Source organism: Oncorhynchus mykiss, chromosome 13 (assembly GCF_013265735.2).
Source record: "Oncorhynchus mykiss isolate Arlee chromosome 13, USDA_OmykA_1.1, whole genome shotgun sequence".
Classification (NCBI taxonomy): Eukaryota; Metazoa; Chordata; class Actinopteri; order Salmoniformes; family Salmonidae; genus Oncorhynchus; species Oncorhynchus mykiss.
In genome coordinates, this window is record NC_048577.1 from 48,486,928 (window position 1) to 48,598,016 (window position 111,089).

General features: G+C 44.2%; 7 protein-coding genes across 11 annotated transcripts; 4 read left to right on the forward strand and 3 right to left on the reverse strand.

The window, feature by feature from the left end:
• The first annotated feature begins 1,517 nt into the window (after positions 1-1,517).
• Positions 1,518-6,592, forward strand: LOC110486639 (RUN domain-containing protein 1-like). Of its 2 annotated transcripts, XM_021558393.2 has the most exons (6): positions 1,518-2,041; positions 2,870-2,878; positions 3,051-3,209; positions 3,327-3,525; positions 3,660-3,755; positions 3,844-6,592. In XM_021558393.2, the coding sequence occupies exons 1-6, from the start codon at positions 1,649-1,651 to the stop codon at positions 4,704-4,706; spliced, it is 1,719 nt and encodes a 572-aa protein (XP_021414068.2). In that variant the 5' UTR covers positions 1,518-1,648; the 3' UTR covers positions 4,707-6,592. The 2 variants fall into 2 exon arrangements, with proteins under 2 accessions (XP_021414068.2, XP_021414069.2); XM_021558394.2 differs by lacking the exon at positions 2,870-2,878.
• A 3,093-nt stretch (positions 6,593-9,685) lies between these two features.
• LOC110486640 (60S ribosomal protein L27) lies at positions 9,686-11,748 on the forward strand. The gene is made up of 5 exons (XM_021558395.2): positions 9,686-9,797; positions 10,530-10,612; positions 10,759-10,928; positions 11,373-11,483; positions 11,658-11,748. Exons 2-5 carry the CDS (start codon positions 10,532-10,534, stop codon positions 11,704-11,706), a joined length of 411 nt encoding a protein of 136 aa, XP_021414070.1. The 5' UTR covers positions 9,686-9,797; positions 10,530-10,531; the 3' UTR covers positions 11,707-11,748.
• A 1,835-nt stretch (positions 11,749-13,583) lies between these two features.
• On the forward strand, positions 13,584-19,281 carry ifi35 (interferon-induced protein 35). 2 transcript variants are annotated; one of them, XM_021558398.2, is made up of 10 exons: positions 13,598-13,718; positions 14,108-14,144; positions 14,231-14,308; positions 16,580-16,738; positions 16,919-17,035; positions 17,152-17,299; positions 17,371-17,480; positions 17,706-17,892; positions 18,063-18,172; positions 18,541-19,281. In XM_021558398.2, exons 2-10 carry the CDS (start codon positions 14,133-14,135, stop codon positions 18,748-18,750), a joined length of 1,131 nt encoding a protein of 376 aa, XP_021414073.2. In that variant the 5' UTR covers positions 13,598-13,718; positions 14,108-14,132; the 3' UTR covers positions 18,751-19,281. The 2 variants fall into 2 exon arrangements, with proteins under 2 accessions (XP_021414075.2, XP_021414073.2); XM_021558400.2 differs by lacking the exon at positions 14,108-14,144 and having other exon boundaries at positions 13,584-13,718.
• A 54-nt stretch (positions 19,282-19,335) lies between these two features.
• On the reverse strand, positions 19,336-27,983 carry LOC110486641 (branched-chain-amino-acid aminotransferase, cytosolic). Of its 2 annotated transcripts, XM_021558396.2 has the most exons (12): positions 27,864-27,975; positions 27,614-27,708; positions 25,759-25,830; positions 25,088-25,288; positions 24,727-24,837; positions 24,495-24,614; positions 23,958-24,121; positions 23,310-23,452; positions 21,779-21,864; positions 21,458-21,598; positions 21,285-21,359; positions 19,336-21,123 (listed from the first exon to the last, which is right to left on the reverse strand). In XM_021558396.2, exons 1-12 carry the CDS (start codon positions 27,898-27,900, stop codon positions 21,082-21,084), a joined length of 1,287 nt encoding a protein of 428 aa, XP_021414071.1. In that variant the 5' UTR covers positions 27,901-27,975; the 3' UTR covers positions 19,336-21,081. The 2 variants fall into 2 exon arrangements, with proteins under 2 accessions (XP_021414071.1, XP_021414072.1); XM_021558397.2 differs by lacking the exon at positions 27,614-27,708 and having other exon boundaries at positions 27,864-27,983.
• A 7,158-nt stretch (positions 27,984-35,141) lies between these two features.
• LOC110486643 (17-beta-hydroxysteroid dehydrogenase 14) lies at positions 35,142-43,068 on the reverse strand. The gene is made up of 9 exons (XM_021558401.2): positions 42,702-43,068; positions 42,565-42,603; positions 41,838-41,935; positions 39,411-39,477; positions 36,362-36,453; positions 36,109-36,213; positions 35,936-36,003; positions 35,670-35,766; positions 35,142-35,487 (listed from the first exon to the last, which is right to left on the reverse strand). The coding sequence occupies exons 1-9, from the start codon at positions 42,964-42,966 to the stop codon at positions 35,344-35,346; spliced, it is 975 nt and encodes a 324-aa protein (XP_021414076.2). The 5' UTR covers positions 42,967-43,068; the 3' UTR covers positions 35,142-35,343.
• Positions 43,069-45,582: 2,514 nt separating this feature from the next.
• Positions 45,583-53,560, forward strand: LOC110486644 (potassium voltage-gated channel subfamily A member 1). 2 transcript variants are annotated; one of them, XM_036941349.1, is made up of 3 exons: positions 45,583-45,860; positions 47,774-48,551; positions 51,843-53,560. In XM_036941349.1, exons 2-3 carry the CDS (start codon positions 47,817-47,819, stop codon positions 52,749-52,751), a joined length of 1,644 nt encoding a protein of 547 aa, XP_036797244.1. In that variant the 5' UTR covers positions 45,583-45,860; positions 47,774-47,816; the 3' UTR covers positions 52,752-53,560. The 2 variants fall into 2 exon arrangements, with proteins under 2 accessions (XP_036797244.1, XP_021414078.2); XM_021558403.2 differs by having other exon boundaries at positions 45,611-45,860; positions 47,721-48,551.
• Positions 53,561-57,251: 3,691 nt separating this feature from the next.
• Positions 57,252-85,138, reverse strand: LOC110486646 (excitatory amino acid transporter 2-like). Its single transcript, XM_036941348.1, has 11 exons — positions 84,967-85,138; positions 83,167-83,346; positions 81,049-81,201; positions 80,187-80,443; positions 74,596-74,701; positions 74,250-74,376; positions 69,080-69,313; positions 60,217-60,411; positions 59,707-59,841; positions 58,956-59,394; positions 57,252-58,801 (listed from the first exon to the last, which is right to left on the reverse strand). Exons 1-11 carry the CDS (start codon positions 84,983-84,985, stop codon positions 58,493-58,495), a joined length of 2,154 nt encoding a protein of 717 aa, XP_036797243.1. The 5' UTR covers positions 84,986-85,138; the 3' UTR covers positions 57,252-58,492.
• Between the last annotated feature and the right edge of the window lie 25,951 nt (positions 85,139-111,089).

Consider the following 111,089-nt stretch of genomic DNA (forward strand, 5'->3'; position numbering starts at 1 on the left):
CTTTAGCCACTAAGCTACCTGCCACCCCACATACCCTCCAACGCTCTAGCCACTAAGCTACCTGCCACCCCACATACCCTCCAACGCTTTAGCCACTAAGCTACCTGCCACCCCACATACCTTCCAACGCTTTAGCCACTAAGCTACCTGCCACCCCACATACCCTCCAATGCTCTAACCACTAGGCTACCTGCCGCCCCATATGCCCTCCGTCTTGTTGCTACCACATTTTAAGTAAGAGATGGATTATCCCACTTCCTTGTGTTTGAGAAATTATGCCATTTTAAATAGTCCGTAATGATTCTGGCTGTTGCTCCCAAAGGGAATTCATTTGCTGTAAAATGTGATTAAAAAAATTAAAGTAATTACCAAACCACTATGCATGTGTTGGGTTGTGATCAGTGTTCACTCAAATCTGTGCCCAGGATGTAACTATAGTAGGCCCTGCAAGTAAAAAGGTAAAAACTCAAGAGGTGATAAAGGTGAGTATTGAGTGGACTACAGTTTGAGAAAAACCACATTTAACGTCTGATACGTTTTCTGTGGGTTTTATGGCGGACTACACCCCGAAAGGTGTATTGGCGCCACCAATTTGACGGTTGGAAACCAATAAAATATGAATAAATCCATACGTAATAATGATACTAACTTAATCCACCCTAATAAAAAATAGTATATAGACAAAACAAACTCCAACTTCGTATTTTAGATCCCCATATTTCGTTTAGGTTCTAGGACCTGAGACGGTGGTACGGCTTAGGGCAAAATTCCTTAACTCCCCCTTGAGGAGTGCCCTGTTCCGAAGAGACACACAAGACACTTTAAACTTAATTTTATTTCACCTTTATTTAACCAGGTAGGCTAGCTGAGAACAAGTTCTCATTTACAACTGCGACCTGGTCAAGAATAAAGCAAAGCAGTTCGGCACATACAACAACAGAGTTACACACGGAATAAACAAACACAGTCAATAATACAGTAGAACAAGTCTATATACAGTGTGTGCAATTGATGTGAGATAAGGGAGGTAAAGGCAATAAATATGCCATGGTGGCGAAGTAATTACAATATACAACTTAAACACGGGAGTGATTTATGTGCAGAAGTTAAATGTGCAAGTAGAGATACCCGGGTGCAAAGGAGCAAGATAAATAAATAAATGCAGTATGGGCTAGCAATTTAGAAAATCGATTAAGGCACGTTCCTTCTGATGAGCCCGCCTCTCGTGATCCTCACAACCTTCACTTTACCCAGTACTTTCTCCACCAGTTTGGATAACTCAAATGGTTTATTCAAGATTGGTACTCTGCTCAACCACCGGATTAAACACCAACAAACCGTACTCCTACTATTCTCGTCAGTGTGCCCCACTGGGAAGTTATGCTACGGATAGGTTAAAATGGCATATTGCTGTTTCTTGCAGGCAGTTCATATGCACACCAGATCAGTGCTTTTACGATGACGTGGCACTGTTTATGACGTTTGGAAGCCCGCCTCTCCCTTTGACGTATGAATCTTTCAAGATGGCGATGCACCTGCTTCATCGGTGGTAAAAAACGGTGTACATAAACGATAAAACAAAGCGTCGTTTCCAGTTGACAATAACTTTAATATCGGAGGACAACGTTGTCTTTATTACCTTTCAAACATGTCGACAGAGGAACTGTCAACCTCGGACAGCGAAGCTGCCTTTGCTGGGGCTGGCGAGCGATGGGCGCCCGTCGGCGCTGTAGCCAGTCCGGAGGATGAGAGCGGGAAGGGAAACGCGGTCGAGCCGAGGAGGAAAGGCTCAGCTGCGTCTGGTGAGACGGAGATGGCCGCAAGATTGAGGAAATTGGAGGACGAACAGGGCCTGCTGAATTCCTCGCTCCTCGCTTTGACATCTCATTTTGCACAAGTGCAGTTCCGCTTGAAGCAGATAGTTCACGCTCCGACTGATGAGAAGGAGAGGATGCTGGTAGAACTCGAGGAGTTTGCCTTCAAAGGCTGTCCTCACGTTGTGGGATGCAGGCCACAGGATACTCAACAGCTCGAAAACGCGGTAAGTAGTCCATCTAGCCCACGGCTGGTCAGACTTGGTAGATCTAAGAATGTAAACAATGGTTCCTCTTCAGTAAGTGGAAAAAGGATGTCAAAACAAACATTCAATTGCTTGAGGTTGTGTGATTATGCAAGCTATAAGCTATCCATTATGTGTAGAAAAATAGGTTATGTTAGTCCCCCACAAAACAGACCACAAACCGACGTCAGTACACAGTGTTCCACCAGTAATACCTGGTGAAGGGATGTGAGTGTGGTGGTCACATTAGTTGCTGCCCGTAGGCTGGTCATCATTCCGTGTCAGTAGGATAGCTGTGAGGATGACCACTGGACACATATAGACTCAGACACACCCTGGGATGCAACACTCTGAAACATGCGCATGTGTACACACACACACACACACACACAGGCAGTAGCAGCCACCGTCTTGTCAAACATCTCACAGGAAATGAAATTATCCTGCGGCTACCTGGCTTTTGATTAAGGCTTTGGTTTGCATCAAAACATCAAGGCTGTGCTCTCTGTTCTGTTCCCTGAGATCTGTTATCTCCAGAGGAAGATAGAAAATGGTGGTATCTCATCAACACAATAAGGGACTCACAGGCTCAGTTAACATGCTTCCAGAAGATCATTATCACTATTATTACAGAGATCAGACCTGACCTCTGTAATAATAGCTTCTGTATGCACAACTAAACCAAACCCCATTGTTTACTCCATGCAACTCTCCATTTACCTTCCTCATAAGGCCTGCTTATGTAATACTGTCTTTGATTAAAGGTTTTCTTTTTCTGATTTCCTCTGTGTCTACATGCTTTACTTGTAGGAGGACCTGGTGAGTATGGCTACAGCTCTCTGTTCCTCTCCAGCATCTGTTTAGTCTGTCTTTAGTAAACATGCATGATGAATAAGGGCTGTGTATAGACCCTCCCCATCACTCCCTGTCCCCTTTGTACACCCCAGTCCTCCACTGACAGTGTATTCTGTGTTCTCTCTTCTCCACACAGAGTGAGAGGGAGAAGAGGGAGCGTCTGGAGGTCCAGAGGGAGAAGCAGAAGGAGCTCATCGTCCAGCTGAAGACCCAGTTGGATGACCTGGAGCGCTATGCCTACCAGGAGGGCAGCTATGACTCCCTGCCCCAGTCTGTGGTCATGGAGAGACAGAAGGTAGGGCTCCGTTCATGTACCAGAAGTCTCCTAAAAGTATATTCGATACAATGTTGTTTCCTCCCAATGTGTAATGTCCTGATAATACTCATGACGGTTCCACTCTTCCACTGCCAGGTAATCATTGACGAGTTGATCAAGAAGCTGGATGTGAACTTCAATGAGGACATAGGGAACCTGACGCCTGAGGAGCTAAGACAGAGAGTGGACGCTGCCATCGCTCAAATAGTCAACCCAGCCAGGGTTAAGGAGCAGCTGGTGGACCAGCTCAAGACCCAGATCAGGGACCTAGAGATGTTCATCAACTTCATCCAGGGTAGGTGGCAGTGGGCCTGGGATGCCATGTTGGCTGTGGTTAGGTGTCTTGGAAGCTCAGTAATACACACTTTGTTACTGAAAATATTCCACCAATATTCTGACTTACTACTGTATTTTCCCTTTACCCAACAGATGAGGTAGGGAACCCTCTTCTGTCTGATGGTGAACCCAGCCAGCAGCCGAGGACAGCAGGGCCCAACACCAGAGCCCCTGGAGGGAGGAAGAAAAGTCAGTTATCACCCAGCATTATTATCATAGGCTCTACAACATCACTCACAATACATCTGTTCTAATGATTCTCTTCTCCTGCCCATAGTGGACCCAGAGCAGGCCCAGAAGATGAGGCAGACAGGCTTGGAGCTGATCCAGCGGGCCCTGGCTGTGCTGCAGATCTTTGCAGTGAGCCAGTTTGGCTGTGCGGCTGGCCACGTTCCCCAGAGCATGTGGTCGCAGGGGGAAGTGGGCCAGGACTACGGCCCTCTGCTGCAGCGTCTGGAGGGGGCTGTAGACCGGGTTCGAGTGCAGGCCTCGTGCAGACAGCCCTCAGTAGATCACGTGGTCAGCTACAACAGCAGCTTGGCCCTGGGGTCCCGTGATGAGCTCACTGCCTCAGTGAGGAAGGAGCTGGCCATGGCTCTGAGAGACCTGCTAGCCCATGGTCTCTACTCCCCCTCCCAGGGCATGAGCCTGGTGCTGGCCCCCATCTCCTGCCTGCTGCCCTACAGACCTGGCCCATCGACCATCCACCCCTGGGAGCTCTTTGTCAAGTACTACCACTCCAAAAATGGCAAGGCCTTCGTGGAGTCGCCTGCCCGCCAACTCTCGCAGTCCTTCAGCCTACCTGTTGCGGGCAATCCGGTCACTGTCACACCCAAGCAGTCTCTGCTCTGGGCCATTCACTCAGTGTTGCTGGAGCACGATCGCTACAAGCGAGGAGCAGACTCAGAGTTCAAGGCTCTGGTATGCATGGCTCTGAATGAGCAGAGGCTAGTGTCATGGCTTAACCTGCTTTGCAAGTCAGGGGCCTTGGTGCACCCGCACTACCAGCACTGGAGCTACATGGCCCAGACAGGCTTCGAGGGAGCCCTGCGCATCCTGGGACGTATCAGCCACCTCAAGTTTAACCTGCCGGTGGACCTGGCTGTGAGGCAGCTCAAGAACATCAAGGATGCCTTCTGAGAAGGGACTGTCGAGAGTCACCCAAAACCATGCTTTCAGCTCACATGGTTACCAGGCCTGATTTAAGAGTAAAAAATAATACAATCAACTGGCCTTTGAGGACCGGGAGGCATGGCTTGGGTCTTCCTCAAGTGCTGAAATTATAATTGGCATAAAAGATTTGTGCTAATGTTGCTTTATCCGTTTAACTTTAAATTTATCTTGGGTCATTGGGTCAAAACATTTTTGTTAGCATCCTGTCTAAACATGGCATGAATTCCGTGCGAAGCTGTTCAACAAAAATCAAGTGTGCAATGTTGAGATGCATTATATAGCAAATCTGATTTTTATATGGCAAATCTGTAACTAACATTTAAATTATCAATGCCCCCCCCCCCCATAACCACACAAAGGGAGCAGCATATCAAGATCTTAATGACTTGTTACATTGCATTATATGGAGCTTGTTGCCTCCCCTTAGGAAACACTTCCTTTATGTGATGTTGTTTGACTTGTCCCTATGGAGATGAGATACAGTAGCTCAGACCTATGCAGATAATATCATGAGGTTGGCCTTTTACAGTAATTCACTACTGTATAATGATTACCTATAGAATGGGTGATCATCAATGTGACCAAATGTATAGTCATTCCCTCCCCATACTCTGTAGTATGGGCAAAAACAGACCAGTATCCTGCACTGTCACTAAACTGTACAATTTGTGTTCTCTACGGAAGAGAATAATATGGGTTACTACAGTTCACATTCACAGAGCATTGCTCCCTGTCTGTGGTTACTCAAAGCTCCACTGTTGTGTTCACAGAAGACGCACACTATTCAATGCACTCAGGTCAAATGAACGTGGCAACAGTGTATGCTCTCACCAATGAATGTACAAGAGAGGTCAAAATTCTAAAGATGTCACAAGTGTTCTGAAAATCAAAATGATAACTCATGCAGCATGTAGTGTCTCTCCGTTGAGAAATAAGCAGAACCTGCCTAACGTGTCTTAAAGGTGGATAACGTAGAGACCCTGTATTAACTGCTGCTTTACTGGTCCAAATGGAAGTGATTCAAAAAATTACAAAAATATATATGATTTCACTATTTAGCTTATGTAATTACATATTTAATCATCTAATATTTAAGATGATTGTGGGATGTGATCGTTTTCTCTGTTTCTATTCGTTTTTTGAATGGTGAATGAAAACCACTTGAAGTGAAATCTTCCTATTACATGTGAATCACATGGGGTGTATCCTGAAAAGCTGAATGTACAAACCATAGATACTGTTCATTTCCACATGAGTGAAAACTGTTATCATCCCTGGTATGGTTTTTCCAACCCTCATATTAAGGTGTTACCTACTTTGTTACTGGTTAAGTGCTGCTCCCAGACTTTCTGTTCTATTCTTTTATGGTCTATGGTATTGTATTGAGATCTATTTCTATTTTGTTGTATAGTAAATTGCAAATGCCTCAGCCGGACCACTACCAGACTATGCTTGGATCTGGTCTGTGCTTTACTGGTGTGCATCTCCATGTAGTGAATGGGAGGACAGGTTGTCCTACATCGAAAGGGATACTTTGGTTTGCATACTTCTGATGTGTTAGTGTGAATATCAATACCCCCTTCATTTAGCCTGCATTGTTACTTTTTCTTCTTTTTTTTGCACTGTGCTCATGTCAAAACTACTGTTAACGCAAACATAGATGCACACATCACAATACTACTACTAAGCAATGTACATTTCTGTATGAAAAATGAGACTTAGTTACTGTCTCTAATTTGTTTTTGCTTTTCTGTGTATACCTTACTGGTCATATTGAGAAAAAGTTATACAGCTGTTTATTGTTTTTGTTCAATAACTATGAATGTGAGCAAATAAACTATTTCAAAAACCTATTTCAGCCCATTCATTGCTTTCAACACACTTGTTGTCAATGCACATTAATAAGTCATATAAAATACAGGGGTTATAATGATGCCTGACACTTTTGTCTTTAGTCAGGTTGCAGGCCTTCACTTTGCATAGGAGAATCAGAGAACACTGGCAACTGTGCCATCAACTGAATAGGACACCTTGATTGCCACATCACAGAGAAACTCAATATAGGGCTGATGCTAGGATGCCTTTTATAAGCTTGACATAAATGGCTCCTGAGTGGCGCAGCGGTCTAAGGCACTGCATCTCTGTGCTAGAGGCATCACTGCAGACCCTGGTTCAATCCTGGGCTATATCACAATTGGCTGTGATTGGGAGTCCCACAATTGGCCCAGGGTTGTCCGGGTCGTCATTGTAAATAAGAATTTGTCCTTAACTGACTTTTAAAAAATATACATGATGTTCCAAAATAAAGGAACTGTTCCAGGACCAGTTCTGAGCATTTTTTATTATTATTTTTATTAAACATAATACAAAAATCAGCTTACATTGCTACATCAAACATGTCAAACAAAACAAAACACAGGTATTAACAAGAAAATACTCAAACATACAAAAAATATCAATACAATAATACAAAAAATAAACAATTTTAGTGCAATTGTATTCACTCTGAAAAAATCTTATAATGATTCAGGAAGATGTTATTCACTAGGGTTAATGTTTTAATAAGATAATTAAATTCAATCAGAAAAATGTGTAATTTTGGTATAGAATTTTTGAATTTTAGAATTTTTGTTTGTGTATGAAGAATTTGGCAACAAGAATTTAAAAAATGAACAATCATTTCAGTGGTCTTGTTATCATTGCAATAGTAACATATTATATCTTTCATGTCAAAAACATGGGTAGTGTTCATAATGGTAAATAAGTATTTTGCAAGGTTTTCCCAAGATTCTGACACAAATTTACATTCAAAGAACAAGTGAGAGATTCTCACCTTCTTTTTCACAAAAAATGCAGATATCATCAATAGGAACAAATTTGGATATCATAGAATTACATGGATATATCTTATGTAAAATTTTGAAGTGCACTTCCTTAACTTTGTTTGGTATACAGTATTTGTAAGGCCTTAACCATGCATTTTTCCAGACAGTGTCAGAAACATGTTCCTCTCGGTGTAAGTTGGTTTTGTGAATGAAGAATTTGTCTTATATATTTATTACAACAAGATCTCTCAAGTAAGCCCACACCTTCCAATCTGAGTTCTGGATAAACTTTGTGATCATTACCAAAGCTAAGATGAGTTTTCATTAGTGTAGTTAGACCACTGGGAACGGCTTTGATCACAGAAATAAACTCTCTGAAAGGTATTGGAAACTCTTTCAATGTTATAAATTGTTCATATGTGAGAATATTACACTTCTTGTCGAAAACATGAAGAACAAAGTCAATATTCCTCTCATGCCAGCTGGGGTAGAATAATGAATTATTCCACAAAAGAGCTTTATGTGGGGAAAAATTGTGCAGGAAACATATTTTCCAGGTCATTAAAGCTTGTTGGTGAAACCTAGCCAATTTAGCAGGTAATCTTTCAGGAATATAATTACATTTCAGTGAAAATTGAAGACCTCCCAATTTATTAAACACATTATTTGTTATGAAATACCATATTGAATCAGTATTGATCAAACATTTTTTCAACCAGTTTATTTTGAAAGTGTTATTTATGTCAACAAAATCCAACACTTCTAGACCGCCTTCAGCTCTTTTGTTAGAAAGGACAGATCTTTTTCCGTTTGTGAGACTTATTCTTTCAGATGAAGTCAAGAAAGGTCTTATTGATCTCTTTACAAGTAGCTGAATTTACAAATAACAATAATGAGGGGTACACAAAACGAGACAGTCCCTCTGCCTTGGACAGAAGTACACTCCCAAGTATAGAAAGATCTCTTTGTAACCAATTATTAAATATATTTTTAGTTCTCTTAATTTTAGTGGAGAAATTCAAATGTTGTCTGACTAAGTGGTTTTTTGACAGATGTATTCCTAAATATTTAACACAGTCCTTTACAGGAATATTTTCTATTTCTTTATCATCAGAGTCAAATAAACATAAGATTTCACATTTAGAAACATTCAGGATTAATCCTGATGCAATAGAAAATGCAGTTATAGCATTAAGGGCATGGGTGACCTGGTCTTTGTCTCTTAAGAAAAGAGTAGTATTATCAGCCATTTGGGAAATTTTGATTTCTTTGTTAAAAATGGTTAAACCATACAAATTGGCATTATTCAGAATATCTAGAGATAGAAGTTCCACAACCAAAATGAATAAAAATTGCGAAATTGGGCATCGCTGTCGTACACTTCTGTTGATACTAAATATTTTGGAAGTATTAAGGTTTAGTAGCACAGAACTACTTATATCTTTGTAAAACATGCAAATTACTTTAATGAAATGTTCACCAAATCCAAAAAGTTTAAGAGACCTAAAGAGAAATTCATGTTCAATTGTGTCAAAGGCTTTACAGAAGTCCAAAGATAGGACAACCGCATCTGAGTCAATTGCATCTGAATAATCTATAAGGTCCAAGACTAAACTAATATTAGAGCTTCTGTGACGGCCCTTCATAAACCCTGTTTGAGTCTCATTTTTAATGGTATCTATTCCTTTCTTTAATCTTTTGGCATAAACCAGAGCAATCAATTTATAATCAACATTTAATAAAGTAATTGGTCTCCAATTGTCAATGAGACATGGGTCTTTATCGGGCTTCGGAATCAATTAAATAAGGCCCTGTTTCATAGTGGAGACCATTTCCCCATTTTAATGTAATCTTGAAACATATTGAAAATCGTGTTGTGTAGTAAGTCCCAAAACTGTCTATAGAATTCAACTGACAGGCCATCAGGGCCAGGTGATGTGCCTTTTTTCATTGAATTCAGAGCCTCTCTAATTTCTTCAGTTGACACAGGTGAATCGCAAACTGAGTGGAAATCATCCTCAATTACAGGGACATAATTCTGAATGTGGCAAATGTAGCTTTCACAACCATCTTCCGAAAATTGAGACCTGTAAAGGTTTTCATGCCACCTTTACCAGTTCTGAGCAAAGAGGTGTTCCGCTCGGCGGAAATGACGCATCATTGATTTGATGTGAAAGGTCACGAAAATCTTCTCAACTTCCTTTCCTGCTAGCGGGTCCACAGAATAGCACCAGTGAGTGAATTTCTCAACGCAATAATCTTCAACCATCTTGATAAATCCTGACGTTTACATACTTTTTAATAGTTGTTTTACCCTAAAGTATACGTTTAAGATCCGGGTTTGGGGATAATTTCCCTAAATTTGACATTTATATTGGAAATAGGTGTACTTTTATATAGTGTCCGCTATCCATATAGCTAGCGTTTCAACATGGCAGCTTGCTTGTTGAGGGTTCATGTCGATTCAAAACCAACCACTTCGGTTATGTAATTTATATAATCGGATAACCACAATGTGCTCGGTTAATGGCGTTCGGTTGCCTATTTAAATGTATGAATGTATACAACATCTCACCTGAATGGTAACATTAATAAGCTAGCTAGGTAAATAAACAGCGATGGCTGTCTAGCTGGGCTGGGCAATAGAACGAGTCAAAATTTACTCAAGGCTGAAAAACCGCAAAATAACGTTGGTTAAGACATGTAATTTAACTTTTCATAAAATACTGTTTTTCATTACATTACTTTGCTAATGTACGTCGTTGCTCTTGCAATCGCGTTCAGTCATTGGTCATCTGACGTCCAAGCTGACGTAGCTAGTTTAGGTAATAGCATACCGGTATTCCGTAGATAACAAAGATACTACTGATATCTAGAAGCAGTAAATATTGTCCCACATTGATCATTCCATGGCGTCTTGTGTTAGTAATAGTGCTTTTCTTTTATAACTCCTCTTGTCACCCAGAGATGGGCAAGTTCATGAAACCTGGGAAGGTGGTGATGGTCCTTGCTGGGCGCTACGCTGGTCGTAAAGCTGTTATAGTCAAGGTAAGTTTGCTCCTGAGCTATTGCTAAATGTGCATATTTCACTCCCAGTTTGATTAGTTACTGTTTGCTTGGATAATCCTCTTGAAATGTGGTCCATAAACACTGGTAACTGAACAGCTAACTAGATATGGATTCTCTTCCTACAGAACATTGATGATGGCACCTCAGACCGCCCTTATAGCCACGCACTGGTCTCGGGCATTGACCGCTACCCCCGCAAAGTGACCACAACCATGGGCAAGAAGAAGGTTGCCAAGAGGTCCAAGATCAAGGCCTTCGTAAAGGTGTACAACTACAATCACCTCATGCCAACCAGGTCAGTGCCAGGTGGACATGGGAGTAATGGTTTGTTTAGGTGGCTACCTGCTGACTAAACTGTAGGTGACTAGCAGTATTGCATCCATGTCTACATTTTTATGGAATTCTAGAAGTGGCCAAACTGACAGGGATCTATTAAGTAGGATGCAATGTCAATGTGTACAGACTGGACCCTTTTCTGTTTGATGTGGTGAACTACCCTTTCACACTCCTAAGCCATGTTCTGAGCTGACCAGCACGCTAGTGAAGTCTGGCTTCTCAACACATTTCTTCTCTGCATGCATTAGTAAACTTGATAGATGGTTTGATTTTCATTCTTGATTCTTGGAATGTTCAGAGTAGTTGATGGAAAAGTGTTATCCACTCGTGTTTGTCCTTTTTTTATAGGAATTTGATGTAGGTGTCTTACTAAGTCTCTTGCTGTGTTTTTCCTTGTGCTCAGATACTCTGTGGACATTCCTCTGGACAAAACTGTCGTCAACAAGGATGTCTTCAGAGACCCTGCCCTGAAACGCAAAGCCAGACGGGAGGCCAAGATTAAGTTTGAGGAGAGGTGAGTCTTTTCCCACACCAGGAACCAGGACTTGTGAGAAATGCACAGGTTCTTTGTCCTGATAATATCTGACACATGATACAAGTAGCTTAACTACTATAGGATAATAAAATAGCAGGCTTTTTCGTCTCCATTGTAAACCTTTTCTAAAATGTTTTTTTTTTCTATCCACAGATACAAGACAGGGAAGAACAAATGGTTCTTCCAGAAGCTTAGATTCTAGGCGTTCATTGGTTTCACTAATAAATGTATAAAAAAATCTTGACTGGTGTTTTAATTTGTGGTTTTATTGACAAGTGTTGGAGATTAAGCAATACAGCTGCTTATTGCCTCATAAAAAGCAGTAGAAAGGTGTTTACAAAAACTGCTTGTTAATGATAATGTCATGAATTAACTTATTGGCCCAACCAGACTTGTGTGAACATGGCATTGACAAGTGGAAACACTGGAAAGTACAAGCTTGTCCTTTTACATTTTGCTCATATCCATTTCCACACTATCATATTGGTCTAATGGTATCAGTATGGCACAGTGGTCAACAAGCTACTGGATGCATGTTTTCCAGCCACTAGCACACCTGGGGCGGCAGGGTAGCCTAGTGGTTAGAGTGTTGGACTAGTAACCGGAAGGTTGCGAGTTCAAACCCCCGAGCTGACAAGGTACAAATCTGTCGTTCTGCCCCTGAACAGGCAGTTAACCCACCGTTCCCAGGCCGTCATTGAAAATAAGAATTTGTTCTTAACTGACTTGCCTGGTTAAATAAAGGTAAAATAAAAAAAATAAGTCAGACAAAAAATGTCCCTTTTTTCAGGACCCTGTCTTTCAAGGGATAATTTGTAAAAATCCAAATAACTTCACAGATCATTGTGAAGGGTTTAAACACTTTCCCATGCTTGTTCAATGAACCATAAACAATGAACCTGTGGAATGGTCGTTAGGACACTAAGGTCACAGTTATGAAAACTTAGGACACTAAAGAGGCCTTTCTACTGACTGAAACAAAGAAAGATGCCTGTGGTCCCTGCTCATCTGCAAAAAAAAATTCCGGCATGCTGCAAGGAGGCATGAGGACTGCGGATGTGGCCAGGGCAATAAATTGCAATGTCCGTATTGTATTGCCTAAGACAGCGCTACAGGGAGACAGGACGGCGAGCTGATCGTCCTCACAGTGACAGAATGCTCAACAACACCAGGAACGCACAATCTCTCCATCAGTGCTCAGACTGTCCGCAATAGGCTGAGAGAGGTTGGACTGAGGGCTTGTAGGCCTGTTGTAAGGCAGGTCATCACCGGCAACAACGTGGACCGGAGAGGACTGGTAAAAAGTGCTCTACACTGACGAGTCACAGTTTTGTGTGATGGTCGGATTCGCGTTTATCTTCGAAGGAATGAGTGTTACACTGAGGCCTGTACTCTGGCATTGGATCAATTTGGAGGTGGAGGGTCCGTCATGGACTGAGCTTGTCGTCATTGCAGGCAATCTCAACGCTGTGCGTAACAGGGACGACATCCTCCTCCCTCATGTGGTACCCTTCCTGCAGGCTCATCCTGACATGACCCTCCAGCATGACAATCTCACCAGCCATACTGCTCATTCTGTGTGTGATTTCCTACAAGACAGGAATGTCAATGTTCTGCCATGGCCAGCGAAGAGCCCGGATCTCAATCCCATTGAGCACGTCTGGGACCTGTTGGATGTGAGGGTGAGGGCCAGGGCCATTCCACCCAGAAATGTCCTGGAACTTGCAGGTGCCTTGGTGGAAGAGTGGGGTAACATCTCACAGCAAGAACTGGCAAATCTGGTGCAGTCCATGAGGAGGAGATGCACTGCAGTACTTAATGCAGCTGGTGGCCACACCAGACTGTTACTTTTGATTTGCCAGTTCAGGGACACATTATTCAATTTCTGCTAGTCACATGTGTGGAACTTGTTCAGTTTATGTCTCCGTTGTTGAATCTTGTTATATTCATACACATACTTACACATGTTAGGTTTGCTGAAAATAAACGCAGTTGACAGTGAGAGGACGTTTCTTTTTTTGCTGCATTTATATATATATATATTCAGTAAAAGCTGATGTATTGAGTGCTGTGCTGGAGCATAAGCAAGGATTTAATGAGTGCGCGTAAGGGCTACCCAAGTGCCTACCTCTTGTCGAAATCTGCCGTGTCGGATTGAAGAAACTGAAACTGAAAGAAAAAGACGTACCATTACACAACAGCTAACTAACTACGGTAAGTGGTTTACTCAGCTTTGTCTTCTATAAAATCGTAACTAAATGACTTTAAACTAATTTTAATTTAAAATGGATTGGATATGTGTTAAGAGTCATACTTTTTTAAATTAAAGATTTAAAATGAACGGTCAATGGTACTTGGACGCGTTGATAGTTGGGCCGAATTAAAAAGGAATGTGTAACATTAGCCTATATGAATACCGAAAGCTTTAAACTAGATCGTTTCAAACTACTTATCATTTTATGAAGTGTAGCCTACACTCGTCAGTGGAGACGTTGGCTACGTTTAGACAGCCAGCCCAATTCTGATATTCTTCCACTAATTGATCTAGCACAGCTCTTTTTCATTATAAACACATTTTCCACGACATTTTATACTCTTTACAGATTAGCGTCAATTTCTCCGACAGTCATGTGTGATGAGGTAAGGGGGACCCCATCTTCAGTGAGTCCTATCATTTTTATTAACAGGCGGCTGACCTAATGGAATTGAATGGAATTGTTTTTCAGGATTTTCCCTTAATGACAGACACCCAGGGATCACAAAACACCTTGGATGGAATCCTACATGCTATCAGCAAATGCAAGGTATATTTGACCAAAGAAAGGATATTGATTGGGAAAGCCCCAAAACTTGTCTGACTCCAGTCACACAAGTCATAGACTGTTCTTTCTGCTACCACATGGCAAGCGGTACCCGAGTGCCAAGTCTAGGACCAAAAGGCTCCTTAACTGCTTCTACCCCCAAGCCAGAAGACAATGAAATGGCCACCAGGACTATTTACATTTGTTTTTAACACTGCTGCTACTCGCTGTTTATCTATTCATAGTCACTTTACCCCTACCTACATGTACACATTTCCTTGACTATTTGACCCGGTACCCACTGTATAATGCCTCCTTATTGTTATTTTATTGTTACTTTTTATAATTGGTAAATATTTTCTTAACTCTTTCTCATTGTTGGTTAAGTAAGCATGTCACGGTAAGGTCTACCTACATCTGTTGTATTCGGTGCATGTGACAAAGTTTGAATTGCAAAATAAATGTAATATATATATATATATATATATATATATATATACACACAGTGCCTTGCAAAAGTATTCATCCCCCTTAGCATTTTTCCTATTTTGTTGCAATACAACCTGTACATTTTTATTTATTTATTTGGATTTCATGTAATGGACATACACAAAATAGTCCAAATTGGTGAAGTGAAATGGAAAAAATAACCATACAAATGGAAAGGTGGATCGTGTATATGTATTCACCCCCTTTGCTAAGAAGCCCCTAAATAAGATCTGGTGTAACCAATTACCTTCAGAAGCCACATAATTAATTAAATAAAGTCCACCTGTGTGCGATCTAAGTGTATGTATGTATGTATGTATGTATGTATGTATGTGTATATATATATATATATATATATATATATATATATATATATATATATATATATAACTGTTCTGAAAGGCTGCAACACTGCCAAGAAAGTGGCACCACCAAGCAAGTGGCACCATGGAGACCAAGGTGCTCTCCAAACAGTTCAGGGACAAAGTTGTGGAGAAGCACAGATCAGGGTTGGGTTATAAAAAAATATCAGACATTTTGAACATCCCACGGAGCACCATTAAATCCATTATTTAAAAATGTGAAGAATATGGCACCACAACAAACCTGCCAAGAGAGGGCCGCCCACCAAAACTCACAGGCATTAAGCAGAGAGGCAACAAAGAGACCAAAGATAACCTTGAAGGAGCTGCAAAGCTCCACAGTGGAAATTGGAGTATCTGTCCATAGGACCACTTTAAGCCGTACACTCAACAGAGCTGGGCTTTATGGAAGAGTGGCAAGAAAAAATCCATTGCTTAAAGAAAAAAATAAGCAAACATGTTTGGTGTTCGCCGAACGGCATGTGGGAGACTCCCCAAGCATATGGAAGAAGGTACTCTGGTCAGATGAGACTAAAATGTCGTTTTTTGGCCATCAAGGAAAACTATATCTGGCGCAAACCCAACACCTCTCATCACCCCGAGTACACCACAACCACAGTGAAGCATGGTGGTGGCAGCATCATGCTGTGGGGATGTTTTTCATCGGTAGGGATTGGGAAGCTGGTCAGAATTGAAGGAATGATGGATGGCGCTAAATACAGGGAAATTATTGAGGGAAACCTGTTTCAGTCTTCCAGAGATTTGAAACCGAGATGGAGGTTCACCTTCCAGCAGGACAATGACCCTAAGCATACTGCTAAAGCAACACTTGAGCGGTTTAAGGGGAAACATTTAAATGTCTTGGAATGGCCTAGTCAAAGCCCCGACCTCAATCCAGTTGAGAATCTGTGATATGACTTAAAGATTGCTGTACACCAGCGGAACCCATCCAACTTGAAGGAGCTGGAGCAGTTTTACCTTGAAGAATGGGCAAAAATCCCAGTGGCTAGATGTGCCAAGCTTATAGAGACATACCCCAAGAGACTTGCAGCTGTAATTGCTGCAAAAGGTGGCTCTACAAAGTATTGACTTTGGGGGGGTGAATAGTTATGCACGCTCAAGTTTTCTATTTTTTTTGTCTTGTTTCTTGTTTGTTTTCAAAGTGGTAGGCATGTTGTGTAAATCAAATGATACAAACCCCCCAAAAAATCTATTTTAATTCCAGGTTGTAAGGCAACAAAATAGAAAAAATGCCAAGGGGGTGAATACTTTCGCAAGCCACTGTGTGTGTATATATAGATATATAGAGAGCGTTAGAGAAAGAGAGGCTTTGTCTACTGTATAATAATTAATGCATATTTAATCTCCTTGGTTTGTGAGTGTAGCCTATGGCTCAAGGGCCTCATAGAATCTGTGTTCTCAGGTTCAACACAATCAGTTGCTGAAGGAGCAGCAGGACCTGTCCAGAGCCAGGGATGACCAGGAGGACCTTGCTAATCAGTTCAGACAACGCGTAGTCAAACTGAGGATATCTCTGGAAGAGGATGACAACAACCAAGCCAGGGATGTAGACTCTGAAAGGGTATGACAACCTCTCGCAAACCACTAAACCGAAGATCAACACTAGAATTAACATTTGTCTTGGGATATCACTATATTTCGCTTTTCCTATACTTAGTGGCTTTTTGCGGGGTTGAGAGAGGTCTTGATAGAGGTTTTGGATTCTGCCTGAATGACTGATAGGAGTAATGTTTCTCTGCAGAAGAAGATAGCTGCCCTGCATGATGAGGAGAGTAGACTGAAGAGGGAGATCCAGAGAGCAGAGGAAGAACTGCAGCTTGAGGAGGAGAGCACCCACCACCTCAAGCAGCAGACTGATGTAGGGCCACACCCCAAAACTCAGGAGCTGTATTATTAGTCTTAGTGTGGCTGTGTACTGTAGTATGTGTGTTGAGATTTGGTTGACTATTGAAGATGGTCTCTCTTGGTTTTTAGGTGTCTACTGCTGCAGTGCCTGAAAAGAAGGTTGTGTTCACTGGAGAAACGGGTGATGGCGCAAACACACTCAATTTTAATGTGAAACCACATATAGTGTATCCAATGGAGGAGGGCACTGCACTGATCACTTTTGAGGATGAGGAAGGTAAGACTGAAACCTTCACTCTGTAGCACCTATTTTATTTAGGTGGTTATTATACCGCCTTTCCTCCACAGTGGCCCAGAAGATCCTGAGCCTGAGGGAGCATAAGGTGGATCTGTGCAGGGATTGTGCCATCACTCTGGAGGCCAAGCCCGTACAGCTGCTGGTGCCCTGTCAAGTAGAGGTACAACCACAGAGACCCATCTCCATTCACTAGTGTTTAGGTGTCAGGAAGATGATGTAATGAGTGCAATACAAGGGCCTGAACAACACTGTGGCTCTGTTATGAACAGTGCCATGTGCAGAATAACTTGGATTACATCCAGTTAGTTTATTTCATTTGTATGTATGTCATTGCATTCCTTTGTGTGAACCAGTGTCTGTGTGTGCACCTGTCTCTCTACCTCAGATGGACACCGAGGTATGTTCCCGCCGTATCCTGGTTTCCAACCTGCCCAAGAAGGCCGGGGAGGACCGCTTACTTGACAAACTGGAGATCCACTTTGCCAAGAGCAAGAATGGAGGGGGGGAGGTGGAAGAGTCTGACATGCTGCATGATTCTGGCAACGTGGTCATCACTTTTACAGAAAACAATAGTACGCAAGTCAAGTTCCTGTTGGAAAATGTAGTTTTCTTCATAAAGGGAAAAAGCTCAGACTAATGAATTTTCATCATAATGTTATTTCTGTCCATTCCTTCTGACTTTATATAATGAGAAATGTACAACTTTTGATTATCTGAGCGTACTGTGCATTGTTTACCACAGTTGCCAAAGGCCTGACTGGCAAGCTGTACCACGATGTGGAGTTTGAAAAAGGGAGGAAGCACAGTGTGAATGTGACTCCATTTCTGAACGGAGAGATCACAAGTTTCCAGGTAAGCAGATTTCATGTTCATGGCCATGAGTTTATCCCTTTAACTCCATGACAACCAGACTATAAAATAAGCAATTTATCATAGGCCAACTACACTATCAGCAGAAATACCTTTATGCCTAGTGAAATCAATTCTGAGAGTAATGTTATAAACCATACACAGTATCAGCCTGTGGTTGTGCCCCCATTCAAATTTGGTTACAAGTTACAACTACAATGGGATTGTTATTCAATTAGGAAACTCAAGGCCCTATACACAAGATAATAGGTGCTTAACTCATTGTTTGGGACTTACAAGCTAGTCTAACCATTAGTGTCTAGAAGCTGTCTGCAGTAAAGCAATATCCTCCAATCTGACCCCTCTACCAGACACGGCTGTCAGCATGTGGGCGTACTGTGCTGCTGACTGGCATCCCTGCCGTTATGGAGCAGGAGAACCTGCAGGACCTGCTGGAGATCCACTTCCAGAAGACCAGTAACGGTGGGGGAGAGGTGGACGCCTTCCTCTACAACCCCCTGGGGCAGCACACCCTGGCCCTGTTCGAGGAGGACTGTCCCACTGAAGACCAGAGCCAGTGAGAGGGCCAGGCACTGATAGCCCTCCCCCTAGTGAGCTCAACAGACACATTTCTATTGCTGCTCATCTTTCCCATCTCAGTACAGGATCAGTTAAATCCAGCCAGGGGATCTAATCCTGGCCTGCTATCAGCATGTTCTGATAGAGGTATGATCTCATCTTTCAATCCAATGCTAATCTTAGGGGTTGGCACTGTGCCAAAGCTTTTGTCTGAGGTTGTCTTTTCCTGTTTTAAAACATCATTTGGTAGAACCATCTATTTATACAGCATTTCTGATTATGTATGCAGATCATTTTGGGTGAAACGTTTTTAGTGAAGAAAAAATACTCAGAACAAAAGTTGCCAAAGAAATGTAAATTATGCTTGACAACACTAATTTAGATATCTTCAAGTTAACATTTAGAAGGAATGTGTATTCTACAGCTCTCTAAAGGGGTCAATATTTAGTGTTCTATAATCGTGGTATTTTATTGTTTTCTGTCAGAATCAGTGATTGTAATAAAGTCTGTCCAATGAACCAAGTCAGACATTACGATGGTGTGTGTGGTTCGTTCATTATTACTGAGAAGGGACTACACTGACAATGTGAGATTTAAGTTTTAATCGAGTAAAGTACATGAGCATCAAAGCAGTACAAATAGTTTAGCAAAACCACATCCAGTCAGACAATGGAACACAGATGGAGTTTATTGTAAAAATCTAGTAACAATGTCCCACAACAAAAACACAAAGATCCAGCAGGATAGCCTAGTGCAACCACTAAAAACAAGTTAGATCCACAGGACAACGACAGTCCACACACCCGGTCAGGCACTTAGGGAGGAATGGAGAAAACCAAGCGATATGAAAGAGGCAAATACATTAATAGAAAGGAAAGCAGCAGGGTGAGGACATAAACCTGGATATACAGTTAATAATTGGGAAGACGGTTGTTCCAATTGACAAGATAAACCCACAGACAAAAATAACTACTCATTGTTACCTTAAGTTTACATAATGATTACACACAACCTAGTGCAGAAGTCAGACAGTCTATAGCATCTATTGAACGTGGTCTCTCTCGTACTCCGAAGTCTACAACATTATAAACTGGTTGGCTGACAGCCGTGGTTTATCAGACCGTATACCACGGATATGACAGCCCTTAGCTGGGGTATATTGGCCATATACCACACTTCCTCGTGCCTTGATGCTTAATAAGACATCAAAGGGGTTTGTGGTATATGGCCAATATATCACGACTACAGGCTGAATCCAGGCACTCCGCGTTGCGTATATGAACAGCCCTTAGCCATGGTATATTGGCCATATACCTCGGGCCTTATTGCTTAAGTATATCATGTAGCTATAGCTAACCTCTTTGTGTATGCTTGAGTTCACTTGGACCTCTTCATTTCAATCTCAATCTTTTCAACATCACTTTCTTAGTGGCATCTTTCCAATCCAGAAAGACACGCGATCACTTGACTGACTTTCTTCTGCTCAGTCACACACATGCACACTTGACTTAAATCAAACTAAGGTCAGTGTAAACTCATTTCTAGGAGATTGTTGAAAAGCACCTCTGGTGTCAATATGGTATGTATAACCATTTGTATTCCTGGCCTGATATGCATAGGTTCTACAACAACAAAAATATTTTAAATCATATTCTACTTCCTCAGGTTATAGTGATATTTAGAAAGTAACAAATCCTGTGACGTGGTTTTGATCTGATCCGTTCCTACAGTCAACACGTTCCTTATGATGTCAGCCAGTGAAAATGTCTAACAGACTCAATTGTTCCTATTAAGTACCTGTAAAAAGTTATTCCCATATTGCAAATGACCAATAACTTACCAGTAATCCCCTACAATAGTTGTGCGTATTGCATATTTAAACTATTACAACAATACATCAGTTTGTGTCTAATAGCATGGACAACCCTATAGACCATCTCAGGTAGTGTTTATTAAAAAGCTTGGAGGACGATTTCTTCTGTAACCTGTGCTACAGTATGATAAAGGACTGAATAGGAAGAAGACTGACTTTGTTCCTAATACAGACTAGACTAGGTAGGTTGAACCGAGGCTGCGGCCGTTTCACAGCATTACTTATACAGTATTGTGTAACTGTCGGTATTCCATGCAAGTTGCAACATTTGAATGACAGACTAACCCTATCCCTTTACAAGTCCCCGCAGAAACACCAGGAGTAACAGACGTGACCTGTTCATCTCTGCCGGTCTGCCAGCCTATCAGAAGGAGTGCATTATGGGTTGTGCTGAAGCTGCTGGTCTTGAAGATGGAGCAGGGGACTGGTCGCGATATGATTGGCATGTGCAAACTGCCAATTAAACGACCAGTGGTGCCCATTCACTCTGTTTCCGGCCATACTGAGGAATGGATGGCGCCAGAAGAAGTGAAGAGTGGAAACAAAAAAAGAGCATCATCTTTATTTTGTTGCTTAGAGCAAAATGTATTTAGTTCTAATTAATATCGGAGGGAAGTACTCTGTTTAAAGGGTCAAAGCAAGCATTAGGGCAGACCTGCTTACCTGCATGTCTGTCAGCTCTTTGTGGAATCGCTTGGCCAGGTCTGGACCATTCTGCATTGTAGGAATTTGGTAGGTCTGAGGGAGGGGAGAGAGAATATAATCTGGAGCATTTTGTTTGAGGGCAAAACAAAAGGGTTTCAGAAAAATGTAAATACACCAAGGCTTGTGGCTACCTTCCCTTTGTAGAGCAGGCTGCCGACGGGACAGACCACACAGGCCGTCCCGGCACCAAACACCTCCGTAATCCTGCCTGAGTCCAGAGCACCGAGCAGCTCCTTCATGCCCATGGTGCGCTCTGTCACTTTGAACTCTCCCTGAAGGAAACAAAACAAGTCCGTATGACTGTCAATCACTAGAATTCCAATAAAATAATTCTGCTAACCATCTTTTGTCTTCTATGTCAATGGATTACACTGGTCTTAAATCCTCTCTATTGGTTCTCAAATAACTTTGATCTTTTCTCATTATAACCTCCCTCTTCCTCCCCTACTTACCCATTCTCTGGCCAGGTCTAGCAGAGACTGTCTGGTGACTCCTGGGAGAATGATGCCATCTAGAGGAGGAGTCAGCAACTCTCTCTCTGCATACAAACAGGTACTCTTACTCACATACATAAGCTGTACACCGTTGTTTGGAGTTGAACAGAATTCACCATTTCAAGTTGAACAGAAACATTAACATCCAACAGGGGGAAGCACTGACACAGCCTATTTTGACAGTCTAGACAGACACTAAGCGAACAAACAGACATACAGACTAGAGACAGTCAAACAGACATACGGTACCTTCAGAAAGTATTCATACCCCTTCACCTAGTCTGCATTTGTGTGTGTTACAGCCTGAATTCAAAATTGATTAAATATTTTTCTAAAATCTCTCAATCTACACACAATACCCCACAATGACAAAGTGAAAAGCACATTTTTGCACATTTATTGAAAATGAAATACAGAAATCTCATTTACGTGTACATACCCGAGTCAACACTTTGTCGAAGCACCTTCGGCAGTTATTACAGCTGTGAGTCTGTAAATCTCTAAGAGCTTTACCCACCTGGATTGTGCAACATTTGCCCATTATTCTTTCCAAAATTCTTCAAGCTCTGTCAAATTGGTTATTGATCATTGCTAGACAACCACTTTCAGGTCCTGACATAGATTTTCAAGTAGATGTAAGTCAAAACTGTAACTCGGCTACTCAGAAACATTGAGTCTTATTTTGAGGTAGAGTTGGCCTTGTGTTGTAGGTTATTGTCCCGCTGTAAGGTGAATTAATCTCCCAGTGTCTGGTGGAAAGCAGACAACCAGGTTTTCCTCTAGGATTTTACCTGTGCTTAGCTCCATTTATTTTTTATCCTGAAAACCTCCCCAGTCCTTAACAATTACAAGCATACCCATAACATGATACAGCCATCACTATGCTTGAAAATATGGAGTGGTACTCAGTAATGTGTTGTATTGGATTTGCCCTAAACACAACACTTTGTATTCAGGACAAAAAGTGAATTGCTTTGCCACATATTTTGCTGTATTACTTAAGTGCCTTGTTGCAAACAGGATGAATGTTTTAGAATATTTTTATTCGTACAGGCTTCTTTTTTTCCCCACTCTGTCATTTAGGTTAGTATTGTGGAGTAGCTACATAGTTGCATTGGAAAACCTCCCTGGTCTTTGTGGTTGATTCTGTGTTTGAAATTCACTGCTCAACTGAAGGACCTTACAGATAATTGTATGTGTGGTGTATGAGGTAATCATTAATAAATCATGTTGATTACTATTATTGCACACAAAGTGAGTCCATGCAACGTATGTGACTTGAACTTATTTAGGCTTGCCAGGGATTGAATACTTATTGACTCAAGACGTTTCGGATTTTAATTTTACATTATCTCTGGCCTATTGTAGGCCAGTGATAAAATCTAAATTTAATCCATTTTAAATTCAGGTTGTAACAACATTTGGAAAAAGTCAAGGGTTGTGAATACATTCTGAAGGCGCCGTACAGACGATAGACAGTGAAACAGACCTCCTCCCTCATTCGTCCAGTAGATGAAGAGGTTCATGGTGCCGACCTCTGTGATCTCCTCCTGCTCTCCATACAGCCACAGGACCTGCTGACAGCCCTGCTTTATAGCCTCATTCTGCACTGCTATAGTAGGCCCATAGTTACTGACAGAGAGGGGAGAGAGACAGAAAGTATGAGAGTGAAAGGGAGGAACAGACATGGGAGAGAGGAGGGGTGATGGAATATTTCATTTCAGAAGGCAGCTCCCTTGGAAACACACAACCCTCATAAACAGCTCCTCCTGCTGGGGGGGCTGACCTTGTGAGAGGTCAAACAACATGGCTACCAGAGGACAGACAGGACATTAAGTTCATGTTCAGCTAACATGCAGCCAACATGTTGTCTAGAGGAATGTGCATGGTTAAAATAGCTAAACAATTACATTATAAGCCTCAAACTGTCTCTATTCAGAAGTAAACTTGGGGCCCCAGAGTCAGACCATATCTTGATAATTCCATGACGTTATACAAGAGTTGTTATATAGCTAATAAGCTATTAAGAAACCACTCCTTTTTCAGAAATTCCAACGCAACAAAGCAACCCATTGTTGCTGTCGCAAATTATTGAGTCACTTCTACTTGGAAGTGTGTGTGTTAGTGTGATACTCACCCCCCCATCTTGTAGGCTCCGACCCCCCCTCTCCAGGCCCTGACATAGCTTGGGTCTGCCAGCAGAGAGACTGGGCTGAAGGCCCCTGTGGTAAAGTAGGGCCCTACAGGACCCACGATGCAAAATAGTAGGGCTTGGCTGGCCCTCGACACACCCAGGGAAGGCTAAGGCCAGGAGGGGGAGAGGGGAGGAAGGAGAGGGGTGTTACTGGAGGAAACAGTGACAGCGCTATGTCACTACCTAGGGCTAAGTGTAGATGGTTAAAAAATAGATATGATCATTATTTTTCTTTAACTAGGCAAGTCAGTTAAGAACCAGTTCTTATTTACAATGAAGGCCAAGGAACAGTGGGTTAACTGCCTTGCTCAGGGGCAGAACGATAGATTTTTACCTTGTCAGCTCAGGGTTTCGATCTAGCAACCTTTCAGTTACTGGCCCAATGCTCTAACCACTAGGCTACCTGCCCCCACCCCCAATGTGAAATATGAAACCATGGAGACGGTCTCCTGTGTCTGTGAGAGGGGGAGCAGTGCTCACCTCAATCCCAATGTAGGTGGGTCTGATGTAGAGGCTGGCGTCTAGGGAGTAGGGGACCCAGTCCTGGTCCACCTCCACCAGCTTCCTGATGCACTCCAACAGCTCCACCTTATCAAACAACTACACAGAGATGGGAGGGACAGAGGACCTGTAACTACTTGGTTCAGTTCAATTGAGTGGAAAACCAGCACTTACATGGGGTTCTTCAGGACCAGGTCTGAGAGAGACTCACAGGGAGACAGCTGCGTTCAGCAGTGCGGTGCATCCTCTCCATGTTCAGGTTGGGTCTGAACAGACGGATGTGGTTGTCCACCCCTCTGAATGCCTTCATGCCCTCAAACAGCTGAGAGACAGACACAGACATACTGTTCATACATCTGGCAGAATGAACCATCTCTGAAAGAATAAGCTAGGTGACTGGTATCAAGGACCGAGGTCTCAGTAAGACAGTGCTAGCCTCGTCAGGCAAATTGACCACTGCGCTCACATTTCCTTTATGAAACAGAATGTGAACTATTGCGACGTCTGTCTGGTTTTACGAGGCTAACATAGCCAAATGTCTCCTATGTCTGCACTATGGCTCCTTCTCTCACCTCTATGGAGTAGTGCAGGGCAGAGGTGGCGGGGTGCAGCGACAGGTTCTGAAAGGGCTTGATCTGGGGAACCTTCCAGCCCTCTTTCTCTGACCAATAGACGGTCAGCATGTGGTCTGAAAACTGCTTGCCAAACACCAGGGAGGCGGGGTCTGGCTTGGGCTTCCCCGCAGTGTTGCGCTCGATAGTGAGGTCTGCGGCCTGAGACAGGAAGCGGGGCGGAGCAGAAGAGACAGACGGACAGACGAGGAGGGGAAAGGAACAGAGCGAGGGCCGAACACAATGATTTTCTTTATTGTAATGAAAGGGCTTGGAGTGGAAATGAATGGTGGCTTGGGAGCCAATTAAGCACTTCAATTAAACTGAATTAAATAACCAAAGCACAAGGAAGTGAGAGAAAAGAAGAAAGGGTACAGAGTCACGTGGCGGACTAAGAAAAAGTTTGATCAATAGACCCCCGGGCTGACTGGTAGGCTACTGAACACGTGCCAAATGACACTTCTGCCTGTAAACAAGCTTCAGCCGGCCTCTGTTAATAAACAGCTGTGCCTTAGAGTCATACCAAGCTCCTAAAAACCTCCTGTGTTGGGGGTTGTGATGACTCAGACAATAGAGTAATACAATAACTCAGGAAACTGTCTCAGGGTCATTACTTCTCCTTTATATATTACCTTGAATGAGCTGGCAAACCGCAACGACCCCATAGAGTAGGGGATGGCTTGAATGAACCGTCCATGAAGTGCCTAATAAACAAGAGAAAACATTACAGTTAATAATCTCTGTAAAGTTAAAAGAATATAGGCTATCAGAATTCACATTATGACAAATAACCTAAGAACCTTGTAATACAATCTACTCCCACTTTGGAAACTTGCCTTCTCAACCAAGGTGACAATGTTGTCCCTCTTGTAGATAGATGTAAAACAGTAAAGCACCACGTGTCTGGCGTGACATTTTATATATATATATATATATATATATATATATAGTGTTCAGTACCTGCACTGTGTAAGGGACAGCTGGAGCAAAGCAGTAGGCTGTAAATACACTACTAATAATAATAATAATAATAAATTATATATATATATATATATATATACATATACACATATACACATACAAAAAGGTATGTGGACACCCCTTCAAAACTAGTGGATTTGGCCATTTCAGCCACACCCATTGCTGACACATGTATAAAATCAAGCACACAGCCATGCAACCTCCATAGACAAACATTGGTAGTAGAATGGCCTTACGGAAGGACTGTGACTTTCAACGTGGCTCCGTCATAGCATGCACCCTTCCCAACAAGTCAGTTTGTCAAATTCCTGCCCTGCTAGAGCTGCAACGGTCAACTGTAAGTGCTCTTATTGTGAAGTAGAAACATCTAAGAGCAACAACGTCTCAGCCGTGAAGTGGTAGACCACACAAGCTCACAGAACGGGACCGCCGAGTGCTGAAGCGCGTAAAAATAGTCTGTCCTCGAATTGCAAAACTCACAACCGAGTTCCAACCTGCCACTGGAAGCAACGACAGTACAAGAACTGTTCGTCGGGAGCTTCATGAAATGGGTTTCCACGGCCGAGCAGCCGCACACAAGCCTAAAATCACCATGCGCAATGCCAAGCGTCGGCTGGAGTGGTGTAAAGCTTGCCGCCATTGGACTCTGGAGCAGTGGAAACGCGTTCTCTGGTGTGATGAATCACATTTCACCATCTGGCAGTCCGATATTTTGATCTGTTTAACACTTTTTAGGTTACGACATGATTCCATAACGTGTGTTATGTCATAGTTGACGTCTTCACTAGTAACCTACAATGTAGACAATCTACAATAGTAAAAATAAATTAAAACCTTTGAATGAGTAGGTGTCCAAACTTTTGACTGGTACTGTATGTTTTGGCCTGTCTTGTGAAGGTATGCGGAGAGAGAGAGAGCGTGTCTGTGTGTTGGAGACATAGCCAACACCTCATAGCAGGCATGCCATTTCTAGGGAAAACCACCTCTTTTACAATGAAACGTAAATTGACACTGTATTTCCATGCATTGAGATTTCGCTTTTATCGTAAAAAAAACACTGTTCACATTTTAAAGCTTACATCTGTAGATTGACTGGCTAAAGATTCGGAATAATGTAATCCACCCTAAATATTCATTACTGCATTGTTATTTTGCATAACAATGAAAATCTGTTTAAAGATGCTATTTTTTACGCCACACATTTATTTATCACCCCCGCTCCGAATACTGGCGCAAAGACACCCATAAGCCTATTCATATGTGACTGCACGCTTTATGTCCACACTGCCAACATGAATAACGTCACCAAAAGCAGTAGCTGCGCCTGTGTAGATAGACTGAAGGTAAAGCAGCGCGGGACGAGTAGCACATCAGTTAAACAAGTAAATAGTGGAGGTCCATTAACTCTTACTTGTTCAACACATTAGCCCCGCATTGTTAACTATTTACAGAGACGATCGAGATAAACAGACAATACCGATATAAGAGAGTGATCTTTGGACTCACCGTCCTCAGAGCTGCCATCGCCGCTACGTAGCTAATGAATGGTAAATGTGTCCGTGTGGGAGCAAATTCTATAAGCAGTGCGTTCCGTATTGGACCTTGGCATAATGACAACAATGTTCTTGAGATTAAAATAATAAAACACCAACCATGTCCAAATTCGTATCTGATATATATTTCTTATATATTTCATTTGTAAATTGTGCAAGAATAGGTTTGCAAATTCCATTGAATTTCAAGTAGGCTATTTTACCTTTACACGAAATAATAAAGACGTCATCTGAAGACATGCTGGTATGAATACTGAATTCATTGTTAATAAAATATACAGCAAATTATAATGGAAGATGATAATAGTCAGCACAGCAGTGTGTTGTTGAAGATGACATAGGCGTGACGAATCTCTGCCATCTGGTTGGACAAAACAGACACGGTTAGATGGGTTCGAATAAACGAGGTTAATCAAGTTCAAACGACCAAGAGTGGAGATGGCCACGATTGGTCTACGAACGGGGAGTTGTAGCAATCTTGTTATTTGATTGGACGTCGTGCTTTCGGTGGCATGGGCATTTAAATACTACAACGTAACCATCGTTTGGATGTGTATTTGTTATATAATGCATAATTTCTCCTGTAATATTGTATAAATCTTTGTAATAATAATATGTTGAACCCTTTCGTTTTCTTTACATGCCAATGTTGTCCATCAGCATTCAGCACACTTGCATTGTCCAATACCGTGTCCACAAAGATTGTCTATTGTATTAACAAGATAGTCAAGTGGCAGCTCTAAAAATAGAAATGCATGTCCTCAAAGATGGAAGATAGACGGGAGGAGGCGAGATCAGGTGGGACCATTCTAGCCAATGAGGAAAAGGAAGGCCGAACAGGCCCCCATTAATATCGACAGGACTGAAGTGAAGCGGGTCAAGAGTTTCAAGTTCCATGGTGTCCACATCACTAACAAACTATCATAGTTCAAACACACCAAAACAGTTGTCATGAGGGCACGACAACACCTTTTCTCCCTCAGGAGAATGAAAAGATTTGGCATGGGTCCCCAGATCCTCAAAAAGTTTACAGCTGAGTAAAACATATTGCTTCACATTTTCCTCTCTGGTGTGCATATGGAAAGCTGATGCAACTGCACACATTTTATGATCTTTGGGTTTCACAACTTCTTCTAGTGCACCACTGAAATATACAGTATATTAAATACTAGGCACTCTGGCTATCACACTCACATAACCTAGCTAAGCCTACTGACTGAAAATAATGAATTTACCTTACATGCAAGTGGATGCTATCCTATGGGAGGGTTGCAAAATATTTTGTCTAATATATGTCTAATTGTTACTAATCAAATGTATTTTACTGTATTCAAAATGTGTGTATTGTAAATAAAAAATATTGGCATAAGTGAAGTTGCATAATCTATTCCAAGTAACCTAAGTTTAATCAATGTGGGCATCTGTGTTTTGTGGAGCCTGAATCACCTGTTGGTCTAGTTTCATTTAATGTTGAATTAGGCCTACTCTGGGGATTTCTCCTGGGGATTTCTCCTGGGGATTTGTTCTACCCTGTAGCAAAACAAATGACAAATCCATGTCACTGAGATTTGTGCTCTGGAGTTTGGAGCATTGTGAAGAACATTAAAATCATTCAAAATACTTCACCAGAAAGCATGACTTAGCCACAGAGGATCGTTAGCTTATTTTTAAAAAATAGCAGTGGATTGTTTAAAATCACAAGCAGGTAGGCCTATATGCCTAGTTGGGAAGCATTTCAACTTGGGCAGCGCATGTAGCAATAGGCCTAGCTAATTATTGAGATGCGGCTGTCAGTGAAAAGCAATGCATCTATAATATGTGTGAAGATATTTTAGATTTGAAATGTTGAGACAAGAAGAAGGGGAGGGGGGGGGGGGGGGGGGGGGGTGATTATTGGTGCATCTCTCTCCAGAATGCGCTCAGCTCTCCAGAATGTGATTAGCTGTCTCCCGCCAGTTCTTGCGCATTCCTTGCTTGTATTAATTGTTTGACTGTTGAGTGTTCTTTTTTATAAACTCACCTTTACGTATGTCACCAGTAGTACATTTACCGTTAATCTGCATCATTTGGTTACATTCAATTCGGTTAATGCATGGAGGACAATTTTCACCCCAAAACAATATTTTGGTATTTGTTTAATTAGTCCATTGATTACATAATCCCAAAATGTTTTGCTTGTCAGCACTCAAGTTTTCAAGACATGTAATTTTACAGCAAAATGCATCATGTGGGGATGATTTCTGTATTTGGAAAGTAACATATCTTGAAAACTTGATTGCTGACATGCAAAACATTTTTTACATTTATTTTTTATTTCACCTTTATTTAACCAGGTAGGCCAGTTGAGAACAAGTTCTCATTTATAACTGCGACCTGGCCAAGATAAATCTAATCAGTGCGATACCAACAACACTGAGTTACACATGGGATAAACAAACATACAGTCAATAACACAATAGAAAAATCTATATACAGTGTGTGTAAATGTAGTAAGATTAGGAAAGTAAGGCAATAAATAAGCCATAGTGGCAAAATAATTACAATTTAGCAATTAACACTGGAATGGTAGATGTGCAGAAGATGAATGTGCAAATAGAGATACTGGGGTGCAAAAGAGCAAAAAATAAAAAATAACTATATGAGCTAGTTGGGTGGGCTGTTTGCCAGAGGTGGGACCAAGTCATTGTTTTACAAGTCACAAGTAAGTCTCAAGTCTTAGCACTCAAGTCCCAAGTCAAGTCCCAAGTCAAGACAGGCAAGTCTGAGTCAAGTATCAAGTCCTAAACTTTGAGTTTCGAGTCCTAAACAAGTCATAATGTGCTCTTCACCAAATGTAATACCATTTCATATTTTTAACAAGAGTAATAGTATATGATATTTACGCAAATCATGAATGCTTTCAAAAATATCTATATATTTATTACTTTCCAAATAAACGTTATATTTCCATAGAAATACACACCCACCCAATAGTGATCGACTATCGAGGATCGCTATGGGGCGAAATCGGGCTATGTAGGCTTGTACACAATCGCCCAAACTTAACACAAACACACACTCTCTCTGTGTGGTTACAGTATGTCAATGGTTTTAGGAACAGCAGTAACATCAGGCAGGATTTAGGCAATCTTGGGTGCGATGATCACGTTCCTGCACTGACTGACTGTGTGGAGGCTCATTGATTTAACGTTACGTTAGCCTACATGATGCACCAGTAAAGTAATAAAATATATAGCTGTCGGCTATATTAGCCATGACTTCGCATTCTATGTGCAGCTTCAAATGTCGAACAAAGTTGGACATTTTTGCGCCTCCGTTTGTAATTTTCTTCCCGCATGTTTTGCAAGTTGCAATCCGTTTTTTTGTTGACACAGCGTCTTTATATCTGAAAATAATAATTTGGGGTATCATCTTTCCAAGGGCTCCATCTGAATTCACCCGCCGACCTTCCTCTGCACTGCCACGCACAACTTTTTCTCAGCTGGCACAATTTGATTGTCTGCTGTCCGATTCAAACTGTAATCAGTTAAATGAAGAGTTGATGCGCTGCACACGTTTTTTAATAGCATCATTTTTTATATTTGGGCTTGGGGAGGGTATCAAGTCGAGTCATAAGGCTCAAGTCCAAGTCAAGTCACGAGTCATTGGTGTTAAAGTCAAAGTCATATTTGTGACTTGAGTCTAACTCGAGTCCAAGTCATGTGACTCGAGTCCACACCTCTGCTATTTACAGATGGGCTGTGTACAGGTGCAATGATTGGTAAGCTGCTCTGACAGCTGATGCTTAAAGTTAGTGAGGGAGATTTAAGACTCCAGCTTCAGTGATTTTTGCAATTAGTTCGATGGCAGTTATGTCATTTAGGACCTTGAGCGTGGCTGAGGTGCAACCATGACCAGCTCGGAAACCAGATTGCATAGCGGAGAAGGTACGGTGGGATTCGAAATGGTCAGTGATCTGTTTGTTAACTTGGCTTTCAAAGACTAGAAAGGCAGGGTAGGATAGATATGTCTAACATTTTGGGTCTAGAGTTTCTCCCCCTTTGAAGAGGGGGATGACAGAAGCTGCTTTCCAATCTTAAGGGATCTCAGACAATACGAAAGAGAGGTTGAAGAGGCTAGTAATAAGGGTTGCTATAATTGCGGCGGATAATTTTAGAAAGAGAGGGTCCAGATTGTCTAGCCCAGCTGATTTGTAGAAGTCCAGATTTTGCAGCTCTTTCATAACATCAGCTATCTGGATTTGGGTGAAGGAGAAATGGGGAGGCTTGGGAAAGTTGCTGTGGGGGGTGCAGAGCTGTTGACCGGGGTAGGGGTAGCCAGGTGGAAAGCATGGCCAGCCGTAGAAAAATGCTTATTGAAATTTGATTATCGTAGATTTATCGGTGGTGACAGTGCCTCAATACAGTGGGCAGCTGGGAGGAGGTGGTCTTATTCTCCATGGACTACAGTGTCCCAGAACTTTTTGGAGTTTGTGCTACAGGGCGCAAATTTCTGTTTGAATAAGCTAGCCTTTGCATTCCTAACTGCCTGTGCTTGTTGGTTCCTAACTTCCCTGAATCGTTGAATATTGCGGGGGCTATTCGATGCTAACGCAGTAGGCCACGGGATGTTTTTGTGCTGGTCAAGGGCAGTCAAGTCTGGAGTGAACCAAGGGCTAGATCTGTTCTTAGTTCTACATTTTTTGAACGGAGCATGCTTATTTAAGATGGTGAGGAAAGCACTTTTAAAGAATTACCAGGCATCCTCTGATTGAATGAGGTCAATATCCTTCCAGGATACCCGGGCCAGGTCGATTACAAAGGCCAGCTTGCTGAAGTGTTTTAGGGAGTGTTTAACACTGATGAGGGGTAGGTAGTCTTTTGACCACGGACCCAGGAAATTAGGCAGTGATCACTGAGATCCTGGTTGAAGACAGCAGAGGTGTATTTAGAGGGCAGGCTGATATCTATGAGGGTGCCCGTGTTTACGGATTTAGGGTTGTACCTGGTAGGTTCCTTGATCATTTGTGTGAGATTGAGGGACGGCCGGGATATTAAGCATATCCCATTTTAGATCACCTAACAGTACACACGCTGAAGATAAATGGGGGGCAACTAATTCACATAGTGTCCAGCGCACAGCTGGGGGCTGAGGGGGGGTCTATAACAAGCGGCAACAGAGAGACTTATTTCTGGAAAGGTTGGTTTTTAAAGTAGAAACTCAAACTGTTTGGGCACAGAACTGGATAGCATGACAGAATGCCGCAGACTCTCTGCAGTAGATTAACCCCATCCCCTTTGGCAGTTCTAGCTAGGGCAAAAATACTGTAGTTGGGGATGGAAATTTCAGAATTTTGTGGCCTTCCTATGCCAGGATTCAAACACGGCTAGGACATCAGGGTTGGCGAAGTGGGCTAAAGCAGTGAATAAAACAAACGTAGGGAGGATGCTTCTGATTTAACATGCATGAAACCAAAGCTTTTACGGTTACAGAAGTCAACAAATAGCAGCTGGGGAATAGGAGACGAACTGGGGGCTACAGGCCCCCCAGTTAACTTCTACATCACCAGAGGAGGAGTAGGATAAATCAAATCAAATCAAATTTATTTATATAGCCCTTCGTACATCAGCTGATATCTCAAAGTGCTGTACAGAAACCCAGCCTAAAACCCCAAACAGCAAGCAATGCAGGTGTAGAAGCACGGTGGCTAGGAAAAACTCCCTAGAAAGGCCAAAACCTAGGAAGAAACCTAGAGAGGAACCAGGTTATGTGACGTGGCCAGTCCTCTTCTGGCTGTGCCGGGTGGAGATTATAACAGAACATGGCCAAGATGTTCAAATGTTCATAAATGACCAGCATGGTCGAATAATAATAAGGCAGAACAGTTTAAACTGGAGCAGCAGCACGGTCAGGTGGACTGGGGACAGCAAGGAGTCATCATGTCAGGTATTCCTGGGGCATGGTCCTAGGGCTCAGGTCCTCCGAGAGAGAGAAAGAAAGAGAGAATTAGAGAGAGCATATGTGGGATGGCCAGTCCTCTTCTGGCTGTGCCGGGTGGAGATTATAACAGAACATGGCCAAGATGTTCAAATGTTCATAAATGACCAGCATGGTCGAATAATAATAAGGCAGAACAGTTGAAACTGGAGCAGCAGCACGGCCAGGTGGACTGGGGACAGCAAGGAGTCATCATGTCAGGTAGTCCTGGGGCATGGTCCTAGGGCTCAGGTCCTCCGAGAGAGAGAAAGAAAGAGAGAAGGAGAGAATTAGAGAACGCACACTTAGATTCACACAGGACACCGAATAGGACAGGAGAAGTACTCCAGATATAACAAACTGACCCTAGCCCCCCGACACAAACTACTGCAGCATAAATACTGGAGGCTGAGACAGGAGGGGTCAGGAGACACTGTGGCCCCATCCGAGGACACCCCCGGACAGGGTCAAACAGGAAGGATATAACCCCACCCACTTTGTCAAAGCACAGCCCCCACACCACTAGCCAGTGGCAGCATTGGGCCAGACCTAGTTTATTGATTTGATGCAATGTTTGCTTCACTAGTGGTAGCTCAAATCAAGACAGATAGAAAGGGAGGCAGACAGGCGGTGGGAAGATAGATGAAATTGAAAGAATCTTGCATTTTAAATCAGGACATGTTCAGTTTTTATTTGTCAGCTTTATGTAATTGACTTAGTTGACAGTGTAAAATATAGTCCTACTGCTACATCTCATAGTTCCATGTGCTCATTTATTTAGCCGCCAGTGTGAATCAGTGTGTTCATATGACAGAGGCTGGTGCTCTCCCATTAGTGGAATTTGAACTTTTTGGGTTTTAATCATTTTAATCCCGATTTGTATTATTAGCCACGTGTCAATGATTTTGAGAAACGAAAACGTTACTCTTGAAATGAAACTGTTCCACGAAAATGTGCATATCATAACTGGTATGAAGATCGGTAGAAATGGTAGGATAAATTGTAAGCTTCTCCAAACTCACATTTCACAAACTTGAAGGTGTACAAAGGTTAAATAAAACACCCAGCACTGTGTTGCTTGCTAGACTAGTTAACTAGTACCGCTACGTGTTTGACATGGGCAGCAGCAGGCCTGCGAGACAAGTGCGAGAGAACGCAATTTGATTTTATTCCCATTCCCTTTACGCCAAGTTTAAAATTGTAAACTAATAGAAAATGTAAGTGGAAAACTTTGGCGAAAACTGCTCCAGATCACTTGATATCCACCACAAAGGGGAAAGAATAGAATATGGAGGGTGGAGAGGGTCAGACCCGATTTAACTTAAACGGTCTATCGTACAGCAGAGCGTGTCCAACTCCAAACCAACCACACTGAATAGATAGGAGCATATCATGAGTGCACAGTTTACAAAACAAAGCTGAGTGCTCTCCATGCAAAATAGGTCCCATATATACATATCCCATGTTTTCCTCTCTCCCCTACCCCAATCCCATGATCATTTATATCAACAATGCAACGGAAAAAATAGTTTCATCGTTTTTATTGCAACACAAATTAGTGCAGCTTAAAACCACCAGGGGGTGCTGTACCATCTCCAGCACCTCTACATCCCGTGGCTATGGATAAGACAGGGTGATTGGTTCAATAATCACAAGCAGGATGGCAATAGAACATAACAGGTTCTGTTATTGGTCAGGTAGGCACAAGGCCCGGAGTGACAGGCCTGCTCATGGGACCTGGCTCTTGTAGCCGTAGTTGAGTTCTGCCCCTCCACTAAGCAGCAGGTCTATCCCAGTGCAGAACGTAGCATCAGCAGCCAGGTACAGAGCAGCCAACCCACTCTCAGCTTCTGTCCCCATTCGACCAAGCAGCTGTTGGAGATGAGGAAGAATGTTAAAGATGAGGCATCAGGTTCATCAAGACGAGAGATGCAAGTGAAATTAGGAAGTCTCTACCAACCCTCCCTTTTCAATGCATTCTGAAATATGTCATTGTAACAGATCTTATATTTCATCGTATATCTTGTATTGGCTCCTGTCCAGTGAGCACTTGCCTGAGCGTTCTCTCCTTCTTTAATGGTAGCTAAGGTATCTGCAGTCTGTCCAGCCAGCTCCTCCCACAGAGGTGTCATCACATTACCAGGGGAGATGCTACAAGATAATACACATTTAGACTGCAGCAAACAGAGCTAGAGATAAGAGGAAAAAGTGGAAAAATACAAAAGTATTTTTAAATCAGGACAGACAAAAGGGCAAGAGAAAAAAATAAGTAGAAAATCCTAAAAGTTTGTAAATGGAGACAGATGCCAGTTCTACTCACCAGTTGACTCTCACTTGGTACCGACTCTCATCCACAGCCATGGCTTTTGTCATGGCAATGATCGCCCCCTTGTGGAGGAAAAGAGACATCACCCCTGTTAGGCCTACTTCTCCAAGCATCAAACACTGGGATAAAGTACTGATGCATAACTGTTATCTAGATTTGTAGTTCACCTTAGTGGCTACATATGGTGCTGCATTTTTCTGACCAATGGAGCCCACCAGACTGGACAAGTTAATGATGTTCCCCTGGCGCTGTCGCAGGTGGGGCAGGGCATACTGAGGAGGGGAGATCCCGTGATGACGTAAAACATATTGTAAGGTATATAATAACCCATTATTAAGGCTCATACATGCTTATAACAAGTAATAAAGCATTATACCTGAAGGCTTTCAGTAAAGGAAATATAATGAGTGAAATATTTACTTTGGAGGCCAGGAAGTAACTGATGAGGTTAAGATTCAAAAGATCTCTGAACTCATCTGCAGTAGTGTCATCTGTGGGTTTATGAGGTGGGTCTGAAAGGGGATGAAAGTGAGGGAACTCAATGAATACAGCATAAACACTAACCAAATGTCTATGGAGTATGTGAATTGTAGAAGAGGGGGAAGAAACATGCCTTTCATATCCACAAAAAAAGTGTGAAGTGGTACAAAAACGTGTGCAGTTCTTGAAAAAACGATGAAAACCAGTATAGCATGAAAAATACATCCGCGTTACGACTTGCACCTTTGTCAGGGTGTGACGATCAGGAGGTGATCGGTTTGATGGTGCAAGCTGCAAAGCGTATACACGAAGTACAAAACATTAGGAACACCTGCTCTTTCCACATCACACAGACTGGGTGAATACAGGTGAAAGCTATGATCCCTTATTGATGTCACTTCAATCAGTGTAGATGAAGGGGAGGAGACAGGTTAAATATGTATTTTTAAGCCTTGAGACAATTGAGACATGGATTGTGTGTGTGCCATGCAGAGGGTGAATGGGCAAGACAACATATTTAACTTCCTTTAAACAGAGTATGGTAGTAGGTGCCAGGCGCACCGGTTTGTCAAGAACTGTAACACTGCTGTGTTTTTCACCATAAATTGTTTCCTGTTTGTATCAAGTATGGTCCACCACCCAAATGACATCCAGCCAACTCTGGGAAGCATTAGAGTCAACATGGGCCAGCATCCCTGTGGAACGCTTTCGACACCTTGTAGAGTCCAGGCTGTTCTGGGGGCAAAAGGATGTGTGCAACTCAATATTAGGAAGGTGTTCTTAATGTTTTGTACACTCAGTGTATGTGTTTTTAATGCTTGAATATGCCTGTTTAAATAATGGCTTGCCAGGACCTCCCAAGTAGCACAGCGGTCTAAGGCACTGCATCGCAGTGTTAGCTGTGTTACTACAGATCCTGGTTATACAGTGCCTTGCGAAAGTATTCGGCCCCCTTGAACTTTGCGACATTTCAGGCTTCAAACATAAAGATATAAAACTGTATTTTTTTTGTAAAGAATCAACAACAAGTGGAACACAATCATGAAGTGGAACGACATTTATTGGATATTTCAAACTTTTTTAACAAATCAAAAACTGAAAAATTGGGCGTGCAAAATTATTCAGCCCCCTTAAGTTAATACTTTGTAGCGCCACCCTTTGCTGCGATTACAGCTGTAAGTCGCTTGGGGTATGTCTCTATCAGTTTTGCACATCGAGAGACTGACATTTTTTCCCATTCCTCCTTGCAAAACAGCTCGAGCTCAGTGAGGTTGGATGGAGAGCATTTGTGAACAGCAGTTTTCAGTTCTTTCCACAGATTCTCGATTGGATTCAGGTCTGAACTTTGACTTGGCCATTCTAACACCTGGATATGTTTATTTTTGAACCATTCCATTGTAGATTTTGCTTTATGTTTTGGATCATTGTCTTGTTGGAAGACAAATCTCCGTCCCAGTCTCAGGTCTTTTGCAGACTCCATCAGGTTTTCTTCCAGAATGGTCCTGTATTTGGCTCCATCCATCTTCCCATCAATTTTAACCATCTTCCCTGTCCCTGCTGAAGAAAAGCAGGCCCAAACCATGATGCTGCCACCACCATGTTTGACAGTGGGGATGGTGTGTTCAGGGTGATGAGCTGTGTTGCTTTTACGCCAAACATAACGTTTTGCATTGTTGCCAAAAAGTTCCATTTTGGTTTCATCTGACCAGAGCACCTTCTTCCACCTGTTTGGTGTGTCTCCCAGGTGGCTTGTGGCAAACTTTAAACGACACTTTTTATGGATATCTTTAAGAAATGGCTTTCTTCTTGCCACTCTTCCATAAAGACTAGATTTGTGCAATATACGACTGATTGTTGTCCTATGGACAGAGTCTCCCACCTCAGCTGTAGATCTCTGCAGTTCATCCAGTGATCATGGGCCTCTTGGCTGCATCACTGATCAGTCTTCTCCTTGTATGAGCTGAAAGTTTAGAGGGACGGCCAGGTCTTGGTAGATTTGCAGTGGTCTGATACTCCTTCCATTTCAATATTAATCGCTTGCACAGTGCTCCTTGGGATGTTTAAAGCTTGGGAAATCTTTTTGTATCCAAATCCGGCTTTAAACTTCTTCACAACAGTATCTCGGACCTGCCTGGTGTGTTCCTTGTTCTTCATGATGCTCTCTGCGCTTTTAACGGACCTCTGAGACTATCACAGTGCAGGTGCATTTATACGGAGACTTGATTACACACAGGTGGATTGTATTTATCATCATTAGTCATTTAGGTCAACATTGGATCATTCAGAGATCCTCACTCAACTTCTGGAGAGTTTGCTGCACTGAAAGTAAAGGGGCTGAATAATTTTGCACACCCAATTTTTCAGTTTTTGATTTGTTAAAAAAGTTTGAAATATCCAATAAATGTCGTTCCACTTCATGATTGTGTCCCACTTGTTGTTGATTCTTCACAAAAAAATACAGTTTTATATCTTTATGTTTGAAGCCTGAAATGTGGCAAAAGGTCGCAAAGTTCAAGGGGGCCGAATACTTTCGCAAGGCACTGTATAACGGGCTGTGTTGCAGCCGGTCGTGCCTGGGAGATCCATGAGGCGACGCACAATTGGCCCAGCGTCGTCCGGGTTAGGGGAGGGTTTGGCCGGCCCGGGATGTCCTTGTCAGTGCATGCACACTGACAGTTGTTCGGTGCTTCCTCCGACACATTGGTGCAGCTGGCTTCCGGGTTAAGCGTGCATTGTGTCAAGAAGCAGTACGGCTTGGCGGGGTTGTGTTTCGGGACAATGGGACAAGACTGTAACTACCAAATTGGATATGACAAAATTGGGGAGAAAAAGAGGGTAAAAAAAAGTATATATATATATATAATAATAAAAATAAGTGCCTGGATGTGGATTGGTATACCAACTATCAGCTGATTTGTGGATATATTATTTCCTTTCTTTCTTTCCTTAACAACATCAATTCTCATACAAAATGATAACAGATACTCACGCCACCCAGCATTGTTGACCAGACAGTCTATTTGACCATAATGTTCCACTGTCACTGAAATCAACCTCTGCAGAGAGAATACCATACGTTGAGTTGACTGCACTCTGTCATTGACCACCACACTGTGTTAGACGTGTATAATTACTCTCTCCAGGTATCTGGACCTATGATCCCATTACCTATTTACCTACCTAACTTGCTACATAGAGCCTAAGCTGAAAAACCAGCTAGACGCACCACTAAAATAACGTACAAACATACACACATCTCTCAGTCAAACACACAAAACAGGCTATAGCAATGCCACTACTGTTCACAAGCACCAGGGTCTGGACACTGAATGATGATTGGATGTGTAGAAAAAAAAGAAGTCGCTCTGGACAAGAACATCTGCTAAATGACCTAAATGTAAACATTATGGAAAGCTTCCGTCTTGTAGTGTTAGTCTGACCACTAATACATTTGAATTGTCTGATGAGGCTTCATCTATCTGTCCACTCCAGTTGAAGTCGAAAGTTTACATACACTTAGGTTGGAGTCATTAAAACTTGTTTTTCAACCACTCCACAAATTTCTTGTTAAAAAACTATGGTTTTGGCCAGTACATCTACTTTGTGCATGACACAAGTCATTTTTACAACAATTGTTTACAGACAGATTATTTCACTTAATCACAATTCCAGCGGGTCAGAAGTTTAGATACCCTAAGTTGATTGTACCTTTAAACAGCTTGGAAAATTCCCGGAAATGATGTCATGGCTTTAGAAGATTCTGATTGACTCAAATGATGTCAATTAGCCTATTGGAGGTGTACCTGTGGATGTATTTCAAGGCCTACTTTCAAATTCCGTGCCTCTTTGCTTGACATTATGGGAAAATCAAAAGAAATCAGCCAAGACCTCAGAAAATAAATTGTAGACGTCCACAAGTCTGGTTCATCCTTGGGAGCATTTTCCAAACGCCTGAAGGTACCACGTTCATCTGTACAAACAACAGTACGCAAGTATAAACACCATGGGACCACGCAGCTGTCAATCCGCTCAGGAAGGAGAAGCGTTCTATCTCCTAGAGATGAACGTACTTTGGTGTGAAAAGTACAAATCAATCCCAGAACAACAGCAAGGGACCTTGTGAAGACGCTGGAGGAAACAGGTACAAAAGTATTTATATCCACAGTAAAATAAGTCCTATATCGACATAACCTAAAAGACCGCTCAGCAAGGAAGAAGCCACTGCTCCAAAACCACCATAAAAAAAGACAGACTACGGTTTGCAACTGCACATGGGGACAAAGATCGGAATTTTTTATAAATGTCCTCTGGTCTGATGAAACAAAAATAGAACTGTTTGGCCATAATGACCATCGTTATGTTTGGAGGAAAAAGGGGGAGGCCTGCAAGCCGAAGAACACCATCCCAACCGTGAAGCACAGGGATGGCAGCATCATGTTGTGGGGGTGCTTTGCTGCAGGAGGGACTGGTGCACTTCACAAAATAGATGGCATCATGAGGATGGAAAACTATGTGGATATATTGAAGCAACATCTCAAGACATCAGTCAGGAAGTTAAAGCTTGGACGCAATGGCTCTTCCAAATGGACAATGACCCCATGCATACTTCCAAAGTTGTGGCAAAATGGCTTAAGGACAACAAATTCAAGGTATTGCGAGTGGCCATCACAAAGCCCTGACCTCACTACTATAGAACATTTTTGGGCAGCACTGAAAAAGCATGTGCGAGTAAGTTACACCAGCTCTGTCAAGAGGAATGGGCAAAATTCACCTAACTTACTATGGGAAGCTTGTGGAAGGCTACCCGAAACGTTTGACCCAAGTTAAACAATTTAAAGCCAATATTTACTAGGACTAAATGTCAGGAATTGGGAAAAACTGAGTTTAAATGTATTTGGCTAAGGTGTATGTAAACTTCCAACTTCAACTGTTTAATATATATATATATATATATATATATTTTTTACAAATTAATAAATGTATGTCAGCACAGACCTCAATGCCTGAGCGAACTCTCAGTCTGGGAGGCAAGCACAAAAAACAAGGGAAGAAAACAGGAAACCAGGGCACAGGAAACACAGAGAGCTTCAAATAATGACAGACTGGGCCTTTAACAGTGATTTCTAAGCAGTTTATAAGCAGACCTTCAAATGAGGAGCAAGGGGCTTGCTAGAGCTGTGAGTAAACTCAGACGAGAAGAGTCCATTCACAGACAGGGAAAATCCAACAAAGACTAAAGATAGGTGGAGTGTAGATTACAATACAAAACGTTTTAGTAAGCATTCTGATAAACCACAGGTCATGTGATCCATTGAGGAATGAGGATATAAACTCTGTTGAAATGTTGTGCATATGAGTGATCATTTGACTCTTATTTCACTGTGCTATAAAATAAGTCATTGCCCAGAAGCCCTACCTTGATGTCCTCCTCTTTGGAGATGTCACAAGGTACAAATTTGCATGACCCTGGCCCTGCCCTGTTCAGCTCGGCCTCTAGAGCCTGTCCTGCTGCCACTGTCAAAAATAATAAGAAATATATATATATATATATATATATATATATAATAAGAATACAGTAAACTTATGAATATGCAATGTAAAGATGATGTCGAGAGGGATTTTGTTAATGATTCATAAAGTCTTCAACAATGGATTACTGATGAATGAAGATTCTGAGACACATTATTGTGTGGTGATTCCGATGTTTTCTTGTAACTGATGGCGTCTACGGTTGTGGCTAGATGGATAGGATAACTAATGCAGCAGGTTAGGATAATTAATGCAGCAGGTTAGGATAATTAATGTAGCAGGTTAGGATAATTAATGTAGCAGGTTAGGATAATTAACATAGCAGGTTAGGATAATTAAAGTAGCAGGTTAGGATAATTAACGTAGCAGGTTAGGATAATTAACGTAGCAGGTTAGGATAATTAAAGTAGCAGGTTAGGATAATTAACGTAGCAAGTTAGGCGAAACAGTTTAAGGTTAGGTTTAGCTACAATCCTACAGTTGTCACCGACGCAACTCGAACATGCAACTTTTGGTACGAAGCTGTACTCCATCTAGCCACAACCGTAGAAGCCACCAGTTCCCCCACACCTGCAATGGTATACTTTAATCTGAGCACCCCCTCTTGCACTCACCCCCTCTTGCACAGAATACAATTTTGGCTCCATTCTCCACTGGGGAAAAAACAGAATAGCACATTATTGTTTTCCCAGTACCTCACTCTGCTCAAATCTCAACAAACGTACTTCAAATCCTCAACTTTGATTCTTACCGAATACTTTGACAATCCCTCTACCAATCCCTTTGGACCCGCCGGTCACAATGACAACTTTGTCTCCGTAACGTAATGTACTGCCTGACATGTTCACTAGAGCCAACCCGTCACGGGTGATGATTTCAGTGATGATACGTTCGCAAAGAACCGCCACTACCTGGTTAACTGTGTTGGTCGAATGCCGCAAACAAAGTGACTTGCCCTCTTCCAAGCTACACTTTTTATTATATTTCTTTACATGCAGCAAAATATATAATAGCATCCCTCCCGTTGTCTTTTTGTCTTTTACATTTCTACGTTAACTTTCTCTTCCCTCCTCCAAGTTCCTTAAAAATCATGGGTTTGTTGTCGTCTGTGAAGACAGGTGAGCAGCTTTGTGGGACTTGTAGTTTAAACTCCATGCAAGTTCTAGCGCACATCCTGGTGCTGCAACCTGCTGTGTCAACATGCATACCGGCATCTCAGTCTATGTATGAGGCATATTCTGAAATTGAAAAAATAAGCCATTACATTCATCAACTAACCAAGAAGCCAATGGGACGGTTTTTGCAATTGTCTAATGCATAATTTTTAAAAAATGTTTAAATGCTTTACTGCTCACTTTCCTGTAAAATCCACCTCATATCAGTGTTATAACTGTTATACATTTTACATGTTTTTTCCCACCTTTCAACTGACACACGTCTCTAAATAGTTAACTCAAATATCAATTCTTATTTTACATTTACATTTGAGTCATTTAGCTTACAATCGTATCCATAGTGTTTTAACAGAGGAATTAGGGTTAAGTGCCTTGCTCAAGGGCACATCAACAGATTTTTTTTACCTAGTCGGCTCGGGATTCAAACCAGCCAACTTTCGGTTATTGGCTCAACGTTCTTAACTGCTAGGCTACGTGTCGCCCCATGTAACCTTTTTCTGGCCCAGAAATAAGGCTGTTGACATCTTACATGTGTCACTTACATTTTTGTTGACACAACACCTGTGAGTCATTACCTGCCTGACACGTGTGCACCATACCCTATACTATACTATACACTAAGCCAACTGAATAAAGGCTTATGAAAGGATCATCAGAAAAGGAGTGTCATGGCTTTTTGTTGTAGGCTTTCAGTTTACTGTTTGGTCTCATAACATGTGTTAACATGTTTGTAAATGTGACTTGAGCCCTACATTTTTCCTGACCACACCTCACCAGGAAATGCATTGGCTCTGCTACGTAACTCATTTAGGGCCCTGAGTGTTTCCTGGTAAGGTGACATGGTCAGAAAAACACAGGGCCCTAGTAAGGAGCATTATAAATACTGAAGCCAGGATGGAACTCCAAAATACATTCTCACTGGGATTTTATGGGTGTTCATTTGGGTCTCGTGAGGACATCAGTACATGTGTTGAGGATGGTGTGTGTGTGTTTGTGTGTTTGTTTATGACAGGGAGAGAGGGGAAATGTAAAACTTTAAGAGAGAGGCAGGGGGCTGACATTAGGGGGTGGGGGTATGAAGAGGACTTTAAGAGAGAGGCAGGGTGCTGGCATTAGGGGGTTTGGGTATGAAGAGGACTTTAAGAGAGAGGCAGGGGGCTGACATTAGGGGGTGGGGGTATGAAGAGGACTTTAAGAGAGAGGCAGGGGGCTGACATTAGGGGATGGGGGTATGAAGAGGACTTTAAGAGAGAAGCAGGGGGCTGACATTAGGGGGTTTGGGTATGAAGAGGACTTTAAGAGAGAGGCAGGGGGCTGACATTAGGGGATGGGGGTATGAAGAGGACTTTAAGAGAGAAGCAGGGGGCTGACATTAGGGGGTGGGGGTATGAAGAGGACTTTAAGAGAGAGGCAGGGGGCTGACATTAGGGGATGGGGGTATGAAGAGGACTTTAAGAGAGAGGCAGGGGGCTGACATTAGGGGGTGGGGGTATGAAGAGGACTTTAAGAGAGAGGCAGGGGGCTGACATTAGGGGATGGGGGTATGAAGAGGACCTTAAGAGAGAGGCAGGGGGCTGATATTAGGGGGTGGGGGTATGAAGAGGACTTTAAGAGAGAGGCAGGGGGCTGACATTAGGGGATGGGGGTATGAAGAGGACTTTAAGAGAGAGGCAGGGGGCTGACATTAGGGGGTGGGGGTATGAAGAGGACTTTAAGAGAGAGGCAGGGGGCTGACATTAGGGGGTGGGGGTATGAAGAGGACTTTAAGAGAGAGGCAGGGGGCTGACATTAGGGGGTGGGGGTATGAAGAGGACTTTAAGAGAGAGGCAGGGGGCTGACATTAGGGGGTGGGGGTATGAAGAGGACTTTAAGAGAGAGGCAGGGGGCTGACATTAGGGGGTGGGGGTATGAAAAGGACTTTAAGAGAGAGGCAGGGGGCTGACATTAGGGGGTGGGGGTATGAAGAGGACCTTAAGAGAGAGGCAGGGGGCTGACATTAGGGGGTGGGGGTATGAAGAGGACTTTAAGAGAGAGGCAGGGGGCTGACATTAGGGGATGGGGGTATGAAGAGGACCTTAAGAGAGAGGCAGGGGGCTGACATTAGGGGGTGGGGGTATGAAGAGGACTTTAAGAGAGAGGCAGGGGGCTGACATTAGGGGGTTTGGGTATGAAGAGGACTTTAAGAGAGAGGCAGGGGGCTGACATTAGGGGGTGGGGGTATGAAGAGGACTTTAAGAGAGAGGCAGGGGGCTGACATTAGGGGGTGGGGGTATGAAGAGGACACCATGCTGAGGTTGTAGAGAGAAGGCAGTGGATTGAATTTCGACCTGACAGCATTCTCCAGAGAAATAGTAGGCATGAGAGAGAGCAAAGGGGAGAGACTGAAGGCTGTGACCTACAAACAAGCTTAACTACCTTCACTTCACCCAGGGTGGGGTATCAGCAGACAGATTAACACTACCCCTGAAGGAGCCATGGTGCCCCCCCCGACACAGCTAGGGAGGTGGGAGATAGAGACTTACGGAGAGATCAAACAGGGGATAGACAGACAGAGAGACGGCCAGAGGGAGGGCCAGACGGACAGACAGACAGACGGCCAAAGGGAGGGCCAGACAGACAGACAGACATCCAGACAGACAGCCAGACAGATACCCTGTGGCGGAGGTACAGTAGTGGAGGCACCGTGATTCTCCTGAGTGATTAGTCTCTATCAACAGTAGCTGACTGACAGAGGGGTGAGTGGAACAGTGCAGGCTGCTTCTTGTAAATAACACCAATAATATGGTTCTTACTTCACAGCAGCATGCTTGGGCATGGCATGTATCTAGGATGTTTATGAGTAGGACTCTGTGTTATTCTAATAATGGCTGTGTCGACTGTAAAGACTAATGTTCTGATTAAATAAATAGTCATTCTGAACATAAAGGTTAACGGTTCTGATTGAAATAACACCTGTCTAGTTCATGCTTTTATTTGTTATTCTTTACTGTAGATGTAAAATGTGTCTTGCATACTACCTACCGGTCAAGACTTTCAGAACATTGACTCATTCAAGGGTTTTTCTTTATTTGAACTATTTTCTACATTGTAGAATAATAGTGAAGACATCAAAATTATGAAATAACACATATGGAATCATGTAGTAACCAACAAAGTGTTAAACAAATCAAAATGTATTTTGTATTTGAGATTCTTCAAATAGCCACCCTTTGCCTTGATGACAGCTTTGCAAACTATTGGCATTCTCTCACCAGCTTCACAAGGTAGTCACCTGGAATGCATTTCAATTAACAGGTGTGCCTTCTTAAAAGTTCATTTGTGGAATTTCTTTCTTTCTTAATGTGTGTGAGCCAATCAGTTGTGTTGTGACAAGGTAGGCAGAGTATACAGAAGATAGCCCTATTTGGTAAAATACCAAGTCCATATTATGGCAAGATCAGCTCAAATAAGCAAAGGGAAACGACAGTCCATCATTACTTTAAGACATGAAGGTCAGTCAATACGGAACATTTCAAGAACTTTGAAAGTGCAAAGTGCAGTCGCAAAAACCATCAAGCGCTATGATAACTGGCTCTCATGAGGACCACCACAGGAAAGGAAGACCCAGAGTTACCTCTGCTGCAGAGGATAAGTTCATTAGAGTTACCAGCCTCAGAAATTGCAGCCCAAATAAATGCTTCACAGAGTTCAAGTAACAGACACATCTCAACATCAACTGTTCAGAGGAGACTGTGTGAATCAGTCCTTCATGGTCGATTTACTGCAAAGAAACCACTACTAAAGGACATCAATAAGAAGAAGAGGGTTGCAAGGGCCAAGAAACATGAGCAATGGACATTAGACCGGTGGAAATTTGTCCTTTGGTCTGGAGTCCAAATTGGCGATTTCCACTGTAAAGCATGGAGGAGGAGGTGTTATGGCGTGGGGGTGCTTTGCTGGTGACACTGTCTGTGATTTATTTAGAATTTAAGGCACACTTAACCAGCATGGCTACCACAGTATTCTGTAGCAATACGCCATCCCATCTGGTTTGGGCTTAGTGGGACTATCATTTGGTTTTTCAACAGGTCATTTTTATTTTTTAAATGTAACCTTCATTTAACCAGGCAAGTCAGTTACAATGACCCAACACACCTCCAGGCTGTGTAAGGGCTATTTGACCAAGAAGGAGAGTGATGGAGTGCTGCATCAGATGACCTGGCCTCCACAATCCCCCGACCTCAACCAAATTGAGATGGTTTGGGATGAGCCAGACAGCAGATTGAAGGAAAAGCAGCCTACAAGTGCTCAGCATATGTGGGAACTCCTTAAAGACTGTTGTAAAAATATTCTATGTGAAGCTGGGTGAGAGAATGCCAAGAGTATGCAAAGCTGTTATTCTGCTGTAGAAACTAGTACAAATAAAGAAAAACCCCTCAATAAGTAGGTATTCTAAAATTCTTGACCGGTAGTGTATTTGGGGGTGAATTGGCGTAAATTACTTTAAGCTTACATTTCTGTTAAATAATTATGAGTATTAAAATTGCCAATAATGTGAGTTGTTTCTCCTCCCACTTCTTTATCTGCCTTTACCTGATATGTCTCTTCTTCTGCAGTACCTGATATTTTTCTTGATAACTTCAGCAGCGTTGTGCATTTCTCTCTAGAGTAAGGGGACAAACTGTCCTCACAAAGAACTAAATAGAAGCTGAATGACAGACCAAGGAATGGAGAACCATGACAAGGGTGGAGGTGAAGGAGGAGGAGAAGGAGACAAGAAACATCTCCCAGAGGAGGTGAGCGAGAGCGACAAGGAGACCAAGGACCAGCGCAACAAGGCGGAGAAGGGAGAGAAGGAGACAGAGAACAATGGTAGTGAAAAGGAGAGGGTTGAGGGGAAAAGGGAAAGCTGTCGTCGCTCAGGCTCCCTGTGGAGGGGGGGCTGGGCCCTGACGGAGCGGCTAGCCATCAACGTGTCAGGGATGCGCTACGAGACACAGCTCCGCACTCTGGCCCAGTTCCCTGACTCCCTCCTGGGGGACCCTAACCGCAGAATTCGCTACTTTGACCCTCTGCGCAATGAGCTGTTCCTGGACCGGAACCGGAACTGCTTTGACGCCATCCTCTACTTCTACCAGTCTGGCGGGCGGCTGCGGCGGCCTGCCAACGTGCCCCTGGATGTGTTCTTGGATGAGCTGCGCTTCTATGAGCTTGGTGAGGAGATCATGGAACGCTTCAAGGAGGATGAGGGCTTCCCCAAGGAGGAGGTGCCTGCGCTGCCTGAGAACGAGATGCAGAGGAAGGTTTGGATGCTTTTTGAGCACCCAGAATCCTCCTCGGGCGCACGCATCATCGCCATCATCAGCGTCATGGTCATTGTGGTGTCCATCGCCATCTTCTGCTTGGAGACGCTGCCTGACTTCAGGAACGAGAAGGAGCTCCGAGAGGTGAGAGGGGGCCGTTGTGGGGCCAGGGGCCTGAGGGCCAAACATAAATGACACACAGGAGAGAGAGAATGAGAGATAAACAGAGAATAGTAGAAAAGGAAACAAACAAAGGGACCAGGAGAAAGGAGAGGCTGCGGGAGATGTACATAAAGCACAGATAGAGGAAGGAGAGGAATGAAGAGAGGAATGAAGCGAGGGATGAAGAGAGGAATGAAGAGAGGGATGAAGAGAGGGATAAAGAGAGGAATGAAGAGAGGAATGAAGAGAGGGATGAAGAGAGGGATGAAGAGAGGGATAAAGAGAGGAATGAAGAGAGGGATGAAGAGAGGAATGAAGAGAGGGATGAAGAGAGGAATGAAGAGAGGGATGAAGAGAGGGATGAAGAGAGGAATGAAGAGAGGGATGGAGAGGAATGAAGAGAGGGATAAAGAGAGGGATAAAGAGAGGGATTAAGAGAGGAATAAAGAGCAGAATAAAGAGAGGAATGAAGAGAGGAATGAAGAGAGGGATGAAGAGAGGGATAAAGAGAGGGATAAAGAGAGGGATTAAGAGAGGAATAAAGAGAGGAATAAAGAGAGGAATGAAGAGAGGAATGAAGAGAGGAATAAGAGAGGGATGACAGTTAGTGGATGACAGTTGGTGAAAGTCAATGACAGATGTCACCCTGTGGAACATAAATACTACATGTGTGACGACACAGGCCCCTTACAGGGTTAAACACAACATGCGACACACACACACACACACACACACACACACACACACAAACACAGGACAGAGACATTTCTGAGATTATTTTAGTCATATCGTTAAAATTGAGGGAAAGGAATGGGAAGAGTGGGGGGTGAGGAGAGGGGGAACTAAAGTGTGGTAGGAAAACAAGAGAAATAGGTTGGAGGAGAGAGAGAATCACAGTTAGGGAACTAGAGAAAGAGGGAGGTTGCAGGTAAGAGCGGGAGAGAAAAAGGGGTGGGACAGAGAGAGATGAGGGGCAGGAAGGGAGGGGTAAATATGGACTGCACAAAGAACATTATGCTTTATTGATGGTATCTCCAGATCACTGTCCATCTGTGTCTCACATTGACTGGTGCTCCAGGATCACTGCCAAGACGACTCCGTATGGGAATAGATGGAGTTGATAGGAACATATAAACGGAGAGAGGGGGAGAGAGAGAGAGAGGGAGAGAGGGAGAGAGGGAGAGAGAGAGAGAAAGAGGGAGAGAGGGAGAGAGAGACAGAGGGAGAGAGGGTAAGTGAAAGTGGAGTGCAAAGGAGGAGAGTGGAGAGGAGCGTGTCTCACGTTACTCCTTAGAGATCTAAAGGAGCTATATATAGCGTAAGGACAACCCTAAGAGCACATCAACACGTAAACGTTGGTTCCCATTAATAAACACACTGACTCATACCCACTGAAAGAGGCATGGAAAGAGTAGTACAGAACACCTATTTGATGACTCGCACAAAATTAAATGAACTTCACCTGCCAAGTGGCTTACCGACAAGGTTGGCTTAGCTGCCTTTGGATTTTGAGGGATCATGCAAAAGCACAGAACACATGGTATACGGTGGGTCTTACCGAAGCGCACATGCACACACCCGACCTCTCACACTCACTCAGTCACTCACACACACTCACATGATCAGAACATCTGACAGAAGACACACAGCGCTCTGTACAGACTCAAAATGACAGCATAGGTGGCAGCAACTGAAAATAAATCCTTGTCTTTTACAAGACGACCACCTCCCGTTGCGACGGTAGCTCTAGACACTGCATACAGTATTGAAAGACATGCTGTATGGTTCTGTGACCATTTGGAATGAGCGGCTAGTTGTTATTCCGTTCTTATTGGGTGACAAAGGGTGAGAATGTCTGTCGGGTCAGTGTGATCATGGCTTTTCAACCTCATAAAGGTGAGGAGAAATGGAACTAAAGTGGCTGACAAATGTGAGGGCAAATGTCACTGTCATTTCAGTTGGTAAAAGCATTCCAGGCCTCTACATAAAGACTAACATATGCAGTATATGCACAAACAAACAACTGCTGTATACGCACCTCACACAGGCACACTCATGCAGGCACACGGACAGGCACTAACACACAGAGTATCATAGACTTTTGCTTCACTATAATTTTATCACAGGCAATAACAATTCTGAGCCATTTGCCTCCAATCCATCTTATGGCTGGACATACCATAAAACCTAAATTTGACTGTCCCACTTTGAACCCCAAGACTGCTTCTTAGAAAACATTGTAAGGATGAAATGAAGTGTCAGATTCCTCAGTCAGTCCAGACGCTGTGCTGTATGTAACATTAGCCGTTGTCACATGCAGTCTTGCTCTATAATGTTTTTCTTCTGTTTAAATATAGAGACGAAACACATTTGCATCAAGGTCTGTGGAAAGAAAGAGAAAGTGTGATTGCACAAGTGAAGTTATACACAGTATTACAGTTATCACAGTCTTAATCAGACCGTGATAACAGATGCATTTTCCACATGTGCTGAGGAAAAACTTTGCCACCTTTAAAATAATCACTTCTCCTCCCTCTCTCCTCTTTCTCATGTTTACAGTAGTCATCATGGTTCTCCCCGACCTCTGTCTAACCTTACACCCTTACTATTTCTTAATAATGAATTCATGTCCTTCATTACCCTTGTAATGAACACGAGGAGAGACAGAGAGCTGGTTTCAAGTGCAGGGTGCAGCAGGTGTTTATTGTAAAGGACCACAGGAGGAGGCAGGTAGCTGGGTCCAGGGGCAGGCAGAAGGTCCTACACAGGGGGTCCAAAAGGGAACAGTACAGACATGGAAAAGGCTAGTAATGTAGTCTGGGAGATCAGGCAATAGGTTGATAACAGGAAATCCGATTGGCTAAAGTACAGGCAGGGAATAGGCAAAAGGTACCGTTAGTGAGATAGGCAAAAACCATCATACACAGGAGGAGTAAATCACAGGAAAGCCAGCGCTCTGAAAGACGTGTGTTACAAAACAAACAAAACCTCACAGTGATGTGGAGCAAAGAACTGAACTAAATAGTGTGTGATAATGACATACAGGTGTGTGAACAGGTGATTAGAATCCAGGTGATTGGGATCTGGAGAGTGAGCTGCGTTCAGGGGATCTACGTGTTGGAGGGTGTGAGTTGGAAGGAGACGTTACAACCCTGTTTGTTATCTCTTGTCTAAACCACGGTCATTCCCCCCTTCACTGTTCTAGCTACCCTCAATCTCTCCTGCTTCATTTCTAACACCACTCACTTTCCCTCTCTCCTTCTCTCCCCCCAGAAATTCACCTACCAGCCCCATCCTACCCTCCCCAACATCACCATCCTGGTCCCTCCCACTGGCAGTGCTTTCCATGACCCCTTCTTCCAGGTGGAGACCATATGTATCTTCTGGTTCTCCTTTGAGCTCATTATGCGCTTAGCCAGCTCCCCCAGTAAGCTCCACTTCTTCAAGGACGTGATGAACACTATCGACTTCCTCGCCATCATTCCCTTCTTCGTCACTCTGGGCACAGAGCTGGCCAGGGACAAAACCTCCAACAAGGACCCGGGCATGTCTTTGGCCATCATCAGGGTCATTAGGCTGGTCAGGGTGTTCAGGATCTTCAAGCTGTCGCGTCACTCCAAGGGCCTGCAGATCCTGGGCCAGACTCTGAAGGCCAGCCTGAGAGAGCTGGCCCTGCTCATCTTCTTCCTCTTCATCGGAGTCATCCTCTTCTCCAGCGCTGTCTACTTCGCCGAGGCGGACAGCCCCGACACGGTGTTCACCAGCATCCCCGAGGCCTTCTGGTGGGCCGTGGTCTCCATGACGACAGTGGGCTATGGGGACATGTACCCTACGACTCTGGGGGGCAAGCTGGTGGGCTCCATGTGTGCCATCGCTGGTGTGCTCACCATCTCCCTGCCAGTCCCCGTCATTGTGTCCAACTTCAGCTACTTCTATCACCGAGAGACGGAGTGTCTCGAGAAAATCAGTGAGTACACCCACATCAGCACCTCTCTCTGGGAGGGTGAGGATGAGGAGGGAGACGAAGGGGAGGGAGATTACACTCCCCTGTATGTGGGTGACTGCAAGGGAATCTGTAACCCCCTCAATGGGACACTGCTGTCAGGACTGTGTGCGGGGCAGGACGAGTGGGAGAACAAAGGCAACGTGTACCTCAGGGAACCCCTGGTCACTCAGGTGTGAGACAGGATGGCTGGATAGACAGAGGATCTGCTGAATACAACCCTGGTACTCTGCCTCTAAGTTAAATAGAGAGAAAGATAAAGGAGGATGGCAAAGTAAAGGAGAAGAGACAAAAAAAATACTATTTTACTCAAGGACTTACTTGCACCGTCAATGGCTTACACCGTTTACTACAAACAGAACTGATGAGACCATGGCAGAGATATTGTGACAGCTTGCTTTTTGCTAATGTCACTGAGAATCGAGTATAATGCCATCATATTGACAATAAAAACAGCTGAAACAGAATGTATATTTATTTATGATATATTTACCAGATTGTAATAACAGTTTATACAGAACATACAACTCTAGCAATTGTAAATGTTGGTGTTTTTAAGACATGAGTGAATTGCAGTGCCATTTTATATGTTATTGTGTGCTAGCTAGCTAAATGCACAGGGCCGTTTTGAATGTGTGCAGAGGGTTGACTAAGGGCGTTTTTACCATTTTAGTGAACCCAGTGCAGTTTGCACATTTTTTTGTGCAGCGTGAACACTCTCAAAGAACTCAGACCCCCTCAGAAGAAGAGAGAAGAGCCCCTTAAGCAAACCGAACTGAGATCATCTCGAGAGCTGGTCTGAGTTCGGTTCTCCTGAATTCCGAGGTTTGATTCCTTTTTTAGGGCAATGTGAACACAAAGCTCCCCAGGTTACGCTTGTCATTATTTCCACACGACACACTAGGCTACTGCAGCATTGTTTCCCTTGCCGTAACCGCTCACATTGGTGCCACAAAAGAGAGAAGTGGATGTGCAGGTTCATGGAAAACAACGTGTTTTTTTGTATTGATAAGCGATGGTCAAGAATACACAGAAATGTTTAGTTTTTAGTTCAGACTATTTGTTTGCCATATGTGATCTATAGGCTAAGAGAGGTTCATAAACTCTTTATTTGATTGTGGGGTTTGAATAGTGTGAGAAGACAACAACATATTTGGTGAGAATCACAAGATAGGGTCCAAAATCAATTATATATCTCAAAGGGCGGTAGCCTACATTGGGTGTACAATATTTAATTACAGCCTTATTTCATCTGCAGTTATTCTTCTGCTATTTATTCTGTTAACAATAATATTTACATGTAGTAGTGTCTTCTGATAAAAATGATTATTTCTCCCCTTTTTTCACTAAATGCAGTCTATTAGCTTTCAAAATGTAAGCAGGTGTATACAGCTGTCCGAGAACACGTTTTGATGGAATGTCTTATCCTGCACTGCACTTTGTAAAACCCTGGAGTGCATTGAGTGAATTTTGGAAAAAGATCTTGGTTCCTTTCTAAACATGGCAATGCAAAGAGGACTTGGACCACAGGATAGGTGAAGTGAACTGACAAAAGAGTTGAGACCTCATTCAAAGATCAGTTCTTTTAAAGAGGACTATGTGTAAAAACACTCAATGTCCTGATGGGACTGGGCACCGTCTCTGAAAGCTATGGCAGAAATGCTCTGCAGCGATATTGTGGTGACGTGGAACACAAAGAGATCAGCCTGGTGGCTGTGGTGCAAACAGAGAGCAGCCCTAAGCGTTGGTCCTGGGCCAGTGGAGAGTTTTCAGTGTGTAATGGAGACAGCTAGGCTGGGCGGCAGGGAAATCTGATCCTGGACCTGTCAGGCTTCCAGCTGACCCTTCCTCCCAATGGCTGTGCAGGACTAGTAGACTAGTCGACTAGTCACTAGTAGATACCACTGGCCTACATCCATACTCACCCCACTGGGTAGAAGTACTTTACTGGTCATCCAAAGACACATCCCTGCCCCTGTCCATGTTACCATGGTGCCTCAATTATCTTGCCTACTTAGAATGTGTCTTAACAAAATGCTTTGCACAGTGTTCAGTATTTATACTGTGCTTTATAAATATGTTCTTATGATCAGAGATTGTGAGCTGCACAGATAGTGGGTTGTGTATGTGCGTCTGTGTATGTGTGTGCGCTGTGTATGTGTATATGTGTGTGTGTGGTTACCAGTATGTGTGTGTGTGTGTGTGTGTGTGTGTGTGTGTGTGCGTGCGTGCGTGCGTGCGTGCGTGCGTGCGTGCGTGCGTGCGTGCGTGCGTGCGTGTGTGTGTGTGTGTGGTTACCAGTGTGTGTGTGTGTGTGTGTGGTTACCAGTAAATGTTCTGTGTGTTTGTGTGTATGCACGTGTGTGTATGCACGTGTGTGTGGTTACCAGTATGTGTTCTATGACTGTGAACCCTGTTAATATTTGTTGTATTTAATAAAGATAGTATTTTATCAGTTATCTAAATGAGTCCCTGTTTTGTTAACAGAGGGGAGATGAGTCAGCAGATGCCCACTTCACCACAAAACAATTATCTAAACAACAACAACCAAAATGTCTAGTCTTTCAAAATGTTGACATAATATGTTAAATGTCTGATATTATTGGTAGGTTTAGACACCATCTGTTTAACTTGGTGAGAGAGCAGATTGGATCATTTGAGTTCCCACTTCACATGCACCCCAAAGGATTGAGTTGATTTCCCTCCTTGCAACTATCTCTTTAGACTCTAGAGGTCAAAGCACTCAGTGCAAATCCTCCTAGTCATCCCAGCTCAGGGACATCATACTGAGGACTCTGTGGTTGCTTCTTCTGAGCCATGAAGCCAGAAGAAATATGTACTGTGTATTTTGCAGATTGAAATAATTATGTAAACAATAACGAATTATACAAACAACATACATTTTATGGGACAACCATACAAACAAATCCCATGAGTACAGTGATTCATGTCTGCAATTGTCACGCCCTAACCTTAGAGATCCTTTTTATGTCTCTATTTTGGTTTGGTCAGGGCGTGAGTTGGGATGGGCATTTCTATGTGTTGTGTTTCTGATGATTTTTTTTATCTCTATGTTTTGGCTGGGTATGGTTCTCAATCAGGGACAGCTGTCTATCGTTGTCTCTGATTGGGAACCATACTTAGGTGCCTTTTTTCCCACCTGTCTTGGTGGGAAGTTGACTTTCTTTATGCCACTTAGCCTTAAGCTTCACGGTGTTGTTTTGTAGTGTGTATTGTTTTGTCCGGCGTCTTTTTCTTTATTAAAGAACATGTACGCTCACCACGCTGCACCTTGGTCCGCTCCTTTCATCAGCCCTGACAGTAATGCATTTCTTTCTGCAACATTCTTCACCCTCCGCCCTGAAAAAGCCTAGTTGGCAGAAATGGTGAAATGTGCAGGTGGGATTAAACAAACATGCGACAAGTGTGACACTAATGTAATGGCATCAATAACCATCCTCTACATAGAAATAACATCACCCAGTTCAATACCCTACTCTGCCAGGGAGGACTGAGGAAACTCAGTGACTGTTGCTAAAAGAGAGAAATGCTTCTAAATAAAACTGGAGACAAGCCAGACTGAAGTGAAGTTGAAATGAGTTGATGGGTTTTCAGCAACACTGACGGTTTGAGCAGATGAGTCTCTTCATACCCTCACTGCTTGATGACTGTCTCAATGATTACATACCCTGACCCCCCCCCCCCCCCCCCCCCCCCCCCCCGGGTTGGCTGACATTCCAATGTCGTGTTGTTAGCAGTTTCTAGTGTAATATATGGACAACTCATTTTGTGGTTTTGAGTGATTTATGCTTGTTTTTGGTTGCTATTCATTGAATTGCCCAAAAAAATACAAGTGGCAATCTTGTTGTGTAAGAAATTCCTGTATGCGAGCTGAAAAGACTCAGTTCACTACAATAAATAGAGTAATGAATCATAGTCTGTCTGTTTTGTTGAATACCTTCACCCAGAGAGTCGAGGCATGTCTGTCCCTGTTCACTGGGTTCACTAGGTGGTGGTGGCCTGTTGTGGCCTGAAGCTTTCCCTTATTATCTACCTGTTTCTCTCATCCTCTCCTCCTCTCTCCGTGACGTGCAGGGTCCCAACACTAACGTCAGTCCTGTTTGCAATTACCCACAGTGCCCTGCGCTGTCTGGAAGAATGAGTTGGATTGACGTCTTTCTGGCCATCTGCCGTTCTTCTATTCCTCTCTTCTCCCTCCCTCCCTCCCTCCCTCCCTCCCTCCCTCCCTCCCTCCCTCCCTCCCTCCCTCCCTCCCCAACTCTTCTTTGAGAGGATTAAGTGTCTCTGTGTGTCTTTGTCTCATCAACGTGTGTGTGTGTGTGAGTGTGAGTGTGTGAGTGAGTGAGTGAGTGTGTGTGTGTGTGTGTGTGTGTGTGTGTGTGTGTGTGTGTGTGTGTGTGTGTGTGTGTGTGTGTGTGTGTGTGTGTGTGTGTGTGTGTGTGTGTGTGTGTGTGTGTGTGTGTGTCTGTGTCTGTGTGTGTGTGTGTTCACGGTCTGGTGTGCCAGTTGCAACTTGAACGTCCAGTAATATCCTTGTCCACTGGATTTCATCACTGTCTTTAGTCACAAAATATTGACGTGTGTCCCCTTTTTGTAGTACTAATCTGTACACAGTTTTTACACAAGGTACAGAAATAACCAAATCTTTGTCATTGTAATTTAAATAAATCTCTAAGATTTTATTACATACAATATACACAAAACCTGGATCTGCAAACCTGCATTAAGACTGAAGGATTTGGGTAGGCAGTAATGACCTTCAATGAAAGGCATTTCAGAGGGACAGAGGAAAACAAATCAATATGACAGAACCAATGAGAATATCTCTTAATTAACCAATAAATAATTAAAGTACAAGAGTAATGAAACAACAAGTAGATGAATACGTGAATCAAAATGAAAACAGACTGCTGTGCAACACAGACTGAAGACTGTTGTGCTGGAAAAAATGTATAAAATTACTAACAACCATCATTTCAGACAGCAGACGATGACAAAAAATGACTAACCATACATAAGTACTGAGAAATAACAATATTAACAACAATAACCGTATTATGATTGTCATTTCAGGACAAGTTGAGGTACAAGTTGAGGTACAAGATGAGGTACAAGATGAGGTACAAGATGAGGTAAAGTCAAGTGAAGTGTTGAGTGTGTTGAGGACAAGGAGAGGAAGAGAAGAGAGAGAGAGGAGGTAGAATAGTATAAAAATAGTTTGACTACAGTGTGTTTGTTACCTTTAATTACATACAGTTGCTACACGCAAGTTTATCTCACATTTTAACTTACATATAAGTAGAATTAATAATTATTTGTTGAATCATTCGATACAGTACAGCTGGAGATGGACGACGTTCTACAGATGACCTTTTGGAAGTTGAGAAGAGAACATTTCTGATTGTACGTTGACTGACACTGAACACCAAGATCTCAGTACAGCGTCTCTCTCAGCCACGCTAGAGGGTAGAGGATAAGGTTGAGGAACTGGCTAGCTGAAATGGTTAGAACAAGACAATGATTATCAGAGAATAGAGCTGGGTTAACAGAAGACACAACACTAAGTTAAAGCTCCCTTCTACAGCACACTGAAGCGTAAAAGTTAGGGCATGGGCTCTTTTTTTAAAGATTATTAAAGGGTGTTGCCATAGCAACTTAAATATCGTCATCGCTCAAAGCAAGCTTATTGATCCCTGATCCTGTCAAACAGGACTCAAATCACACAAGAACACTCAAATCAGACAACTACTAAATAGTAACCATTTGTAGAGCACTGCATCCACCAACCCAGACCCCTATCAAAAACACCACAGTGGTACTAGGTGGTAGAGTGCAGTAAATTGTGGGAAGTGTAGTGAAACTGTGGTATAACAGAAGTGTTTTCATAGAGGCGTCCCAATCAGGGCAGGTCGCAGGGCAGGATGGTGTTCCTGCGGTCGTAAGCAGTGTCGTCACTCTCTTCTCCTTCACTCCCTTCATCCAGCACCCTATCCCTCTCCTCCTCTTCCTCTGTCTCGCTCTGATATCGGTCGCTGTCTCGCCCCCGCAGTCTCTCTCTCTCTCTTCCTCTATCTCTCTCTCTGTCTCTCTCTCTGTCTCTCTCTCTGTCTCTCTCCCTGTCTCTTTCCCTGTCTCTTTCCCTGTCTCTTTCCCTTCTGTCTCTATCCCCTCTGTCTCTCTCTCTGTGGGAGCGAGGGAGTGTGGGGATCTGGGAAGACAAAGAGGAATAGTCAGTCAGAGACAGGCCATCGAAGGACCATCCAACTCAAATGTTCACACAAATATTCCATTGATATCAATACATGATTAACAAGAAGTTAGGATTGAGCCCTAGGACTAATGGTAGCTGTAACCCTACCTACCTGGTTGTCGTGGCTTGGCAGGGCGCAGTAGCCAGGCTCTGTTCTGCGGAGGATGCGTGGGGAATGGGTACGGAAGGCAGAGGGCCGTGGGGAGTTGGAGTGGGAACAGTTGGAGCGCGGGGAGGGAGAACGGACAGAATGGGGGGACGGAGAGCGGACGGAGCGGGGAGAGTTGGTGATGGAGTAGATCTGTGACAGGTTGGAGTGGCCGTGGTGGTTGAGTTTGGGCGGGCGGGGGGAGCGTGGGGGTAACTCGGGGGGTCTCTTGGGGTCCACCAGGTCTATCTCGGTGAGGACAGGGGGCGGGGGGATGAACTCCTCATCCTCAGGGGAGAGGAGCTCGGCGTCAATCTCAGCTAGCTCTGCCCTGGACAGGTGGTCCACAATCCCAGCACCAAACGAGTCGCCCACCACGTTGATTGAGGTACGCATTCTGTCACTGGCCCAACAGACAGACAATGCTGGAGTCAGCCATGACTGATCACTGTGTTAGAGGTACACTACAAGACAGGAGCTCTCATGGATGAGTAGATGCCAACAATAGCAATGGCATCTACAGCTAAGTACCACCCTACCCTTTACAGTTGACAACATGCGTTGCATTTTGACAGAGCTTGACGTACCCTACTTTTCTTTCATAGAGATAATCAGCAACATTGAATCATTGTAGTCTAATGTCATCATGCTGTTGAAAACAAAGACCAGAGTATCTGAAGTGTAACATCACAGTGATTGTGTGTATGTGACTCACAGCAGCCAGTCGACAGCGATGAGCAGGCTGATGTCCTGGGTGGGCAGGCCCACAGCTGTAAGGATCAACAGCATGGTGACCAGGCCTGCGCTGGGAATACTGGCCGCTCCCACACTGGCCAGGGTGGCTGTCATACTGAGAGGAGAGGAGGGGAAGGAGTGAGGGAGAGGAAGGAGAAGAGGGAATTGATGTTACACACATCTTTCTCATTCCAGGACATTGTCACCACAGAATGCATTAGCATGTGACTCATAAAAGTCATCAGCAACCACAACTGATACATACTGTAAACCTACAGTTAGATGACTATTTCAAGGTATAAAACCCATGGAGGAAGTGACACAGCTTTCTCTTACATACATACAGAGCATGACAACCTTAAAAACATCACTGCACTTGAGTACTATACCTAAAAGCATAATATATTACACCCAGGTAACAAACCTCAACACAAAAGTATCCTAAGAAACCCCCTGGGCCAGGGTTGTTAGTGGTAAAGAAGAGGCCTACCTGACGGTAACGATCTGTCCTGCGTCCAGGTTGATGTCATTCATCTGAGCGATGAAGATGGCTGCCACCGCCTCGTACAGGGCTGTACCGTCCATGTTGATGGTGGCTCCGATGGGCAGTACGAAACGCGTCACGCGCTTATCGATCTTCAGATTCTCCTCCAGACAGCGAAATGTGACAGGTAACGTTCCCGCACTGAGGGAAGGAGAGAGAGGGTAAGAAAGGGATGTAGACAGGTCGAGAGAGATAACGGGATGAAAATACAGTTGGGGAGAGAGGGTATAAAGATGTTATAGAGAGAGAAGTATTCAGAAAGAAAATAATGACAGAAATTGTGAGGGAGAGTGAGGGAGGGGGAGGGTGAGAGTACAAAGTGAGAGTTAAAAAAGAGGGGAGGGGGACAGAGAGGGTGAGAGAAGGGGTGAAATATAACAGCATTATCATAACAGCAAGTGTATTTTACAATCCAACATGTGAATTGCAGGAATTTGATTTGAGCCTAAGCTAAGCCCAGGTCATAATATAATTAGAGAAAGTTGATAGGATTACTCTTATTCTGTAAAGCCTCCCTAATGCGTCAAAATGACAGTTGGTTTGAGCAGCACAACAGATTCAGAAGCAGCGGAAACATGGCCAGTTTGGCACGTACAACCTTATCCAGAGCCCCAGACATTTACAACGCAGGGTCTATCTGTCTAAAACCTTATCCAGAGCCCCAGACATTTACAACGCAGGGTCTGTCTGTCTACAACCTTATCCAGAGCCCCAGACATTTACAACGCAGGGTCTGTCTGTCTACAACCTTATCCAGAGCCCCAGACATTTACAACGCAGGGTCTGTCTGTCTACAACCTTATCCAGAGCCCCAGGCAGGGACTGTCTGTCTACAACCTTATCCAGAGCCCCAGGCAGGGTCTGTCTGTCTACAACCTTATCCAGAGCCCCAGGCAGGGACTGTCTGTCTACAACCTTATCCAGAGCCCCAGACATTTACAACGCAGGGTCTGTCTGTCTAAAACCTTATCCAGAGCCCCAGACATTTACAACGCAGGGACTGTCTGTCTACAACCTTATCCAGAGCCCCAGACATTTACAACGCAGGGTCTGTCTGTCTACAACCTTATCCAGAGCCCCAGACATTTACAACGCAGGGTCTGTCTGTCTACAACCTTATCCAGAGCCCCAGGCAGGGACTGTCTGTCTACAACCTTATCCAGAGCCCCAGACATTTACAACGCAGGGTCTGTCTGTCTAAAACCTTATCCAGAGCCCCAGACATTTACAACGCAGGGTCTGTCTGTCTACAACCTTATCCAGAGCCCCAGACATTTACAACGCAGGGACTGTCTGTCTACAACCTTATCCAGAGCCCCAGACATTTACAACGCAGGGTCTGTCTGTCTACAACCTTATCCAGAGCCCCAGACATTTACAACGCAGTCTGTCTAAAACCTTATCCAGAGCCCCAGACATTTACAACGCAGGGTCTGTCTGTCTACAACCTTATCCAGAGCCCCAGACATTTACAACGCAGGGTCTATCTGTCTAAAACCTTATCCAGAGCCCCAGGCATTTACAACGCAGGGTCTATCTGTCTAAAACCTTATCCAGAGCCCCAGACATTTACAACGCAGGGTCTGTCTGTCTACAACCTTATCCAGAGCCCCAGACATTTACAACGCAGGGTCTGTCTGTCTACAACCTTATCCAGAGCCCCAGACATTTACAACGCAGGGTCTGTCTGTCTAAAACCTTATCCAGAGCCCCAGACATTTACAACGCAGGGTCTGTCTGTCTACAACCTTATCCAGAGCCCCAGACATTTACAACGCAGGGTCTGTCTGTCTAAAACCTTATCCAGAGCCCCAGACATTTACAACGCAGGGTCTGTCTGTCTACAACCTTATCCAGAGCCCCAGACATTTACAACGCAGGGTCTATCTGTCTAAAACCTTATCCAGAGCCCCAGACATTTACAACGCAGGGTCTGTCTGTCTACAACCTTATCCAGAGCCCCAGACATTTACAACGCAGGGTCTATCTGTCTAAAACCTTATCCAGAGCCCCAGGCATTTACAACGCAGGGTCTATCTGTCTACAACCTTATCCAGAGCCCCAGACATTTACAACGCAGGGTCTGTCTGTCTAAAACCTTATCCAGAGCCCCAGACATTTACAACGCAGGGTCTGTCTGTCTACAACCTTATCCAGAGCCCCAGACATTTACAACGCAGGGTCTGTTTGTCTACAACCTTATCCAGAGCCCCAGACATTTACAACGCAGGGTCTGTCTGTCTACAACCTTATCCAGAGCCCCAGACATTTACAACGCAGGGTCTGTCTGTCTACAACCTTATCCAGAGCCCCAGACATTTACAACGCAGGGTCTATCTGTCTAAAACCTTATCCAGAGCCCCAGACATTTACAACGCAGGGTCTGTCTGTCTACAACCTTATCCAGAGCCCCAGACATTTACAACGCAGGGTCTATCTGTCTAAAACCTTATCCAGAGCCCCAGACATTTACAACGCAGGGTCTGTCTGTCTACAACCTTATCCAGAGCCCCAGACATTTACAACGCAGGGACTGTCTGTCTACAACCTTATCCAGAGCCCCAGACAGTTACAACGCAGGGTCTATCTGTCTAAAACCTTATCCAGAGCCCCAGACATTTACAACGCAGGGTCTGTCTGTCTACAACCTTATCCAGAGCCCCAGACATTTACAACGCAGGGACTGTCTGTCTACAACCTTATCCAGAGCCCCAGGCAGGGACTGTCTGTCTACAACCTTATCCAGAGCCCCAGACATTTACAACGCAGGGTCTATCTGTCTAAAACCTTATCCAGAGCCCCAGACATTTACAACGCAGGGTCTGTCTGTCTACAACCTTATCCAGAGCCCCAGACATTTACAACGCAGGGTCTGTCTGTCTACAACCTTATCCAGAGCCCCAGACATTTACAACGCAGGGTCTGTCTGTCTACAACCTTATCCAGAGCCCCAGACATTTACAACGCAAGGACTGTCTGTCTACAACCTTATCCAGAGCCCCAGACATTTACAACGCAGGGTCTGTCTGTCTACAACCTTATCCAGAGCCCCAGACATTTACAACACAGGGTCTGTCTGTCTACAACCTTATCCAGAGCCCCAGACATTTACAACGCAGGGACTGTCTGTGTACAACCTTATCCAGAGCCCCAGACATTTACAACGCAGGGACTGTCTGTCTACAACCTTATCCAGAGCCCCAGACATTTACAACGCAGGGACTGTCTGTCTACAACCTTATCCAGAGCCCCAGACATTTACAACGCAGGGTCTGTCTGTCTACAACCTTATCCAGAGCCCCAGACATTTACAACGCAGGGTCTGTCTGTCTACAACCTTATCCAGAGCCCCAGACATTTACAACGAAAGGACTGTCTGTCTACAACCTTATCCAGAGCCCCAGACATTTACAACGCAGGGACTGTCTGTCTACAGCCTTATCCAGAGCCCCAGGCAGGGACTGTCTGTCTACAACCTTATCCAGAACCCCAGACATTTACAACGCAGGGTCTGTCTGTCTACAACCTTATCCAGAGCCCCAGACATTTACAACGCAGGGTCTGTCTGTCTACAACCTTATCCAGAGCCCCAGACATTTACAACGCAGGGACTGTCTGTCTACAACCTTATCCAGAGCCCCAGACATTTACAACGCAGGGTCTGTCTGTCTACAACCTTATCCAGAGCCCCAGACATTTACAACGCAAGGACTGTCTGTCTACAACCTTATCCAGAGCCCCAGACATTTACAACGCAGGGACTGTCTGTCTACAACCTTATCCAGAGCCCCAGACATTTACAACGCAGGGTCTGTCTGTCTACAACCTTATCCAGAGCCCCAGACATTTACAACGCAGGGTCTGTCTGTCTACAACCTTATCCAGAGCCCCAGACATTTACAACGCAGGGACTGTCTGTGTACAACCTTATCCAGAGCCCCAGACATTTACAACGCAGGGACTGTCTGTCTACAACCTTATCCAGAGCCCCAGACATTTACAACGCAGGGACTGTCTGTCTACAACCTTATCCAGAGCCCCAGACATTTACAACGCAGGGTCTGTCTGTCTACAACCTTATCCAGAGCCCCAGACATTTACAACGCAGGGTCTGTCTGTCTACAACCTTATCCAGAGCCCCAGACATTTACAACGAAAGGACTGTCTGTCTACAACCTTATCCAGAGCCCCAGACATTTACAACGCAGGGACTGTCTGTCTACAGCCTTATCCAGAGCCCCAGGCAGGGACTGTCTGTCTACAACCTTATCCAGAGCCCCAGACATTTACAACGCAGGGACTGTCTGTGTACAACCTTATCCAGAGCCCCAGACATTTACAACGCAGGGACTGTCTGTCTACAACCTTATCCAGAGCCCCAGACATTTACAACGCAGGGACTGTCTGTCTACAACCTTATCCAGAGCCCCAGACATTTACAACGCAGGGTCTGTCTGTCTACAACCTTATCCAGAGCCCCAGACATTTACAACGCAGGGTCTGTCTGTCTACAACCTTATCCAGAGCCCCAGACATTTACAACGAAAGGACTGTCTGTCTACAACCTTATCCAGAGCCCCAGACATTTCCAACGCAGGGACTGTCTGTCTACAGCCTTATCCAGAGCCCCAGGCAGGGACTGTCTGTCTACAACCTTATCCAGAACCCCAGACATTTACAACGCAGGGTCTGTCTGTCTACAACCTTATCCAGAGCCCCAGACATTTACAACGCAGGGTCTGTCTGTCTACAACCTTATCCAGAGCCCCAGACATTTACAACGCAGGGACTGTCTGTCTACAACCTTATCCAGAGCCCTAGACATTTACAACGCAGGGTCTGTCTGTCTACAACCTTATCCAGAGCCCCAGACATTTACAACGCAAGGACTGTCTGTCTACAACCTTATCCAGAGCCCCAGACATTTACAACGCAGGGACTGTCTGTCTACAACCTTATCCAGAGCCCCAGACATTTACAACGCAGGGTCTGTCTGTCTACAACCTTATCCAGAGCCTCAGACATTTACAACGCAGGGTCTGTCTGTCTACAACCTTATCCAGAGCCCCAGACATTTACAACGCAGGGTCTGTCTGTCTACAACCTTATCCAGAGCCCCAGACATTTACAACGCAGGGTCTGTCTGTCTACAACCTTATCCAGAGCCCCAGGCAGGGACTGTCTGTCTACAACCTTATCCAGAGCCCCAGACATTTACAACGCAGGGTCTGTCTGTCTACAACCTTATCCAGAGCCCCAGACATTTACAACGCAGGGACTGTCTGTCTACAACCTTATCCAGAGCCCCAGACATTTACAACGCAGGGTCTGTCTGTTTACAACCTTATCCAGAGCCCCAGGCAGGGACTGTCTGTCTACAACCTTATCCAGAGCCCCAGACATTTACAATGCAGGGTCTGTCTGTCTACAACCTTATCCAGAGCCCCAGACATTTACAACGCAGGGACTGTCTGTCTACAACCTTATCCAGAGCCCCAGACATTTACAACGCAGGGACTGTCTGTTTACAACCTTATCCAGAGCCCCAGGCAGGGACTGTCTGTCTACAACCTTATCCAGAGCCCCAGACATTTACAACGCAGGGACTGTCTGTCTACAACCTTATCCAGAGCCCCTTACATTTACAACGCAGGGTCTGTCTGTCTACAACCTTATCCAGAGCCCCAGACATTTACAACGCAGGGACTGTCTGTCTACAACCTTATCCAGAGCCCCAGACATTTACAACGCAGGGTCTGTCTGTCTAAAACCTTATCCAGAGCCCCAGACATTTACAACGCAGGGACTGTCTGTCTACAACCTTATCCAGAGCCCCAGACATTTACAACGCAGGGACTGTCTGTCTACAACCTTATCCAGAGCCCCAGACATTTACAACGCAGGGACTGTCTGTCTACAACCTTATCCAGAGCCCCAGACATTTACAACGCAGGGACTGTCTGTCTACAACCTTATCCAGAGCCCCAGACATTTACAACGCAGGGACTGTCTGTCTACAACCTTATCCAGAGCCCCAGACATTTACAACGCAGGGACTGTCTGTCTACAACCTTATCCAGAGCCCCAGACATTTACAACGCAGGGTCTGTCTGTCTACAACCTTATCCAGAGCCCCAGACATTTACAACGCAGGGTCTGTCTGTCTACAACCTTATCCAGAGCCCCAGGCAGGGACTGTCTGTCTACAACCTTATCCAGAGCCCCAGACATTTACAACGCAGGGTCTGTCTGTCTACAACCTTATCCAGAGCCCCAGACATTTACAACGCAGGGTCTGTCTGTCTACAACCTTATCCAGAGCCCCAGGCAGGGACTGTCTGTCTACAACCTTATCCAGAGCCCCAGACATTTACAACGCAGGGACTGTCTGTCTACAACCTTATCCAGAACCCCAGACATTTACAACGCAGGGTCTGTCTGTCTACAACCTTATCCAGAGCCCCAGACATTTACAACGCAGGGTCTGTCTGTCTACAACCTTATCCAGAGCCCCAGACATTTACAACGCAGGGACTGTCTGTCTACAACCTTATCCAGAGCCCCAGACATTTACAACGCAGGGTCTGTCTGTCTACAACCTTATCCAGAGCCCCAGACATTTACAACGCAAGGACTGTCTGTCTACAACCTTATCCAGAGCCCCAGACATTTACAACGCAGGGACTGTCTGTCTACAACCTTATCCAGAGCCCCAGACATTTACAACGCAGGGTCTGTCTGTCTACAACCTTATCCAGAGCCTCAGACATTTACAACGCAGGGTCTGTCTGTCTACAACCTTATCCAGAGCCCCAGACATTTACAACGCAGGGTCTGTCTGTCTACAACCTTATCCAGAGCCCCAGACATTTACAACGCAGGGTCTGTCTGTCTACAACCTTATCCAGAGCCCCAGGCAGGGACTGTCTGTCTACAACCTTATCCAGAGCCCCAGACATTTACAACGCAGGGTCTGTCTGTCTACAACCTTATCCAGAGCCCCAGACATTTACAACGCAGGGACTGTCTGTCTACAACCTTATCCAGAGCCCCAGACATTTACAACGCAGGGTCTGTCTGTTTACAACCTTATCCAGAGCCCCAGGCAGGGACTGTCTGTCTACAACCTTATCCAGAGCCCCAGACATTTACAATGCAGGGTCTGTCTGTCTACAACCTTATCCAGAGCCCCAGACATTTACAACGCAGGGACTGTCTGTCTACAACCTTATCCAGAGCCCCAGACATTTACAACGCAGGGACTGTCTGTTTACAACCTTATCCAGAGCCCCAGGCAGGGACTGTCTGTCTACAACCTTATCCAGAGCCCCAGACATTTACAACGCAGGGACTGTCTGTCTACAACCTTATCCAGAGCCCCTTACATTTACAACGCAGGTCTGTCTGTCTACAACCTTATCCAGAGCCCCAGACATTTACAACGCAGGGACTGTCTGTCTACAACCTTATCCAGAGCCCCAGACATTTACAACGCAGGGTCTGTCTGTCTAAAACCTTATCCAGAGCCCCAGACATTTACAACGCAGGGACTGTCTGTCTACAACCTTATCCAGAGCCCCAGACATTTACAACGCAGGGACTGTCTGTCTACAACCTTATCCAGAGCCCCAGACATTTACAACGCAGGGACTGTCTGTCTACAACCTTATCCAGAGCCCCAGACATTTACAACGCAGGGACTGTCTGTCTACAACCTTATCCAGAGCCCCAGACATTTACAACGCAGGGACTGTCTGTCTACAACCTTATCCAGAGCCCCAGACATTTACAACGCAGGGACTGTCTGTCTACAACCTTATCCAGAGCCCCAGACATTTACAACGCAGGGTCTGTCTGTCTACAACCTTATCCAGAGCCCCAGACATTTACAACGCAGGGTCTGTCTGTCTACAACCTTATCCAGAGCCCCAGGCAGGGACTGTCTGTCTACAACCTTATCCAGAGCCCCAGACATTTACAACGCAGGGACTGTCTGTCTACAACCTTATCCAGAGCCCCAGACATTTACAACGCAGGGTCTGTCTGTCTACAACCTTATCCAGAGCCCCAGACATTTACAACGCAGGGACTGTCTGTCTACAACCTTATCCAGAGCCCCAGACATTTACAACGCAGGGACTGTCTGTCTGTCTGTCTGTCTGTCTACAACCTTATCCAGAGCCCCAGACATTCACAAAGCAAGGACTGTCTGTCTACAACCTTATCCAGAGCCCCAGACATTTACAACGCAGGGTCTGTCTCTCTACAACCTTATCCAGAGCCCCAGACATTTACAACGCAGGGTCTGTCTGTCTACAACCTTATCCAGAGCCCCAGACATTTACAACGCAGGGTCTGTCTGTCTACAACCTTATCCAGAGCCCCAGACATTTACAACGCAGGGTCTGTCTGTCTACAACCTTATCCAGAGCCCCAGACATTTACAACGCAGGGACTGTCTGTCTACAACCTTATCCAGAGCCCCAGACATTTACAACGCAGGGTCTGTCTGTCTGTCTGTCTGTGAGTTGGTCTGTGATCACCCAGATTCATGCACCGTTGGCTCTGCAGCTCTGGATTGTCAGCCCTGGGTTAACCTAAATAGCTCAGCACCCAATACATACATACATAACACCCCTCCATATAATTTACTACAGTACCTGATGCCATACAGTACCATGCAGTGCTATTAAGGAAAATACACACCAGCACAAATTATCTAAACATAGTATATACCCCCCCCCCCCCCCCCCCCCCACACACACACACACACACACACCCAACCCCCACTAGAGTGTTCCTCCCCTACCTGCTGGCGGTGCCCAGGGCAGTGATCCAGGCCTGGAAGATCCCGGAGTAGAAGGTGAAGGGGCTCTTCCTTGTGATGGAGAAGAAGATGAGTGGCAGGATAATGCCCCCGTGGATCATTAGGCCCACTATGACAGTCACCATGTACATGCCCAGCTGTCTAGCCACCACCTCCAGGTCCCCGATGGCTGCTATCTTCCCTGAGATCAGAGAGGCGATACCAACTGGAGAGTACCTGGAGACACAACATTGCTAATGAGGAGGCTTCTTCCAGAATTTTCCAGGTGTAGGAAAATATATGGGGAGAGGAAGCCACTTTAGACTATTGAGACACACTCCACCGATGGCATCAATACTGAAGAGACAGTGGGACTACAGCTGGGCGGGTCATAGGTCATAGCAACACAAGCTTGGCATCTGAGGTGTAAGGGATGTACTGTGTGATGATCTGTGAGGAAGATGTAATTTAGCCAGAGTTTTTTGGTAGAGTAGTTAGTATACTATGTGTGACCAGTGTGTTTAGTGTACTGTGTGTTGATCTGTGTGTTTAGTGTACAATGTGTTGATCTGTGAGGAAGATGGCATTTAGCCAGAGTTGTTTGGTAGAGTAAATAGTATACTATGTGTGACCAGTGTGTTTAGTGTACTGTGTGTGGATCTGTGAGGAAGATGGCATTTAGCCAGAGTTGTTTGGTAGAGTAAGTAGTATACTGTGTGACCAGTGTGTTTAGTGTACTATGTGTTGATCTGTGAGGAAGTTTGCATTTAGCCAGAGTTGTTTGGTAGAGTAAGTAGTATACTGTGTATTACCAGTGTGTTTAGTGTACTATGTGTTGATCTGTGAGGAAGATGTCATTTAGCCAGAGTTGTTTGGTAGAGTAAGTAGTATACTGTGTATCACCAGTGTGTTTAGTGTACTATGTGTTGACCAGTGTGTTTAGTGTACTATGTGTGACCAGTGTGTTTAGTGTACTATGTGGTGATCTGTGAGGAAGATGGCATTTAGACAGAGTTGTTTGGTAGAGTAAGTAGTATACTGTGTATTACCAGTGTGTGTAGTGTACTATGTGTGACCAGTGTGTTTAGTGTACTGTGTGTGACCAGTGTGTTTAGTGTACTATGTGTGTCACGCCCTGGTCTAAGTATTTTGTGTTTTTCTTCATGTATTGGATCAGGCCAGGGTGTGGCATGGGTTTTTGTATGTGGTGTGTATGTATGGGGATTATAGCTAGTGGGGTGTTCTAGCTAAGTCTATGGCTGTCTGAAGTGGTTCTCAATCAGAGGCAGGTGTTTATCGTTGTCTCTGAATGGGAACCATATTTAGGCAGCCATATTCTTTGAGTTTGGTGTGGGTGATTGTCCTTAGTGTCTTGATGTCCTTATTCTGTGTTAGTTTACACTAGTCTAGGCTGTTTCGGTTTTCGTTCATTACGTTGTTTTGTAGTGTTTGTGTTAATTCGTGTTTCGTTAGTTGAATAAACATGGATCGCAATCTACACGCTGCATTTTGGTCCGATCCTTGCTACACCTCCTCGTCCGAGGAGGAGATTGAAGAAAGCCGTTACAATGTGTGACCAGTGTGTTACGTGTACTGTGTGTGACCAGTGTGTTTAGTGTACTGTGTGTGACCAGTGTGTTTAGTGTACTGTGTGTGACCAGTGTGTTTAGTGTACTATGTGTGACCAGTGTGTTACGTGTACTGTGTGTGACCAGTGTGTTTAGTGTACTGTGTGTGACCAGTGTGTTTAGTGTGTGACCAGTGTGTTTAGTGTACTATGTGTGACCAGTGTGTTTAGTGTACTGTGTGTGACCAGTGTGTTTAGTGTACTATGTATTACCAGTGTGTTTAGTGTACTATGTGTGACCAGTGTGTTTAGTGTACTGTGTGTGACCAGTGTGTTTAGTGTACTGTGTGTGACCAGTGTGTTTAGTGTACTATGTGTGACCAGTGTGTTTAGTGTACTGTGTGTTTAGTGTACTGTGTGTTTAGTGTACTATGTGTGACCAGTGTGTTTAGTGTACTGTGTGTTTAGTGTACTATGTGTGACCAGTGTGTTTAGTGTACTATGTGTGACCAGTGTGTTTAGTGTACTATGTGTGACCAGTGTGTTTAGTGTACTATGTATGTTTAGTGTACTATGTATTACCAGTGTGTTTAGTGTACTGTGTATTACCAGTGTGTTTAGTGTACTATGTGTGACCAGTATGTTTAGTGTACTATGTGTGACCAGTGTGTTTAGTGTACTGTGTGTGACCAGTGTGTTTAGTGTACTATGTGTGACCAGTGTGTTTAGTGTACTGTGTGTTTAGTGTACTGTGTGTTTAGTGTACTATGTGTGACCAGTGTGTTTAGTGTACTGTGTGTTTAGTGTACTATGTGTGACCAGTGTGTTTAGTGTACTGTGTGTTTAGTGTACTATGTGTGACCAGTGTGTTTAGTGTACTATGTGTGACCAGTGTGTTTAGTGTACTGTACTATGTGTGACCATTGTGTTTAGTGTACTATGTGTGACCAGTGTGTTTAGTGTACTGTGTGTGACCAGTGTGTTTAGTGTACTATGTGTGACCAGTGTGTTTAGTGTACTGTGTGTTTAGTGTACTATGTGTGACCAGTGTGTTTAGTGTACTATGTGTGACCAGTGTGTTTAGTGTACTGTACTATGTGTGACCAGTGTGTTTAGTGTACTATGTGTGACCAGTGTGTTTAGTGTACTGTGTGTGACCAGTGTGTTTAGTGTACTATGTGTGACCAGTGTGTTTAGTGTACTATGTGTGTTTAGTGTACTATGTGTGACCAGTGTGTTTAGTGTACTATGTGTGTTTAGTGTACTATGTGTGACCGGTGTGTTTAGTGTACTATGTGTGACCGGTGTGTTTAGTGTACTATGTGTGACCAGTGTGTTTAGTGTACTATGTGCGTACAGTGTGTTTAGTGTACTGTGTATGACATGTTATTTGTATATACATGCCGGTTTGTTTGGCCAGCTCTGTAGGCCTAGTAGTGAGTCATGTGTTTAGTGTGTAAAATGGGTGAATTACGTTGGGTTTGTGGTATTGAGATCACAGTTCCCTTGGAAAATGTGTTGCACATCAAGATGACCCCTGAGTATGTGCTTCTTTTTGGTGGAGAGGGGGAGAGAGAGAGAGAGAGAGAGAGAGAGAGAGAAGGAGAGAAAAAAAGAGAGAGAGAGAAAGAGAGGAAAAAAAAGAGAGAGCGAGAAAGAGAGAGAGGGGGGATGTGTGTTTTTCTCTCTCTCAGTGGTATTGGCCAGTGTCGTGTGAAGTCTCTGTCTCTCCCCCTTTCTGTCTCTTTTCCCTCGCTCTTTCAGTGCTACTGGACTGTCTGCTACTGTCCTGCAAAGCATCAAGGCTTTCATCGCTCTCCAAGGACATGGATCTCACCACGTCCCTCTGTCCCGCCCTGCATCAGTCTGTCTGCGCTCTGATTTGTGCTGGCCTGTTGAGCAGCTAGTGGCTCCTTTCCTGTCTGTGGATTCATTAGGTTCTGGACCTGTTCCACCCTCTCCCCCCTGGGAACCAGAAAGGCTTCTGCTCGGCTCCCACTTCTGCTAGTCCTCAGCATTCCACACACTGTCATGTCTTTGGGAATTCTTCTCCTTATATTTCTCCCCTTTCCAATCATCTGCCCCTGGTCCCAGTTCCCACCATTTTTCTCATGTACGCAGTCGTCCCCTTATTCATCACAGTCAGTGAATTCATCACTGTCTATAGAACGTTTTTCAGCCACTGCAGCCACTGTTCCACTGGAGGAAAACAGACCCATACAGAGACACAGACAGGGACACAGACAGGAAGACACAGACAGGGACACAGACAGGAAGACACAGATAGGTAGACACAGAGAGGGACACAGACAGGAAGACACAGACAGGAAGACACAGACAGGGACACAGAGAGGGACACAGACAGGAAGAAACAGACAGGAAGACACAGACAGGAAGACACAGACAGGGACACAGAGAGGGACACAGACAGGGACATATACACAAAGACACAGACAGGGACACAGACAGGAAGACACAGATAGGTAGACACAGACAGGGACACAGACAGGAGGACACAGACAGGAAGATCACAGACAGGAGGACACAGACATGAAGACACAGACAGGAGGACACAGACAGGAGGACCAAGACAGGGACACAGACAGGGACACAGACGGGAAGACACAGACAGGAAGACACAGACAGGAGGACACAGACAGGAAGACACAGACAGGAGGACACAGACAGGGACACAGAGAGGGACACAGACAGGAAGACACAGACAGGAGGACACAGACATGAAGACACAGACAGGAGGACACAGACAGGAGGACCATTACAGAGACACAGACAGGGACACAGACAGGGACACAGACAGAAAGACACAGACAGTGACACAGACAGGAAGACACAGACAGGAGGACACAGACAGGAAGACACAGACAGGAGGACACAGACAGGGACACAGAGAGGGACACAGACAGGAAGACACAGACAGGAGGACACAGACAGGAGGACCATTACAGAGACACAGACAGGGACACAGACAGGGACACAGACAGGAAGACACAGACAGGGACACAGAAAGAAAGACAAAGACAGTGACACAGGCAGGAAGACACAGACAGGAGGACACAGACAGGAGGACACAGACAGGGACACAGAGAGGGACACAGACAGGGAACCAGACAGGGACACAGACAGGGAACCAGACAGGGACACAGACAGGGACACAGACAGGTAGACACAGACAGGGACACAGACAGGAAGAAACAGACAGGAAGACACAGACAGGGACACAGACAGAAAGACACAGACAGTGACACAGACAGGAAGACACAGACAGGAAGACACAGACAGGAGGACACAGACAGGAGGACACAGACAGGGACACAGACAGAAAGACACAGACAGTGACACAGACAGGAAGACACAGACAGGAAGACACCGACAGGAGGACACAGACAGGGACATAGACAGGAAGACACATACAGGGACACAGACAGGGACACAGACAGGAGGACACAGACAGGGACACAGACAGGAAGACACAGACATGGACACAGACAGGGACACAGACATGGACACAGAGAGAGACACAGACAGGGACACAGACAGGGACACAGACAGGAAGACACAGACAGGAAGACACAGAGAGACACGTACCACATGATCATGCCCACCATCTTCATGATGATCTCATTGAGGATGTTGAAGAACTCTGACATGAGCTTCCCCTTCTCACCCATCTTCCCCATGCACATTCCAAATGTGATGAAGAACCCAATTAAACCTTCAGAAAACATAATTACAACATTAAATCATCTGTTCATAAATAACCAATGTGCTCCCTCAACATGAATGAATACCTGATGAATATAACTAAACCAATGAAACAAAAGGAAATAGACATAATAGTATACCGTCAAATCAACAGAAAGAGAGTTGAACCGAACAGGACATTGTTGCCCCCTCAGTGAATAGAGAGGAAAGAACCATGGCATTCTCTCACCCAGAACATTCATGCCCCATTTGAACTCCAGTTTCTTCTTGCTGACTATGACAGGTTCTGTCTGGTTCGGGAGCATCACTGACACTTTCTTTGCTACTGTTTGAACCTGAAGAGAGAGAGAGTGAGAGGTGGGGTGGAGAGGGGGGTGGAGAATCGAGAGTGAGAGAGAGAGAGGTGGGGTGGAGAGAGGGTGGAGAATAGAGAGAGAGTGAGAGGTGGGGTGGAGAGGGGGGTGGAGAATCGAGAGTGAGAGAGAGAGAGGTGGGGGGGAGAGAGGGGGGGAGAATAGAGAGAAAGACAGAGAGGTAGGGTGGAGAATAGAGAGAAAGAGAGAGAGGTGGGGTTGAGAGGGGGTGGAGAATAGAGAGAGAGTGAGAGGTGGGGTGGAGAGGGGGGTGGAGAATAGAGAGAGAGCGAGAGGTGGGGTGGAGAATCGAGAGTGAGAGAGAGGTGGGGTGGAGAGAGGGGTGGAGAATAGCAAGAAAGAGAGAGAGGTGGGGTGGAGAGAGGGGTGGAGAATAGAGAGAAAGAGAGAGCGGTGGGATGGAGAATAGAGAGAACGAGAGAGAGGTGGGGTGGAGAGGGGGGTGGAGAATAGCGAGAAAGAGAGAGAGGTGGGGTGGAGAGGGGGGTGGGGAATAGAGAGAAAGAGAGAGAGGTGGGGTGGAGAGAGGGGTGGAGAATAGAGAGAAAGAGAGCGAGGTGGGGTGGAGAGGGGGGTGGAGAATAGAGAGAGAGAGAGGTGGGGTGGAGAGAGGGGTGGAGAATAGAGAGAGAGAGAGGTGGGGTGGAGAGGGGGTGGAGAATAGAGAGAGAGAGAGGTGGGGTGGAGAATAGAGAGAGAGAGAGGTGGGGTGGAGAGAGGGGTGGAGAATAGAGAGAGAGAGAGGTGGGGTGGAGAGAGGGGTGGAGAATAGAGAGAGAGAGAGGTGGGGTGGAGAGAGGGGTGGAGAATAGAGAGAAAGAGAGAGAGGTGGGGTGGATAGGGGGTGGAGAATAGAGAGAAAGAGAGAGAGGTGGGGTGGAGAGGGGGTGGAGAATAGAGAGAAAGAGAGAGAGGTGGGGTGGAGAATAGAGAGAAAGAGAGAGAGGTGGTGTGGAGAGGGGGGTGGAGAATAGAGAGAAAGAGAGAGAGGTGGGGAGGAGAGGGGGGTGGGGAATAGAGAGAAAGAGAGAGAGGTGGGGTGGAGAGGGGGGTGGGGAATAGAGAGAAAGAGAGAGAGGTGGGGTGGAGATTGGGGTGAAGAATAGAGAGAGAGCGAGAGGTGGGGTGGAGAATAGAGAGAGAGAGGTGCGGTGGAGAGGGGGGTGGAGAATAGAGAGAAAGAGAGAGAGGTGGGGTGGAGAGGGGGGGAGAATAGAGAGAAAGAGAGAGAGAGGTGGGGTGGAGAGAGGGGTGGAGAATAGAGAGAAAGAGAGAGAGGTGGGGTGGAGAGGGGGGTGGAGAATAGAGAGAGAGCGAGAGGTGGGGTGGAGAATAGAGAGAGAGAGAGGTGCGGTGGAGAGAGGGGTGGAGAATAGAGAGAGAGAGAGGTGGGGTGGAGAGAGGGGTGGAGAATAGAGAGAAAGAGAGAGAGGTGGGGTGGATAGGGGGTGGAGAATAGAGAGAAAGAGAGAGAGAGGTGGGGTGGAGAGGGGGGTGGAGAATAGAGAGAAAGAGAGAAAGAGAGAGAGAGGTGGGGTGGTGAGGGGGGTGGGGAATAGAGAGAAAGAGAGAGAGGTGGGGTGGAGAGGGGGGTGGAGAATAGAGAGAAAGAGAGAGAGGGGGGTGGGATGGAGAGGGGGGTGGAGAATAGAGAGAAAGAGAGAGATGTGGGGTGGAGAGGGGGTGGAGAATAGAGAGAAAGAGAGAGATGTGGGGTGGAGAGGGGGTGGAGAATAGAGAGAAAGCGAGAGAGAGAGAGAGGTGGGGTGGAGAGGGGGTGGAGAATAGAGAGAAAGAGAGAGAGAGAGTGAGAGGTAGGGTGGAGAGGGGGGTGGAGAATAGAGAGAGAGAGAGAGCAACCACCAGAAAGATGAGCGAGATGTTTATGCAGACAGGAGAAGGGTGAGGGAGAGAGAGAGGGAGAGAGAGGGAGAGAGAAGAGGAAATATGGAAAAGAGGGCTGGGGATCGTCATGCAATTTCTTGGCTGATCTGCAAAAGCAATTACAATATCAATTAATCTCTGACGAAGACAAACGCAGTGACAGCACACAACGAGAGAAAGGATCCTTATAAGCCCAGGGCTGAACAGCACACACACACACATGCACACGCACACACACTCACAAGCACACAAGCACATACACATACACATACACACATACACATACACATACACATACACATACACAAACACATACACATACACATACACATACACATACACATACACATATACACATACACATACACATATACACACACACACATACACACACACACACACACACGCACACACACACACACACACATACACATACACATACACATACACATACACATACACATACACACACACATACACACACACACACACATACACATACACATACACATACACACACACACACATACACATACACAGTCACACTAGGCAGATGCCTTACTGTAGCAAATGAAGACAACCCAATGGCGCTGTAAAGAGATTAGCACCAACAGAAGGTCTGACCCTCACCCAGTCTAACACAGAGTATTTCCAATCATTCAGACACACACGCATGAAAGAGAGAGAGAGTGAGAGAGATAAGGAGAGAGAGAGAATGAGAGAGATAAGGAGAGAGAGAGAATGAGAGCGATAAGGAGAGAGAGAGAATGAGAGCGATAAGGAGAGAGAGAGAATGAGAGAGATAAGGAGAGAGAGAGAGTGAGAGAGATAAGGAGAGAGAGAGAATGAGAGAGATAAGGAGAGAGAGAGAATGAGAGCGATAAGGAGAGAGAGAGAGAATGAGAGAGATAAGGAGAGAGAGAGAATGAGAGCGACAAGGAGAGAGAGAATGAGAGAGATAAGGAGAGAGAGAGAGAATGAGAGAGATAAGGAGAGAGAGAGAATGAGAGAGATAAGGAGAGAGAGAGAATGAGAGCGATAAGGAGAGAGAGAATGAGAGAGATAAGGAGAGAGAGAGAGAATGAGAGAGATAAGGAGAGAGAGAGAGAATGAGAGCGATAAGGAGAGAGAGAGAAAAAACACAGGATTTGGACAAAAGAAGGCAACTGCTGCGACATGATTGAGGCCTGGATTATCGCTTAAAAATGATCCGCCTGCTTGGATTAACAGCAATCATATCTGCCAGGCAGCGTTGCTTTGTAAATCACACAGTCTTGTCCTGCCCTATCCTGTCCTGTAGTCTCTTGTCCTCTCCTGTTCTGTCCTGTGGTCAGCCACCTAGGTACAGGATCATGTCCCCTTGATGCTAGGACAGTAGAGTCCCGGCTCATCTTCCAAAAATGTCTGAAACCCTACCTCTTCAAAGAGTATCTTAAATCTTCGCCCCTAAAAACTAAAAATTCAAACCTGCACTTGTCTCTTCCTACTAGCACTCTTTGCTGATAACTTCTCCAGAGGAAAAATGTTCTCTTTAAGACTACGATATGTGGTTGTCTCACTTAGCTATCTTAAGCGAAACACATTAACTGTAAATCGCGCTGGATAACAGCCTCTGATAAATTCCTAAAATGTCAAGTGAAAATGTCAACACAAGAACAGCTATTGGTCAATTCAAGGGGAAAGATGTTCACAGGGAGACATCTAATGTCCAATGCAACAACAAAAGCTTGGAATAAAGAGAGGGAATTAGGATCTGCACAGCTAACACCACTCACATGTGTTGTTCTGCAAAGTCGTCATTTTCTGGGAAATGGAAGGATCATAACATGGAACGCCTGGGACTATAAGGTTCTAGCTGCATTTCTGTCAAAATGTTCTCTATACAGTACTGTAAATACCCCAATTCATGTTGTTCTGTTCAATGTTCTCTGCCTATATAGTACTGTAAATACCCCAATTCATGTTGTTCTGTTCAATGTTCTCTGCCTATATAGTACTGTAAATACCCCAATTCGTGTTGTTCTGTTCAATGTTCTCTGCCTATATAGTACTGTAAATACCCCAATTCATGTTGTTCTGTTCAATGTTCTCTACCTATATAGTACTAATGTCTTCTCTACTCCAAAGCAAAACTCTACTTCCGTGATGACATAAGCCATTCCTTTTTATGAACTAGTCTGTGTATATACAGTCCCTTCCAAAGTATTGGCTCCCCTTAACTTCTTCCACATTTTGTTGTGTTACAGCTGGAATTTAAAATGGATTAAATAGAGATTTTTGGTCACTGGCCTACAAACAATACCCCATAATGTCAAAGTGGATTTATATTTGAGGAATTTTTACATATTAATTACAAATGAAAAGCTGAAATGTGTTGAGTCAATAAGTATTCAACCCCTCAAGCCTAAATAAATAAAAAAGTCAACATTTGCTTAATATGTCAAACAATGGACTCAGATTCAACCACAAAGATCAGGTTTTCCAATGCCTCGCAAAGAGGGGCGCCTATTTAAAACAGTTACAGAGTTTATGAGCTGTGATAGGAGAACACTGAGGATGGATCAACGACATTGTAGTTACACCACAATACTATCCTAATCAACAGAGAGAAAAGAAGGAAGCCTGTACAGAATACAAATATTCCAAAATATGCATCCTGTTTGCAGTAAGGCACTAAAGTAAAACTACAAAAACGTGTGGCAAAGAAATTACCTTTATGTCCAGAATACAAAGTTTTATGTTTGGGGAAAATCCAACAGAACACATCACTGAGTATCACTCGTATTTTCAAGCATGGCGGTGGCTGCATCATGTTATGGGTATGCTTGTGATCGGCAATGACCTTTTTTAGGGTAAAAAGAAACGGAATAGAGTTAAGCACAGGCAAAATCCTACAGGATAACCTGGTTCAGTCTGCTTTCCAACAGACACTGGGAGACAAATTCACCTTTCAGCAGGGCAATAACCTAAAACACAAGGCCAAATTAACACTGGAGTTGCTTACCAAGATGACGTTGAATGTTCCTGAGTGGCCTAGTTATATTTTTGACAGAGCTTGAAGAATTTTAAAAATAATAATGTGCAAATATTGTACAATCCAAAGCTCTTACAGACTTACCCAGAAAGACTCAGACCTGTAATCGCTGCCAAAGGTGACTCTAACATGTAATGGGGTTGAGTACTTTTCTAATCAAGATATATTACTGTTTTGTTTTTCACAAATATTTGACAAATGTTAGAATTGTTCTTCCAGTTTGACATTACAGAGTATTTAGTGTAGATCGTTGACAAAAAAGACAATGAAATCCATTTGAATCCCACTTTTTAACACAACAAAATGTGGGGAAAGTAAAGGGGTGTAATACTTTCTGAATGCTCTGTAACAATCAATTGCGAATTGGACACAATTGCCCCATAAACCACGCATTCCCAATGCTGGTCATTAAAGTCAGGCTTTGATAGGGTCCAAATCTCACAATAACAACTGAACATCCATTGTTTGATGGGGTCAGGGTTTAGTTCTGCGTCTGGGTCCAGTTCTAGTTCTGGGTCTGGGTCCTACCTGTTGGAAGCAGGCCTGCACCAGGTTTTCAGGGAACAGGTTCCTGATGAGGTCCAGGAAGGCGTCCAGACTGCTGACCTCCTGGTTCTTGGGGGCCGTGTCCTGCTCCTGACTGCTCCTGAGTTTGGGGTTTCCCGGGTGGATCCCCAGGACCAGGATGACCCCCAGGATGGCAGCTATGACCGTGGTGGACATGTAGTAGACCATGGCCCTGGAGCCCATCCTCCCACTGGAACGAGCATCCAGACCAGCCAGACCTGGGAGGGAGAGAGACAGGCTGATGAGCAGGGCACCTTCCACCTGAATATGTGTGTGTGTGTGTGTGTGTGTGTGTGTGTGTGTGTGTGTGTGTGTGTGTGTGTGTGTGTGTGTGTGTGTGGATGTGTTTAACTATTCTTGTGGGAACCAGAAGTCCCAACAGGAGTAGTAAACAAATACAAATTTGACCACCTGGGGACATTCTGTTAGTCCGCACGAGGATTTCTAGGGGGTTTAGGGTTAAGGTTAGAATTAGTGCTACGGTTAGAATTACATTAAGGATTTGGGGCTAGGGTTAGTTTTAGGGTTAGAATTAGGAGTTAGGGTAAGGTTTAACATTAAGGTTTTTGGGTTAAGGTTAGGGTTATGGTTATGGTTAAGGTTAGGGTTATGGTTAAGGTTAGGGTTATGGTTAGGGTAAGGGTAAGAGTACTGGTTAGGGTTAGGGTTAGGTTTAGGTTTAGGGTTAGGGGTTAAGGAAAATAGGATTCTGAATGGGACGGAATTGTGTGTCCCCACAAGGTTAGCTGTATAAGACTGTTTGTGTGTGTGTGTGTGTGTGTGTGTGTGTGTGTGTGTGTGTGTGTGTATTACAACAGTGTACCTGTGATGAGGCTGGAAATGATGAGGGGCAAGATGAGCATCTTCAGCATCCTCATGAGGATGTCTCCAGGAAAGGACACCAGCATCAGGGTGTTGGGGTCTGTAATAGAAACATACCGCAGCAGCATCCCAAACAGCGACCCCGCTATTACACCTGTTACAGTTCACAGAGGAGAGGAGTAAGCACAACAGCCACGCAATGGTTTCCTCTGTCACCCTTACAGCTTCCGTGAGAGCGCAGAGAGAAGAGATTCCAGTGAAACGCTTCAGAAGAGCATTTCGAGAGGGTTTATAATCACAGCGTCTGACTCATTGGATTTCATTTCCATTCCAGGGGGATTTACAGTAAGTACACTAGTGCCAACAAGAAGTGATGTGTACAGTGCATTACGAAAGTATTCAGACCCCTTGACCTTTTCCACAATTTGTTGCGTTACAGCCTTTTTCTAAAATGGATTAAAAATAAAAATCCTCATTAATCTACACACAAAACCCCATAATGACAAAGCGAAAACTAGATTGGAGTTCAACTGTGGTAAATTCAATTGATTGGATATGATTTGGAAAGGCACACACCTGTCTATATAAGGTCCCACAGTTGACAGTACATGTCAGAGTGTAAACCAAGCCATGAGGTTGAAGGAATTTTCCGTAGAGCTCCGAGACAGGACAGTGTCGAGGCACAGATCTGGGGAAGGGTACCAATTTATTTTGCAGCTTTGAAGGTCCCCAAGACCACAGTGGCTTCCATCATTCTTAAATGGAAGAAGTTTGGAACCACTAAGACTCTTCCTAGAGCTGTCCATCTGGCCAAACTGAGCAATCGGGGGAGAAGGGCCTTGGTCAGAGAGGTGACCAAGAACCCGATGGTCACTCTGACAGAGCTCCAGAGTTCCTCTGTGGAGATGGGAGAACCTTCCAGAACGACAACCATCTCTGCAGCACTCCACCAATCAGGCCTTTATGGTAGACTGGCCAGACGGAAGCCACTCCTCAGTAAAAGGCACATGACAGACTGCTTGGAGTTTGCCAAAAGGTACCTAAAGGACTCTCAGACCATAAGAAACAAGATGGTCTGGTCAGATTAAACCAAGATTGAACCATTTGGCCTGAATGCCAAGCGTCACGTCTGGAGGAAACCTGGCACCATCCCTACTGTGAAGCATTGTGGTGGCAGCATCATGCAGTGGGGATGTTTTTCAGCGGCAGGGACTGGGAGACTAGTCAGGAATGAGGGAAAGATGAACGGAGCAAAGTACAGAAAGATCCTTGATGAAAACCTGTTCCAGAGCACTCAGGACCTCAGACTGGGGCGAAGGTTTACCTTTCAACAGGACAACAACCCTAAGCACACAGCCAAGACAACGCACTAGTGGCTTTGAGACACGTTTCTGAATGTCCTTGAGTGGCCCAGCCAGAGCCCGGACTTGAACCCGACTGAACATCTCTAGGGAGACCTGAAAATTGCCGCTACCATCCAACCTGACAGAACATGAGGATCTGCAGAGAAGAATGGGAGAAACTTCCCAAATACAGGTGTGCAAAGCTTAGCGTCATACCAAAGAAGACTCAAGGCTGTAATCGCTGCCAAAGGTGCCTCAACAACGTACTGAGTATAGTACCTGAATACTTATGTAAATGTGATATTTCAATTGTTTTGTTTTTATACATTTGCAATAATGTCTAAAAATGTGTTTTTGCTTTGTCATTATGGAGTTTTATGTGTATATTGATGAGAAAAATATATAATTTTGATCAATTTTAACTTAACAAAATGTGGGAAAAATGTAAGGGGTCTTTATACTTTCCGAATGCACTGTATGTACTAACTATGTTCTTGATAAGTAACTACGGTGAAGAAAACTTAGAGAGAAGTGCCATGTGTGTAAAATGTGTGTGAGAAAGCTGTAAAAAAATAAGAGAGAAAGTTTGTTATTGTCGTCCGAAGAGGGGGATGGGCTAATAAAACATTTAATAAAATGTTTATATATAAAAAATAGTGCGCTAGCGCAGGTAATACAGAAAGCTGAAATGCAGCGTAACACTTTATAACCACTGAAAGAGATGAAATAATTGATTTCCTGACAGTTGACCACCATGAAGTGAGGTAGGCACCTACCCAGTATAGTAAGGACGAGCAGTGAGTTTCGGATGAGGAAGCCACAGTAGGTTCCCAAGAAACTATTGGGAAGTTTGGGTTCCAACAAGTCCAACACTCCAGCTCCAACAATGGGTGGCAGTGCCTCATCATAATGGGCCTTGTTAGACTGGTGGACTGGCTGCTGATTCGTCATCCTGTCTGTGGTAGAGAGGGAGACAGTGAGAGAGGGAGGTGTACTGTGACAACACATCTGCCTGGTCAGAAAACAGCCCCATGCCTCTTCCTCTGGTGTAAGCATCACAGTGGCTCCCCTTAGCCTTTCTATTGGCTTGGGGAAACGTACACCATATTGTTGTCTTACACCTGGTTCCTTGAGATCTGCAAAGACAGAGGGGGAAGAGGCGAGGAGTTGTTTTCAGACCAGTTTAACACCATCACCATACCAAGGAAAGACCAAAACCGTTGGGTGCTGTTGACTAAGATGAGTAACATAGATCTGACAGATCAGTCAGGTTAAGGTCTGATAAATGTCATTACATTGAGAAGGAATGTACCCACAACCTGAATAATACAGGATATGGAGGTGGAGAAAGATGGATGGAAAACAGTTGGGAGAGAGACGGAGAGAGACGGAGAGAGACGGAGAGAGACGAGGAGAGACGGAGAGAGATGGAGAGAGACGGAGAGAGACGGAGAGAGACAGAGAGAGACGGAGACAGAGAGAGACAGAGAGACGGAGAGAGACAGAGAGAGACGGAGACAGAGAGAGACGGAGACAGAGAGAGACGGAGAGAGACAGAGAGACGGAGAGAGACGGGGAGAGACGGAGAGAGACGGAGAGAGACGGGGAGAGACGGAGAGAGACGGAGGGAGACGGAGAGAGACGGAGAGAGACGGAGACAGAGAGAGACGGAGAGAGACAGAGAGACGGAGAGAGACGGGGAGAGACGGAGAGAGACGGGGAGAGACGGAGAGAGATGGAGGGAGACGGAGAGAGACGGAGAGAGACGGAGACAGAGAGAGACGGAGAGAGACGGAGAGAGACGGAGAGAGACGGAGAGAGACAGAGAGAGATGGAGACAGAGAGAGATGGAGAGAGACGGAGAGAGACAGAGAGAGATGGAGACAGAGAGAGACGGAGAGAGACGGAGAGAGACGGAGAGAGACAGAGAGAGACGGAGAGAGACAGAGAAAGACGGAGGGAGACGGAGTAAGAAAGCACTCTGACAATCATCTGAGAGTCATGTCATGGGAATGATCAACGATAATCTGACAATGTGAGTGATGGTGCACAATTCTATTCAAGTCAACCAGAGAATCACTGAAGTCACCCCCACATCACAATCTAAACCAAACCCCCCACTTCTGCCAGAGAAGGAACATCCATCCTAACATCAGATATCAGACTAGACAGGTTCAAACATCGTCAAAACAATAGGTGGACATGCAATCCAAATAAGACCTTTACATAAAAGCACCAATATTATGTAAGCAATGTACATCTGATCAGGTTTGATACATTATAATAATATTCAACTAATAACAACTCAGTCTGCCTAGTCTGTCTGTTCCAGTGTTCCAATGCTGTGACCAGCAGCACCAGCTCCAACAGAGTGTAGAGAGGGATGATGAATCCCACTCCCACCAGAGATAAACACATCTGGAGAGCAACATGGCGGTGTGTGAAGTCAGCGTCAGGAACCTGAGTGGCACATTTACAAACAGACAGCCTCCGCTGGACAATCGCACATGATTATAATTCATCAGCCATGCAGATGATGGCATTTCTGCATAAGGAAGAATAGAGAAAACACTCACCAAAATGCACGTAGACCATTCTAGTCTAACCTCCTTCTATTCCCTCTCTCCTTCCTTCTTTACCTCCTCCACTCTCTATGGACCTCACCCTTTGACCTCACTTCTCTCCATCATGCTCTGTCCCTGCTCTGTTCATCAGCTTGTCTTCATCTGTCGTTTAAAGTCCAACAACAGTTGCTGCCCGGGCATAAAGAGGGATTGCCAGCAAATGCAACAAAAACAAATGGGGGGAGGGGAATATTTTGCCAAGTTTCGATAGCAGACCGATATAATCCCTTGTGAACTGTGCGGTGGGGGGAAGGGGAGGGGCGGAGGGGGATCCCTGTTTCTGTTACTGTACCAATCCTCTTTACAAAATTAATTTCATTCTTAACATTAAGAACAATGTTTACAAACATCCAGGAGACTATGTACTGTACTCCAATTGCCCAGCAGTCCTACTGTTGGAGTGTGAGTCAGAAACCCCACCATGATCTGATGAACTGTAGAATCACTGTACTATCAGAAATGCACAGAGTAGACCAATGAACACACAGAGTGTTTATGTGCATCCCAAATAGCAATCTTTTCTTTATATAGTGTAGAGCCAGACCCATAGGGCTCTGGCCAAAAGTAGTGCACTATAAAGGGAAAGGGTGCCATTTGGGACACAGACCTCATTGCCAATACTTTGTTCAGTAGGATGGCAGTGCCAAGTCTACAGCCCAGGTCTACAGCTCTTAGGATGGGTATTAAGACCTTGGAGGAGGTCAGACAGAGGGCCCGACTCCATAGAATGACATATACAGTAGGAATTGAATAAGATCTCTATGCCTGACCCACTGTCCTACCAAACGTCAGGATGCATCCTGCATCATGTAATGAGGATATATCCTGAAGATTGAACAGTGCATAAATTGCAGTGACATGCTCAATGACCTGTAGCCTGCTGTAGCCGTGTTGCAAATCCATTTTCTTCCCTAGACTAAGGGATTATTTTCCATCTCTAGGAAATGTAGGAATGGCCTGAACAGTGGGCTCAAACAGACCAACACGGAAGAAAGTCCACATGTAGCTCTGGACCGCAGCTAGCCTCCAACAGACTGAAAGGGAAGACAGTTCACATGTATCCCTGGACCAGAGCTAGTCTCCAACAGACTGACAGAGAAGATAGTCCACATGTAGCCCTGGACCAGAGCTAGCCTCCAACAGACTGACAGAGAAGATAGTCCACATGTAGCCCTGGACCAGAGCTAGCCTGCAACAGACTGAAAGGGAAGACAGTCCACATGTATCCCTGGACCAGAGCTAGCCTCCAATAGACTGACAGAGAAGATAGTCCACATGTAGCCCTGGAACAGAGCTAGTCTCCAACAGACTGACAGGAAAGAATAGTCCACATGTATCCCTGGACCGCAGCTAGCCTCCAATAGACTGACAGAGAAGATAGTCCACATGTATCCCTGGACCAGAGCTAGTCTCCAACAGACTGACAGGAAAGAATAGTCCACATGTATCCCTGGACCAGAGCTAGCCTCCAATAGACTGACAGAGAAGATAGTCCACATGTATCCCTGGACCAGAGCTAGTCTCCAACAGACTGACAGGAAAGAATAGTCCACATGTATCCCTGGACCAGAGCTAGCCTCCAATAGACTGACAGAGAAGATAGTCCACATGTATCCCTGGACCAGAGCTAGTCTCCAACAGACTGACAGGAAAGAATAGTCCACATGTATCCCTGGACCAGAGCTAGCCTCCAATAGACTGACAGAGAAGATAGTCCACATGTAGCCCTGGACCAGAGCTAGCCTCCCATAGACTGACAGAGAAGATAGTCCACATGTAGCCCTGGACCAGAGCTAGCCTCCAATAGACTGACAGAGAAGATAGTCCACATGTAGCCCTGGACCAGAGCTAGCCTCCAATAGACTGACAGAGAAGATAGTCCACATGTAGCCCTGGACCAGAGCTAGCCATAGGGACTTGTCGTATTAGTTTATGTTACATCATATCACAGATGAGTAATGTGCTTAGTTATATGTTCATCATAATCTCAGCACCCAGAACAGTATCTTGAATGCAGGCTTGCTAGCTATATGATTGCCAATCTTTTACAAGATACTATATACATAAAAGCAGACAGTCAATGGGTGTACACTGTTAAGTCAGAGCCCTTACAGTAAATCCAGGATTTGGTCAAACATGACAGAGATATTACAACCTTGGCAGGTAGGTTCAAAAGTAGGTTCAAATGAATACTGTAGCTTTCTCTGAGAAGAAAGCTACAGTATTCCTCAGGAAAAGGCTTTAGGGAAGCACTCAGAACAGAAACGTGTTAGAAATGAACATAAAGCACCAGGGATGAAGGAGGATACTTCAAAGACAGCAAGTCTCAACGGGAGGAGGAAGCTGTAATCCTTACTGGCAGGGGTGTTACTGGCAGTGGTGATTTTCTTTACGTGTCGTGCCATGTTGAGCTCTCCTGGATCAGCAAGAAGACCAGAGTGATACTAGTTCCATGCATCCAGATTCCAGAGATACTCACATCCCCTGAATGGTCATGCCAGTCTAGTCAGGACAGCTAATCTCTCTCTCTTCTCTCTCTCTTAGGAGGAGAGACTTACATCACCATAGTATGTAATCCATTATCGCTGAGCTATCAATGCACATATTAACACTGGATCTGAAAACAAACTACCTATGTTATGATCTCTCTCACAATCAGCATCAGTATCACTATCAGCATCACGATCACTATCAATATGACTATCACTTTCACTATGATGATCAGCATCTATCACTGTCACTGTCACTATGATGATCAGTATCTATCACTGTCACTGTCACTACAACGATCAGCATCTATCACTGTCACTGGCACTATTACGATCAGAATCTATCACTGTCACTGTCACTATGATGATCAGTATCTATCACTGTCACTGTCACTATGATGATCAGCATCTATCACTGTCACTGTCACTATTACAATCAGCATCTATCACTGTCACTATGACAATCAGCATCTATCACTGTCACTATTATGATCAGCATCTATCACTTTCACTGTCACTATGATGATCAGCATCTATCACTGTCACTGTCACTATGATGATCAGCATCTATCACTGTCACTGTCACTATGATGATCAGTATCTATCACTGTCACTGTCACTACAACGATCAGCATCTATCACTGTCACTGGCACTATTACGATCAGAATCTATCACTGTCACTGTCACTATGATGATCAGTATCTATCACTGTCACTGTCACTATGATGATCAGCATCTATCACTGTCACTGTCACTATTACAATCAGCATCTATCACTGTCACTATGACAATCAGCATCTATCACTGTCACTATTATGATCAGCATCTATCACTTTCACTGTCACTATGATGATCAGCATCTATCATGGTCACTATGACGATCAGAATCTATCACTGTCACTGTCACTATGATGAACAGTATCTATCACTGTCACTGTCAGTATTACGATCAGCATCTATCACTGTCACTGTCACTATTACGATCAGTATCTATCATGGTCACTATGACGATCAGAATCTATCACTGTCACTGTCACTATGATGAACAGTATCTATCACTGTCACTGTCAGTATTACGATCAGCATCTATCACTGTCACTGTCACTATTACGATCAGCATCTATCACTGTCACTGTCACTATGATGATCAGCATCTATCACTGTCACTGTCACTGTCACTGTCACTATGATGATCAGTATCTATCACTGTCACTATGATGATCAGTATCTATCACTGTCACTATGATGATCAGCATATATCACTGTCACTGTCACTATGATGATCAGCATCTATCACTGTCACTGTCACTATGATGATCAGTATCTATCACTGTCACTATGATGATCAGCATCTATCACTGTCACTATGATGATCAGCATCTATCACTGTCACTGTCACTATGATGATCAGCATCTATCACTGTCACTGTCACTATGATGATCAGCATCTATCACTGTCACTATGATGATCAGCATCTATCACTGTCACTGTCACTATGATGATCAGCATCTATCACTGTCACTGTCACTATGATGATCAGTATCTATCACTGTCACTATGAAGATCAGTATCTATCACTGTCACTATGATGATCAGTATCTATCACTGTCACTGTCACTATGATGATCAGCATCTATCACTGTCACTATGATGATCAGTATCTATCACTGTCACTGTCACTATGATGATCAGCATATATCACTGTCACTGTCACTATTACAATCAGCATCTATCACTGTCACTATGACAATCAGCATCTATCACTGTCACTATTACGATCAGTATCTATCACTGTCACTGTCACTGTCACTATGATGATCAGCATCTATCACTGTCACTGTCACTATGATGATCAGTATCTATCACTGTCACTATGATGATCAGCATCTATCACTGTCACTGTCACTATGATGATCAGTATCTATCACTGTCACTATGATGATCAGCATCTATCACTGTCACTGTCACTATGATGATCAGTATCTATTACTGTCACTATGATGATCAGCATCTATCACTGTCACTGTCACTATGATGATGAGCATCTATCACTGTCACTGTCACTATGATGATCAGCATCTATCACTGTCACTGTCACTATGATGATCAGCATCTATCACTGTCACTGTCACTATGATGATCAGCATCTATCACTGTCACTGTCACTATGATGATCAGCATTTATCACTGTCACTGTCACTATGATGATCAGCATCTATCACTATCACTGTCACTATGATGATCAGTCACTATGACGATCAGCATCTATCACTGTCACTATGATGATCAGTATCTATCACTGTCACTGTCAATATGATGATCAGCATCTATCATAGTCACTGTCACTATTACAATCAGCATCTATCACTGTCACTATGACAATCCGCATCTATCACTGTCACTGTCACTGTCACTATGATGATCAGCATCTATCACTGTCACTGTCACTATGATGATCAGCATCTATCACTGTCACTGTCACTATGATGATCAATATCTATCACTGTCACTATGATGATCAGCATCTATCACTGTCACTGTCACTATGATGATCAGTATCTATCACTGTCACTATGATGATCAGCATCTATCACTGTCACTGTCACTATGATGATCAATATCTATCACTGTCACTATGATGATCAGCATCTATCACTGTCACTGTCACTATGATGATCAGTATCTATCACTGTCACTATGATGATCAGCATCTATCACTGTCACTGTCACTATGATGATGAGCATCTATCACTGTTACTGTCACTATGATGATCAGTATCTATCACTGTCACTGTCACTATGATGATCAGCATCTATCACTGTCACTGTCACTATTACGATCAGCATCTATCACTGTCACTATGACAATCAGCATCTATCACTGTCACTATTACGATCAGCATCTATCACTGTCACTGTCACTATTACGATCAGTATCTATCACTATCACTGTCACTATTACGATCAGTATCTATCACTGTCAATATTACGATCAGCATCTATCACTGTCACTGTCACTATGATGATCAGCATCTATCACTGTCACTGTCACTGTCACTGTCACTATGATGATCAGTATCTATCACTGTCACTATGATGATCAGTATCTATCACTGTCACTATGATGATCAGCATATATCACTGTCACTGTCACTATGATGATCAGCATCTATCACTGTCACTGTCACTATGATGATCAGTATCTATCACTGTCACTATGATGATCAGCATCTATCACTGTCACTATGATGATCAGCATCTATCACTGTCACTGTCACTATGATGATCAGCATCTATCACTGTCACTGTCACTATGATGATCAGCATCTATCACTGTCACTATGATGATCAGCATCTATCACTGTCACTGTCACTATGATGATCAGCATCTATCACTGTCACTGTCACTATGATGATCAGTATCTATCACTGTCACTATGAAGATCAGTATCTATCACTGTCACTGTCACTATGATGATCAGTATCTATCACTGTCACTGTCACTATGACGATCAGCATCTATCACTGTCACTATGATGATCAGTATCTATCACTGTCACTGTCACTATGATGATCAGCATATATCACTGTCACTGTCACTATTACAATCAGCATCTATCACTGTCACTATGACAATCAGCATCTATCACTGTCACTATTACGATCAGTATCTATCACTGTCACTGTCACTGTCACTATGATGATCAGCATCTATCACTGTCACTGTCACTATGATGATCAGTATCTATCACTGTCACTATGATGATCAGCATCTATCACTGTCACTGTCACTATGATGATCAGTATCTATCACTGTCACTATGATGATCAGCATCTATCACTGTCACTGTCACTATGATGATCAGTATCTATTACTGTCACTATGATGATCAGCATCTATCACTGTCACTGTCACTATGATGATGAGCATCTATCACTGTCACTGTCACTATGATGATCAGCATCTATCACTGTCACTGTCACTATGATTATCAGCATCTATCACTGTCACTGTCACTATGATGATCAGCATCTATCACTGTCACTGTCACTATGATGATCAGCATTTATCACTGTCACTGTCACTATGATGATCAGCATCTATCACTATCACTGTCACTATGATGATCAGTCACTATGACGATCAGCATCTATCACTGTCACTATGATGATCAGTATCTATCACTGTCACTGTCAATATGATGATCAGCATCTATCATAGTCACTGTCACTATTACAATCAGCATCTATCACTGTCACTATGACAATCCGCATCTATCACTGTCACTGTCACTGTCACTATGATGATCAGCATCTATCACTGTCACTGTCACTATGATGATCAGCATCTATCACTGTCACTGTCACTATGATGATCAATATCTATCACTGTCACTATGATGATCAGCATCTATCACTGTCACTGTCACTATGATGATCAGTATCTATCACTGTCACTATGATGATCAGCATCTATCACTGTCACTGTCACTATGATGATCAATATCTATCACTGTCACTATGATGATCAGCATCTATCACTGTCACTGTCACTATGATGATCAGCATCTATCACTGTCACTATGATGATCAGCATCTATCACTGTCACTGTCACTATGATGATGAGCATCTATCACTGTTACTGTCACTATGATGATCAGTATCTATCACTGTCACTGTCACTATGATGATCAGCATCTATCACTGTCACTGTCACTATTACGATCAGCATCTATCACTGTCACTATGACAATCAGCATCTATCACTGTCACTATTACGATCAGCATCTATCACTGTCACTGTCACTATTACGATCAGTATCTATCACTATCACTGTCACTATTACGATCAGTATCTATCACTGTCAATATTACGATCAGCATCTATCACTGTCACTGTCACTCCCTGCCTATAGACAGAGACTAAAACAGGAAGCTCCCACTCTCAGGTCTGGTCAATGCTGGTCTGACCAATCTGTTTCCACGCTTCAAGACTGCTTTGATCACGTGGATTGGGATATGTTCCGCATTGCGTCAAACAACAACATTGACGAATACGCTGATTCGGTGAGCGAGCGGACCAGGATGTCTTGCTTCGCCGATCAAGTGCATCGGCGATGTTGTACCCACAGCAACTATTAAAACATTCCCAAACCAGAAACCGTGGATTGATGGCAGCATTCCCGCGAAACTGAAAGCGTGAACCACTACTTTTCACCAGGGCAAGGTGACCGGAAACATGACCGAATACAAACAGTGTAGCTATTCCCTCCGCAAGGCAATCAAACAAGCTAAGCGTCAGTATAGAGACAAAGTAGAGTCGCAATTCAATGGCTCAGACACAAGAGGTATGTGGCAGGGTCTACAGTCAACCACAGATTACAAAAAGAAAACCAGCCCCGTCGGTCGCGGACCAGGATGTCTTGCTCCCAGACAACATCTTTGCTCGCTTTGAGGACAATACAGTGCCACTGACACGGCCCACTACCAAAAACCTGCAGACTCTCCTTCACTGCAGCCGACGTGAGTAAAACATTTAAACGTGTTAACCCTCGCAAGGCTGCAGGCCCAGACAGCATCCCCAGCCGCATCCTCAGAGCATACACAGACCATCTGGCTGGTGTGTTTACGGACATATTCAATCAATCCTTATCCCAGTCTGCTGTTCCCACATGCTTCAAGAGGGCCACCATTGTTCCTGTTCCCAAGAAAGCTAAGGTAACTGAGCTAAACGACTACCGCCCCGTAGCACTCACTTCCGTCATCATGAAGTGCTTTGAGAGACTAGTCAAGGACCATATCACCTCCACCCTACCTGACACCCTAGACCCACTCCAATTTGCTTACCGCCCCAATAGGTCAACAGATGACGCAATCGCAACCACACTGCACACTGCCCTAACCCATCTGGACAAGAGGAATACCTATGTGAGAATGCTGTTCATCGACTACAGCTCAGCATTTAACACCATAGTGCCCTCCAAGCTCGTCATCAAGCTCGAGACCCTGGGTCTCGACCCCGCCCTGTGCAACTGGGTACTGGACTTCCTGACGGGCCGCCCCCAGGTGGTGAGGGTAGGTATCAACATCTCCACCCCGCTGATCCTCAACACTGGGGCCCTACAAGGGTGTGTTCTGAGCCCTCTCCTGTACTCCTTGTTCACCCACGACTGCATGGCCATGCACGCCTCCAACTCAATCATCAAGTTTGCAGATGACACTACAGTGGTAGGCTTGATTACCAACAACGACGAGACGGCCTACAGGGAGAAGGTGAGGGCCCTCGGAGTGTGGTGTCAGGAAAATAACTTCACACTCAACGTCAACAAAACAAAGGAGATGATCATGGACTTCAGGAAACAGCAGAGGGAGCACCCCCCTTTCCACATCGACGGGACAGTAGTGGAGAGGGTAGTAAGTTTTAAGTTCCTCGGCGTACACATCACGGACAAACTGAGTTGGTCCACCCACACAGACAGCATGGTGAAGAAGGCGCAGCAGCGCCTCTTCAAACTCAGGAGGCTGAAGAAATTTGGCTTGTCACCAAAAGCACTCACAAACCACCACCTGGTACGGCAACTGCTCCGCCCACAACCGTAATGCTCTCCAGAGGGTAGTGAGGTCTGCACAACGCATCACCTGGGGCAAACTACCTGCCCTCCAGGACATCTATACCACCCGATGTCACAGGAAGGCCATAAAGATCATCAAGGACAACAGCCACCGAGCCACTGCATGTTCACCCCGCTATCATCCAAAAGGCGAGGTCAGTACAGGTGCATCAAAGCAGGGACCGAGAGACTGAAAAACAGCTTCTATCTCAAGCTCATCAGACTGTTACAGAGCCATCACTAACATTGAGTGGCTGCTGCCAACATACCGACTCAACTCCAGCCACTTTAATAATGGAAAAATTGATGTAAAAAATGTATCACTAGCCACTTTAAACAATGCTACTTAATACAATGTTCACATACCCTACATTACTCATCTCATATGTATATACTGTACTCGATACCATCTACTGCATCTTGCCTATGCCGTTCTGTACCATCACTCATTCACATATTTTTATGTACATATTCTTCATCCCTTTACAATTGTGTGTATAAGGTAGTTGTTGTGAAATTGTTAGGTTAGATTACTCGTTGGTTATTACTGCATTGTCGGAACTAGAATCACAAGCATTTCGCTACTCTCGCATTAACAGTGGGTGGGGTTATATCCTTCCTGTTTGGCCCTGCCTGGGGGTATCATCGGATGGGGCCACAGTGTCTCCTGACCCCTCCTGTCTCAGCCTGCAGTATTTATGCTGCAGTAGTTTATGTGTCGGGGAGCTAGGGTCAGTTTGTTATATCTGGAGTACTTCTCCTGTCTTATCCGGTGTCCTGTGTGAATTTACGTATGCTCTCTCTAATTCTCTTTTTCTCTCTTTCTTTCTCTCTCTCGGAGGACCTGAGCCCTAGGACCATGCCTCAGGACTACCTGGCATGATGACTCCTTGCTCTCCCCAGTCCACCTGGCCATGCTGCTGCTCCAGTTTCAACTGTTCTGCATGCGGCTATGGAATCCTGACCTGTTCACCGGATGTGCTACCTGGCCCAGACCTGCTGTTTTCAACTCTCTAGAGACAGCAGGAGTGGTAGAGATACTCTTAATGATCGGCTATGAAAAGCCAACTGACATTTACTCCTGACGTGCTGACTTGCTGCACCCTCGACAACTACTGTGATTATTATTATTTGACCATGCTGGTCATTTATGAACATTTGAACATCTTGGCCATGTTCTGTTATAATCTCCACCCGGCACAGCCAGAAGAGGACTGGCCCCCCCTCATAGCCTGGTTCCTCTCTTTTTGCAGGGAAAGAGATATAATCCCATATCCCCGTCCCTTCTTCCAGAGAGAACAAGGGAGGGGGTCATGAAACTTTCAACTGGACACTACTACAACACTGCACTGATATGTATAGGTTAACAAGTCCATACAGAAACATAACATCTAAGTTTATTGGTCGCATACATAGATTTGCAGATGTTATCGCAAGGATCAATACAGGATTAAGATTGAATCCTACTACACCGGCTCTGACACTCGTCGGATGTGGCAGGGCTTGAAAACTATTACGAACTAGAAAGGGAAACCCAGACGTGAGCTGCCCAGTGACGTGAGCCTACCAGACGAGCTAAATGCCTTTTATGCTCGACTGTGTGATAACGCTCTTGGTAGCCGATGTGAGCAAGACCTTTAACAGGTCAACATTCACAAAGCCGTGGGGCCAGATGGATTACCAGGACGTGTACTCCGAGCATGAGCTGACCAAATGGCAAGTGTCTTCACTGACATTTTCAACCTCTCCCTGACTGAGTCTGTAATACCTACATGTTTCAAACAGACCACCATAGTCCCTGTGCCCAAGGAAGCGAAGATAACCTGTCAAAATGATTACCGCCCATAGCACTCACGTCAGTAGCCATGAAGTGCTTTGAAAGGCTGGTCATGGCTCACATCAACAGCATCCTCCCAGATACCCTAGACACACTCCAATTCGCATACCGCCCCAACAGATACAAAGATGACGCAATCTCAATCACACTCCACACTGTCCTTTCCCACCTGGACAAAAGGAACACCTATGTGAGAATGCTGATCATTGACTACAACTCAGCGTTCAACACCATAGAGCCCATGAAGCTCATCACTAAGCTAAGGACCCTGGGACTAAACACCTCCCTCTGCAACTGGATCCTGGACTTCCTGACGGGCTGCCCCCAGGTAGTAAGGGTAGGCAACAACACATCTGCCACGCTGATCCTTAACACTGGGCCCCCCCAGGGGTGTGTACTTAGTCTCCTCCTGTACTCCCTGTTCACCCATGACTGCGTGGCCAAACCCGACTCCAACACCATCACTAAGTGTGCTGACGACACAACAGTGGTAGTGGTAGGCCTGATCACCGACAACAATGAGACAGCCTACAGGGAGGAGGTCAGAGACCTGGCAGTGTGGTGCCAGGACAACAACCTCTCCATCAATGTGAGCAAGACAAAGGAGCTGATCGTGGACTACAGGAAAAGGCAGGCCGAACAGGCCCCCATTAACATCAACGGGGCTGTAGAAGAGCAGGTCGAGAGTTTCAAGTTCCTTAGTGTCCACATCACCAACAATCTATCATGGTCCGATCACACCAAGACAGTCGTGAAGAGGGCATGACAAAACCTTTTCCCCCTCAGGAGAAGGAAAAGATTTAGCATGGGTCCCCAGATCCTCAAAAAGTTCTACAGCTGCACCATTGAGAGCACTGGTTGCATCACCGCCTGGTATGGCAACTGCTCGGCATCTGATTGTGCGCTACAGAGGGTAGTGCGACCTTTTGCCACATTTCAGGCTTCAAACATAAAGATATAAAACTGTATTGTTTTGTGAAGAATCAACAACAAGTGGGACACAATCATGAAGTGGAACGACATTTATTGGATATTTCAAACTTTTTTAACAAATCAAAAACTGAAAAATTGGGCGTGCAAAATTATTCAGCCCCCTTAAGTTAATACTTTGTAGCGTCACCTTTTGCTGCGATTACAGCTGTAAGTCGCTTGGGGTATGTCTCTATCAGTTTTGCACATCGAGAGACCGAATTTTTTTTCCCATTCCTCCTTGCAAAACAGCTCGAGCTCAGTGAGGTTGGATGGAGAGCATTTGTGAACAGCAGTTTTCAGTTCTTTCCACAGATTCTCGATTGGATTCAGGTCTGGACTTTGACTTGGCCATTCTAACACCTGGATATGTTTATTTTTGAACCATTCCATTGTAGATTTTGCTTTATGTTTTGGATCATTGTCTTGTTGGAAGACAAATCTCCGTCCCAGTCTCAGGTCTTTTGCAGACTCCATCAGGTTTTCTTCCAGAATGGTCCTGTATTTGGCTCCATCCATCTTCCCATCAATTTTAACCATCTTCCCTGTCCCTGCTGAAGAAAAGCAGGCCCAAGCCATGATGCTGCCACCACCATGTTTGACAGTGGGGATGGTGTGTTCAGGGTGATGAGCTGTGTTGCTTTTACGCCAAACATAACGTTTTGCATTGTTGCCAAAAAGTTCAATTTTTGTTTCATCTGACCAGAGCACCTTCTTCCACATGTTTGGTGTGTCTCCCAGGTGGCTTGTGGCAAACTTTAAACAACACTTTTTATGGATATCTTTAAGAAATGGCTTTCTTCTTGCCACTCTTCTATAAAGGCCAGATTTGTGCAATATACGACTGATTGTTGTCCTATGGACAGAGTCTCCCACCTCAGCTGTAGATCTCTGCAGTTCATCCAGAGTGACCGTGGGCCTCTTGGCTGCATCTCTGATCAGTCTTCTCCTTGTATGAGCTGAAAGTTTAGAGGGACGGCCAGGTCTTGGTAGATTTGCAGTGGTCTGATACTCCTTCCATTTCAATATTATCGCTTGCACAGTGCTCCTTGGGATGTTTAAAGCTTGGGAAATCTTTTTGTATCCAAATCCGGCTTTAAACTTCTTCACAACAGTATCTCGGACCTGCCTGGTGTGTTCCTTGTTCTTCATGATGCTCTCTGCACTTTTAACGGACCTCTGAGACTATCACAGTGCAGGTGCATTTATACGGAGACTTGATTACACACAGGTGGATTGTATTTATCATCATTAGTCATTTAGGTCAACATTGGATCATTCAGAGATCCTCACTGAACTTCTGGAGAGAGTTTGCTGCACTGAAAGTAAAGGGGCTGAATAATTTTGCACGCCCAATTTTTCCGTTTTTGATTTGTTAAAAAAGTTTGAAATATCCAATAAATGTCGTTCCACTTCATGATTGTGTCCCACTTGTTGTTGATTCTTCACAAAAAAATACAGTTTGATATCTTTATGTTTGAAGCCTGAAATGTGGCAAAAGGTTGCAAAGTTCAAGGGGGCCGAATACTTTCGCAAGGCACTGTATATAATAGGCGGTGTCAGAGGAAAGACCATAAAATTGTCAGACTCCAATCACCCAAATCATAGACTGTTCTCCCTGCTGCCGCACTGCAAGCGATACTGGAGCTCCAAGTCTAGGACCAAAAGGCTCCTTAACAGCGTCTACCCCCAAGCCATAAGACTGCTGAACAATTAATCAAATGGCCACCGGACCCCTTCCCCCAGCGCCTCCATTTGTTTTGTACACTGATGCTACTCGCTGTTTATTATCTATGCATAGTCAGTTCACCCCTACCTACATGTACAAATGACCTCGACTAACCTGTACCCCCGCACACTGACTCGGTACCAGTTCCCCCTGTATATAGCCTCGTTATTGTTATGTTATTGTGTTACTTTGTATTATTTTTTACTTTAGTTTATTTGGGAAATATTTTCTTAACTCTTCTTGAACTGCACTGTTGGTTAACGGCTTATAAGTAAGCATTTCACAGTAAGGTCTACACTTGTTGTATTCGGCGCATGTGACAAATAAAGTTTGCTTGTGTTTCTAGCTCCAACAGTGCAGTAATACAAAATAAATCAAATTTAAAAAATACACACATACACTGAATAGTGTGTGCAGCACACACACATGCGCACACAGGCATATAGGCAGGCATCACACATAATCTCACCTCAGAAATGTTTATTCTAGGTTCAAGGAGTTTACTCATTCAGCATATGCACATACGCCTACACACACGTGCTAAGGGCATATTCAGACCATATAGAGAAAATGGATGTAGTGGGTTTGTATGTAGTGTATCAACTCTCTGTCTCAGGCTCAACGTTAATCAGATTTGGTCGTCGATCAGTAGAAAAACTCCACTTTAACCTCAGTGACAAACTCTGGAGTCAATAGACCATGACAGAGAGAAGAAATAGGGAGCTTGTTTATTTTTCATTGACTGTTCATCAGTGTGTGTGCGTGCATCTGTGTGTGTGTGTGTGTGTGTGTGTGTGTGTGTGTGTGTGTGTGTGTGTGTGCGTGTGTGTGTGGCATCATTCCTCTCTCTCGGACTGTAATCTGACTGTATTAATCTGTTGTTTGAACTCTTTAAGCACAGACTGTCTATCACATCTGCTCTCTTCACCCTTCTAAAGCTCTGCTATTTATAAATCCTCCCTCATACTCTCTCTTTCCTCTTTCCTTTCGATCTGTCATTGGAATGCAATTCCTCCAGCAGAACCTAGTTCTAGTTCTTCCCAATCCTCCAGAACAGTATATCCATCCTCTCCTTCTGCCAAAAATATCCTTTGAATATTCTCCATTTCTTTTCTCCAAACGCAAACTCGGTTTTGGTTCTCTCTTGTTCTCACTCAACAGCTGGGAAAGCACTTCATTGGAATGTAAATAGTCATATAGTCAGCAGTTTCTGAGGTTCCATATCACTGTTAATATCGAACCATTACCATCGAACCATTACCACTAACTACACAATGTACAATGATGGTACAGAACATTCCATAAAATCGAATGAAGATGAACGATGTACACACACACCTACACCTATATACACACACCTACACCTATATACACACATCACCATAGACAAACTGGTAGCAGTACCAGGATATAAAGACAGTCAATGTGCAGCACATTCTGACTGAGAGAAAGAGAGCGAAAGTGACATGAGCACATGGACTCCAAATTCACAGTGAATGAAAAATAGCACTGACAATGGTAGTACAACTACATTCCTGGTGAATCCTATGCACATGAGTGGGGGAGGATTTGAGACGAACATGAAAGAAATGTCCAGAACATCACTCAGAAGATGAGAAAGATCAGAGGGAGGATAGGTTAAGGGATAGAAGGAACGAAGAGAAGGGAGGTAAAGTCAGTCCTACCTGCCGTGTGTCGTCTCCCATCCAACCAGAGCAAGGCATCGGGAGAGACACAATGAAGGGAGGAAAGGATGGAGCGGTAGAGAGAGAGAAAGAATAGGCAAAATCCCAGTCCTTGCGTCATCTGAGAAAATTGGCAGATTAATAAAACAGCTTGGATCTCTGAGTCCCCTCGCTTGCTCCTTACTCTCTCTCCCTCACTCTCTCTATTTCTAGTTCTCTTTATGCTTCTTTTCTACTCCCTCTCTGAATTCCTAAGTTGAGTTGTTCCTCAAGGTCAGTGTCTAGTGATAGACTACTAGCTCCTGATCAGCTGTATTCCAGCCACTAGCTTTCCCTTGTTTTGGTTCTTTTAAGTGCTCATTTGGAAAGAACTTTGGGCTGATAATACACAAATAAATGTTTATTGTCACTATAATCATTACCATAGAGAGTGAGAGTAGGCTGTGGAGGGAGGGAGACAAAGTGAGAGAGAGATTTAGAGAGAGAAAATGAGCTAGCAGTAAGAGACAGTTGAAAGAGAGTGGGAGTGAGGTTTCGTCCCAATATTCTCTCCTTCCACCTGAAGTGTACACTTGATCACTACTCCCGACAAATTTAAAAGTAATGTTTTGGAGTAGGCACACTAGAGGGAGTTTCCATATGCCAGTCATTTCCTTATAAATCCATGAAGGGACGTGAACAAGTGCACACTCCTGGAGGAAGGAGAGATTATTAAGATGCAGAGTTACCTCATACTCATTAGTCATGTCAATCAATGGCTAACGCTTGACTTCTGATGCATCCAGGTGTACCTCCACCCTTCCACTTGGGGGCGATAAAGGGCAGGGAAACATTGATTCTACCTTCGCTAGTAGGTACGTAGAAGATAGAAGTTGCCCTTAACCACAGATCAGGATCAGTCACCCCATACTCCAATCATGAATAGAAGTGAGATTTGCATTTGAGCATCAGATGTACAATAATATCTATAATAATGCTGAAATTAATGATACAGCAACAGTTATGTAATTGCGTACTAGCATTTTATTACAGAAATGGAATAAGGAACAATCCCTATTGTGTTATTTAAAAAAACATTCAAAGTCATTACTATGCAATTAAAGTGAAATAGCCATGATGTCAGTAGTGTTACTGAACAGACCAAGCACTATGTCAACCAAGCACTATGTCAACCAAGCACTATGTCAACCAAGCACTATGTCAACCAATCACTATGTCATCCAAGCACTATGTCAACCAAGCACTACGTCAACCAAGCACTATGTCAACCAAGCACTATGTCAACCAACCACTATGTCAACCAAGCACTACGTCAACCAAGCACTATGTCAACCAAGCACTATGTCAACCAAGCACTATGTCAACCAAGCACTATGTCAACCAATCACTATGTCATCCAAGCACTATGTCAACCAAGCACTACGTCAACCAAGCACTATGTCAACCAAGCACTATGTCAACCAAGCACTACGTCAACCAAGCACTACGTCAACCAAGCACTATGTCAACCAAGCACTATGTCAACCAAGCACTACGTCAACCAAGCACTATGTCAACCAAGCACTACGTCAACCAAGCACTATGTCAACCAAGCACTATGTCAACCAAGCACTACGTCAACCAAGCACTACGTCAACCAAGCACTATGTCAACCAAGCACTATGTCAACCAAGCACTACGTCAACCAAGCACTATGTCAACCAAGCACTATGTCAACCAACCACTACGTCAACCAAGCACTATGTCAACCAAGCACTATGTCAACCAAGCACTATGTCATCCAACCACTATGTCAACCAAGCACTATGTCAACCAAGCACTATGTCAACCAAGCACTATGTCAACCAAGCACTACATCAACCAAGCACTATGTCAACCAAGCACTATGTCAACCAATCACTATGTCAGCGTTATTAAAGCAGTGTGTGCTACATTCTGTCTTGTGTGACATAATAACAAGTCCGTGACAATGACAGTGTAACAAGGTACAAGGGATAAGGATAATGACAGGGTGATGTAAGTAAGCGCATCACAGAAACCCCTGACCTCTGCTCTGTATGCATACACACGTACATGCAATGTCACATGGCTGACACACCTTCTGACACAGAGACACACAAATCCTCTGCCAAATGCAAAGATCCACACACAAACCTCCTACAACACACACAAACACACGCACACATGAACCGTCTACACAGACACACACGCACACACACACAGACATTCATACACACATACACACATACACACACACACACACACACCCTGTCCTGTGGGACTGACAGATGGAAAGGGGCAGAGGAACAGAACAGGGACGGAGGCTTGTGGAATTGGGCCTGTCCTTCCTTTGTTCAGTGGGTACGCTGTAAGTCTATCCTCTACTAATTGCCAGAGCGGTTCACATACAAAGTCTGCCTGTGAAACCCTATACTGCCGGGTGTCGTTCGGTGAGTAAAGTTTACAATGTGTAACAATGTTCCTCTGGCAGAAAGAGAGAGGGAGAAAAGACAGATGGATAAGGGGATGGAGAGAAAAGGCCGGAGATGTACGCATAACGGAGAAGTGGAGATGCATAAGGGAGAGATAGAATCGAGGTACAAACATGAAGAGACATCATATTTTGCATTGATACCGTTATGAGTGAGAATCAACTGTCAACTACAGTATATACAGATCTAGGATCTTAATTTGATCACCCTGTTGCAGGAGAACTTGTAGTGTATTTGAGGTTTAAAAAGACTTCTGAAGTTTGTAATTTCCACTTAGAAATGTCACACTTGATTTTGACTTACGAAAAATACACTGCTCAAAAAAATAAAGGGAACACTTAAACAACACAATGTAATTCCAAGTCAATCACACTTCTGTGAAATCAAACTGTCCACTTAGGAAGCAACACTGATTGACAATACATTTCACATGCTCTTGTGCAAATGAAATAGACAACAGGTGGAAATTATAGGCAATTAGCAAGACACCCCCAATAAAGGAGTGGTTCTGCAGGTGGTGACCACAGACCACTTCTCAGTTCCCTATGCTTCCTGGCTGATGTTTTGGTCACTTTTGAATGCTGCCGGTGCTTTCACTCTAGTGGTAGCATGAGACGGAGTCTACAATCCACACAAGTGGCTCAGGTAGTGCAGCTCATCCAGGATGGCACATCAATGCGAGCTGTGGCAAGAAGGTTTTCTGTGTCTGTCAGCGTAGTGTCCAGAGCATGGAGGCGCTACCAGGAGACAGGCCAGTACATCAGGAGACGTGGAGGAGGCCGTAGGAGGGCAACAACCCAGCAGCAGGACCGCTACCTCCGCATTTGTGCAAGGAGGAGCAGGAGAAGCACTGCCAGAGCCCTGCAAAATGACCTCCAGCAGGTCACAAATGTGCATGTGTCTGCTCAAACGGTCAGAAACAGACTCCGTGAGGGTGGTATGAGGGCCCGACGTCCACAGGTGGGGGTTGTGCTTACAGCCCAACACCGTGCAGGACATTTGGCATTTGCCAGAGAACACCAAGATTGGCAAATTCGCCACTGGCGCCCTGTGCTCTTCACAGATGAAAGCAGGTTCACACTGAGCACATGTGACAGACGTGACGTGAGTCTGGAGACGCCGTGGAGAACATTCTGCTGCCTGCAACATCCTCCAGCATGACCTGTTTGGTGGTGGGTCAGTCATGGTGTGGGGTGGCATTTCTTTGGGGGGCAGCACAGCCCTCCATGTGCTCGCCAGAGGTAGCCTGACTGCCATTAGGTACTGAGATGAGATCCTCAGACCCCTTGTGAAACCATATGCTGGTGCGGTTGGCCCTGGGTTCCTCCTAATACAAGACAATGCTAGACCTCATGTGGCTGGAGTGTGTCAGCAGTTCCTGCAAGAGGAAGGTATTGATGCTATGGACTGGCCCGCCCGTTCCCCAGACCTGAATCCAATTGAGCACATCTGGAACATCATGTCTCGCTCCATCCACCAGGCCACACACACTACTGAGCCTAATTTTGACTTGTTTTAAGGACATTACATCAAAGTTGGATCAGCCTGTAGTGTGGTTTTCCACTTTGAGTGTGACTCCAAATCCATGGGTTGATACATTTGATTTCCATTGATGATTTTTGTGTGATTTTGTTGTCAGCACATTCAACTATGTAAAGAAAAAAGTATTTAATAAGAATATTTCATTCATTCAGATCTAGGATGTGTTATTTGAGTGTTTCCTTTATTTTTTTGAGCAGTGTATATTAACCCCTACAAAATGTACATTACAGTTTTTTTCGATTGCTTAACGACAGTGGGCACAACTGGAGTCACATGTGCAAAACTCTAACTACAGTCTGCACTACCAACAGTCACCTGAGCTAAACAGTTCACATCACCTGCAAAACTCATTCCAAGCAACACAACTCTTAACACATGGCTCAAAACACGCTCAGTGCAGCCAAACACTATGCACAACCCTCACTGAGATAACACACACTGTCACTCAGAACACACTGAGAGTAAAAACACAAGCATCAAAATACAAACTTTTGATCTTTACAATTTCAGTGACTTCATACAAAGTAATATTTTCTTCAAAGAAAAGAGTGACATTCTTTCACATGATTTATTAAATTTTTTAGAACATAACAATTCTTTAAGGTAAATGAAAATGAGCAGTTTGCTTCAATAGTCTGTAGTAATTTACGGAATTACATAATGAGAAAAAAAAGGTAGAAACTAAAAGTACATACTGTAATTCGAACAAATAATTGAGGGGCTAATCCTGCCTCTCTCTAGCATCAGGCCACAGGTTTTCTTCAACATCACATCTAATGTTTTCTCTTGCCATGCACCTGGGGAAGAACCTTCTGGAGTGCCTTATCCATCCCTGGCAGTCCTCTGGACTCGTGTCCTCACATCCGGCACGCATGGCTTCCAAAAGAGACATTTGGTCATGTGGGTGGTGACCAAACACTTTCCACCTCCAGGCAGAGAAAAACTCCTCTATTGGGTTGAGGAAGGGTGAATATGCAGGCAGGTACAAAACCATAAATCTGTAATGTGCTGCAAACCAATCTGTGACAGCTGCAGAGTGGTGAAAAGCAACGTTATCGCAAACTATGACAAAAACTTGGTTTTTTTTTACTGGCTCCCCCTGTTCTGCTGGCACTAGCTGAGCATAGAGCTGTTCTAGGAACAGTGTTGTATCGGCCAATGAGTGGTGTGTTGAGAAGCAAACCATCATTGGCCATTGCAGCACACATGGTGATATTTACCCCCCTTTGGCCTGGAACCTCCACAGTGGCCCTTTGACCTATAACATTCCTTCCTCTGCGCCGTGTTTTGGCAAGGTTAAATCCAGCTTCATCGATAAATACAAATGAATGTGGTCTTTCCAGTGCTTCCACCTCCATTACTCTCTGAAAAACAGTAAGTACACAGTTTTACTGTAGAAATGCTAGTGTTTTTTTTTACTGTAAATATTTTGTATAGCTGTGTACGTAACCTCAGACGTCTTACCTGGACATATTGGTATCTTTGCTCTTTTACCCGTTCACTGTTTCTCTCGAACGGTACAGTGTATAACTGTTTCATTGTAACTTGGTGTTTCTTTAGGACTCGAGCAATAGTTGTTGTGCTGACAGAATTAACATTTTCAAATATATCATTATCAGCCAGCACTCTATCTTGAATCTCCCGCAGTTTTATTGCATTGTTGACAACAACCATGTCAACAATAGCATTTTCCTGCACATCTGAAAATATTTTTCCTCTTCCCCCTGTTGGGGGCAGCCTTTGGGTCCTGTTGTAAAAATATATTTTACAGTCAAACTTACTGTAATATATATCTGTGTAAATATTCTATAATTGCAATACAAAATAGATTCCTGTAATGTTTTCATTTACTGTAAGGATGTAACTCTCACCTGATGGAAAATTCGCATTACAGATGCCACTGTGGATCTTTGCAGATTGGGTTACACCCTCAACCCTGCCTCTCTCAATGAGAGACCATGGTTCACGACATGGTCTATAAGTGTAGCCCTTATTTCATCTGAAATAACAGCTCTTTGTCTTCTTTGTCTTCCTCCACGCATCCGCCCTCTCCCTGCCACCCTTCTCCCTCCACGAACCCATCTTCCTTGTTCCATTTCCAAAATGAGTCTTTCTGAGCTCTACCTATATATACTGTAATATGTGTGTGTGTTCACTAACAAGTCTAAAACAAGACACCTGCTTAGCCTTTCAGCTGAAATTGCAATCAGCAGTGTTTGAAAGGCACAAGGCTGAAATCTATTCCGTTTTGAATGTGTGGTTCACAGTTTTGACAGCAGTGTGTTAGCATTTGAACAAAGTGCTGTAAATCCACAGTGTTGTGCAGGTTGTGGTTAAAGTCATGGGATAAGTGTGTAGAGTTTTGAAAACTGTGTTCAAGCAATGAAAAACGAACTAGAGTTTGGTCCACATGAACTGCTGCTGTGCAGACTGTAGTTAGAGTTTTGCACATGTGACTCCAGTTGTGTCCACTGTCGTTTAGCAATCGAAAAAAACTGTAATAATAATCCACATAATATTTCCCATTTCCTGTTCCTGCAGGATTATTTTCCTGCTGTGGCAAACTGTCTCAAATTAAGATCCTACATCTGTAGCGTGGGTTGCCAGATAATGAATGTAATGCAGAGCCCTCTCTCCCCTCAGCTCTAGTTTCTCTCCCATTCAAACCTGTTTCTCATTAAGGATTAAACTGAAGTTAGTCCTCTGTTCCCATAATTAAGACATTCCTTACATCCAACTCCTCAGATTTTTTTTAGTTCCCCTAGCTCTCTCGCTCTCCCACACTTTCTCCCAAAGGTGAATATCACATACAGGATATAGACTTTCTGTGTGTTCGTGTAGCTCAGTTAAATGTTTTTATGAGTGAGTATGTGTATAAATGTTTTAATGAGTTTGTGTGTGTGTGTGTGTGTGTGTGTGTGTGTGTGTGTGTGTGTGTGTGTGTGTGTGTGTGTGTGTGTGTGTGTGTGCGTTTGTGTGTGTGTGTTTCAGTGGCGGCTCCTCGGAGGAGAAAGGGGAGGACTCTGTGAATTTCATAAAAATGAAAATAGTGAAACATTAAGAAAGTTATCCTTTTTTAGATAAAACTATACTAAATGTTACCAAATAACTGATTAAAACACACTGTTTTGCATTGAAGGTCTGCGGTAGCCTTTTCACCCCCTTCCATAGACTTACACAGTAATTATGACTACTTCCGGAGGACGTCATCCAACCTATCAGAGCTCTTGCAGCATGAACTGATATGTTGTCCATCCAAACAAAGGATCAGAGAAAGATTGCATAAGCTACAGTTAACAATAGCACTGCAGTGCATAAAATGTGATGAGTAGTTGACTCAAAGAGGAGAAAGACTATAGTTGAACAGTTCATTTATTCAAAAATGAAGGAGAAAGAGCAGAGACAAAGAGAGGGAGAGAAATGTTGTTGTATTTCGTTGTATACATAGAGGAACTATATTAATGTAGCTAGCTGGCTAAGGCTATCCAACACTTCCAATTCAGGGTAAGCCGCTGGTGTAACTGCTAAACTGATTGCAGTACACTACTGCATGATTGTACACATGGATTGGATTGATAGTTTCTATGTTGACTATGACATTAGCTAATATGGTGACAACTTTGTATGTTGTGTGCAGTGATTATGGTATGAAGGTTTGACTTGGAGAGGTTTTGTCTACAAGGGAAGGGAAAATGTGAGAGGAGGAGAGCACGTAGATGTGATGATGCTGTTTGTATGGTTGCTATGAAAGTGAACTGTGTGATCAGGGGTGTATTAATTCCGCCAATTCTGTTGCAAAACATTTCTTAAACGGAAGCAAACGCAACAAAACGGTGATGGACCTACCTGAATTTGTCCAATAGAAACTCTCTCTTTTAGTTGCAAAACGTAACGTTTTGAAAACCGTTTGGACTAATGACTACACCCTAGATCAGCTAAAGTGTGCAAGGCGGTATTGAATGTGTCACTGTCTGTCACCTTGATTACTCCAATTTGTCTCTTGACCTGTGCACCTGTTATAAACGTTCATTTGTAGGCTAGGTTGTAGCAACCTCATGATGGGTATAGGGCAAATTTCTGTATCATGCAGTAGCCTAAACCTATCACTGTTACACTGAACTGGGTGGATGGAATATGAATGACAGACAGTCATTCAATATTCTGTAATAGAAATAAGGCCATGCTCATAAAAAAAAGAAGTCTTCTCTAATGTTAAATGGCACCGACCACCACTGGTGTGTTAGTGTGTAGGCTATGTCTGGTCTGCTTTGGAACCCCATCACACAGCCTCTCTGACCCTCCCTTTCCTGTGAAATTCAATTTCAGGCTTGAGTGATTATTCCTCAGATATGTCTGCATTATGGTCAGACGTCTGTGTAGCAGAGCTCACTTACTGCTGGGGGGCGAGGTGAGATGCTCCCCCCTCTCTCCTCCCTACCTCCACCCAGACAGAGCCAGTCACACGTTCATCATGAGATAGTATCCCCCCATCCCCTCAGTGAGCCGACCCTTTACCTCCGTGCCACAGAGGCAGGGTAGTACCGTGACCGGTGAGGGTGACTGGGGCGTTTCCAGGAGTCGCGGGCTAATTGGGTCAGATTGCGGTGAGTGGAGCATTACGCCTGAAATTGGAAACACATGTGGCCGCTCTTCGTACCCAAGTCTGAAAAAGAGGAGGAACGGGGGATGGTGAGGTTCATGAAGAGAGAGTTTAGATGTAGTAAGAGAGTGAGAGTTGAGGAGAGAATGTGAATGGAGAAAGGGGGAATAGTGAGATGTGAGGAGATGAAGTGGACAGTGAGAGGGGAGAGAGACATGATATGAAGGGAGAGAGACATGGAAAGAGAGAGGCAGAGAGACATTAAAATATAGTGGGCGGGTTAGAGAGAGTAGGGGGAGAAGCAAAGAGAGTTAATGAAAGATTGACACAGCCTGGGGGAAAGGGTGAGTTCAATAATTGAAGTTAAGTCTGATGCGTCTGCCTTCATGCCCCTGGTCTCTGGTGGGGGGCAATCAGACTGTGTAACCTCCACCCTGACAGCTCGGCTATTTGCAATAATTGCCACAATTACACTGATATTTGGCTGAGGTAAAATTGACGGGATATTCATTGCTATAGTAATAAATCCATGTTTGATGACATTTTGTGTGAGGAAGAGAAAGATAGACTGTTGAATCTGAAACATTAGGGTTTATTTGGAATTAGATAGACACAGCCTAGGGGTGTGGGAACGTGTATCAGATGATGTTGGTGCATTTCCAGTTGAAAATGTTTCTGGTTTTGGAGGTTATTGGATTGGTGCAAATTGCAATAACATGATTGCATTGTTATGTTTGTTTGTTAATTATTGATGCCAATTAGCTACATGTTGTAACGGAATTCCTCTTCTTCAGAGGAGGAGTAGCAAGGATCAGACCAATGTGCAGCGTGGTAAGTGTCCATAATGATCTATTTAATAAATCAACAGAACACTGAACAAAATAACAAAAGTACAAACAAACAACCGAAACAGTCCCGTATGGTGAAAACACTGACACAGGATACAACCACCCACAAAACACAATAGAAAACAGGCTACCTAAATATGGCTCCCAATCAGAGACAACGACTGACACCTGCCTCTGATTGAGAACCATACTAGGCCAAACACATAGAAATATAACAACAGAACAAAACATAGAAAAACAACATAGAATGCCCACCCCAACTCACCAACTAAAATAAAGACATAAAAAGGAAGTAAGGTCAGAACGTGACACATGTACACGAGATGAATGAAAGACCAATGGATCACGAGAGTCATTTATTTATTTATGACATTTCATGTGTCTGTGTGTGCATTTTAAAATGTGGCATGTATTTAAGCAGCACGGTCTCTACATCTATTAGCAGAGAATGTTTGGATAATGTGATGTGTGTTTCATGTGACAGAAAAATGCTCCAGGTGAAAGGGTGTAAAAGAAGAAGAAGAAGCTATATCTGTGCCTATTGATGTGGTTCTGAGAGAGAGAGAGAGAGAGAGAGAGAGAGAGAGAGAGAGAGAGAGAGAGAGAGAGAGAGAAATAACTTTTGTCCCTACATTTGTGTGTGTTGACCTTACTCTCACCGTCTTTGTTTGACTGTCATCTCTGTCAATACCTTGCTAACTCTCTCTCGCTCTCCCTCTCTCACTGATGTAACCTCGGGCCGAAATATCTAAGTGTGCACAGAACAAGTTCAGACAAAAAACTGAGAGAATGGTGGGAGGGTTCCAAAGATTGCCAATGACTGACACTAAATGCTGAGAGGGAGGAATGCCATGAGGGAGACACCGGGGAAGAACAGCAAAGAGGGTGAGGATATGAAGAGGTAATAACATCCCAATCTTATTTTAGGGCTGCTCCTGGATGTGTGAGAGAGACTGAGTGTATTTAATGGAGTGTGTGCGGCTGTGCGCATGTGTGTGTTGGGGGTAAAACAGTAGCAGTCAGTCACAGAGTGCTATCTATCAACATCCCTTTAGGTCTGACTGTATTGACAGTGGTAAGTACCCCCATCTTTGAGTGAGTTCTGCATTTTAGCTAGTTCCACTATACACAACTGACCCGTTTAGCAGTTGGAGTTTGAAAAGTTATTTTCATTCTCCCCCTCTTTCTCTGTCTCCTTTTCTGTCCCCATCTCTCCCATCCCAAAAGTCTTTCATGAGCAGTCTCACAGGGGCAGGGTTGTAACACAAAC

Coding starts and splice junctions, on each gene's coding strand:
- LOC110486639 (XM_021558393.2), top strand. CDS start 1,649: ATGTCGACAGAGGAACTGTCAACCTCGGACAGCGAAGCTGCCTTTGCT. Junction 3,526..3,659: donor GTTCATCAACTTCATCCAGG/GTAGGTGGCAGT, acceptor TTTACCCAACAG/ATGAGGTAGGGAACCCTCTT. Junction 3,756..3,843: donor CCCTGGAGGGAGGAAGAAAA/GTCAGTTATCAC, acceptor TCCTGCCCATAG/TGGACCCAGAGCAGGCCCAG.
- LOC110486640 (XM_021558395.2), top strand. CDS start 10,532: ATGGGCAAGTTCATGAAACCTGGGAAGGTGGTGATGGTCCTTGCTGGG. Junction 10,929..11,372: donor AATCACCTCATGCCAACCAG/GTCAGTGCCAGG, acceptor CCTTGTGCTCAG/ATACTCTGTGGACATTCCTC. Junction 11,484..11,657: donor AAGATTAAGTTTGAGGAGAG/GTGAGTCTTTTC, acceptor TTCTATCCACAG/ATACAAGACAGGGAAGAACA.
- ifi35 (XM_021558398.2), top strand. Junction 16,739..16,918: donor GGGATGTAGACTCTGAAAGG/GTATGACAACCT, acceptor GTTTCTCTGCAG/AAGAAGATAGCTGCCCTGCA. Junction 17,300..17,370: donor CACTTTTGAGGATGAGGAAG/GTAAGACTGAAA, acceptor TTTCCTCCACAG/TGGCCCAGAAGATCCTGAGC.
- LOC110486641 (XM_021558396.2), bottom strand. CDS start 27,900: ATGTCTTCAGATGACGTCTTTATTATTTCGTGTAAAG. Junction 21,865..23,309: donor CTGGACGAATGAGGGAGGAG/GTCTGTTTCACT, acceptor GTTTGTATGCAG/AGAGAGAGTTGCTGACTCCT. Junction 21,599..21,778: donor TAGACCTGGCCAGAGAATGG/GTAAGTAGGGGA, acceptor TGTTTCCTTCAG/GGAGAGTTCAAAGTGACAGA.
- LOC110486643 (XM_021558401.2), bottom strand. CDS start 42,966: ATGCTATTATATATTTTGCTGCATGTAAAGAAATATAATAAAAAGTGT. Junction 36,214..36,361: donor GTTACTTCCTGGCCTCCAAA/GTAAATATTTCA, acceptor TCCCCTCCTCAG/TATGCCCTGCCCCACCTGCG. Junction 35,488..35,669: donor AAGAAGGAGAGAACGCTCAG/GCAAGTGCTCAC, acceptor CATCTCCAACAG/CTGCTTGGTCGAATGGGGAC.
- LOC110486644 (XM_036941349.1), top strand. CDS start 47,817: ATGACAGACCAAGGAATGGAGAACCATGACAAGGGTGGAGGTGAAGGA. Junction 48,552..51,842: donor ACGAGAAGGAGCTCCGAGAG/GTGAGAGGGGGC, acceptor CTCTCCCCCCAG/AAATTCACCTACCAGCCCCA.
- LOC110486646 (XM_036941348.1), bottom strand. Junction 74,377..74,595: donor ATGGGGCATGAATGTTCTGG/GTGAGAGAATGC, acceptor TGTTTTCTGAAG/GTTTAATTGGGTTCTTCATC. Junction 59,842..60,216: donor GGACAGATCGTTACCGTCAG/GTAGGCCTCTTC, acceptor CTCTCCTCTCAG/TATGACAGCCACCCTGGCCA.